We start from the raw sequence: 144,179 nt of genomic DNA, 5'->3' as shown, positions 1-144,179 counted from the left end.
ATCCTCCAACCCTGGCAATATCCTTGTAAATCTTTTCTGAACCCTTTCAAGTTTCACAACATCTTTCCGATAGGAAGGAGACCAGAATTGCATGCAATATTCCAACAGTTGTCTAACCAATGTCCTGTACAGCCGCAACATGACCTCCCAACTCCTGTACTCAATACTCTGACCAATAAAGGAAAGCATACCAAATGCCTTCTTCACTATCCTATTTATCTGCGGCTCCACTTTCAAGGAACTATGAACCTGCACTCCAAGGTCTCTTTGTTCAGCAACACTCCCTAGGACCTTATCATTAAGTGTATAAGTCCTGCTAAGATTTGTTTTCCCAAAATGCAGCATCCTCGCATTTATCTGAATTAAACTCCATCTGCCACTTCTCAGCACATTGGCCCATCTGGTCAAGATTCTGTTGTAATCTGAGGTAACCCTCTTCGCTGTCCACTACACCTCCAATTTTGGTGTCATCTGCAAACTTACTAACTGTATCTCTTATGCTCGCATCTAAATTATTTATGTAAATGACAAAAAGTAGAGGGCCCAGCACTGATCCTTGTGCCACTCCACTGGTCACAGGCCTCCAATCTGAAAAACAACCCTCCACCACCACCCTCTGTTTTCTACCTTTGAGCCAGTTCTGGATCCAAATGGCTACTTCTCCCTGTATTCCATGAGATCTAACCTTGCTAATCAGTCTCCCATGGGGAACCTTGTTGAACGCCTTACTGAAGTCCATATAGATCACATCTACTGCTCTTCCCTCATCAATCCTCTTTGCTACTTCCTCAAAAAACTCAATCAAGTTTGTGAGACATGATTTCTCATGCTCAAAGCCATGTTGACTATCCCTAATCAGTCCTTGCCTTTCCAAATACATGTACATCCTGTCCCTCAAGATTCCCTCCAACAACTTGCCCACCACCAAGGTCAGGCTCACTGGTCTATAGTTCCCTGGCTTGTACTTACCACCCTTCTTAAACAGTTGCACCACATTAGCCAACCTCCAGTCTTCCGGCACCTCACTTGTGACTATCAATGATGCAAATGTCTCAACAAGAGGCCCAGCAATCACTTCTCTAGCTTCCCACAGAGTTCTAGGATACACCTGATCAGGTCCTGCGGATTTATCCACCTTTATGCATTTCAAGACATCCAGTACTTCCTCCTCTGTAATATGGACATTTTGCAAGATGTCACCATCTATTTCCCTACAGTCTATATCTTCCATTTCCTTTGCCACAGTAAATACTGATGCAAAATACTCATTTAGTATCTCCCCCATTTTCTGCGGCTCCACACAAAGGCCGCCTTGCTGATCTTTGAGGGGCCCTATTCTCTCCCTCATTACCCTTTTGTCCTTAATATATTTTTAAAAACCCTTTGGATTCTCCTTAATTCTATTTGCCAAAGCTATCTCATGTCCCCTTTTTGCCCTCCTGATTTCCCTCTTAAGTATACTCCTACTTCCTTTATACTCTTCTAAGGATTCACTCGTTCTATCCTGTCTATAGCTTACATTCATTCATAAAGGGATAGATGTCTGAAATTCTTTATACTGGATTAGTGGTGCTGGAAGAGCACAGCAGTTCAGGCAGCATCCAACGAGCAGCGAAATCGACGTTTCGGGCAAAAGCCCTTCATCAGGAATTTGGTTTTCAGCATCTGCAGTCATTGTTTTTACCTTGTCTGAAATTCTTTACCTGGTTTTGCTGGTGGAGACAGAAACTGTCAACGCATTTAAAAGCAACCTAAATCTGCACCTATTGCTGTAACCTGCAAGGTGATGAACCAGGTGCTGAATGGTGGGATTAGAAACAGTCACGAGTTTTCAATTCTTTTTGTCTATATTTTGGCAGGTGCAGACGTGGTGGGCTGAATGTCTTCTTCTGTGCTGGAACATTTCTATGATTCTACAGTTCAGGTCTTGCATACTTGAAGCAGAGAGCACAGGACCATTGCTCTATAGACATCCAGTTTGGTAAGCAGACTTACTCTTCTTCATTCCTAGAATGATGTTTTTCTTAACACTTTTAAAGTTTTAACACTGTCCTACATTTCAGGTAAATATTTATATCTATGGTGTTTCCTGATTCACATATTTGATGTTAGGTTTTCTAAAGTCATTTTATAATTCAAAAAAATTATGTAGCTCCAAGATTTCTGGACTGCGGTGATTACAGTGTATCTTTAATACAGTGTAACTTTAATTTCTTGTTAACATAAAATGCAAACATTGCTTACAAAGAGATAAGACATAGCTTTTCTCATCTTGCACTCACCAGGAATGATGAATATGAAACCAAACTTCTAAATATTGATTTCTACAGCATGAAAAGAGGGTGCCACTTGGTTGACATGGAGTTGCAACTAGAACTGTTAACATTTAGTCATAACTAACTGGTTAACATCAGACCAGAAAGGTAGACTTTTGTTAGTCAGGGTGTTCCCATGGGAATTGCAATAGGGTCTGGCAGTTTCCATAACCCATTCTCAATGAAAAGATATGTTGAATGCACAAATTAATTTTGTCTACACAGCACATGATCCTGTTTGTGCATACGTGCAGCTTCTAGACGCATTAAAATGAAATGCACTATGAGCCCAACTGATATTCTTAAATTTGTTTCTGCTTTAGTAAGTAAATGTTGTTCAATAGCAGAATCACATCTAGTGCTGGAGTTTTGCAAGCATGAGTTGATTGAATGTGGTCAGCATGCTGCATACTGCAGACAGTCAAAGGAATGTGCTGTTTGTTATATACTGTAGTCCATTAGTCAATGAGAAGTACAGTTTGTGTACCTGGCATCAAACCAGCTCTGAAAATCATTAACCACATTTGTCATTTATGTGGTAGGCAAAACAACCTTTTGGTTTGACAGCGACATTTTATGTTAGTGAAGAATAAAAGTCATGTTTACTGTGTGTATACTGTGCTGACTTTAAATAAGGAAAACTTTAACTTTCCTTCTGATATAATTATGACACATGAAAGTAATGATAATGCTAGGAATGTAACCCATGTGTTAGTAATCTATAATGTGAACCAAAAGTGGGGAAAAACACAGTGAGACTTCTCACGATTTGTAGATTTTAACATCTGGACTTCAAGATACATTCAAGACTGTCATAAACTTGCTTGAATAATGGTTATAGGTAAGATGAGGAAGACTGTACGTGTATGAGAAGGCATTTCAATGATACAATCAAAACACAATATATCCCAAGATTTGGAACATTATTTATTAGGCATGTAATTGGCAAGCAATAATTTAGCCAGTATCATAATAAGTACATTGTATGGTCATTTTAATTTTTATTAAAATGTAAAATGAATGATGTAGGATTACACCAACTGTTGCATACCTCAACTATTGCACTTGGAATGCAGGCCATCCAGACCATATGCCATACGAACACACAATGTCTGAACAAGAAGCAAGAGTAGGCCACTCAGCCCTTCAAGCCTGCTCTGACATTCAATAAAATCATGGCTGATCTGATGTTAGCTCAACTCTACATTTCTGCATGTCCCCAATTATCTTTCATTGCCTTAATAATCAAGAATCTACCTACCTCTTCCTTAAAATATTTAAAGATTCATTGTTCAGTACATTTTGAGGAAGAGAATTCCAAAGACTCACAATCCTCTAAGAGAAAAAAAAGTGTCCTCATCGCTGTCTTAAATAGACAACCATTATTTTTAAACCCCTAGTTCTAGATCCTCACACAAGAAGAAGCATCCTCTTGACATCCACCCAGTCAAAGTCCCCTCAGAATCTTGTGTGTTTCAATTAAGTCACCTCCAACTTTTCCAAACTCTAAATGATACAAATTTAGCCTGTTTAGTCTTTTCTCATAAGGTAATCTGTTCACTCCAGGTATTAGTCTAGTAAGCCTTCCCTTAACTGATTCCAATACATGAACACTCTTCAGAAAGTATGATGACCAGTACTGCCTGCAGTGTTTCAAATGCAGTCTCACCAATACCCTATACAACTGAAGATTAATTTCTCTTCTCTTGCATTTAATTCTCCTCACAATAAATCATAGTATTCTATTGGCATTCCTGGTTACTTGCTGTACCCGCATACTAACCTCCATGCTTCATGTACTGGGACATCCAAATCTCTCTGCACCTCAGAACTGTGTAATTTCTTACCAGTTAGGTAATAAATTTCATTTTAATTCTTTAAGCCAAATTGGACAACTTCACCTTTTTCCACATTGAATTCCATTTGTCAGAACTTTGCCAACTCCCTTTGTAAGCTGTTTATATTCTCTTCACAACTCATTTCCTATCTATCTTATCCACTCTAAGATTCTGCAGTCTTTCCAGTACAATCTGTCGATCAGTGTTCACTCCATCTTTGACCTATACATTTTATCTTTATCAATATTTTCAAAGCATTAATCCTGATATAAAGTGCTTATTAAGTATTAAGTATTAAGCCTTGTCCTGTACCCCAAAGTGTAAATCAATGATTTGTTCATTACAGGCCCCAGCCTACCTCTTCCTACCCCTCACAATTTAAATGATGATGGAAGAGTTTTGGGTTTCCTTATGTGAATTGCTGTTCTTCTCATGTTTTTTATTCACCATATTTTATTTTCCTTTTCAACGCCCCTCTCAACTTATTGCATTTATCCTTGTTCTCACTTGAAGAATTTACCTGATATACATAATACTTCCTCTTTTTGTTTCATTATATTTGGGTGGCATGGTAGCTCAGTGGTTAGCACTGCAGCCTCACAGCTCCAGGCACCCAGGTTTGATTCCAGCCTCAGGCGACTGGCTGTGTGGAGTTTGCACATTCTCCTCGTGTCTGCGTGGGTTTCCTCCGGGTGCTCCAGTTTTCTCCCACAGTCCAAAGATGTGCAGGTCAGGTGGATTGACCATGATAAATTGCCCGTAGCATTAGGTGCATTAGTAAATATAGGGTAGTGGTATGGGTCTGGGTGGGTTACTCTTTGGGGGGTCAGTGTGGGCTTGTTGGGCCAAAGGGCTTGTTTCCACACTGTAGAAATCTAATCTATATTCTCAATCTCCCCATTATCCAAATTAATTTGCTCTACTTCCCCATCTTGATCTTTCCCTTACACCCTAAAAACATCTCTTTGTCAAGAATGTATCAGTGTCTCCTTAATTACAGAATTAAAACTGCCTTTGCTGATTTCATTTAAAAAAATTACACTTTAATTTTTCAGCATCCCAATGAGCAAAGGTCCTCAAATACATGGGACCTAAACTTAGCAAATTAAATACAACATTTGTAAATTGCTGGAAAGCATCTCAGTTAAATCTCACATGTATGAATTTAAAAGATCAAACCACATGTTCAGAACACCAGAAATTCATTCAGCCAGCACTGACAACTCCATTCCTTATACTGCCCACATTTACTGTTCTCCCTGTCCTTAAAGTTCTCCACTGTGATACTGTAGGTAGTCTCACCTCAACATCGAAGATCACAGATTCAAATCTCCACTCTCAGAACCTGATCATACAAGCTAGAATTACCCCAGTGCAGATTTTTAAAATTGTGTTCTGTGATGGAGATCAGAGGTGAGGACAACACTTGTTGACTATCTCTAGTCATACATGAACTCATTAGCTTGCTTGGCTATTTCAGAGGGCTGGTAAGAGTCAACATTATTGTAGGTGTGGAGGTCAGACCAGGTCAGGATTCAGATTTCCTTCAATAAAGGGCATTCATGAACTAGGTAAGTTTTTGAAAATAATCTTTGATGGTTGTCATTACTGAGCATTGCTTTTAATTCTAAATTTATTCATTGTATCAGCTTCTATGGAAGAATTTGACCCTGGGTTGTTAGATTACCAACCTACGAGGAGAAAGTGAGGACTGCAGATGCTGGAGATCAGAGCTGAAATGTGTTGCTGGAAAAGCGCAGCAGGTCAGGCAGCATCCAAGGAACAGGAGAATCGTGTTTTGGGCATAAGCCCTTCTTCAGGAATCCTGAAGAACCTAGTTCATTATCACTACACCATTGTGTCTCCTTAATTACTGATGAGTAATTAAACTAAGAGCCCTATCAGGTGGTTATAAAAGATCCCATGATAGTATTGGTAGGTGAGTTCTTTCTGAAATTTTGACCAATATTTATCCCTCAATCAATATCACAGGTAATCTCTTACCTTCCATATGCATTTCTTTGGTACAATTTAGTTGCGGTGTTTCCTACATTTTTAACAGTAACTACGATTCAAACAAGACCTCATTGCTTGTAACACTCTCAGATGTTGTGAAAGGTATAATACAAATGAACGTTGTTTTTCCTTTAATTAAATTTCTATATAAATGCAAGTTGTCGCTGTTGACTGTGTGATTGAAAGATCGCTTGGGAAAGTATTAGAGCAATTATAGCACTGAAAAAAACGGATCCCTAAGTGGAAAAGTTAGAGTATTGAAATCTAGCCACTGATTTTCAAATGTCTTTATAAATTGGAGTTTTGTCAGAGATTTGGAAGTTTGCTATGCAATATTTCAGTTTAAAATGTAAGAGATGAATTAGTGAAGCTATAATCTTATGATAAAGTGAATATGTGGATAAATTAAGAACAGTCGAATGTATAAAATCTGTGATAGATTGATTATAATTTCTGGACAAAGTATTCAAGTTTATTCCAGGCTGAAAAGTTGATCTTGTTGGGTATGGAGGTTCATAGGGGCTTTGATTTAATAATCCCAAAATGGCTGCGGGATTGTGCTGTTGAGTAAAGTTCAGGTACCACACAAACCTTGTGTTGCCTGCTCATTATGATAGTTGCTGCATGTAGATGGTCCAATGTTGTGAATGGTTAAAGTTACCTGACACTTTTCAAGCTAGCCTGCATTTCTTCAAAAGAAAAGTGTATCCCAGCTGTAATAGAGTACTTAAAAAAGGGGCAGGAGTAAGCCATTTGAACCCATAAGAACAATCTTCAGAGCTATCCTCCCTGAAATAGGGTCACTAGACTCAAAATGTTGACTCTGCTTTCTCTCCATAACTTGCTGAGTTTCCACAGCAGTTTCTGTTTTTGTTTCAGGTTTTCAGCATTCTCAGTTGTTTTTTTGATTTGTCAAGATGTTATTGGCTTAGCAAAACCATGGAATTATTCATGGAATTTGCACGCTCCAGGACATCTGAGATGGTGACCTTCTACCAAGAGATGCAAGGCAACTTTTGAAAAATTTAAGGTGAAATCAGTTCAGCATTTCGTCTACCTTGTATATTTTGTCCACTATTATAGAGGAATGTCCTATGAAAGCAAGTTTGGTAGATGAGCAGTTTGAAGTCGGTTGCTGTTGTTTCACAGTCTCTTACACAGCATGGACATAACAACTGCAATTTTTATAATGTGTGCCTGAATTTCGTCATCAAGTGACTTTGCTGGTGATTTATAGCTTAGATATGTGAAGCTATCGATATCTTCCAGCATTATCACATTGTCAGTGCTGATAGGTTATGCGTAGCAACATTCTAGACCATGACTAGGAATATCACTAATTCCAGGGATAGGATTAAATATGAAGGAGAGGCAGACAAATTAGTCACAAAAATAACAGACTTAGGACCTACATTGACAACAGTTTAGATGATGAAGTATAAGAGTAAGCCTGCAGAGAATATGCAAACAGATTGTAAAAGCTTCTAGAGGCATGTGAAGAGAAAGATTTTTAAAGATAAATATAGGTCCCCTACTGTAAGAAACAGGGGAATTTATAATAGGGAACAAAGAGAAGGCAGACCAATTAAATATAGTTCTGTCTTTACAAAAGGCACAAGTGACATCCCTAAAATATCGGGGATCCAGGGTCTAATGGGCAGGAGGAATTGAAAGAAATTAATTTTAATAGAGAAATAGTATTTGCAAAGCTAATGGAATTAAATGCATATAGATGCCCAGGGTACTTATGCTTCATCCCAGAGTACTTATGAAGTGGCCTTAGAAATAGTAGATGTGTAAAGTAGTCATCTTCCAAAACTGTACTCTGGAACATTCCCTGTGGATCAGACAGTCGCTAATGTAACACTACTATTTAAGATGGGAGACAGAGAAAATGGGGAATTATAGACTGGTTAGCTTGACGTAGATATTGGGAGAAATGTTACAGTCCACCATAAAAAGTATAAGAGAGAGCTCTTGAAAGAAACTGATAGAATTGGACAGAATCAGTATGTATCTACAAAGGGGAAGTCATACTCAACAAATCTGCTGGAATTTTTCAAGGATGTAAATTGTAAAGTTAGGAGGAAGTGCCAGTGGGTGGATTTACTTGGATTTTCAGAAGGCTTGATAAGGTCTCACATGAGATTTAAATGCAAAATTAAAGCACATGGAATCAGAGACATGTACTAAAATGGATTGAGAACAGGTTGCAGTCAGGAAACAAAGAATAGGAATAAATGAGCCTTATTCCGAGTGGCAGGCAGTGACTAGTAATGCAGAGTTGTTCACAATATATATGCATGATTTAGATGAGTGAAATAATTGTAATATCTCCACATTTGCAGATAAAACAAAGCTGGATGGGAGAGTGAGTTGTGAAGAGGTTGCACAAATACATCAGTGTGATTTGGAGGAGTTAGTTAAGTGGGCAAATGCATGGCAGATGCAGTATAATTTGGATAAATGTGAGGTTATCCACTTTAGGCAGGCAGATTGCTATCTGATAGCAATAAATTGGGGAAAGAGGAGGTGCAACAAGACTCTCCTTGTCACCAGTTGCTGAATGTAAGCATGCAGGTGCAGCAGGAGGTGAAGAATGCAAATGATATGCTATTGAGTCAGAGTTATACAGCATGGAAACAAATCCTCGATTCAATGGATCCATGCTGACCAGATATCTCCAATAAATCTCGTCCCATTTGCCCATTTGGCTCATATCAGTCTAAACCCTTCCTATTCATATACCCATCTGGATGCCTTTTTAAATGTAATTGTACCAGCCTCCTCCTCTGGCACCTCATTCCATACATGCACCACCCTCTGCATGAAAATGTTGCCCCTTTGGTCCCTTTTAAATCTTTCCCCTCTCACCTTTAACCTATGCCCTCTCTTTTGAACTTCCTTACCCTGTGAAAAAGTCCTTGGCTATTCATCCTATCCATGTTCCTCATGGTTTTTTAAACCTCTATAAGGTCACCAACCTCCAATGCTCCAAGGAAAATAGCCATATTTAGCATCCCCCATAGCTCAAACCCTCCAATCACAGCAACATCCTTGTAAGTCTTTTCTGAAACCTTTCAAGTTTAACAGAATTTACCTATAGCAGGGAGACAACGCAGTACTCTAAATTCAGTTTAAAAGTGGCTTAACTGACGTCTTGTACAGCTGCAACATGACATCCCAAGTACTGTACAATGTATGTTGACCTTCATAGCAAAACTCTCAAGTATAGGAGCAGGGAGTACATGGCATTGGTAAGGCCACACCTTAAATACTGTGCACACTTTTGGTCTCCTTATCTGAAGAAGGATGTTCTGGCTGTTGAGAAATCACAAAGAAAGTTTTCCAGTTTGATTCTTGGGATGGCGGGACTGTTGTATTTGGACAGACTAAATTGGCTAGAGCTATATTTGCTAGAGTTTAAAAGAATGAAGAGGCATCGCATAGAAATCGATAAAATTTGGACAAGGTAAGACAGGGTAGATGTAGGAAAGATGTTCTCAATCTCAGTCTCAAATGTTCAAGTGTGATAGAAATGGATGCAAAAGGGGTGAGGGAGTTGCATTACTAGTAAAGGAGTATCTCATAGCTGTACTGAGATGGATACATCAGAGGATTTGTACAACGAGGCACTATGGGTAGAACCCAGGAGTAGAAAAGGTGAAATCACAATACTAGGGTACACTACAGGTCTCCCAACAGGCAGTGGCAGATAAAGGAGAGAATTTGTAGGCAGATTTTAGAAAGATGTGAAAACAACAGGCTTGTTGTGGTGGGTGATTTTTAACTTCCCATATATTGACTGGGACTTCCTTCAGGCTCATGGCTTAGATGAAGCAGAATTTATAAGGACCATTCAAGAGTATTTCTTGACACAGTATGTAATCAGTCTAACCAGGAAGAGGTTATACTGGACCTTGTTTTGGGAAATGAGCCCAACCAGATGAATGAAGTTTCATTAGGGGAGCATTTTTGGAATTAATGACCATAATACCATGAGTTTTAAGTTACTCATGGATAGGGATATCAGCAGCCCTCACGTGAAGGGAAGGCAATTTACTACAATATTGGCCAGAAACTGGAGAGTGTTGATTGGACGTGGCTGTTTGAGGGTAAATCCACACTGGACATCTGGGACTATTTCAAATGGCAGTTGATAGAACTCCAGGAGTGGCATGTTCCTATGAGAATGAAGGATAGGTATGGCAAGTTATGTGAACCTTGGATGACCAGGGATGTTCTGACCTTAGTCAAAAAGAAAAAGGAAGCACATATAAGGTCTAGGAGGATGGGAACTGACAAGTCTTTGAAGTATGCAAGGAAAGCAGGAAAGAACTTAAGCAAGGAATTAGGGCTAAAAGGGATCATGAAAAGTTGTTAGCAAACAGGATTTGACAAGATCCCTCATGGCAGCTTAGTACAAAAGGTGAAGTCAAGTGGCATTGGGGTGAGCTGGCAAGATGGATACAGAACTGGCTTAGTCATAGGAGATAGAGGGTAGAGATCGAAGGATGCTTTTTGGAATGGAGGGTTGATGACTCATCGTGTTCTGTAGGGATCAGTGTCAGGACACCTCCTGTTCATGATCTATATAAATGATTCGGAAGAAAACATAGCTGGTTGAATTAGTAAGTTTGCAGATGATACAAAGATTGGGAGAGTTGCAGATAGTGAGGAGGATTGCCAGAAGATAAAGTAGGATATAGATCGCTTGGAGGCATGGCAAGAAAGATGTGAGGTGATACATTTGGAAGGTGAAGTACAGGTCGAAATCATACAGTGGATGGCAGAACTCTTAGGAATATTGATATGTAGAAAGATCCAGTTATGCAGGTCCATAGATCACCTGAAGGTGGCAGTGCACATAGATAAGGTAGTAAAAAAGGCCTATGGCATGCTTAACATCATTGGAAGGGGCATTGACTAGAAGGGTAGATGAGTTATGCTGCAGCTTTAAAGTTAGGTAGTCCACACTTGGAATGTTGTATACAGTTCTGGTCACCAGACTACCAGAAGGATGTGGATACATTGGAGACGGTACATTGGTATGGGGGATTTTAGCTATTAAAAAAGGTTGGATGGACTGGATTTGTTTTCACTGGAGTGCAGGAGGTTGAGGGGTGACCTGATAGAAGTTTATAAGATTGTGAATGGCATGGATAGAATGGGAAGTATGAGCCTTTTTCCCAGGGTGGAGGGGTCAATTACTAGGGGACACAGGTTCAAAGTGCGAAGGGATAGGTTTAAAAGAGATATGTGAGGCATGTTTTTCCCACACACGGTGGTGAATGCCTGGAGGAGGTGGTGGAAGCAGTCACAATAGCAGCATTCAAGAAACACTTGAACGCATACCGAAAAGGAAAGGAATAGAGATATACGGATCCTGTAAATGAAGACCATTTAAAATGGAAGGGCAGAATGTATCGGCTCAGGCTTGGAGGGCAGAAGGGCCTGTTCCTGTGCTATATTGTTCTTGGCTCTTGGTTCTTGGTCTTTGTAATTACCTGAATTCAGAACAAGGGGTCACAATCTAAGGATATGGAGTAGGTCTTTTAAAATGGGGATGAGAAGAAATTTCTTGACTCAGAGCATGGTGAGTCTGTGGAATTCTCTACCACAGGTACCAGTTGAGGCCAAAATATTGAAGACTTTCAAGAAAGATGTAGATATAGTTCTTAGCACTATAAGGATCAAAGAATATGGGGAGAAAGCAGGATCAGGATACTGAGTTGGATGATCATCCATGATTATATTGAATGGAAAAGCAGGCTTGAACAGTCAAATGACCTACTCCTCCTCCTATTTTCTATCTTCCTTCTTATTAAACTCAACAAAAGTGGGGATAAGTCTGGACCTAATATTTCTAACGTTTGACATTTTACCTTCATTTCTTTATTTTTCTACTTTCATGCTAAAAAGATTAGATTAGATTACTTACAGTGTGGAAACAGGCCCTTCGGCCCAACAAGTCCACACTGCCCCGCCGAAGCGCAACCCACCCATACCCCTGCATCTACCCCTTACCTACACTACAGGCAATTTAGGATGGCCAATTCGCCTGACCTGCACATCTTTGGACTGTGGGAGGAAACCGGAGCACCCGGAGGAAACCCACGCAGACACGGGGAGAACGTGCAAACTCCACACAGTCAGTCGCCTGAGTCGGGAATTGAACCCAGGTCTCTGGCGCTGTGAGGCAGCAGTGCTAACCACTGTGCCACCGTGCCGCCCATAAAAGACTGAAGTGTTAAGCTTTTTAACTTATTTCTTTCCTATTTCTATTACTAAGATTTTGCACCAAGGCACATTGTACTGAGGATGGCATTGTATGCGGTGACATTGTACACTTTTCACTGTACTCTTGTCCCCATATTTAGTACACATGACAATAAATCTAAATCAAATATTCAGAAATGAAGTCAGGCAGATGGAAGGCATGTCAGTATGGTAGCAGTTAGAAGCTAATGGCCATAACTCAAATTCTTGACAATAACTGTCCTATATGAGCCAAGAATATAAGTTCTAACTGGGGAAAGGCTGTGTTTACTAAAATAAAATACAACTTGGCCTAGGCAGATTGGGAGCTGCTCCTTGCAGAGAAGGACCTGAAGAGAGAGCTAAGAGCAGCAAGGAGGGGACATGAAAGGTCCTTAGTTGGTAGGATTAGGGAAAACCCTAAGGCTTTCTATAGGTATGTTAGGAATAAAAGAATGACTAGGGTAGGAATAGCTCCAATCAAGGATAGTAATGGGAAGTTGCGTATGGAGGCTGAAGAGATTGGGGAGGCACTGAATGAATACTTTTCGTCAGTATTCACTCAGGAACAGGACATTGTTGTCGATATGAATACTGAGGCACGAATAAGTAGAATGGATGGCTTTGAGATATGTAGAGAAGAGGTGTTGGAAATTCTGGCAAGGGTGAAAATAGATAAGTCCCCTGGGCCTGATGGCATTTATCCTAGGATTCTCTGGGAAGCAAGGGAGGAGATTGCAGAGCCATTGGCCTTGATTTTTGTGTCCTCTTTGTCTACAGGAGTAGTGCCAGAGGACTGGAGGCTAACAAACGTGGTTCCCTTGTTCAAGAAGGGGAGTAGGGATAATCCTAGTAACTATAGGCCAGTGAGTCTCACTTCTGTTGTGGGCAAAGTCTTAGAGAGAATTGTAAGGGATAGGATTTATACACATCTGGATAAGAATAATGTGATCAAGGATAGTCAGCATGGTTTTGTGAAGGGCAGGTTGTGCCTCACAAACCTTATTGAATTCTTTGAGAAGGTGACTAAGGAGGTAGATGAGGGGAAAGCGGTAGATGTGGTATATATGGATTTTAGTAAGGCGTTTGATAAGGTCCCCCATGGTAGGCTACTGCAGAAAATACAGAGATATGGCATTGAGGGTGAGTTGGAGGTTTGGATTAGGAATTGGCTGGCTGGAAGAAGACAGAGGGTAGTAGTTGATGGCAAAGGTTCATCTTGGAGTGCCGTCACTAGCGGTGTTCTGCAAGGATCTGTTTTGGGACCATTGCTGTTTGTCATTTTTATAAATGACTTGGAGGAAGGGTTAGAAGGTTAGGTGAGCAAGTTTGCGGATGATACGAAAGTCGGAGGAGTTGTAGACAGTGAGGAAGGATGTGGCAGGTTACAGCGGGATATAGAGAAGCTGCAGAGCTGGGCAGAAAGGTGGCAAATGGAGTTCAATGTAGCTAAGTGTGAGGTGATTCACTTTGGTAAGAGTAACAAAAAGATGGGGTACTGGGCTAATGGTCGGATACTTGGTAGTGTGGAAGAGCAGAGGGATCTTGGTGTCCATGTACACAGATCTCTGAAAGTTACCACCCAGGTAAATAGTGCAGTGAAGAAGGCATATGGCGTACTGGCTTTTATTGGTAGAGGAATTGAGTTCCGGAGTCCTGAGGTCATGCTGCAGTTGTATAAGACTCTGGTGCGGCCGCATCTGGAATATTGTGTGCAGTTTTGGTCGCCATACTATAGGAAGGATGTGGAGGCACTGGAACGGGTGCAGAGGAAGTTTACCAGGATGTTGCCTGGTATGGTAGGAAGATCCTATGAGGAAAGGCTGAGGCACTTGGGGCTGTTTTCATTGGAGAAAAGAAGGTTTAGGGGTGACTTGATAGAGGTGTACAAGATGATTAGGGGGTTAGATAGGGTTGACAGTGAGAACCTTTTTCCACGTATGGAGTCAGCTATTACAAGGGGGCATAGCTTTAAATTAAGGTGGGGGTAGTTATAGGACTGATGTTAGGGGTAGGTTCTTCACTTAGCGAGTCGTAAGTTCATGGAATGCCCTGCCAGTAGCAGTGGTGGACTCTCCCTCTTTATGGGTATTTAAGCGGGCATTGGATAGGTATATGGAGGATAGTGGGTTAGTGTAGGTTAGGTGGGCTTTGATCGGCGCAACATCGAGGGCCGAAGGGCCTGTACTGCGCTGTATTCTTCTATGTTCTATGTTCTATGTTCTTCTATGTAGAAGGACTATCAGATCACAGGAAGGCATTCAAGGAAGAAATAGTGAAGAGTACAGGACAAATGTTTCCATAAAGACAAAGGATTGGACGAAGACCAGAGAACCTTGGATATCAAGGAACTTAAAGGCTAAGATTAAGATAAAAAAGAGAACGTATGGCAAATATCAAATGATCACTATAGCAGACTGCCTAGAGGACTATACAAAGTGCGGGAGGAAAGTTAAAAATGAAATTCAGAAAGGGAAGTGAGTGCATGAGAAAGCACTGGCAGGTAGAAAAAAGGAAAACCCCAGTGTAAAATGTTAAAATATGTAGACAGCGAGTGAACAACTTTAAAGAGTATAAGGCCCATTGAGAACTATAAAAGCAATCTGTGAGTGGACCTGAAAGGTATGGACTCGGCCCTCTGAATATATTGTCAGGCTTTGCAATGGAAAAAGACGCAGGTACAGCCATCAGACTGGAGGACTGTGAAATATTAGAAGAAATTAACATAGAGGGAAAAAGGAGAGGGACTAGAGGGTTTAACAGTCTGAAAAGTTGACACATCTAAAGGCCTGGATGAGATGTATCCCAAGTTGCTAAAGGAGATATCAAGAGCTGTGGCAATCATTTTCAAACCCTCTCTGGAATCAGACGAGGTGCCACAGGACTGCAGAACGCCTAACATTATTGCATCATTAAAAAGGGAAGGGATAGTCAAGAAAATGACAGGAAAGTCCATCTAACCTCAGTGGTGCAGAAGTTATTAGAAAGAATTGAGGAACAGAATAAATCTCCTCAAGATAGTCAGCATAAATTTGTTAAGCAAAGTCATGTTTGACAAATCTAATCAAATTTTGAGAGGAGGTAACTAGTGTTCCCTTGAATTTTCTTTCTGGCTAAGTGGGCCTCCAAGGTTTGTGCACAGTAATGACTTCCAGCACCAGAACTCAATGTTACTACTGGCATGCCGATGCATGCCACTATGCCAGAAACCTTGGAGAGCAGCTTAAAGGGAACATTGAAGGTAACCACAAGTGTTTATGAGAGTAATACATTGGATGTGGTAAAAGCAGGACAATTGATAAAGTCCTTCATGGCAGATTGGTCAAGAAAAGTAAGGGCCCTTGGGATCCAAGGCAAAATGGCACATTGGATCTGAAATATGCTGAGAGACAGGAAGGAGGGTGTAATATTAGATATTTCTGTGACTGCAAGTTTGTTTCCAGTGGTATTCTGCAGGGCCTGGTGCTGCTTGTGGGGTACATTCATGATTGAATGAGCTTTATTGTCACATGTGCTTAGATGAGTACAGTGAAAAGTTTACAAGTCATTACCTAAGGTGCCATCTGAGGTACAACAGTGCTGAGGTACAGTTCTTCAGTGAGATTTGGATGATGCAGTAATGATTGGGGCTTAAGTATGTCAGGTATGATCAAGAAGTTAGTGAATTACACAAAAATTGATAGGATGATAAATAGTGAAGATAGCCATAAACTGCAGGAGGATATTGACAGACTGGTCAGCTGGGCAGAGTAGTGGAAAATGTGAATTCAACCCACAAGTACAAAGTAATGGATTTAGGGAGGTTAACTGAGCATGGGGTTACACTATGAATGGTAAGACTCTGGAAAGTAGTAAAGATCAGAGGAACCTTGGTATGCATATCCACAGATTCCTGAAGATAGCTGAGTAGATATATAAGATAAATACTTCCTTTTATTAGCTAAATATTGATATAAGATTTTTAGGGAATTGACCAGGTTGATGTAAAAAGGTTATGGTGGTAAGGGGGTAATGTTGAAAGTATATATAATGCTGGTTAGGCCATAACTACAGCACTTGAAAGGATGCAGGTTGATGTCTGGGCTGGGATGTCTGAGCTATGAGGGCGGCACCATGGCTCAGTGGTTAGCACTGCTACCTCACAGCACCTCGGGCAACTGTCTGTGTGGAGTTTGCACGTTCTCCCTGTTTCTGCGTGGGTTTCCTCCAAGTACTATGGTTTCCTTCCGTAGTCCAGGTGAATTGGCCGTGCTACATTGCCCGTAGTGTTAATGTAAGGGAATGAATCTGGGTGGGTTGTTCTTCGGAGGGTCGGTGTGGACTTGTTGGGCTGAAGGGCCTGTTTCCACACTGTAGGGAATCTAATCTAATATCTAAACATTGGATAAGCTGGGATAGTTTTCCTTAGAGCAGCAAAGATTGAGAGAGAACCTAGTAGAGATTTTTACTAGTATAAGGAGCAGAGATAGGGTGAGTAGAAAGTCAATTTTTCCATCATTAGAGGGGTCAGAAACTGGGGGCATAGATTTAAGGCAAGAGTCAGAAGGTTAAGCGAAGAGTTGATAATGTTTTTCACTCAGTGGTGAGAGTCTGAATCTCACTGCCTGAAAGAATGCTTGATTCAGACACACTCAAAACATTTAAACAGTATTTAGATACTCACATTTTTGGCACACTGGCCTTCAGCAGTCGGGCACTGAGTATAGAAGTTAGGAAGGTGAAAGTGAGGACTGCAGATGCTGGAAATCAGAGTCAAGGTCAGAATGGTGCTGGAATAGCCCGAAATGTCGATTTTCCTGCTCCTCGGATGCTGCCTGATCTTCTGTGCATTTCCAGCACCACTCTAATCTATAGAAGTTAGGAAGTTACATTGCACTTGTACAGGACATTGGTGAGGCTGCACTTGGGGTTACTGTTATAGGAAGGACGTTATTAAACTGGAAAGAGTGCAGAAGAAGTTTACAAGGATGTTGCCTGGAATCAAGAGACTGAGTTATAGGGAGAGGTAAAAACAATGACTGCAGATGCTGGAAACCAGATTCTGGATTAGTGGTGCCGGAAGAGCACAGCAGTTCAGGCAGCATCCAGGTAGCTTCGAAATCGACGTTTCGGGCAAAAGCCCTTCATCAGGAATAAAGGCAGTGAGCCTGAAGTGTGGAGAGATAAGCTAGAGGAGGGTGGGGTGGGGAGAGAGTAGCATTGAGTACAATGGGTGAGTGGGGGAGGGGATGAAGGCGACAGGTCAGGGAGGAGAGGGTGGAGTGCATAGGTGGAAAAGGAGATAGGCAGGTAGGACAAGTCCGGACAAGTCATGGGGACAGTTACTGAGCTGGAAGCTTAGAACTAGGGTGAAGAGCTTCAGGGCAGAGGAAATGACCTGGGAGTTGCAGTGGGAGAGGGACTCCCTGAGATTCTTGCAGAGAGAGGAGGAAAACTTCTTCAAGGCAGGTAGAGGTTGGGCAAGCTAGGGCTTTTTCTCTTTAGAGCGTAAGAGACTGAGGGGGTACATTATAGAGGTATAAAAGATCACAACAGGCATCGATAGGGTGAATGCACTCAGTCTTTTTCACAGGGTCAGGAAATCAAAGACTAGAGGGCATCAGTTTAAGGTTAGAGGGGAAAGAATAAAAAGAAACCTGACAGGCAACTTTTTTTACGCAAGAGGGTGATATGCATATGGAATGAGCTGCCAGCAGGAGTGATTGAGGTGGGTATATTAACAACAATTAAAAGGCATTTGAACAAATACATGGTTAGGAAAGGTTTAGAAGAATATAAGACCATAAGACCATAAGACATAGGAGTGGAAGTAAGGCCATTCGGCCCATCGAGTCCACTCCGCCATTCAATCATGGCTGATGGGCATTTCAACTCCACTTACCCGCATTCTCCCCGTAGCCCTTAATTCCTTGTGACATCAAGAATTTATCAATCTCTGCCTTGAAGACATTTAGCGTCCCGGCCTCCACTGCACTCTGCGGCAATGAATTCCACAGGCCCACCACTCTCTGGCTTAAGAAATGTCTCCGCATTTCTGTTCTGAATTTACCCCCTCTAATTCTAAGGCTGTGTCCACGAGTCCTAGTCTCCTCACCTAACGGAAATAATTTCTTAGCATCCACCCTTTCCAAGCCAACTTATCTTACAAGTTTCTATTAGATCTCCCCTTAATCTTCTAAACTCCAATGAATACAATCCCAGGATCATCAGCCATTCCTTGTATGTTAGACCTACCATTCCAGGGATCATCCGTGTGAATCTCCACTGGACACGCTCCAGTGCCAGTATGTCCTTCCTGAGGTGTGCGGACCAAAACTGGACACAGTACTCCATATGGGGCCTAACCAGAGCTTTATAATGTCTCAGTTGCACAACGGTGCTTTTATATTCCAACCCTCTTGAGATAAATGTCAACATTGCATTCGCTTTCTTAATCACGGACTCAACCTGTATGTTTACCTTTAGAGAATCCTCGACTAGCACTCCCAGATCCCTTTGTACTTTGGCTTTATGAATTTTTTCACTGTTTAGAAAGTAGTCCATGCTTGTATTCTTTTTTCCAAAGTGCAAGACCTCGCATTTGCTCACAATGAATTTTCCATCAGCCATTTCCTGGACCACTCTCCCAAACTGTCTAGATCCTTCTGCAGCCTCCCCACTTCCTCAGTACTACCTGCCTGTCCACCTATCTTCGTATCATCTGCAAACTTCGCTAGAATGCCCCAAGTCCCTTCATCCAGATCATTAATATATAACATAAACAGCTGCGGCCCCAACACTGAACCCTGTGGGACACCGCTCATCACCGGCTGCCATTCCGAAAAAGAACCTTTTGTCCCAACTCTCTGCCTTCTGTCAGACAGCCAATCCTCAATCCATCCCAGTAGCTCACCTCGAACGCCATGGGCCCTCACCCTACTCAGCAGCCTCCCGTGTAACACCTTATCAAAGGCCTTTTGGAAGTCTAGATAGACCACATCCACTGGGTTTCCCTGGTCTAACCTACTTGTCACCTCTTCAAAGAATACCAACAGGTTTGTCAGGCATGACCTCCCCTTAGTAAATCCATGTTGACTTGTTCTAATCCAACCCTGCCCTTCCAAGAATTTAGAAACCTCATCCTTAATGATGGATTCTAGAATTTTACCAACAACTGAAGTTAGGCTAATTGGCCTATAAATTTCCATCTTTTGTCTTGATCCTTTCTTGAACAAGGGGGTTACAATAGCAATCTTCCAATCATCCGGGACTTTCCCTGACTCCAGTGACTTTTGAAATATCTCAACTAACGCCTCCGCTATTTCCTCAGCCACCTCCCTCAAACTCTAGGATGTAGTCCATTGGGGCCAGGAGATTTATCACTTTTAAGACCTTTTAGCTTTTCTAGTACTTTCTCTTTTGTAATGGCAACCCTACTCAACTCAGCCTCCTGACTCCCTTTAATTGTTGGGATATTACTCCTGTCTTCCACTGTGAAAACTGACTCAAAGTACTTATTAAGTTCTCCAGCTATTTCCTTATCTCCCATCAGTAGGCTTCCAGCATCAGTTTGAAGTGGCCCAATGTCTACTTTTGTCTGTCGTTTGTTTCTTATGTATTGAAAGAAACTTTTACTATCATTTCTAATATTACTGGCTAGCCTACCTTCATATTTGATCCTCTGCTTCCTTATTACTCTCTTTGTTATCCTCTGTTTGTTTTTGTAGCCTTCCCAATCTTCTGATTTCCCAGTGCTCTTGGCCACTTTATAGGATCTCTCTTTTTCTTTAATACATTTCCTGACTTCCTTTGTCAGCCATGGCTGTCTAATCCCTCCCCGGATAATCTTTCTTTTCTTGGGGATGAACCTCTGTACAGTGTCCTCAATTATACCCACAAACTCCTGCCATTTTTGCTCTACTGTCTTCCCCGTTAGGCTCTGCTTCCAGTCTATTTTCGTCAGTTCCTCTCCAATGCCCTCATAATTACCTTTATTTAACTGTAACACCATTACATTCGATTTTGCCTTCTCTCTTTCAAACTGCAGACTGAACTCTACCATCCTATGATCGCTGCTTCCTAAGTGTTCCCTTACTTTAAGATTTTTTATAAAGTCTGGTTCATTACATAGCACTAGATCCAGAATAGCCTGCTCCCTTGTGGGCTCCATGACAAGCTGTTCCAAAAAGCCATCCGGTAAGCATTCCATGAATTCCCTTTCTTTGGATCCACTGGCAACATTATTTACCCAGTCCACCTGCATATCGACGTCTCCCATGATCACCCTGACCCTGCCTTTCTGACATGCCTTCTCTATTTCCCTGTACATGTTGCGTCCTGGTCCTGACCACAGTTAGGAGGTCTGTACATAACTCCCATTATGGTTTTTTTTGCTTTTGTGGTTCCTCAATTCCACCCACACAGACTCCACATCATCCGACGCTATGTCATTCAATGCCATAGATTTAATTTTGTTCTTAACTAACAAGGCAACCCCGTCCCCTCTGCCCGCCTCCCTGTCTTTTCAATAAGTTGAAAATCCTTGGAGGTTTAACTGCCAGTCCTGACCCCCCTGCAACCACGTCTCTGTGATGCCTACCACATCATAATCATTCACGATTATCTGTGCCATTAGTTCATCTGCTTTGTTACGAATGCTACAAGCATTCAGGTAAAGTGCCTTAATGTTAACTTTCTTATCATTAGAGATATTGGAAGTCATAAGATGTCCTAAGTTATCCTTCCTTATTGCTGCATTCCCAGTCTGTCTCAAGTTTAAATCCGCCTGCACATATGCTATCCTGCCGCTTATCTTTCCATTTAACTCCATACTCCCTGTCGCTTTCACTTTCCCTTCGCCCCCAACTCAGAAGTTTAAAGTCCTACTGACCACCCTGCTTATCCTCTTCACTAGAACATTGGTACCTGATCAGTTCAAGTGGAGACCGTCCCAACGGTACAGATCCCACCGGTTCCAAAACTGATGCCAATGCCCCATGAAGTGGAATCCCTCTTTCCCACACCAATCCCTTAGCCACGTGGTTACTTCCATAATTTTCTTATCCCTATGCCAATTGGCACGTGGCTCGGGCAGTAATCTGGAGATTATGACCCTTGAGGACCTGTACTTCAATTTCCTTCCTCGTGCTTGATAATCCCCAAACAGGTCCTCCACCCTAGCTTTGCCTATGTTGTTAGTCCTGACGTGGACCACAACAACTGGATACTCCCCCTCCCACTCCAAGTGCAGGGAAAGGGGTTTGTGTGGATGGGTATTTTGGTTGGCATGGACCAGTTTGGGCCAAAGGGCCTGTCTCTGTGCTGTAGGACTCTGACACTTTCATTACCAAAGCCTTTATGGCTCTGGGCCACAAGCTGGAAAATAGGAATAGCATTGACCAATGTGTACATTGTGGCTAAATGGCCTCCTTCTGACCTGTAAATGTCTATGAATCTAAGTAGACCATCTAGGTGCTCATTGGATGCTGCCTGAACTGCTGTGCTCTTCCAGCACCACTAATCCAGTATTTGCTTTCCAGCATCTGCAGTCATTGTTTTTACCTCATCTAGGTGCTTGAGTCTGCTTCACCATTCTAGGTGTTTGAGTCTGCTTCACCAGTATATTTCTGTTTCTGATTCTACATTCCCATCTATCCAGATAACCATTGATTCCCACTGGCTAATAATAATCTACCTACCTCTGCCCTGAAATATGCAATGGCCCACCTCCACTGCCCTCTGAGGCTGAGAGTTCCAAAGTCTCACACCCTCTAAGAGAAACAAATTCTCTTCTTCTCAGACATGAAAGGGTTTTAAACCAGTTGTCCCCTGGTTCTGGACTGACCTACAAGAGGAAACACCCTTTCTACTCCCACCTTTCCAAGGCTATTCAGAATCTTACACACTCCAATCAAGTCACCCCTCATGCCAATGGAAAAAAGGTCCAGCCTGTCTACCCTATCCTTATAAAAGATTGTGCTTATTTCCAAAAATCAATTGACATAGAAATGTAGAAAATAGAAGCAGATATATGCCATTTGGCTTTTGGACTTTTTCTTGCGTAGAATAATTTTTCTGATGTTTGAATAAGTTCTTATTTGTAGTCATATAACCTGTGTTTTCCTTTTGTGAAATAACCAAACATGTTCTTTCATTGATCTCCATGGAAACAAACAGAAAGAAAAATATAAAATTGATGGAATATCAAGCCAGCTCTCAAACTGGGACCTACTTGTCCAATACTGCTGTCAACTGGGGGAAGGGGGTTAGCTCAGTTTGCCAGATGGCTGATTTATGATGTAAAGTGATGCCAACAGTTCAACTCATGTACCGGCTGAGATCACCATGAAGATCCTGCCTTCTCAGCCATGTCCCTTACCTGAGGTGTGGTGACCCTCCAGTTAATTCCTCCACTAATCATTGGTTCTCACTCTCTAATGAGAGAGCACCCTCTGGGACAATGGTGACTTTTACCAGATCTTGATATCAAGCTAAATTGGAGCATGTGTGATAGCAGGTAATATAATGACATGAACTGAGGATTGGTTAATGGACAGAAAGCAGGACTAAACAGACTATTCTTGCGTTAACAGTCTGTAACCTGTGACGTGCCACAAAGATCAGGTCTTGGGCCCCAGCTGTTCATAATCTGTCAATGATTTGTGTATTTTAACCAAATGTAATAGTTCCAAGTTTGCTGATGACATGAAATAGGTGGGAAAGTGTAGTGATTGTAACAAGGTCAGCCAAGTAGACCTCACAGAATCAGTTCCCTGATTGGGGCTGTTAATCTGGTGCAATCAGGGAGTTCTTTGTGACAGATATAAACAAGAGTGTCAGAGTTTCTGCTCACTCTGAGAGCTGGCTCTGAGGGAGCTGGATCACTGTGAAGGATTCCCCAAGTGTAAATAAAGGGTGATTTGGTGACTGGATACCAGCCTCTGTGGAGTTATTTCAGTGAGGAGGATGCAAAGATGCCTCAAGGGGATTTATACAGGCTGAGTGAATGGAAAGAGCATGACAGGTGGAATATGAAGTGAATAAGTGTGAAGTTTGAATATTGAAAAATCTATTTTTCAATAAAAATACATTTAAGAGGGTGAAGTTTGAGAGGAAAAGCAAATGCAATGTATTTCTTAAATGGTGCTTGATTGGGAACTGTTGATGTGCAAAGTTGCCTAAAGTATCCCTGTTCATTATTTAATTAAAGGCATACAAGTAGGAAGATAAATAGGGTGAAGGCCTGCAAGACAATTTGTGTACAGGAGTAAAGAGGTCCTTCTGCGCCCTCTTGTGGTGCAGTAGCACATTCCCCACCCCTGGACCAGGATGCTAGGTTTCAAGTCCCAGAGTTATGTAATAACATCTCTGAAGAGATTAATTAGCAACGTAGCTTAAATTTTAAAGAAAATCCTGCTGCAATTGTGCACAGCCTTGGTGAAACTGCACCTGGAACATTGTGTACAATTTTACTCTCCTTTTATAAGGAAGGATCTAATTGCCACCGAAGGAGTACAACAAAGGTTCATCAGACTGATTCTCAGGATGGCAGGATTGTCCTGTTTAGTGAAATAAACCATCATGTTCCTTTTATTAAAAGTCCATTGACAACCTCTTGCAATTTGTTCAGTGTCTGACCTCTGTGGGTAAACTAACAAAAGGAAAACTATAAACTTACAGAATATCAAGCCGGGTCTCACTCTCGGGCACACTTTTCCAATTCTACCACCAGCTGGGATCCTAACAGTAAGCAAAACAAGAGTATGTGGTATAGCGGGTAATATACTGGCATGGATTTAAAGGAGATTGAGGAGAATGGACCTATGTTCTGCCTTAAAGAAACAAAAATCGAAATTGCCAGAGAAATTCAAAAGGTTTGGCAGCATTTGTGAAGAGAAACAGAGTTAACATTTCAAGTGCAGTGACCCTTTTTCAGAACAGAAAGCAGCTAGGAAAAGGAGGCATTTGTACTGATGAGAGGGGCTAGAGGAAAAGGAGCAAGTGGAGAGGGAACCCAGAGAGCCAGAGGAAAAATGTGAGCAGACAAAGGGATTGGTGATAGTAAGCCAGGGAAGAAGGGAAGCTAGACAGATGATAATGGGGACAATGAACAGTTGAAGGTGGGTTGGTTGCACTGAATTTCCTGGTCTGGGAGATCTAGAACCAGGGAACATAATCTTGGAGTAAGAGGTACCCCATTCAGCACTGAGATGAGGAGGAACTTCTTTTCTCAGAGGGTAGCGAATCTTTGAACTTTCTACCCTAAAGGGCTGTGAAGGCAGAGCCATTGACTATATTCAAAACTGAGATTGGTCGATTTCTAGATATTCAAGATATCAAAGGACATGGGGATTGTGCATTAAAATGACATGGAGATAGATGATGCGCTATGATCCAGAATGCGATCAGCTGAATAATCTATTCCTGATCTAATTTTCTAAGTTTCTAAATTTAGCATGAATACTGTATGTTCACAGTGTAACTATATCAAAGGAATTGAGCAAACCAGCTCTTTGGATATGTGTAGACAAAATATCTCCAAATAATCAAATGTTGAAAAAGCATTGAGGAAAAAGCAACCAAGCTGATGCAAACAACTTTGTACAACACTTCCGCTGTCATTATGCCACTAAAAACAATTTCCACATTCAACATCTTTACTGTACTCATATTCTTGCTGTTTACAGAAAACATAAAAGAGAATCTGTCATCAGGATTCCCTCACACCCATTTCAAAACAAAAATAAACATTTTTTCTTTGTGAAAGACAACTGTGTGGCACCGGATGCAATGTCTAATTAAACTATAAAGGTGCCGCAGAAGAGAGAACCAGTATTACCACAATGAAGTACTGTATAAAGAACAATGTGATAAGATTTGGGTAACTTCTAATTATGATACAGAGTAAACCTTGAATAATATTTTTTGACTTGGCAGTACAGTAAGATTTGGTTTCAGCACAGAATCAAAGAATCACACTGAAGGAAACCTTTGAGTTCATGATTATGAAATAGCTATCCAGTAAATCCCATTCCCTCTATCCTTTCCATATAGTGCTGCAAGTTATGACTGTCCAGGTATACATTTTGAAAGGTAACAGTTTTGTACTACTATCACAAAGTAACATTCTGGGGACAAAGGTTCAAATTCCACCACAGCAGATGGTAGAATTTGAATGCAATAAAAATCTAGAATTGAGTCTAATGATGATTCTCAAAACATTGTCAATTGTTGGGAAAACCCCATCTAGTTGACTCATGGCCTTCAGGAAAGATAACTGACACTCTTACTTGGTTTGGCCTACATATGACTCCTGACCACAGCAATGTGATTGGATCTTAATTGCCCTCCCAGTAATTAGGGATCGTAATAAATGCTGGTCAAGCCAAGGATGTCCAGATCCCATGAATGAAAAAGAATCAAATTCCATTTTGAAAGTTTGAATCCCTATAGTACAGAAAGAGGTCATTCAGCCCATTGAGTCTGTACCAACCCTCTGAACATCGCACCTCGACCCAGTTCTCCAATCTATCTCTGTAACCCCACATTGACGATGGCTGATCCACCTAGCCTGCACATTCCTGTACATTACAGCACAATTTAGTGTAGCCAATCCACTAATCTGCATATCTTTGGACTGTGGATGGAAGCTGGAGCACCCAGATGAAACCCATACCAACACTGGGAGAATGTGTAAACTCCACACACAGTTACTTATGGCTGAAATTGAACCCAGGTCTCTGGCACTGTGAGGCAGCAGTGCTAACCACTGTGTGACCCTAATCTCTGGAGATGCCAGGGATTGAACATGGGACCTCATACATGCAAAACATGTGCTCTACAACTGAGCTACCTCCCTTCCAAAAGCTACTGGTCATGCTTTGCTTATGTTACAAAGTCTTGGCTATTGTTTCTGAAAGTTTTCTCAACATCAGTATCAGGCTAACTGTACTTTCAAGCAGATCAGTAAAAATATTTTATCTCATTTTCCCCCTAGCCTATTGCCAAATATCTTAAATCTGTGCCCTCTCTTTACTGACCCTTGGAGTGGAAACTGATTCTTCCAATGCATTGTATTAAAACTCCTCGGCAGTCTCTACTTTCCCCCAATGCCGCGGCGGCTTGGGCAAGCGAGATCCGGACTGAGAGATCCTGGAAACAAGACGGGCAGACACAACGCGGCGGGTTCGGTCGGGTAACTCTTGTGCACAAGACCCGGGTAAGAAAAAGGTCTTAAATAAGTATTATCCGGGCGACCGGGGTAGGCAGCGGGTTTTGTTTTCTTGTCAGTCTTTGCCACGAGCGAGGTGCACTAAGACACGGCGGGTTGGTCGGGTAACTCTTATGGACTTAAGACCCACATTCGTGGGCGGCCAGGATTTGCAGCAGTACTTGCTGTTTCACCATGGTTCTGGGTGCGCTGAGATGTGGTGGTTTGGTCGGGTAACTCTTATGAACTTAAGACCCGTATTCGGACGGCCAGGATTTGCAGCATTACTTGCTGTTTCACTGCGGTGCGAAGGGCACTAAGACATGGTGGTTCGGTTGGGTTACTCTTGTGTACATAAGACCCGGGTGGAGGTAAATTTCGGGTGACCTAGATTGACAACGGTTTTTGCTGTCTGGTATTGCCGCAGGACGGGCGCGAATTTGACCAGATAACTTTTGTGCACAGACCAAGGTATGAAAATTGACCTTTAAGTATTACCTTGGTGGTCGGTTCCGTACGAGAAGTACAAGGGAATTGGCAACTTAAAAAAATAGAGAATAAAGGTCTTTAATTGGCTAGATTAATCTAATAAGTAAGGTGTCTAACTGATTTAATCACCCAGCCTTAGACCGGTTATTAAGAGGGGAAACCCCCATGCGGAAATTAGGACCCTGAAGTGGGTGTGGAAGAAGGTAGCACTGAACTTCAGAGAGGTTAATTAAAATTATATAAAGAAAACGGCCGAGTATTAAAATGGGAAATAAGAATATCAATTCCGATGTAGAAAGAGACATGAGAGAGACATCCGAAGACTATATCCCAATGGACAGTCCTTTAGGAAAAATGCTAAGAGATTGGAAATACAATCCTCAACGCGAGGAAAAGACAAAAAGCAAATGATAAAATTTTGTTGTTTTGAGTGGACTAAGGAAAGCATTAAAGCCCCAAATGTATTTTGGCCTAAATATGGGTCAGACGAGGATTAGTTTTGTCAAGATTTAAATATATATGTAAATAGGAAACATAAGTGCTCCTATAAAAATCTGACTACGCCGCCTGTTGGATAGGGAGCCCGAAAATTTTAATTCTGAAAGTCAAGAACGGAAGAAGGCAATGAGGAAACAAAGGATTCCCACTGGGATCCTTTGTCAAGTTTACCCCCTCCCCTATATAACAATGATGATAATGGCCCGTCGTTTCCCTCTCCTACAGCACCCCCTCCGGTACAAGGACCTGAAAAAGGTCCAGGGGAAGACCTTCCCTTGAGTCCGATTAGAACGATATCAGCAGTAAAAAGAAGGGAAGAGGGGGACATAGGCGGGGCATCGGCACAAATATATCCCCTTCGAGAAGTACCCGTCGGTAATGGCGAAATCGGGTATGTTAATGCACCGCTGACTAGTAGTGAATTCAGGTCTTTTAAAAGAGAAATGAAAAGTTTGAATGAAGAATCCAGTAGGATTGGCAGAACAGTTGGATCAATTCCTGGGGCTGAATTTGTATACATGGGGTGAACTGATGAGTATTATGGGGACACTATTTTCAGGAGAAGAAAGGGATATGATTAGAAGAGCTGCGTTTAGGGAATGGGAAAAGAGACCCTGTGGGTGAGGGAGTAATACCAGCTGAAAACAAATTCCCCAATATAGACCCACGATGGAAGGGTATGGATGAACATTATAGAGGAGAAATGAGGGACTTTCGAGAGATGGTTATTTTAGGAATCAGAGAGGCGGCACCTAGATCCCAAACTTTTACGAAAACTTTTGAAGTAAGACAAGACAAAGATGAAGCCCCGTCAGATTTCTTGCAAAGGCTAAAAGAAGTCACTAGAAAATATTCAGAAATGAATCCTAATGATCCGGTAGCTCAGGGACTTTTCAAGGTCCAGTTCGTATCCAAACCAAATCATGGCCAGACATACAAAAGAAGTTACAGAAATGAGATGGATGGAGTGAGAGACAGATGGAGGAATTGTTACATGAAGCACAGAAAGTATATGTAAAAAGAGAAGATGAGAAACAGAAACAGAAAGCTAAATAATGGTTGCAGCAGTCGAGGAAGTTGCGAAGAGAAAGATAGAATCAGAAAGCAACAAGGAAAGACAAGAGAGGCAAAGAACAGATTAGAAAAAAAGGCAATCGGCAGGATGTTATTACTGCAGAGTAACAGGACATTTTAAGAAAGATTGTCCAAAGCTAATGCGACAAAAAGAAGCAGTTTTGTTGATGACTTTTGATGAAGAATAGGGAAGTCAGGGGTTCCTTCTTCCTGAAACCCACCGGAAACCCTTGATAAATTTAAAGGTGGGGCCTAAGGGAGAGGAAACAGTATTTCTAGTGGATACGGGAGCAGCCCGATCATCCCTAAGCTTTAGATCTTGTAGAAGATAAGGCAGAAATAGTAAAGAAAAAGATAAAGAATATAAAAGAAGTTGAGAATAAACTTTGAAAAGTTGAGAGATGGGAATGGGGTGACTGGGGACTGACAGTTGGGGAAAATGGTTAGCTAATTTAGGCATTTATGTCTTACTAATAATCGTAGGACTAATAATAAGATTTAACGTGTTAAAGTGGATAATGAGTAAGTTGATAATGTCCTTGGGAGGTCAACAATCAATGATGATCATGACAATATTAAAAACACAAGAAAGAGAAAGTAATAGATTACTCATAGAGTTTAAAAAAAAGGCAGACTTAAGAGAGCAGAAACAGTGAGATTGTGAACCTCTACACCTTAGGGTGAAAAGAGGGCAGAGAATAAAAATTGCAAAAACAACAAATAGTAAAATAAAAGAAATGGGGGAGTTGTTAGAAATGAAAAGAAGTGTTGTTTTTGCAGATATAAAAGAACATGAAGAAAAGGGGTCCAGCAGAAAAACTATTAACTCTGCAGGTACTTAGGGAAGTGTATCTTTACTTTTAATTGTGGTTAATTAAATACTAATTCTGCAGTATAATATAAGCAAGTTAACTGTTTTAAAATAAGTTTTCAGCAAAAAGAAACTGAGATAACTGAAATGCCTGAGTTGTACAAAAATGATACAAAGTTGATGAAGTGTACGGAGAATGGAATGTACCAGCAATACTGATACAAAATGTTAAATTATATCTTGATGTACTATGGACAAAATAATGAAAATGTCAGCACTAACAGGGAGGAAGGTTACCAACATGGGGAAGGGGCAGTAACAAGGGTGGAGCAAAGATGGGCAGTTGTATAGCCTAGTAAGAGAGATTGGGTAATTAGGAGTCTGGAGAGGTGGCTTCACTCAGCTCAAACGTATCTAACGTAAACTAACCCAAGTCTAATTCGCTCAGTTGCTTTGTGTTAGCCCGTACTTGCAAGTCCGTAATAAATTGTCGTTTCCAGACTTTTGGTCTCATCTAAAGTGTTATTGAGTTTGTTTCTAACACGAGGAGCAGGAGAGTCGACATTTTGGGCATAAACCCTTCCTCGGGATGTGGAGGTTTTCAGCAATTAGGAGAAAGTGAGGACTGCAGATGCTGGACAGTCAGTCAAAAAGGGTGACACTGGAAAAGTACAGCAGGTCAGGCAGCATCCAAGGAACATGGAGGAAAAACTATAATTTGACAATTTGATCGAGCGAATCAACCTCACAAAATTGTTCATTGTCTGGTGGAAGTTTGGACCATTTAGATTAGCAATCTTGTGAAGATGAATTAAGGAATTAGGGGTGATGCCAGAGGACCTCTGGACTGTGAATCATAGAATCCCTATAGTGTGGAAAGAGGTGACTTGGCTCATTGACTCTGCACCAATCCTCCAACCCAGAATCACCCCATTCTGTACTCCACATTTACCATGGGTAATCCACCTAGCCTGCATGTCCCTGAACACTTCCAGGCAATTTAACATGGCCAATCCACCTAACGTGTACACCTTTGGACTGTGGGAGGAAACTGAAGCAGCCAGAGCAAACCCACACAGACATGGAGAGTGTGTGCAAACTCCCATAGAGACAATCACCAAGGCTGGAATTGAACTTCTGTCCCTAGCACCAAGAGGCAGCAGTGCAAACCACTTTGCCACTCCAAATGTTAAGCTTGCTCTTTTTATAAAAATGTTTTTATGCAGAGGGTGATGGGGTCTGAAATTCACTGCCTGAGTTGATGGAGGCAGAGACTCTAAACCCTTTTAAAAGTACCTGAATCTGCACCTTAATTGTTGTAAGCTGCAAGGGTACAGGCCATGTGCAGGAATATGGGACTAGAAAGTGTCTGGTGTCTCTGAATTGGCATGGACTATGATTTATTCGTTCTAGTCTTCCAAGAATTCTTAGATTCAGTAGAAATACCAAACTATTGGAAAACTGCTAATGTAGCGCCATTATTCAAAAAAGGGAGAGGAGCAATAAACAGGCCAGTTAGCTTAACATGTATTATTGGGCAAATGTTAGAATCTCCTTCAAAGGATCTAACAAGTGAGCATTTAGAAAACATAAAGTAATCAAGCATTGTTTAATGATGGATAAATCCTGCCTAACAAATTTATTGCAGTTCTTCAAAGAAGGAATAAACAGGTTGAACATAGAGCTGTGCAGCACAGGAACAGGCCCTTTGGCCCACGATGTTGTGCCAAATGCCAAATGAAACTAATCTCTTCTGCCCGCTCTTGGTCCATATCCTTCCATTCCTTGAATAGTCATGTACTCCTCAAAAAGTCCCTTAATATATCTATTTCCCACCGCCCCTGGCAGTGTATTCCAGATTCCTACCACTCTGTGTTTAAAAAAAATACTTGCCCCTCATGTCTCCTTTGAACTTTCTCCCTCTCACCTTAAATGCATGGCCCCTAGTATTAGACATTTCAGCTCTGGGAAAAAGATTCTGACTGTCAACCCTACCTATGGAGTTCATAATTTTATAGACTTCTATCAAGTCTCCCCTCAGTCTTCACTGCTCAAGAGAAAACAATCTGAGTTTTCCGAGCCTCTCTTTATCGCTCACATCCTCTAATCCAGGCAGCATCCTGGTGAACCTCTTCTGCATCCTATCCAAAGTCTCCACAGCCTTCTTGTAATGTGATGACCAGAACTGGATGCCATACTCTGTGGCATAACCAAAGTCTTAAAGCTGCAACATGACTCTTGTACTCAATTCCCTGACCAGTAAAGGCAAACATTCCATATGCCTTTCTTACGGCCCTATGAACTTGCATGGCTACTTTCAGGGAACTCTGGACTTGAACCCCAAGAGCCTCCTTATATAAATGCTATTCAGAACTCTGCCATTAACTGTGTACTTTTCCTTAATGTTTGATCTCCCAAAGTGCAGCACTTCACACTTACCCAAATTAAACTCCATCTGCCATTTCTCTGCCCTTATCTGCAACTGATCCATATCCCACTGTATCCTTGTACAATGTTGTACACGATCCACAACTCCACCGATCTTTATATGTCCTGTTGTTTGTGATTATATATAAATGAGTTAGATTTTTCATCTAACTCATTTATATATATATATATATATATATATATATCACAAACAACAGACATTATAGTACAGATCCCTGCAAACACCATTTGTCACTGATCTCCAACTCGAAAAACATCCTTCCATCACTACCATCTGTCTTCTATGGGCAAGCCAATTCTGAATCCACATGGCCAAGTCACCATGGATCCCTTGCATCATAATCTTCTGGATGAGCCTACCATGGGGGACCTTGTCAAAAGCCTTACTAAAATCCATGTGGACAACATCCACTGCTCTACCCTCATCGATCACCTTCATCATCATCTCCTCGAAAAATTCAATCAAGTTAGTAAGACATGACTTGCCCTGCACAAAGCCATTCCAACTGCCCGTAACTAGGCCATGCTTTTCCAAATGTGCATAAATCCTATCCCTAAGAATTCTAACCAATTGCTTCCCAACTACCAAAATGAAACTCACCAATTTATAGTTTTCTGGATTATCCTTATTTCCCTTCCTGAACAGAGGAACAACATTAGCTACTCGTCAATCCTCCAGAACCCCTCCAGTGGCTAATGAGAATACAATAATCTTGGCCAAGGCCCTAGCAATCGCCTCGCTTGCCCCTCTCAATAATCTGATACCATCAGGCCCTCTTCCAGAGATCCAACAGCACTTCTTTCTTGATCTCAAAGTACCCTAGTATACTAGTATGCTTCACACAAATCTCACTATCCTCCATCTCCTTCTCCTGGGTGAATACTGATGCACAGTACTCATTTAGGATCTCAACTACATCCTCTGCCTTCAAGCACAAGTTCCCTCCTTTATCCTTGAGTGGTCCTACCTTCTCCCGAGTTATCCTTTTTGATTTTAATGTATCTATAGAATCTCTTGGAATTCTCTTTAACCCTGAAAAGGTCATTTCATGGCCCCTTCTTGCTATCCCAATTCCCTGTTTGAGTACTTTCCTGCTTTCTTTATATTCCTCATGGGGTCTGTCCGATTTTAGTATTCTAAACCTTATATATGCTTCTTTTCTCCTTTTGACTAAATTCACAACCTCCCTCATTATCAAAAGTCCCTTACCTTGCCATCCTTGTCCTTCCTCCTTACTGGAACACGCTGGTCTTGAACTCTCATCAGTAGGTCTTTAAACAATTCCCGCATGTCAAATGTGGACTTGCTTGATAATAGCTCCTCCCAATTAACACTCCCTAGCTCCTTCCTAATACTGACGCAGTTTTCCCTCCCCCAATTTAGTACCTTCCCGCAAGGTCCTAACTTGTTCTTGTTCATAGCTATCCTAAAATGTAAGGAGTTGTGACCACTGTTTCCAAAATGCACTCCCACTGAAAGGTCAGACACCTGGCCAGCAATATAAGGTTCAGCATGCCCCCCCCCCCCTTTCAGTTGGACTGTCCACATATTACTTCAGGAAACTCTCTTGGATGCACTTAACAACTTCTGCCTCGTCTAAGCCTCTTCTCTAAGGGAGTCTCAGTCAATATTGGGGAAGTTAGTCATCCACAATGACAACTCTGTTCTTATTGCACCGTTTTCATAATTTGACTACATGTTTGTTCTTCATCTCTTGGTGACTGTTGGGGTATGATTGCACCCATCTTATTTTTGAGCTCTACCCATATTGCCTCAGTGGATGAGCCTTCCAACATGTCCTCTGAGTGCAGGTTTAATATTCCCAATGATTAGTAATGCAACTCACCTCTCTTACCTTTCTCTCTATCTCGTTTAAAACAACGAAACCCTGGAACATTTAGTAGCCAATCCTGTCTCTCTTTTAACTAAATCTCGATAATGGCCACAACATGGTAGTCCCATGTACTGATTCAGGCTCTAAGCTCACCTGCCTTACTTATAATACTCCTTGCATGAAGTAAACACACTTCAGCCCTTTAATACATTGTGTTCATTTACCTGTCTCTGCCTGTCCTTTCTGACTTACTGGTCTTGACAACTAGCTTCCCCTCAAACCCTCTATTTGCTGATCTGCTGCTCTGGTTCCCAACCCTTTGACACTCTAGTTTAAAGATAAGATAAAGAGGAACTGATAAATGTAATATATTGGATTTCTAAAAGGCATTTGGAGTCATAGAGTTATAGAACTGTGCAGCATGGAAACAGGTCCTTCGGTTCATCTCATCCATACTGATCAGATATCCTAAATTAATCTAGTCCAATTTGCCAGCATTTGGCCCACATCCCTCAAAACCCTTTAAATTCATATACTTTTTAAATGTTGTAATTGTACCAGCCTCCACCACCTACTCATCCCCCACATTATCCCGGTCCCAAGCCTCCAACGTGGCACTGCCCTCCTGACCTGTCCATCACCTTTCCCATCTATCCACTCCACTCCTAACTCCATTATCACGTTCTCCCTCACCGTCATCTACCTATCACTTTCTCAGCTACCTTCCCCCAACCCCATCCGCCCTCCCATTTATCTCTCAGCCTCCCAGCCCACAAGCCTCCCTCATTGAAGAAGGATTTATGCCCGAAACGTCGATTCTCCTGTTCCTTTGATGCTGCCTGACCTGCTGCACTTTTCCAGCAACACATTTTTAAGCTCTGATCTCCAGCATCTGCAGTCCTCACTTTCTCCTAGTGTATAAGTCTTGCCCTGATTTGCCTTACCAAAATGTAGCCCCTCACATTTATCTAAATTAAACTCCATCTGCTACTCCTTAGTTTATTGGCCCATCTGATCAAGGTCCCATTGTACTCTAAGGCAACCTTCTTCCACTACACCTTCAAATTTTGTGGTGTCATTTGCAAACTTACTAACCCATATCTACTATGTTCATCTCCAAATCATTTACTTAAATGATGAAATGCAGTGGAAACAGCACTGATCCTTGTGGCACTTCACTGGTCACAGGCCTCCAGTCTGAAAAGCAACTGTCCACCACCACCCTCTGTCAACTATCTTCAAGCCAGTTCTGTATCCAAATGGTTAGTTCTCTTTGTATTCCATGTGATCTAACCTTGCCAACCAATCTATTACAAGGAACCTTGTTGAATACCTTACTTAAGCCCATATAGACCATATCCACTGCTCTGTCCTCATCAATCCTCTTCATTACTACTTCAAAAAGCTCAATCAAGTTGGTGAGACATGATTTCCCACGCACAAAGCCATGCTGACTATCCCTAATCGGTAAGGTTCCACACATAAGACTGTTTAATAACAGCATAGAGTGTTGAGGATAATATATTAAAACTGACAGAGGATTGGGTAACTGATAGGAGACTGAGAGTTGAGGTCAAAACATTTTGAGGATGGAAACCTATAAGTGGTGGAGTGCCACAGGGATCTGCGTTTCGGACTCCATTATTTACAATGTACATTCATGATTTGGATGAGGAAAGTGAATTTGTTATAGTCAATTTTTCAGATGACACAAAGTTAGGTGGGATGTGATGAGGATAATACAAAGAACCTGCAGATGGTTATAGGTAGGTTAAGCGAGTGGGTAAAAACTTGGCATATACGCTGCGGAAATGTGAGGAGCTGAATATTACTTAAATGAGGAAAGACTGCAGAAAGTTACAGAACAAAAGATTAGGAAATCCTTGTTCATAAATCACAAAAAGCTACCATCCAAGTTCAGCAGATAGTAGAGAAGGCAAATGGAATGTTGCTCTTTACTTTAAAAGAAATGGAGTGTAAAAGTAGGGAGGTTTTGCTAAAACTAAGGCTCTAGTCAGACCACAGATGGAATTCTGTGAGCAGTTTTGGGTACCTTATCGAAAGAAATATGTACTGGCATTGAAGGCAGTCCAGACAAGTTTACTAGGCTGATGGAGGGTCTGTCTTATGATGAAAAGTTGAGTAGGTTATGGCCTGTATTCATTATTGTTTTACAAAATGAGAGGTGACCTATTGAAACATACAAGATTGCAAGGCTTGTGAACACCACAAACCCCAGGAACCCCATCCAGGACAAACATATTAATAGAACGCAAGAGACAACAGCTTCGCTTCACTTGGAGGTCACCACTGATGATGTTACCTAGCCAGGTAATGAAACGTCTGGGTATCAAACCGACAGCTCAGCGAGTAAACCTACACCCTAAACATACAAGATTCTTAGGGTACTTGAAGGGTAGATGCAGGAAAGTTGCTTTCCCTTGTGAGAGTTTCCAGGACCAGGCAGCTTGCTCTCAAAATAAGAGTCGCACATTTAAGACAGAAATATGGAGGAGTTTTACTTCTCTCCAGGAATATTTAACCTGTGAAATTCTTTAACACCGAAGGCTGTTGAGGCTAGGTCATTACATATATCCAAAGCTGAGATAGACAAGCAGTGTTTTTATCTGTAAAAGAATTTAAAAAATATGGGGAGAAGGCAGAAAAATGCAGTTTCAAACTATTAGATCAGCCATGAACTCGTTGAGTGGCAGAGCAGACTCAGTGGGCTGAATGGCCTTCTTCTGCTCCTAAGTCTTAAAGTCTGTAAAATAAGGTAGTGAAACTGATGGGCTCCTGCAACGCTCCTGTTCAATGAGATTAATAGCCTCTTTCTGCAACGTAAAGTTTACAGTACTAAGATTCTACTAATCACTATCAAAACAAAGGGCTCTTTAGTATAAACGCATTAGTGGATGGTTGAGTAATTGGATTTAGAGTGAGGAATGGGTTTGGGGGGGAGGGGAGGGGGGGGGTGGGGAAGAGGCTGGAGCCATGGAAGAAAGGAGCAAGATAGCGAAAGGGGAAGAAATGAGTTGGGAACAACACAGCTTGGTTAAAGTAAGTGCTAATTTGTTAAAAGTTACAATTCGTCAATATAATTATCTTATGAGATGTTAATTTTTAAACAGTAAGCATAGTCCTTTTACTAAGGGGCCCTGAAACTTTATGGATTTAAATGTTCTTGCTCAGAGAGAAACATACTCCTTCAGACCCCTAGACATCATGGAGAAGCTGAACTGTTGTGTTATGTTAGCTCACACTGCCCCCTATTGGAGTAATATTGTCTCAGACAAAGAAACCCCAATACTGTAGTACATAAACGATAAATCAGCAATAGATAAGAACCTCATGTTCACTGGGTTGGCCCCTGATGGCTGTGAACACAGGGGGTTAAACAATTGAAACTTCGATCACTTTGAAACTTTGTCCAGAATTGGCAGGGTGATTTGTTGTATGGATTCAGGTCAGCCAGCATTAGAAATGATATGGCCTTCACTGGAACTTACTTTCTGAGCTGTTCATTGCTCAGTATGAGCTCGCTGCAGCATGGAACTGCACCCATTGAGCTAATTGCAGAATTCCCAGGCTTGGCCTCCTAGCCATCAAGTTAGGCAGCATTTGGGTTCTCAACTGGCCGCTTCCTCTCTTCTTTCCTTATCTTTTTTGTCATCTTTCCTTTTTCTTTCTTTCTCTTCATCATCTGCCCATTGGCAGTGAGTGTGAAAATAGATTAGTCCCTGGGCCGGATGGGATTTATCCTAGGATCCTCTGGGAAGCAGAGGAGGAGATTGCTGAGCCTTTGGCATTGATCTTTAAATCGTCATTGTCTACAGGAATAGTGCCAGAAGACTGGAGGATAGCAAATGTGGTTCCCCTCTTCAAGAAGGGGAGTAAAGACAACCCAGGTAATTATAGATCAGTGAGCCTTACTTCAGTTGTTGGTAAAGTGTTGGAAAAGGTTATAAGACATAGGATTTATAATCATCTAGAAAAGAATAATTTGATTAGGGATAGTCAGCACGGTTTTGTGAAGGGTAGGTCGTGCCTCACAAACCTTATTGAGTTCTTTGAAAGTATTGTGTACACTTCTGGTGACCGCACTATAAGAAGGATGTGGAAGCTTTGGAAAGGGTGCAGAGGAGATTTACTAGGATGTTGCCTGGTATGGAGGGAAGGTCTTAAGAGGAAAGGCTGAGGGCCTTGAGGTTTTATTAGATTAGATTAGATTACTTACAGTGTGGAAACAGGCCCTTCGGCCCAACAAGTCCACACCGCCCCGCCGAAGCATAACCCACCCATAACCCTACATCTACATCTACCCCTTACCTAACACTACGGGCAATTTAGCATGGCCAATTCACCTGACCTGCACATTTTTGGACTGTGGGAGGAAACCGGAGCACCCGGAGGAAACCCACGCAGACACGGGGAGAATGTGCAAACTCCACACAGTCAGTCGCCTGAGGCGGGAATTGAACCCAGGTCTCCGGCGCTGTGAGGCAGCAGTGCTAACCACTGTGCCACCGTGCCGCCCGTAGTGACTCTGACATTGATGGATCCGGCACAGGTGGCAGAGGAGTGGCAGTGCATGTGTCATTGGTCAGCCAGCTCAAGGCTCAGGGCTCATGGCAGAGGAGGCACGTTGTTTTTGTTAGAGAGAAGAAGGTTAAGAGGTGACTTAATAGAGACATATAAGTTAATCAGAGGGTTAGATAGGGTGGACAGGGAGAGCCTTTTTCCAAGTATGGTGACAGTGAGCACGAGGGGGCATAGCTTTAAATTGAGGAGTGATAGATATAGGACAGATGTCAGGGGTAGTTTCTTTACTCAGAGAGTAGTAAGGGTATGGAATGCTTTGCCTGCAACGGTAGTGGATTCGCCAACTTTAAGTACATTTAAGTCATCATTGGAGAAGCATATGGACGTACATGGAATAGTGTAGGTGGGATGGGCTTCAGATTGGTATGACAGGGCGGCGCAACATCAAGGGCCGAAGGGCCTGTACTGCGCTGTAATGTTCTATGTTCTATGGCAGGGGAGAAGGTGACCTCGCAGAGGAGGACAGTCAAAGCAGAACCTTTGGAGAGACAGTGGCCTGGCCTGGCCCACAGTCAGGGATTCTTCGTGATGGGCCCAGACCAGGGGCTCCAGGCATTGGTCGGCAGCAGCTGAAGTGACAATGGTGTGGACTATGCCGGAGTAGGACTCTAGGTATTGTCAAGTCTGCAGTAGTGGAGCCAGAGACTCCTGGTTGCAGTAGGCCTAGAGCAGGGATTCCTAGTTGTTAGCAAAGCAGCAGTTCCTGGTTGTGGTGGACCCAGAGCCAGGGTCTCCTGGTATTCAGTGAGCATGCATCAACGAAGTTGGGGTTCTTGAGTTTGAGTTCAGCACAGGACTCAGCATTAGCGGCCCATGGGAGAGGTGGGCCTGGCGATGAAGAGATAGCACCTGAAGAGTAGTGACTCTGACATTGATGGATCCGGCACAGGTGGCAGAGGAGTGGCAGTGCATGTGTCATTGGTCAGCCAGCTCAAGGCTCAGGGCTCATGGCAGAGGAGGCAGAACAAAGATGGATTTTCTTTCAGCTTTATCTTTTTATTCTTAAAATATTTAAAACGGTGTTAGATTGTATCGACAGTTGAGGCTTTTCACTTTATTTTACTATGTTGTCCATTGTAGAGTACAATTAAAATAAATCATCGTTATTCAACCTCAAATATTTGATAAACTCCTGGCATTTGTGAAACCCGACAGCTACAAAGATGCAATTTAGGCTAAATGCCACAGATACGTTCCTTGCCAACACTTACCCCAATTTCCTCACGTCAGCTCATAAACTGCAATCCAAAGTCCCAGTTTTAAAGAATGGTCACTGGACCCAAAATGTTGACTCTGTTTTCTTTCCACTGATGCTGCCAGAGCTGCTGAGTTTTTGCAGCAATTTCTGTTTTTGTTTTAGATTGCCAGCATCTGCCTATCTTCCTTTCATTTTTATATTAATCCAAATTCCTCAGCTGGTCAACCACATCCTTACTTTTGGGTGCTTCACATCCAATTGTATATTCTACCTCAAACCCAATTCTAACTCAGCTCCACTTTGTTCCTCTGCTGCCTACCCCAACTAGCTCTCTCAATGAAATTAACTACAGCTTGCATTCAAAAAAACCTACATTGTGGACAGTTGTTTAATTCAACAGGACCATCCAAAGCCCATGTTTCTGAGTTTCCTGGTTGCTAAATCTAACCCCACAACCTTGACTCACACTTTATTCCTGCTCCTATTTTTCACATATTCTTCTGTTCTTACATATGTATATTTTTCTTCTTGTACACAATTTGAAGTATTCTGCTCCAATTTTCATTCTCTCCTATTCTCCCCCTTTTATGTCTTGGTTTAAAGTCATTTTACATCTCTTTTTCTCTTTCACCACCATTAATACTGATTTTTGCACTGGGCCTGTACACTACCTATTTCACCTGCCTTTGTCAAAACATATAAAAACATTTTCCAATCTCTTTTTCATTTTGAATAACTGTCATATTGGTCTTGAAACATTCACTATGTTTCTCTCATTCAGATGCTGTCAGGCCTGCTGAGTTTCCTCAGAACATGCAGTGTGTTTTTTTTCAATTCTATTTTATTTTGTCATAACTAAAGAATCATCTGCAATGGCTTTTGATCTCACTCCCACACTGTTACATCTGGAATCCTCTAAATCATTGGCGCCCTCCTTTTTTTTAACTATCTTGGTCTCAAACATATGCTGAGGATGCCCAGCACTACCTGATGATCAATCTGACAATTTAGGAGAAGTGATAATCTTGACAGAAGGTTGAGACTGGTACAGAAGTTAAAAAGAGCAAGTTAAATAGACAAAGAAGGCAAGAGCATAGCAGAGAATAAGAAGACTGAATTAAACTACATTTGTTGCAATGCAAAAGGCCTGACAGGTAGGGCAGATGAACCCAGAACATGAATAAGAACATGGGACGAGGAAATCATACCTATTATAAAAACACGGTTGAGGGAGGGACAGAACTAGTAGCTCAATAGTCTGGGGTTTAGATGCTGCAATAGTAGGGATAGAAGGGAAGGCAAAAGAGGAGGGGGGTGCTTTTTTTGATTAGGGAAAACATCACAGTAGTACTTTTACAGGATATTCCTAGGGGATCAGCCAGTGAAGCTACATGGCTGGAACTGAGAAATAAGAAAGGAGTGAACACTTTAATGGGATTGTACAATAGGCCCCCAGTACTCAGCGGGAGATTGGGGGTCAAATATATAAGGAGATCGCAAATAGCAACAAGAATAAGAGGGTTGTAATAGTAGGGGATTTAAACTTTCCAAACATAGACTGGGACTGCCATAGTGTTAGGTACTGGGATGGGAAGAAATTTAAGTGCGTTAAAGAAAACTTTCTCAATCAATATGTAGATAGACCTACTAGAAGAATCAAAACTCAACCTCCTCTTAAGAAATAGAACAGGGCAATGACTGAAGATGTTAGTGGGGGTGCACTTTGGAACCAATGACCACAACTCTATCAGTTTGAAGATAAATATGGAAAAGGATAGGCCTGGTCCAGAATTTAAAATTCTAAATTGGGGCAAGGCCAATTTTGAGAGTATTAGACAGAGGCCTTCAAAAGTTAATTGGTGGAGGTTGTTCATGGTAAAGAGACATCTGGCAAGTAGGAGGCTTTCAAAAACCTCAAGATAACGAGAATTCAGGGACAGAATGTTCCTGTTAATGTGAAGACTGGCATGAGTAGAGAACACTGGATGACTAGACATATTAAGGCTCTGGTCAAGAAATAGACAGAGGCATGTGTCAGGTTTAGACAGCTGGGATCAAGTGAATCCTTTAAGGAGTATAGGGGGTGTAGGGTTAAGATTAAGAATCTGTACCCTAACCCTATCATAGAACATAGACCATTACAGTGCAATAATTTGGCCTTTAGCCCTTGATTTGCACTGACATGTGAAACCAATCTGAATCCCATCTATCCTACACTATTCCATTTTTATCCATATGTTTATCCAATGACCATTTAAATGTCCTTAAAGTTGGCGAGTCGAGTACTGTTGTGGGCAATGTGTTCCACACCCTACTACTCTGTGTAAAGAACCTACCTCTGACATCTGTCCTATATCTATCACCCCTCAATTTAAAGCTATACCCCCTCGTGCTAGCCACCATCATCCGAGGAAAAAAACTTTCACTGTCCACCCTATCTAACCCTCTGATTATCTTGTAGAATTACAGTTAAGAGATCAGGAGGGCAAAAAGGGGGCATGTAATAGCTTTAGCAGATAAGGTTAAGGAGAATCCAAAGGGATTCTAGAAGCACATTAAGTGAAAAAGAGTAACCAGGGAGAGGATAGGGACGCTTAAAGATCAATGAGGCCTTCTGTATGTGAAACCACTGGAGATGGATGAGATCTTAAACAAATATTTCGTGTCAGTACTTATTGTGGAAAGAGTCATGGAAGCTAGGGAAACCGGGGAATAAATAGTGATGTCTTGAAAAACGTCCACTTTACAGAAGAGGAGGTGTTGTGGGTCCTAAAATGCCTAAAAATTCTGAGGACCTGATCAAGCTTTTCCACGACACTGTGAGAAGTGGAGCCCCATTCAGCGACATTTACATCATTGGCAGCCATGGGTGAGGTAGTGGAAGACTCGGGGGTGGCTAATGCCCTGCCATTATTTATTTAAGAGATGCTGCAAAGAAAAGCCAGGGAACTACAGGCCAGTGAGTCTGATATTAGTGATGGTTAAGTTGTTGAAGGGTATTCTAAGAGACAGGATCTACATGCATTTGGAAAGGCAAGGACTGATTAGGGATTGTTAGCATGGCTTTGTACATGAGAAATTGTGTCTCTCAAACTTGATTGAATTTTTTGAAGCCAAAAGAGAAAATGCTGGAAAATCTCAGCAGGTCTGGCAGTAGCTGTAAGGAGAGAAAAGAGCCGACATTTCGAGACTAACTGACCTTTTGTCAAAGCTCAGCATCTGCAGTAATTTGCTTTTATCCAGAATTTTTTGAAGAGTTTAGCGAGAAGATGCATGAAAGCAGAGTAGTAGACATTCTCTACATGGACTTTAGCAAGGCCTTTGACAAGGGTCCACATGGTCAGTAAAGTAAGATCACAAAGGATCCAGAGACAGCTAGCCAACTGTAAACAAAATTGGTTTGCCGTGGGAGACAGAGGGTGGTAGTAGGGTGTTGTTGTTGTTCAGATTGGAGGCCTCTGACTGGCACTATGCCACAAGGATCAGTGATGGGTCCACTGTTGTTCATTTACATAAACTATTTGGATGCCAATGTAGGACGCACACTTAGTGAGTTTACTGATGAGGCCAAAATTGGTGGTATAATGGACAGTGAAGAAAGTTATCTCGGAGTACAACTGTACCTTGATCAATTGGGCCATTGGGTTAAGGAATGGCAGACAGAGTTTAATGTAGATGAATAGTATTAGACAGGAACCTTCAAAAGTTAATCCTCTTTTGACTTCCCTTCCACCCCTCCTATAGCAGCATCTGAACCCCAGAAGTGTAGCATTTTGGGAAAACAAATTAGGGCAGGATTTACACAGTTAATGGTAGGGCCCTGGGGAGCGTTCTCGAACAGAGATTGAGGGGTGCAGGTACATGGTTCCTTGAAAGTGGTGTCACAGACGCACAGGCTTTCCTTACCAACATTCCACTTCCCCCAGTATTCCAACCCCACTCCCCCACTTTCGCATAAACACTGCTCCCTTCACACTTTGCTTCAGCTCTGAAGACTTATCTAGACTAAAAACGTTAGCTTATTTTCTCTCTTTGGATGCCCTCTGACCCGTTGTGATCACCAGCATTTTTTGTTTGCAGCACGGGTTCCAGTATCTGCAATAATTTGCTCCTGCTGTGTGGTAAAGAAGGCATTTGACACACTTGCCTTCATCAGTTAATGCACTGAGTACAGGAGTTGGAACATCATGTTATGCCTGTACAAGACATTGGTAAGGCCAAATTTGGAGTACCATGTACAATTCCGGTTGCCCAGCTAAGGGAAGGATGTTATTAAACTGGAAAGGGTGCAAAAAAGATTTTCAAAAAAATTACCAAAACTGGAGGGTTTGAATTATAAGAAAATGTTGAATAGGCTGGGACTTCTACCCTGGAGCGTAGGAGGCTGAGAGGTGATTTTATATAAGGTGAATGGCCAAGGTCTTTTCCCAAGGGTGGGTGAGTCCAAAACTAAAGGGCATAAATTTAAAGTGAGAGGGGAAAGATTTCAAAGGGACCTAAAGGGCAACTTTTTAACACAGAGGCTGGTGCACGTATGGAACAATCTGCCAGAGGAAGTGGTAGAGGTGAGTACATTTATAACATTTAAAAACATTTGGACAGTTACATGGATATGAAAAGTTTAGAGGGCCAAATACAATCAAATGGGACTAGTTCAGTTTAGGAAACTTGGTCAGCATGGACGGGTTGAGTTGAAGGGTCTGTTTCCATGCTGTTTGACTCTATGACTCAATCTGCCATCTGGTATGCTCCTAGCTGACAAGTGTCTGCGGTAAATTAAGACAGTTTACAACCTTGTTATCATATCTGACCCCAATATTAGTTTACACAAATGTTGTTCATCTGTGGCTGAAACCTTCACCCATTGTTACCATTAGACTTGAGTATTCCAATGCTGTCCCAGCCAGCCTCTCATGTTCCACCCACATAAACTTGAGCTCCTCCAAAACTCTACCTTATATTCTAACTCACACCAAGTTTCATTCACAAATCCCTTGTACTTGCTGAATTGCATTGGCTCCCAGTCTGACAACACATCAATGTAAAAAAATCTCACCCTTGTTTTGGAAACTCTTCACGGTGTCACTCCTTTATATCACTATAATCCTCTCTAGTACTACAAGCCTTTGAATCCTCTGTGCTCTTCAAATTTTGACTTCTAAAGAATCAATCTCTAAGTCAAATGCTCCACCATTAATTGGGCCTCAAACTCAAATTCCTGAGGTTAGTGAAATATGTATGAACATTTGAACAAGGAGCAGGAGTAGCCTATTTGACCCCTCGACCCTGCTGCAGCATTTAATAAGATTACAGCTAATGTGATTGTTCCCAACAAATCCACATTCTCAAGAGCAAATTGGCAATAAATGCTGGTCCAGTATATAACAACAATGTACCATGAATTAATTTCTTTGTCAAAACTGTGTTGCCTCGAGCTCTTTTAGACTGATGCACACCTAGCGTATACAACCTTTACCCTGAAACCAAGCAAACCATTCCAAGTATTAATCTGATGAGTTCACTGAACATATTAGATCCTTTCTTCAATTCGGTGACTGATAGTGCTCAGTGCTACAGCGGGTGCACAGACAGGGGAGTCGGGAGGTAAGCAGAGACCAGTTTAAATTAATGTTTTTCTTTTCGCAGTCTGTGTTTTTTTTTTACAATTAGGAGCGGGAACCCAGAAGTCATCAACAGAGACTTCTGGGAAGGTAAGAACCTAACAAAAAGGACTCATTCGGCTGAACAAGTAAGCTACTTAGTGTTCTTGTTTTGGAGACTAAGTATAGAGTTATGGCAGCGCAGGCAGTGGAATATTCCTCCTGCAGGATGTTTGAGGTAGGGGTGACCACCGATGCTCCTGCCGACTTCACCTGCAGGAAGTGCAGCCAGCTCTAGCTCCTCACAGACCGCGTTAGGGAACTGGATCTGGAGTTGGATGGACTGAGGATTATTCGAGAGGCTGAGAGGGTGATAGATAGAAGCTACAGGGACATAGTTACGCCAGAGAACAGAAGTAGCTGGGTAACAGTTAGAGGTGGGAAGGGGAGGAAGCAGGCAGTGCAGGGATCCCCTGTGGTCGTTCCCCTCAACAATAAGTATACCGCTTTGGATACTGTTGGGAGGGACAGCCTAGCAGGGGTAAGTGACCGGGTCTCTGAGGCCCAGAAGGAAAAGGGGGAGAAGGAGGAGAGTGCTAGTTATAGGAGACGCTATAATTAAAAGGACAGACAGGCGGTTCTGTGGACATGGGCGAGACTCTCGGTTGGTTTGTTGCCTCCCAGGTGCCAGGGTCCGAGGCGTCTCAGACTGTGTCTTCAGAATCCTTAAGGGGGAGGGTGTGCAGCCAGAAGTCGTGGTGCACATTGGCACCAACGACATAGGTAGGAAGAGGGGTGGGACAGTCATTCAGGAGCTCAGGGAGTTAAGGTGGAAGCTAAAAGCTAGGACGGACAGAGTCGTCATCTCTGGGTTATTGCCGGTGCCACGTGACAGTGAGGCAAGGAATAGGGAGAGAGTGTAGTTGAACACGTGGCTGCAAGGATTGTGTAGGAGGGAGGGCTTCAGGTATTTGGACAATTGGACTGCATTCTGGGGAAGGTGGGACCTGTACAAACAGGATGGGTTGCACCTGAACCAGAAGGGCACCAATATCCTGGGAGGTAGGTTTGCTAGCACTCTTCGGGGGGGTTTAAACTAATTTGGCAGGGGGATGGGATCCGGACTTGTAGTCCAGCAAGGAGGTTAGCTGTTTTTCAGGATGTCCAAGAATGTAGGGAGGCTGTGGAGAAGGTAGCACTGACAGGGAATACTTTGGACACAGAGATGGGCTCAAGTGTGTATACTTCAACGCAAGGAGTATCAGAAATAAGGTGGGTGAATTTAAGGCGTGGATCGGTACTTGGGACTACGATGTTGTGGCCATCACAGAAACGTGGATAGAAGAGGGTCAGGAATGGTTGTTGGAGGTTCCTGGTTCCAGATATTTCACTAAATTAGGGAGGGTGGTAAAAAAGGAGGGGGTGTGGCGTTGCTAATTAGAAATGGTATAACGGCTGCAGAAAGGCAGTTCGAGGGGGATCTGCCTTTGGAGGTAGTCTGGGCTGAAGTCAGAAATAGGAAAGGAGCAGTCACCTTGTTGGGTGTTTACTATAGGCCCCCCAATAGCAGCAGAGATGTGAAGAAACAGATTGGGAAACAGATTTTGGAAAGGTGCAGAAGACACAGGCTAGTAGTCATGGGCGATTTCAACTTCCCAAATATTGATTGGAAGCTCTTTAGATCAAGTAGATTGGACGGGGCGGTGTTTGTGCAGTGTGTCCGGGAAGCTTTTCTAACTCAGTATGTAGATTGTCCGACCAGAGGGGAGGCCATATTGGATTTGGTACTTGGTAACAAACCGGGACAAGTGATGGGCTTGTTAATGGGTGAGCATTTTGATGATGGTGACCACAATTCTGTGACTTTCACCTTAGTTATGGAGAGAGATAGGTGCGTGCAACAGGGTAGGTTTTACAATTGGGGGAAGGGTAAATACGATGCTGCAAGACAGGATCTGAGGAGCATAAATTGGGAGCATAGGCTATCAGGGAAGGATGTCGTTGAAATGTGGAACTTTTTCAAGGAACAGATACGACATGTCTTTGATATGTATGTACCTGTCAGGCAGGAAAGAGATGGTCGTGTGAGGAAACCTTGGTTGACGAGGGAGGTTGAATGTCTTGTAAGGAGGAAGAAGGAGGCTTACATAAGGTTGAGGAAACAAGGTTCAGACAGAGCGTTGGAGGGATACAAGATAGCCAGGAGGAGGCTGAAGAAAAGTATTAGGAGAGCTAAGAGAGTGCATGAAAAATCTTTGGCGGGTAGGATCAAGGATAACCCCAAAGCGTTTTATGCGTATGTGAGAAACATGAGAATGACGAGAACGGGGGTAGGTCCGATCAAGGACAGTAGTGGGAGACTGTGTATTGAGTCGGAAGAGATAGGAGAGGTCTTGAATGAGTACTTTTCTTCAGTATTTACAAATGAGAGGGACTGTATTGTTGAAGAGGAGAGTGTGAAATGGACTGGTAAGCTAGAGGAGATACTTGTTAGGAAGGAAGATGTGTTGGGCATTTTGAAAAACTTGAGGATAGACAAGTCCCCCCAGGCCTGACGGGATCTATCCTAGGATTATGTGGGAAGCAAGAGAGGAAAGTGCAGAACCGTTGGCAATGATCTTTTTGTCTTCACTGTCAATGGGGGTGGTGCCAGGGGACTGGAGAGTGGGAGATGTTGTGCCCCTGTTCAAAAAAGGGAACACGGATAACCCTGGGAATTACAGGCCAGTTAGTCTTACTTCGGTGGTAGGCAAAGTAATGGAAAGGGTACTGAGGGATAGGATTTATGAGTATCTGGAAAGACATTGCTTGATTAGGGACAGCCAGCACGGATTTGTGAAGGGTGGGTCTTGCCTTACAAGTCTTATTGAATTCTTTGAGGAGGTGACCAAGCATGTGGATGAGGGTAGAGCAGTGGGTGTAGTGTACATGGATTTTAGTCAAGCATTTGATAAGATTCCCCGTGGTAGGCTTATGCGGAAAGTCAGGAGGCATGGGATAGTGGGAAGTTTGGCCAGTTGGATAGAGAACTGGCTAACTGGTCGAAGTCAGAGAGTGGTGGTAGATGGTAAATATTCAACCTGGAGCCAGTTACAAGTGGATTTCCGCAGGGATCAGTTCTGGGTCCTCTGCTATTTGTAATTTTTATTAATGACTTGGAAGAGGGAGTCGAAGGGTGGGTCAGTAAATTTGCAGACGATACGAAGATAGGTGGAGTTGTGGATAGTGAGGAGGGCTGTTGTTGGCTGCAAAGGGACTTAGATATGATGCAGAGCTGCGCTGAGGAGTGGCAGATGGAGTTCAACCCTGTCAAGTGTGAGGTTGTCCATTTTGGAAGGACAAATAAGAATGCGGAATACAGGGTTAACGGTAGGGTTCTTATTAAGGTGGAGAAGCAGAGGGATCTTGGGGTCTATGTTCAGAGATCTTTGAAAGTTGCCACTCAGGTGGATAGAGCTTGTAAGAAGGCCTATGGTGTATTAACGTTCATTAGCAGAGGGATTGAATTCAAGAGTCGTGAGGTGATGTTGCAGCTGTATAGGACCTTGGTAAGGGCACATTTGGAGTACTGTATGCAGTTCTGGTCACCTCATTTTAGGAAAGATGTGGAAGCTTTGGAGAGGGTGCAGAGGAGATTTACCAGGATGTTGCCTGGAATGGAGAATAGGTCGTATGAGGATAGGTTGAGAGTGCTAGGCCTTTTCTCATTGGAACGGCGAAGGATGAGGGGTGACTTGATAGAGGTTTATAAGATGATCAGGGGAATAGATAGACAGTCAGAGACTTTTCCCCCGGGTACAACAGAGTGTTACAAGGGGACGTACATTTAAGCTGAAGGGTGGAAGGTATAGGGGGGATGTCAGGGGTAGGTTCTATACCCAGAGAGTGGTGGGGGCATGGAATGCGCTGCCTGTGGGAGTGGCAGAGTTAGAATCATTGGTGACCTTTAAGCGGCAATTGGATGGGTACATGGATGGGTGTTTAAGCTAGGACAAATGTTCGGCACAACATCATGGGCTGAAGGGCCTGTTCTGTGCTGTATTGTTCTATGTTCTCTGTTCTATAGTATACATTATATTCAAGATGCAGACTCACCAGTGCCCTGTGTAACTAAAGTAGAACTTGCTTATTTTGTAATCAGATCCCCATGCAATAAATTATTCTGATCATGTTTTTCCTATTTCCTTTCTCTACCTGCATGCTCGAGTTTGTGGTTCATGTCCGAGAACACTCAGATCGCTCTACATCTCAGAGTTTTGCAATCTCTCACCACTCAAATAATATGCTTCTTGTCCATTTTTCCTGCCAATGTGGACTATTTTATTTTCCCATATTTGCCAGGTCCATGGTCACTCACTTAACCGACCTTTGTATGAAGACAAAATATTAAGCACACTGAAAAATTGATACAAACACCGAACGCTAGAGAAACTCAGCAAATCTGCTCGCGTCTGTGGAGAGAGGAATAGAGTCAATGTTGTGAGTCTGGTATGATGACTTCAAAACAGCATACTTTTTGTAGCCTCATTATACTCTTTTCACTACATCTCTGACTTCATGACAACCTACATTTGTTATAGACAAGACCGTATATTAAGAAGGTCGCCTAGACTGTAACGTTTTCTTATTTTAAAGGTAAATGCAAGGTGCTTTGTTCCAGATACAATTTGATTGGTTGCACTACTCAACATGAAGTAAAATGTAATTTATTCAAACATTATCATTAAAATACAACAAAAGAAAGAATAAAGAAAAGAATTGACTTAGCTGTATTGGAATGCTTAACAAAATAACTGGTAGAGTAACTATTACTAACAGTTCCAATATAGGAACATTCCATGGACACCAGTGTCGACAAAAGGCAAATTCAGAAAGCAGATTGTCTCACATGCATTTCTCCAATCCAGGAGGAAAAAACATCAAAAGACAATTTTGACAGAGAGAGAACTCCAGTTTTCAGGTGTACTGAAGAAAGAAGTGGCAGCTTTTTCTCAACCACAGCAGCTTCTGCCACTGAAAAATCTAAAACTCCTGGTTCGATGAGTGGGGGCTTGACCAAACCCATTCAGGCTGCTTATATTGTTCCAAAAAAGCCTTAAATGTTTCACAAGTTGTTTTTCTTCTCATAGACTGCTTGACACCTGTCCCCCAATCTTTCTTGAAAAAGAAACCAGACAAAACACACCTCTTAAAGCTACAAAGAGAGAAAGACCTTGGAGTGCTGGTGTATAGCTCCTTGAAAGTGGGGTTGCAGGTAGATAGAATAGAGAAGAAGGCGTTTGGTATGCTTTCCTTTATTGGCTAGAGTATTGAGTGCAGGAGTCAGGAGGTCAAGTTGCGGCTGTACAGGATATTGGTTAGGCCACCGTTGGAATATTGCATGCAATTCTGGTCTCCTTCCTATCGGAAAGATGTTGTGAAACTTGAAAGAGTTCAGAAAAAATTTACAAGGATGTTGTCAGGGTTGGAGGATTTGAGCTACAGGGAGAGGCTGAACAGGCTGGGGCTGTTTTCCCTGGAGCGTCAGAGGCTGCGGGGTGACCTTATAGAGGTTTACAAAATTATGAGGGGCATGGATAGGATAAATAGACAAAGTCTGTTCCCTGGGGTCGGGGAGTCCAGAACTAGAGGCCATAGGTTTAGGGTGAGAGGGGAAAGATATTAAAGAGACCTAAGGGGCAACTTTTTCACACAGAGGGTGGTACGGGTATGGATTGAGCTGCCACAGGAAATGGTGGAGGCTAGTACAATTGCAACATTTAAGAGGCATTTGGTATATGAATAGGAAGGGTTTGGAGGGATATGGGTCGGGTGACGGTAGGTGGGACTAGATTGGGTTGGGATATCTGGTCGGCATGGATGGGTTGACCGAAGGGTCTGTTTCCGTGCTGTACATCTCTATGACTCTACAGTTTCATTATACATTCCTACCTCCCTGTTATCAGCAAATTTCACAACCAAACCATCCATCACTTCATTTAAATTTAAATGTAAATAAAATGTAAACAGTTATGGTCTGAACACCAAACTCTGGCACACCAGAAAAAGGACCCATTTATACCCACTTGTTGCTTTCCATTAGTCGGTTAATCTAATATCCATGTTAATGTTCTATCCCCTACACCACGAGGTTTTATTTTCTGCAATAACCTTTGATGTAGTATTTTATTAAATGACTTTTGGGAATCTAAGTGAACAGAATCATGCAGTACAAAACAGGCTCTTTAGCAGCCGACTCTTTACCGCCGAGATGTAACTCAAAGCCTTCCCCTTTATCTGTAGCACGTTACTCCCTCACTGTACAAGAGGTACATTTCCGTGCAGGTGAACCGGGGAAAGTGTGAAATTGAAAATAGCTGGATGGCTCTTTCACATGCACGGCGTTCTCTGCTATAAGTTTCCATCAGTCAGTAGTGCCGGGGTTTGGCGAGGATCAGGCAGGTCTACAAAAAACAGCTGCCAGCTCTCGGGTTCGCGCAGAGGCAGCAGCTTGCGTGGACCCTGTGCTGGACCGTGTTCATAATTCAGCAGTCAGTTTAGTATTGATTCGGGATGTTGGGGCTGGATTTTCTGCAGGACTGAGCCGCTTCACTTATTTACAGTGCGGCTGCTAATTCTGTGAAAGGACGCAAAGAAAAAAGCATTTCACAAGGCGTAGGTCACCTTTAGCTTCACATCATCTGTAGAAATTGCGGCAGGATGTCTTTTAAGGTAAAGATATTTGATTCAGACTATCCCCGGGTCGTAGACGATTGCGGTGAAGCAAACTATTAAAAAAAATACAGGAATGTAGAGCTATTTTGTTTAAAAAATTATCCTGGGTGAAATGAGATCAGATGTGGAGCCATTTCATTGTGTGTAACCTTGTCTTGCACATTTTACACTGTAATTGAGGAATAGCGAATTTTCTCCCAAAGGTCTGAACAGCCAATGTAACCCAATGTGTTCTTATGGAGAGCCGCGCGCACATCCTGCAGATATCAGGAGAAAATCAATTTATAATCTTTTAATTGGAAAAATACACTGCGTAAAGCTTTTGCAACCAGTTGGCCGATGTTCCAGTTTCCTTCATTTTTCCAGTCTGATTACTTATAGTTGTGTCTCCAAAGAAAAGGTTGATAAATGCAAGAGGCAGAAAGGAACAGAATATTATCCTGACAGGGTGAGATGTAATTTGGTGGAAGGTTTTTTTCTGGGATATGAATTAGCAGGGCGGATTGGCCTGTTTATGCCATGCACAATCAGTGCAATTTTGTGTGGATCACGTGAGAGGGTGGAACAGGAGGTAAATTGATTGAGTTGGCTCCAAGATGACATATCAAAAACTGGAAAAAAATCCACTATTAACTACAGATTTTTGATTGTATTTGTAGACCCTGCTGTTGCTGTGGAAGGATTGGGAGTTGGGATTATTCCTCCTTAGATACAGCGTAATTATTGGATAGCATGTTTTGGAAGCTTTTTTATTCATTTGTGGGACATGCATGTTGCTGGCTGACCAGCATTTATTGTCTATCCCTATTTGCCCTTGAGAAGGTGGGGGGGAGTGTCTTCTTGAACCGCTGCAGTCCATATGCTGTGGGTTGACACATTAGGGAGGGAATTCCAGGATTTTGACCCAGTGACACTGAAGAGATGGCGATATACTTCCAAGTCAGGATAATGAGTGGCTTGGAGGGGAACATGCAGGTGGTGTCCCCAAGCATCTGCAGCCTTTGTCCTTTTAGATGGAAGTCCAGTTGAATTTCAGATCAATGGTAACTCCCAGGATGTTGATAGTGGGTGATTCAGTGATGGTAATGTCAAGGGGCAGTGGTTAGATTTTCTCTTATTGGAGATGGTCATTGCCTGGCATTTCTGTGGCACAAATGTTACTTGTCACTTGTCAGCCCAAGCCTGGATATTGTCCAGATCTTGTTGTATTTGAACACGGACTGTTTCAGTATCTGTGGAGTAATAAATGGTGCTGAATATTATGCAATCATTGGTGAATATCCCCACTTCTGACTTCATGGTAGAATGAAAATGATTGAGGCCTATGTATAAATGGGTCATTTTCTGGTTGACAAGATATAACAACTGGTATGCTGCAGAGCTTGGTATTGAGACTGCAACTGTTTACAATTTATTTAAATAGCTTGGCTGAAGATGGAAATGAGATGATTGACCTACGACAACCACAACCACCTTCCTATGTACTAGGTCTGACTCCAACCAGCAAAGAGCTTGCCCCTGATTCCCATTGATTCCAGTTTTGCTAGGGTTCCTTGATGCCACACTCTGTTGAATGCAGCTTTGACATCAAGGTCTGTCACTCTCCCCTCCCCTCTGGAATCCAGCTCTTTTGTCCATGCTTGAACGAAAGCTGTAATGAGGTCAGGAGCTGTGTGGCCCTGGCAGAAACGAAAGTGGGTGTGACTGAGCAAATTATTACCGAACAGTTACTGCTTGATAGCACTGGCAATCAGAGGCAGTATTCTGGTCATTCAACTATACAAAGATCTGTCCAGTTAACTTCACTTCTTTTACTGCACCCTCTCCATCAGACCCACTCTTTCTCTAAAACTTGTATTCTTCACAAATATTTATCCAATTCTCTTTCCAAAGCTCACTAATGACAAAAGAGAAAGCCTCTTACTGATGTTCACTTGACAATACAAAGTAAGCCATGCAAATATGAAAACTTCAGAGCTAAAGTAAAAAAAAGGAAATAAAGGAAAATAACCTTCTAGAAACAATTATTCAGGATAGTATTAGTATTCACATAGAAAAAGATGGGTTGTTTAGGAAAAGCCATAATGGGTTTTAAAAGGGAAATCATGTTTAACTAACTTATTGAGTTTCTTCAAGAGGTAATAGAAAGGGCCAATGAAGGTAATACTAATAATGTGATGTACATGGAGGTCCAAAGGACATTCAGTACAGTGCCATACATCAGACTTGTGAGAAAAGTTTTATAATGCATTGAATGAAAGGAACAGAAGCAACTTGGATATAATATTAGGCGAGTGATAGGAAACAGACTGATGGCAAGTGAAAAAAAAGTGAAATGTTGCAGATGCTGAAAATCTGAGACAAACAGAGAATTCCTGTGAAACTCAGCAGGTCTGGCAGCATCTGTGGAGAGAAAAACAGAATTAATATTGAGTCTGGTATGATTTGAGTTCTGAAGAAGAATCCTATGGGACTTGAGTTTCTCCAGCATTATCCATTGTTGTTAATGGTTAATGTACATTTTTCAGACTGGAGAAAAGTTTGTAATGGTGTTCCACAGCAGCCAGTGTTATGACTCAGACTTTACCTAGCAGACTTAAATGCTTGAGATCTTGGTGTGCAGAGGACAATGTCAAAGTTTGCAGATGATGCAAAATTTGGAAGCATCATAAACTGTGAGGAGGATTTGTAGAACTCCAAAAGGACATTGATGAGTTGGTGGCATGGGTAGATCGGTGACAGATGAGGTTCAATGGAGAGAAGTGTGAGCTGATGCACTTTGGTAGGAAGAACATGAACCTTGTAAAAAAAAGTACAATTTTAAAGGTGCAGGTGCATCGAGAACACAAGAACTAGAAGTGGGAGTAGATAATTCAACCCCTTGAGCCTGCTTCATCTTTTGAGATGGTCATGACTGATCTCATTTGATTTGAGTTGATTTATTATTATTTGAATTGAATTTATTGTCACGTGTACTGAGGCACAGTGAAAAGCTTTGTCTTGTGAGCAATGCAGACAGATCACAGAGTTAAGTAGCATAGATAGTAAATAATACATAAACAGCGGCAAAAACAAAAACACAGGTACAGGCGAATGTTAAGAGATAGAATACTGAATGGACTCAAACAACAATAGGGTAGAAATTGTTTCGAAACTGGCTGGTGCATGTGTTCAGGCTTCTGTACCTTCTCCCCAATGGTAGAGGTTGTAGAAAAACATTGCCAGGGTGAGATGGATCTTTGAGAATGCTGGTGGCCTTTCCTTGACAGCGGGCCTGGTAGATGAATCCTATAGATTGGAGGTTGGCCTTTGTGATTGTCCAGGCTGAGTTCACCACTCTCTGCAATCACCTCTGATCTTGAATGGTACAGTTGCCACACCAGGCAGTGATCCATCCAGACAAAATGCTCTCAATGGCACACCTATAAAAGTTGGCAAGGGTATTTGCCGTCATGGCAAATTTCCTCAACTGCCTGAGGAAGAAGAGACATTATTGGGCCTTTGTAACCAGTGCATCCACATGAAGAGTCCAAGAAAGCTTGTTGTGGATGACTATTCCCAGGAGCTTGACACTCTCCACTCGTTCCACCTCTGTGCTGTTAATGTGTAGAGGGGGCATGAGTAACATCCCACCATATTTGTTACATGTACTGAGGTAAGTGAAAAGTATTGTTTTACATGTTAACCAGACCAATCATACCTTCCATAAGTACATCAAGATACTGCGTTAGAATGCAGAATATAGTGTTACAGCTACAGAGAAGGTCAGGAAAAGATCAATTCTAATATATGAAAAGTCCGATCATAAGTCTGATAACATCTTGGCCTTAATGCCACTTTCCTGCACATTTCCATATGACCCTTCAATTCATTACTAATTAAAAATCTGTTTGTCTCCTCCTTAAATTATTCAGTGTCCTGGTGACCACTGCATTCTAGGGCAGTGAATTCCACAGATTTACAAATACTGAGAGAAAAGTAATTCCTCCTAATCTCTGTTTCAAATCTGCCACCACCTACCCTAAAATCATAGAATCGTAAAATCTCTACAGTGTGCAAACAGGCCCTTCGGCCCAACAAGCCCACACTGACCCTGTGAAGAGTAAACAACCCAGACCTATTCCCCCTCCCCTATATTTGCTCCCGACTAATGCACCTAACCCACACATCCCCAAACACTATGGGGAATTTAGCATGGCCAATTCACCTAACCTGCACGTTTTGGACTGCGGGAGGGAACCAGAGCACCCGGAGGAAACCCACACAGACATTGGAGAATGTGCAAACTCCACACAGACAGTCGCTTGAGGCTGGTCTCATTCTAGATTGCCCCATATGGGGAAACATCCTCTCTGCATCTTTTATCTGGCTTTTATATCTCAATTAGATGCTTCCAGTTCTTCTAAACCCTACTGGGTATTTCTGAAGATAGGTAGGCCACCAATATTCATTTCAAATCCAATAACTCCCACATTACCTATGTCTTCTCACACCCTGCTTACGGTAGGGACTCCAATCCATGTTCCCAAATCCTCCATCTCTGTCACATCTGTTCTGAATATGCCACCTTGTCAGGGAGCTTCAGACCTGTCCACCTTTTTCCTCAACCAAAGATTCCCTGCCATTGTGGTTGACAGGACCTTAGTCATGTCAATATATTTCCTGCACTTCTGCCCTCACCGCTCCCCTTTCCAAATACAAACTGGACCTCACCTTTCACCTCACCAGCCTCTATAACCAAAGGATCGTAAGCCACCATTTCCTCCACCTCCAGTGGAACACTTATTCCTGACATGTATTCCCCTCCCCTCTCTTGTCAGAATTCGACAGGGACCATTCGCTTTGTGACACTCTGGATCACTCCTCCACACTCAACACCTCCGTTCATCCCTATGGAAATTTCTCATGCAATCATAGAATGTGCAACCCCATGCCACTTATTCCCTTCCACCACCCCCCCCCCCCGCCCCCCCCCTCCCCACTCCCACTCCTTGCTATCCAAGGCTCCAGATACTTGAAAGTGAACTAGTGATTTGCCACTTCACTCAATCTAATGTACTGTATTCGCCGGTCACAGTGTGTCTCCTCTGCATTGGGTGACATACTAGAGACTTGGTGACCATTTTGCCGAGCACCTATCTTCTCTCTGTTGAAATCAGCCTGCCACTTCAACACAGCACTGTGTTCCCATGCCAACATTTCTGTCTTGGGCTTGCTGCAGTGCTCCAGTGAGGCTCATCACAAACTGGTGAAACCGCACCTCATCATCCGCTTGGATACAGAACAGCCGTAAGAATTCAATATCAAATTTAATAATTTTAAAGCATGAACAATTCCTTCAATGTTTATTAGCCACCTCCACACCACAGATTCTACCACGACAGAGTAGCTTTTAGCACAGCCAACTATTTTCACCCACTCATAGCCCCCATTATCATCTATTTAGCTTCTGTTCTTCCTGGCTTAATACCAACAATCTCTTTCCTGCCTACCTTTTTCTCAGGTGTATTCTTGGTGCTTCCAAGCCATTTTTTTCATCATTACTTCCTGTGGAACTTGGAGAATTGTGACATATGTCATTTGTTAGTATTGGGGAAGACACGGCTTTACTGATTGATGGCCATAAAATCTTAGAAAATAGGAGCAAGGCTAGGCCATTCAGCCCTTCAAGCCTGCTTCGCCATTCGTTATGATCATGGCTGATCATCCAACTCAATAGTCTGTTCTTGATTTTCATCGCTTTGATCCCTTTAGCTGCAAGTGCTATAGCCAACCTCCTTCTTAAAATGTTTTGGCCACGATTCTGGTTGTGAATTCCACAGGCTCACTTCTCCCAAGCTGAAGAAATTATTTCTTCATCTCAGTCCTAATGTTCTACCCCATATCCTTAAACTGTGACCCCTGCTTCTGGACTATCCATTCTTCCTGAATCTAACCTGTCTGATAACTGTTAGGATTCCATGGGTTTCTATCAGAATACGCCTCATTTGTCTGAATTTCAACAAATATAATCCTAACTGATTTAACCATTCCCCTACATCAATCCTGCCATCCCAGGAGCCAGTCTGGTAAACTTCCACTGCCCTCCCTCCATAGCAAGAACATCCTTCCTCAGATAAGAAGATCAAAACTACACGCAATTCTCTAGGTGTGGTCTCACCAAGGCCATTTATAATAACAGCAAGAGATCCTGTACTCAAATCCTGTCTCTAGGAAGGCCAACATACCATTTGCCTTCTTGACCACTTGCTGTACCTGCATTTTACCTTCAGGGACTGATGCACGAGGACTCCTGTTCCAGTCTCACAATTTATAGCCATTCAGAGTACAATGCATCTTCCTGTTTTTTTCTCCCAACATGGATAACTTCACTTTATCCACATTGTGCTACATCTACCATGGATTTGCCCACTCAGTCATCTTCTCCAAGTCACCGTGGGCGGCACAGTGGCACAGTGGTTAGCACTGCTGCCTCACAGCGCCAGAAACCCGGGTTCAGTTCCCACCTCAGGCGACTGTCTGTGTGGAGTTTGCACATTCTCCCCGTGTCTGCGTGGGCTTCCTCCGGGTGCTCCAGTTTCCTCTCACAATCCAAAAAATGTGCGGGTTAGGTGAATTGGCCATGCTAAATTGCCTATAGTGTTAGGTGAAGGGGTAAATGTAGGGGGGGGGGGTGGGTTGTGCTTCGGCGGGTCGGTGTGGACTTGTTGGGCCAAAGGGCCTGTTTCTAAACTGTAAGTAATCTAGTCTAACAATGAAGCATCTCTGCATCCTTCTTCCAGCTAACCCTCCCACCCAGGTTTGAGTCAGCTGCAAATTCGGAGATATGCATTTAGGTTCCTCATCTAAATCATTAATTTATATCGTGAATTGCTGGGGTCCTTGCACTAATCACTGAGGTACCCCACTGGTCACTGCCTACTATTTGGAAAAAGACTATTTATTCCCTCTGTTTGCTTCTTGTTTGCCAACCAATTTTCTATCTGTCTCAATACGTTACTCCAATCCCATGTATTTTAATTTTAGACACTAATCACTTTGATAAAACTTAATTGACAGCCTTCTGAAAGTTCAACTAGATCACATATACTGGCTTCCCCTCTATGAATTACACCTTTGAAGAATTTCAGTAGCTTCGTCAAGAATGATTTCCTTTCATAAATCCATTCTGATACTGTCCAAATCTGGCATTCTTTTCCATATTAAATCTTTTTAAATTAATTTGAACATTTTCCCTCCTATAGATGTCGGGCTAACTGGTCTATAATTCCTGTTTCATAGAGATGTACAGCACGGAAACATACCCTTCGGTCCAACCCGTCCATGCCGACCAGATATCCCAACCCAGTCTAGTCCCACCTGCCAGCACCCGGCCCATATCCCTCCAAACCCTTCATAGTCATATCCCCATCCAAATGCCTCTTAAATGTTGCAATTGTACCAGCCTCCACCATTTCCTCTGGCAGCTCATTCCATACCCGCACCACCCTCTGTGTGAAAAAGTTGCCCCTTAGGTCTCTTTTATATCTTTCCTCTCTCACCCTAAACCTATCCCCTCTAGGTCTGGACTCCCCGACCCCAGGGAAAAGATTTTGTCTATTTATCCTATCCATGCCCCTCATAATTTTGTAAACCTCTATAAGGTCACCCCTCAGCCTCTGATGCTCCAGGGAAAACAGCCCCAGCCTGTTCAGCATCTCCCTATAGCTCAAATCCTCCAACCCTGGCAACATCCTTGTAAATCTTTTCTGAACTCTTTCAAGTTTCACAACATCTTCCCGATAGAAAGATGACCAGAATTGCACATAGTATTCCAAAAGTGGCCTAACCAATGTCCTGTACAGCTGCAACATGACCTCCCAACTCCTGTACTCAATACTCTGACCAATAAAGGAAAGCATGCCAAACGCCTTCTTCACTATCCTATCTACCCGTGACTCCACTTTCATTTTTTTTCTCCCTGCCTCCCTTTTTAAATAGAAAGGTTACGTTTCGCTACCGTCCAATTTGTAGGAACTGTTCCAGACTCTTCAGAATCTTTAGAGGTGACCACCACTAATTCAAGGCCACTTTCTCAAATACAGTGGGATGTCGATTATCAGGCCCTGTGGACTTACCTGCCTCTAATCCCATCAATTTCCCTACTTTCCATGCGAAAAGAGATCAAAAGTTCCTTGACCAAGGGTCTCAACAACAAAACCAATTTTTTGCATTCACTTGGGGGATGTGGGCATCGATGACTGGACCAGCATTTATTGCCTATCCTCATTTGACCTTGTGAAGGTGGTAGTAAGTCACCTTTTTGAACTGCTGTAGTCCATACGGAAACAGACCCTTTGGTCCAACCCGTCCATGCCGATCAGATATCCCAACCCAATCTAGTCCCACCTGCCAGCACCCAGCCCATATCCCTCCAAACCCTTCATAGTCATATCCCCATCCAAATGCCTCTTAAATGTTGTAATTGTACCAGCCTCCAGCACTTCCTCTGGCAGCTCATTCCATACGCGTACCACCCTCTGTGTGAAAAAGTTGCCCCTTAGGTCTCTTTTATATCTTTCCCCTCAATGTCCTTAGGGAGGCAGTTCCAGGATTTTGACTCAGTGATACTGAAGGAACAGTGATATATTTCCAAGTCAGAATGGTGAGCAGCTTGGAGGGGAACTTGCAGGTGATGGTGTTCCCACGTATCATAGAACATACGACATAGAACATTACAGTGCAGTACAGGCCCTTCGGCCCTTGATGTTGCATCGACCTGTGAAATTAATCTGTTGCCCATCTAACCTACACCATTCCATTATTTTCCGTATGTATGGCCAATGCCCATTTAAATGCCCTTAAGTTCGGTGAGTTTACTGTTACAGGCAGGCTGTTCCTTGCCCCTACAACTCTCTGAGTGAAGAAACCACCCCGATATCTGTCCTAAATCTATCAGCCCTCAATGTAAAGCTATGTCATTGTTAGCCTTCACCATCTGGGGAAAAAGGCTCTCACTGTCCAATCTATCCAACCCTCTGATTATCTTATACATCTCGATTAGGTCACCTCTCAATCTTCTTCTCTCCATTGAAAATAGCCTTAGTTCCCTTCGACTTACCTTGTAAGACCTTCCCTCCATACCAGGCAACATTCCAGTAAATCTCCTCAACCCTGTCCAAAGCTTCCACATCCTTCATACAATGCGGTGACCAGAACTGCACGCAATACTCTAGGTGTGGCCTTGCTAGTCTCTTGTACATGACCTCGTGGCTCCGAAACTCATAACTCCTACCAATAAATGCTAAAACACCATATGTCTTCTTAACAACCCTGTCAACCTGGTGGCAACTTTCAGGGTTTTATGCACCAGTTCTCTCTGTTCATCTATGCTGCCAAGAATTATACCATTAGCCCAGAACTCCGCATTCCTGTTATTTCTTCCAAAGTGAACTACCTCAGATTTTTCGCATTAAACTCCATTTCCCACTTCTCAGCCCAGCTCTGCATCTTATCCATGTCCCTCTGTAACCCACAACATCCTTCGGTACTATCCACATCGCTGCCTACCTTCATGTCATCCACAGATTTACTAACCCAACCTTCTACATCCAGATCATTAATTAAAAATGACAAACAGCAGTGGCCCCAAAACAGATCCTTGTGGCACACTACTGGTAACTGAGCTCCAGAATGAACATTTTCCATCTACCACTACCCTCTGTCTTCTTTCAGCTAGACAATTTCTGATCCAAACCGCTAAATCACCTTCAATCCCAAAACTTCATATTTTATGCAAAAGCCTACCATGTGGAACCTTATCAAAAACCTTATTGAAGTCCATAATCACCGCATTAACCACTTTACCTTCATCCACCTGTTGTGTCACCTTCTCGAAGAACTCAATAAGGTTAGTGAAACATGACCTACCCTATTCACTATCCCTAATCAATTTATTCCTTTCCAGATGATTATAAATCCTATCTCTTGTAACCTTTTCCAATACTTTACCCACAACCAAAGTAAGGCTCACTGGCCTTAAACAAGGAAACAACATTTTCTATCCTCCCGTCTTCTGGCACTACTCCTGTCAACAATCATGACATAAAGATCGAAGCCAAAGGCTCTGCAATCTCCTCCCTGGCCTCCCAGAGAACCCAAGGATAAATCCCATTCGGCCCAGGGGTCTTATCTATTTTCAGGTCTTCCAAAATTGCTAAAACCTCCTCTTTGTCAACCTCAATCCCATCTAATCCTGTAACCTGTATCTCCGTATTCTCACTAACATTACCTTTTTCCAATGTGAATACTGACGAAAAGTGTTCCTTAAGCGCTTCCCCATGTCCTCAGATTCCACACACAACTTTCTACTACTGTCTTTGATTGGCTCTAATCTTACTCTAGTCATTCTTTTATTCCTAATATACCTATAGAAAGCTTTAAGGTTTTCCTTGATCCTATCCATCAACAACTTCTCATGTCCCCTCCTGGCTCTTCTTAGCCCTCTCTTTAGATCTTTTCTGGCTAACTTATAACTCTCAAACCCCCTAACTGAGCCTTCACGCCTCATCATCACATAAGCCTTCTTCTTCCTTGTGACAAGAGTTTCAACTTCTTTAGTAAAGCATGGCTCCCTCTTTCAACAACTATCTCCCTGCCTGATAGGTAGATACTTATCTAGAACCCGCAGTAGCTGTTCCTTGAATAAGCTCCACATTTCAAGTGAGTCTCCATCCCCTGCAGTTTTCTTCCCTATCCTATGCATCCTAAATCTTGCCTAAGCACATCATAACTGCTTTTCCCCCAGTTATACCTCTTTCCCTGTGGTATATACCTATCCCTGCCCATTGCTATTGTAAACATAACAGAATTATGGTCACTATTGCCAAAGTACTCACCTACCTCCAAATCTACACCTGGCTGGGTTAATTCCCCTGTACCAAATCCAATATAGCATCACCCCTTGTTGACCTGTCTACATATTGTCAGAAAACTCTCCTGCACACATTGAACAGAAACTGACCCATCTAACTATTATAGTATTCCCAGTCAATATTGGGGAAGTTAAGGTCCCCCATAACTACCCTGTTACTTTCGTTCCTATAGAGAATCATCTTTGCTATCCTTTCCTCTACACCCCTGGAACAATTCAGAGGCCAGTAGAAAATTCCCAACAGGGTGACCTCCTTTCCTATTTCTAACCTCAGCCCAAACGACCTCAGTACCTCAGTGGGTGAGTTGTCAAACGTTCTCTCAGCTGCTGTAATACTACCCTTGATCAATAATGCCCCCTCCCTCCCCCCCTACCCCCCCCCCCCCCACCTTTTACCATCGTCTCTCTTCTTGCTGAAGCATCGAAATTCCGGAATCTGCAACTATTCCTGTCCCTCCTCTAGCCATGTCTCTGAAATGGCCACAACATTGAAATCCCAAGTACCAACCCACGCTGCAAGTTCATCTACCTTCTTTGATGCCAGGAGCATCCGGAATTACACGCATTTCCAACCCAATACCCTGATTGCCCGTGTTGTCTCGTGACCTTGTAAACCTATCCCTGATCTCATTGCCCTCAACCTCCTGTACACTGGAACTACAATTCAGGATCCCATCCCCCGACTGCATTAGTTTAAACCCCCCTGAAAAGCATTAGCAAATTTCACTCTCCACTCCCACCCACACCCCCCCCCCCCCCCCCACCGCAAGATATTGGTACCCCTCTGGTTCAGGTGGTGACCATCCTATTTGTAGAGATCCCACCTTCCCCAGAAAGAGCTCCAATCTGCGACCATGTCCTTCTAGGTAGTACTGGTTTGAGGTTTAGAAGGTGTTGTCTCATGGTGAATTTTTGTATACCATGCTGCTGAGCCTGTACTGGAATAGGACATATCCAGGTTTGGTGATGGCAGTGTTTTGGATATTCTGTAAGAAATGATTCTGAGTATGACAAATATAAGGGTGCTTAACTAGTCTGTGAGACAGCTCTCCAAGTTTGGCACTGGCCCCCAAAGAGTTGCTTCAGTCCAACCCTTTGTTCATGCTGACCAGATATTCTAAATTAGTCTAATCCCATTTGCCAGCATTTGGCCCATATTTCTCTAAACTGTTTCTACGTATGTACCAATTCAGATGCCTTTTAAATGTTGTAATTGTACCAGCCTCCACCACTTCTGGCAGCTCATTCCATACATTCACCACCTTCTGTGTGAAAAGGTTGCCACTTAGGTCCCTTTAAATCTTTTCCCTCACACCTTAAACCTATGCCTTATAGTTTTGGACTCCCCTACTGTGGAAAAATGACCTCGTCTATTTACCCTATCCATGCCCCTCATGATTTTATAAACATCTATAAGGTCACCCCTCAGCCTCTAATGCTCCAGTAAAAATATCATCAGCCTATTCAGCCTCTCCCTATAGCTTAAACCCTCCAACCCTAGCAACATTATGGTAAATAATTTATGAACATTTCAAGTTTAATAACATTTTTCCTATACAGGGAGACCAGAATTGAATGCAATATTCTGAAAGTGGCTCAACCATTGTCCTGTACAGCAATAAAATGACATGCAATTCCTGTACTCAATGAAGTGACCAACAAAATGCCTTCTTCACTACCCTATCTACCTGTGACCCTACTTGTAAGAAACTGTGAACCTGTACTCCTAGGTCTCTTTGTTCAGCAACACTCCCAAAGACCCTACCATTAAGCGTTTAAGTCCTGCCCTAACTTGCCTTACCAAAATGCAACACCTCTGATTTATCTAAATTATCTAAATTAAACTCCATCAGCCCATGTCCCTTGTACTCTGAGATAACCTCTTTCACTATCCACTACACCACCAATTTTGCTATCAGCTGCAAACTTATTAATTATTCCTCCTACATTCGTATCCAAATCATTTATATAAATGACAAAAAGCAATGGACCCAAAACCAATCCTTGCAGCACACTGCTGGTCATAGACCTCCAGTCTGAAAAAGAACCCTCCACCACAACCCTCTGTTTCCTACCTTCAAGCCAATTTTGTATCCAAATGGCTAGTTCTCCCTGGATTCCATGTGATCTCACCTTAAAAAATCAATCTACCATGTGAAACCTTGTTGAACACCTTTCTGAAGTCCATATTGACAATGTCCACCCTGCCTTCCTCAGTTTTTTTGTCATTTCTTCAAAAAACTCTATCAAGTTAGTGAGACACTATTTCATACAAGCCATGTTGACTAATCAGTCCTCACCTTTCCAAATACATGTACAGTAAATGCTGTCCCACAGAATCCCAACAACTTTCCTACCACTTACATAAGGCTCACTGGTCTATAGTTCCCTGGCTCTTCCTTATCATTTTTTAAATAATGGCACCACATTAGCCACACTGTAATTTTCCAGCACTTCACCCATAACTATTGATGATACAAATATCTCAGCAAGGGGCCCAGCCATCACTTTCCTAGCTTTCCACAAAGTTCTGGCATATCCCAGGGATTTATCCACCTTGGTCTGTTTTAAGACACCCTACACCACCACCTCTGTAACATCTTCAAGGTATCAAGATGTTAGTAAGGACAATTTTGCAGGTTCAATATGGCTGAGTTTGATGTTGTTGTTTCCAGTGCCTAGGCCATTTCAGAGTGCTATGGGTATGGAATAACCTCTAGGCAGATCAGGTAAGGTTGGCAGATTTCCTTCCCTAAATGAATTGGTATATTTTTAGTTTCAGTTGAGGAATGCATGTGCTCCATGATAGGCTGAAGAGTACTAATTCCATTTTTAAAGGTATATGCAAATTGAAAGTGGAATCTACCAGAGAATCCTATTTTAGAACAACAGCAGCAATTTGATTTTACATATAGCACTTTTAATATAAGAAAAGTCCAAATCCTTTGTAATGAAATTTGTCGATTCTATGAGGCAACAAGACAAGATTAGCAAACAGCTTTAGATTATATTTTTGCCCGTTTGGGAATTGAAAATATCTTGATTAGTGGTTATCTAAATTTTATATAAATGATTTGGATGTGGCACTAGTTGCAATATTTCCAAATTTGCTACTGACACTGAACTGGATGTATTTGAGAAGGACAACATTAAAATTGGAAGCCCAGCTGAGCTCTCCAAATGTTATTTGCACCACATTCAGCTCACTTACTGGGAGATGTAAATCTAGTAATTATTCTTTTTTTTGTTACTTCCCTCTCATGCTTCAAGATTCCCCTTAAAGCCTTTATCTTTGACCAAGCTTTTGATCATATGTCCCAATATTGACTTGCGTGATTGACATACTTTAGATGAGTTTTGGGAGTAGACAACACAATATAATGGCAAATTGTTGATTTTTGTATTGTACAATGTGCTCAAAGATGGAGGAATTGCTGCACTGTATATAGGGTTGCCTTTTACTGCATAAATTTCACCAAAGCTCCTTAGACAGCACCTTCCAAATCCACAAACATTTCCATCGAGAAGGACAGGGCAAGGTTACATGGGAGCAACACCACCCAAAAGCTTTCCCCAAGCCACATTCCATGCGGACTTGGAAATATATCACCTTTTCTTCAGTGTCACGTCAAAAACCTGGAACCTCCCTCCCTAACAGCATTGTGGGACCACCTACAGCAGATGGGGTGTTGTGGTTCAAGAAGGCTGCTTACCACCACTTGCTCAAGCATAACTAGAGATGGCAATAAATGTAGGCCTAGCTCAGCAATACCCACATCCCATGAATTAATTTTAAAAAATTAAATTTCTGCCTCATTTGCCCTTTCAAGTGGACATAAAATGGCCCTATTTTGAAGAAGTGAAAGGGAATAATTCATGGTGTCCAAGGCCAATATTTGTCCCTTACTCAACACAATAAAAAATGTTTATCTCCTCATTAATATGTTGTGGTTTGTGGAACCTGGCTATGTTCCAGCTTCCTCTTTCTATTATTCCAACAGTGACAATACTTCACTGGACAGCTGGTTTGTGATACGGAGTGACACTAAAAGATTCAAATCCCATACTAACTGAGGTTACCATGAAGGACTCTCATTCTCAATTTCCCCCATGCCTGAGGTGTGGTGACCCTTAAGTTAAGCTCACCACTAGTAATCTCCATCTAATGAGAGAGCCACCTTATGGTTCTCTTGTATTACAAAATCTTTGCTTTCTTTATACTTCAAAAATACTGCCATCATTATGAAGTACTTTGTATTTTCTGCAATGCGTAGATGCAAGCAGAACTGGCTTGGTCATAAAGACAGAGAGCATGGTGGTTAGGTGCTTTTTGGAATGGAGATTATTAACTGGTAGTGTTCTGCAAGGATGAATGCTGGGATCTCTGTTTGTAAAATATATAAATGATCTGGAGGAAAATGTAAGTGGTCTAATTTGTAAGTCTAAGGATAATGCCAAAATTGGCAGAGTTGCACATAGTGAGAAGGACTGTCAAAAAATACAGCTGGATGGATAGATTGCAAATTTGGGCAAAGAAATGGCGGATGAAGTTTAAACCAGAAAATTTGCAAAGTGATGCGTTTTGGAAGATCAAATTCAGGCAAACTATGTGACAAGTGGCAGAACCTTTGACATACAGAGAGATTAGATTAGATTACTTAGTGTGGAAACAGGCCCTTCGGCCCAACAAGTCCACACCGACCCACCGAAGCGCAACCCACCCAGACCCATTCCCCTACATTTACCCCTTCACCTAACACTACGGGCAATTTAGCATGGCCAATTTAGGCGTACAAGTCCACAGGTCCCTGAAAGTGGCAACACAGGTGGATAAGGTGGTCAAGAAGGCATACTTGCCAAGAAGGCATAATTTGCCAAGAAGTTGTGTCCAAAACTTTACTTAGGCTACATTTGGACTGTTGCATTCTGTTCTGGTCGTCACACTACCAGAAGGATGTGGATGTTTTGGAGAGGGTGCAGAGAAGGTTTACCAGGATGTCGCCTGGTCTGAAGGGATTTAGTTATGAGGAGTGATTGGATAAATTCGGGTTGTTTTCACTGGAAAGGTGCAAGTTGAAGAGCAACCTGATAGAAGTCTACAAAATTATGCGAGGCCTCAAGAGGGTGGATGGTCAGAGGCTTTTCCCAGGATGGAAAGATCAACTACAAGATGGCACAGGTTTAAGCTAAGAGGAAGAAAGTTTTTAGGGAAGAAGTGCAAGGAAAATGTTTTCAGAGTGGTGAGTGCCTGGAACGCACTGGTTGGAGCAGGCACATTTAACAATGTCTAAGGCATATCTTGATAGACATATAAATGGGAGGCAAACAGACTAATAGAAACAGCTTAGGCAATAAGTAGTGGGTCTAAGTAAGGAATAAGAATTGACACCGGCTTGGTGGGCTGAAGGGCTTGTTCTGGTGCTGTATTATTGTAATGTTTTGTAAATTTTACTATTAAGATATAGTTCTGCCCCTTAGTCTGACCCAAGCATATTACTAACCACAAACATGCTTGGAATACAGAATTTGTGTAATGAATGATCTCGAGATAAAAAAGCAAAACTGAAAATTAGAAGGTAGAGCAGTGGATGTGGTGTACATGGATATTAGCAAGGCATTTGATAAGGTTCCCCATGGTAGGGGCATTTATAAGGTAAGGAGGCATGGGATACAGGAAAATTTCGCTGTCTGGCTGAATACAGAATTGACTGGCCCATAGAAGATAGAGGGTGGTAGTAGATGGAAAATATTCAGCATGGATCTCAGCGACCAATGGTGTTCCACAGAGATCGGTTGTGGGACCTCTGCTCTTTGTGATTTTCATAATGACTTAGATGAGGAAGTGGAAAGGTGGGTTAGTCTGTTTGCTGATGACCCAAATGTTGGTGGAGTGGTAGATAATGTGGAGGGCTGTCGTAGGTTGGAATGGGACAGTGACAGGATGCAGAATTGGGCTGATAAGTGGCAGATTGAGTTAACCTGGAAAAGTGTGCAGTTATTCATTTTGAAAGGTTAAATTTGAATACAGAATACATGGTTAAAGGCAGGATTATTGGCAGTGTGGAGGAACAGAGGGATCTTGATGTCCATGTCCATAGATCCCTCAAAGTTACCACCCAAGTTGATAGGGTTGCTAAGAAGGCGTAAGGTGTGCTGGCTTTCATTAGTAGGGGGCATTGAGTTTAAGGGCCACAAGATTATGCTGCATCTCTGTAGAGCCCTGGTTAGACCCCTCTTGGAATATTGTGTTCAGTTCTGGTCGCCTCATTAGAGGAAGGATATGGAAGCTTTAGAGAGGATGCAGAGGAGATTTACCAGGATGCTGCCTGGACTGGAGGGCATGCTTATGAAGAAAGGTTGAGGGAGCTTGGGCTTTTCTCACTGGAGCGAAAAAGGATGAGAGGTGACTTGGTAGAAATGTACAAGATAATGAGAGGCATAGAGTGAATAGCCAGAGACTTCTTCCCAGAGTGGAAATGTCTATCATGAGGGGTCATAATTTTAAGGAAATTGGAGGAAGGTTTAGGGGAGATGTCAGATGTAGGGTCTTTACACAGAGAGTGGGGGGTGTGTGGAATGCACTCCTAGCAGTGGGAGTTGAGTCAGATACATTAGGGACCTTTTAAGCAACTCTTGAATAGGCACGTGGATGATTGCAAAATGAAGGGTATGCAGGTTACTTTGATCTTAGAGTAGGATAAAAGGTCGGCACAACATCGAGGGCCAAAGGGCCTGTACTGTACTATACTGTTCAATGTTCTCCACAAAGTGTTTCAGAACCATTTTACATATTTTCAAGATGATATTTCATTACTGAAACAGAAATTGTATTTTTCTAACAGAGAGAAATGCCACTTGCAAATGCGGTATTCTGGACTGCACGAAAAGGAAACGTGACTCTATTGAGGCTACTTTTAAACAGTGGTCGAATGGATGCAGACTGCAAAGACAGTGTATGGTCAATGAATGCATGTCAACAGCAAGTGTATCCCTTTCCCATAATTCATTGTGGTAGGGCTTACAGCAAAGTTTTCACAATTAAAACCAAACCTTTTTCCTGTGTGTAGTTAACTGCATGTGTTGTCAGCTAACTCCATTCAACTCAGTGTGATCGGAATAATTATCCCAACCTAGCATCTGGTTCTTGTTTATCATTAATATTTTCTTATTGGCAGCTTGGGACCACTGCTCTGATGGTGGCTTCATACTGCAATAATAAGGATTGTGTTCGAGAACTGATCCTGCAAGGAGCAGACATTAATCTCCAAAGAGAGGTAATGTGTAGCAAGCATTACTGTAATGTCTATATCTGAGGACGGCACTATCCACCCAGGAACATATTTAACAACATTGTTTTGATCATTGGCCTAATACAAGTCTTCAAAACTATGAAAGAATTTCAATAAGTTAATGTGGAGTAGATGTATCCAATTTCCTTTGTTTCTTCTGAGGAAAACCAAAATGAGGGCCAAATATATAAGTTAGAGGCTATTAATTCCAATAAGGAGTTCAGGAGGGCCCGCTTTAGCAAGAGAGTGGTGAGAATTTTTTTATTTGTTCATGGGATGTGGATTTTGCTTGTTATGCCAGCATTTATTGCCCATCCCTAATTGCATAGGGTTGAAAAATGTGGTGCTGGAAAAACACAGCAGGCCAGGCAGCATCCAAGGAGCAGAAGAATCGACGTTTCGGGCATAAGCCCTTCTTCAGGAATGAGGCTGGTGTGCCGAGCGGGCTGAGATAAAAGATGGGGGAGGGGCGCTGGGAATACGATAGGTGGAAGGAGGTGAGGGTGAGGGTGATAGGCTGGAGAAGGGGTGGGGCGGAGAGGTCGGGAAGAAGATTGCAGGTCAAGAGGGTGGTGCTGAACCAGGGGTTGGGACTGAGATAAGGTGGGGGGAGGGGAAATGAGGAAGCTGGAGAAATCTACATTCATCCCGTGTGGTTGGAAGGTTCCTAGGCGGAAGATGAGGCTCTCTTCCTCCAGGCGTCGTGTGGCCAGGATCTGGTGATGGAGGAGGCCAAGGACCTGCATGTCCTTGGCGGAGTGGGAGGGGGAGTTAAAGTTTTCAGTCATGATCATCATAATGAATGGTGGTGCAGGCGCTATCGTATTGCCAGCGCTACTCCCCCAAATTCCCTCCCTCCTACCTTTTATCTCAGCCCGCTTGGCACACCAGCCTCATTCCTGAAGAAGGGCTTATGCCCGAAACGTTGATTCTTCTGCTCCTCGGATGTTGCCTGGCCTGCTGTGTTTTTCCAGCACCACATTTTTCAACTCTGGTCTCCAGCATCTGTAGTACTCACTTTCTCCTAATTGCATAGGGGTCAGTTAAGAGTCAGTCGCATTGCTGTGGGTCTGGAGTCAAATGTAGGCACAACCAGATAAGGATGGTAGTTTTCTTCCCTAAAGGACGTTTAGAACAATGGTTTTGTCATTATTAGATTCTCAATTCCAGATTATTTTTATTGAATTTAAATTCCTCTATCTATCATGGTTGGATTACAGCCCAAGTCCCTGGAAGACAATAGACAATAGACAATAGGTGCAGGAGTAGGCCATTCTGCCCTTTGAGCCTGCACCACCATTCATTATGATGATCATGGCTGATCATCCTCAATCAGTATCCTGTTCCTGCCTTATTTCCATAACCCTTGATTCCACTATCCTTGAGAGCTCTATCCAACTCTTTCTTAAATGAATCCAGAGACTGGGCCTCCACTGCCTTCTGGGGCAGAGCATTCCACAAACCCACCACTCTCTGGGTGAAGATGTTTCTCCTCATCTCTGTCCTAAATGGCCTACCCCTTATTTTTAAGCTGTGTCCTTTGGTTCGGGACTCACCCATCAGCGGAAACATGTTTCCTGCCTCCAGAGTGTCCAATCCTTTAACAATCTGATACACCTCAATCAGATCCCCTCTCAATCTTCTAAACTCAAGGGTATACAAGCCCAGTCGCTCCAATCTTTCAACATAAGATAGTCCTGCCATTTCAGGAATTGACCTCGTGAACCTACGCTGCACTCCCTCAATAGCCAGAATGTCTTTCCTCAAATTTGGAGACCAGAACTGCACACAATATTCCAGGTGTGGTCTCACCAGGGCCCTGTACAGCTGCAGAAGAACCTCTTTGCTTCTATACTCAATCCCTCTTGTTATGAAGGTCAGCATGCTATTAGCCTTCTTCACTACCTGCTGTACCTGCATGCTTGCTTTCATTTACTGGTGTACAAGAACACCCAGATCTCTTTGTACTGCCCCTTTACCTAACTTGACTCCATTTAGGTAGTACCTAGATTAATTGTCGTGCAATACTACCACTAGGTCATTGCCCACCCCACAACTATAACGAAACTTGCTTCCACTGGGATTGGTTGAGCCAAATATCATATGTGTTTAAAGGGAAACTAGATAAACACATGGGGGAGAAAGGAATAGAAGGAAGTACTGATAGGGTAATGAAGTGAGGTAGAAGGAAGCTCAAGTGAAACATGCATCTCAACACAGACTTATGGGGCAAAATAAATTGTTTATATGTTGTAAATTGAGTTTTTTTTGCCACCTTGTTTTTTTTAAATTAGGAAAATTGTTCTGGAGTTCTTTCGATTGGCCAGTGTAAGTTTGGTAGAGAATCAGCACAAGTCCTGGTTAATGCCCCATGTAGATCTTACACCAAAGTTATGGCAGCTGATGGAGAAAACTCCATCCAGAGAAATTGTCCAGGAAGCGAGTTAAACCAAGTTAGAAGAAAATATTTGTCAGTGTGAGAATAAAGAAACATTAACAAGAGTATCATTAAAAGTAACTTAATTAAAGTCTGAAAGAAATTAAGAGCAGTTGCAGATTTATGCTGATTGAATTGATATCCTTCCTTTTCTCCCAGTCAGGTTCCACAGCATTATACTTTGCTGCTCAACAAGGAAACGATACCATTGTGAAATTTCTTTTGGAGTATGGGGCCTCCACTGAACTAGCAACTAAAGTAAGAGAACTTACAGTCTGTAATGAGACTGGAGGCTTTAATCTGCAACATGCCAGTGTGGCCCAAGGTGATTTCATATGTGCAGTGGCAAGGCAGTTGAGAAGTGGTTAATGAAACTTGTGGGATCCTGAACTTTATAAATAGAGGCATAGGGTACAAATGTAAGGAAATATTAGTTCAGACTTGAATGTGTTCAATTATGCTCAATTCTGAACACCATACTTCCTTAAGAGAATAAAATGGAATTGGAAAGGAAAAGATGCAGAACAGATTTCCGGGAGTGGTTGTGAGGCTGAGAGTTGTCAGATCCTTGAGTGGATTGGCAAATCTGGAATTGTTCTTGTTGAAGAAGATTGAGAGGAGATTAGTTGAAGGTGTCCTAAATCATGAAGGGTACATGGACAAAGTAGACATGGGTCAATTATTCCATTGGCAGAAGGGGGACACCAGTTTAGTGTTTGGCAAAAGAAACAGAGGTAACATGAGATAAATGCAGCAAATAGTTAGAATCTGGATTACATTGCTTGAGGGTTTGGGGAGACAGATGTAATCATGACTTTTGAGAGGGAATTGGATAAGTATGTGAAGAGAAAGTATTTTTAAAGATAAGGGTAAAAGGATGAGGAAGTGAGATCAATTGAGTTGCTCTCATAGAGAGCTGACATGGATCTGATGACCAAATATGGATTTGTAAAATAAACATTAATGAGGATTGGGGGAAAATGTCTCCTGTGGCTGGAAGCGTACTGAGTGTAAAGGAAAATGGTTGTTGAAAGCCTATCAGCTCAGTCCTAGGCTGTCACTTCCGGAGTTCCTCACAGAAATGTCCTTTGCACAACCAACTTCAGTTGCTTCACGAAAGATCTTTCCCTTTGCTGTTTCAATTGGCCTCTGTACTCTTGCATTAGAAAGGGAAAGGTTAGCTTGGTTTCAAACCATGATTGTTACCTAGTGACTCTCTTTTGGAAAGACATGTCAGGTACACTTGTGGTTGACAGTGCCTACAGTAATAATGTAGCTTATTTTCACTCACTGTCAAAATTTAAACATGAAGAATGAATAGTGTTCCAGTGCTTGTTCAGTGTATGTGAGAGTGGGGTTTGAACAAAGAATGAGCATCTTTAGAACATAAAAGAAAATTGATTTATTAAGTAAATTTCCATGTGTTTTTCTTCTGCAGGACGGTGCTACTCCACTTTCAATTGCCAGTCAGTATGGACATATTAAAGTGGTGGATATATTACTCAACAGAAGATGCAATGTTAACGTCCAGCTTAAGGTGAGAGCTGGACATGACTATGGAACAATTGAAATTGGCACATGAGTCCTGGACAAATAAACATACATAAAACCTTGGTTAGACTCGAAGAGTGTGGTGCTAGAAAAGCACAGCCAGTCAGGCAGCATCCAGGGAGCAGGAGAATGGATGTTTGAGCATAGGCCCTTCATCAGGAATAAGGCTTGTGGCCCAAGGGGGCTGAGCGATAAATGGATGGGGGTTGGGGGTGTGGGAAAGGTAGCTGGGAATGTGAGAGGTAGATGAAGGTGCTAGGTCAGAGAAGAGGGTGGAGCGGATAGGTGGGAAGGAAGCTAGACAGTTAGAACAGTTCAAGAGTATAGTGCAGAGTTGGAAGTTTGAATCTGTGTTATGGACCAGGCCTGACCCCTCAAAACACTTTTAGTTGGTAGCCCAGACAGTAACTTTGCTATTTGTTTCAGATAAAAACATGATTCAGTTTTTTGAGGAAGTAACAAAGAGGATTGATGAGGGCAGAGCGGTAGATGTGATCTATATAGATTTCAGTAAGGCATTCGACAAGGTTCCCCATGGGAGACTGATTAGCAAGGTTAGATCTCACTGAGTACAGGGAGAACTAGCCATTTGGATACAGAACTAGCTCAAAGGTAGAAGACAGAGGGTAATGGTGGAGGGTAGTTTTTCAGACTGGAGGCCTGTGACCAGTGGAGTGCCACAAGGATCGGTCCTGGGTCCTCTACTTCTTGTCATTTACATAAATGATTTGGATGCGAGCATAAGAAGTACAGTTAGTAAGTTTGCAAATGATACCAAAATTGGAAGTGGTCAGTGAAGAGGGTTACCTCAGATTACAACAGGATCTTGAACAGGATCTGCAATGGGCAGAGAAGTGGCAGATGGAGTTTAGTTCAAATAAATGCAAAAGAAGTGCTGCATTTTGGGAAAGTAAATCTTAAAAGGACATATACACTTAATGGTAAGGTCCTAGGGAGTGTTGCTGAACAAAGGGACCTTGGAGGTTCATAGCTCCTTGAAAGTGGAGTCACAGGTAGATAGGATAATGACGGAGGCATTTGGTATGCTTTCCTTTATTGGTCAGAGTATTGAGTACAGGATTTGGGAGGTCATGTTGCGGCTGTACAGGACATTGGTTAGGCCACTGTTGGAATATTGCGTGCAATTCTGGTTTCCTTCCTATTGGCAAGATGTTGTGAAACTTGAAAGGGTTCAGAAAAGATGTACAAGGATGCTGCCAGGGTTGGAGGATTTGAACTATAGGGAGAGGCTGAACAGGCTGGGGCTGTTTTCCCTGGAGCGTTGGAGGCTGAAGGGTGACCTTATAGAGGTTTACAAAATTATGAGGGGCATGGATAATGTAAATAGGCAAAGTCTTTTCCCTGGGGTCGGGGAGTCCAGAACTAGAGGGCATAGGTTTAGGGTGAGAGGGGAAAGATATAAAAGAGACCCAAGGGGCAACTTTTTCACACAGAGGGTGGTGCGTGTATGGAATGAGCTGCCAGAGGCTGGTACAATTGCAACATTTCAGAGGCATTTGGATGGGTATATGAATAGGAAGGGTTTGGAGCGATATGGGCCGGGTGCTGGCAGGTGGGACTAGATTGGATTGGGATATCTGGTCAGCATGGACGGGTTGGACCGAAGGGTCTGTTTCCATGCTGTACATCTCTATGACTCTATAACTCTAAGTGTATAGTGGTTGTCCCCGAAGTGATCTGACTGCCAAGTTTTAAACAAACAGAATTTATTTACAAAATTACCAAATGAAACACAAAAAACAGAAAATAGAATACCTGATAACATATCCTATCCGCTCACCTTTGATCGTATCATTTTCTTTTCAAAGATATGAAAGCCTTACACAGAAAGCATTATCTGTTAGGATTAACAAAAGGACCTCAATAAACCTTTCAATGACATTACAAATTGAATGGCTGTAACAACAGGCTCCATCTAAACAGTCTGGTATTTTTGTCCTTAAATTTGTCCATAAATGTCAATGGATTGTGATCAGTGTATACGATTGTATCAGATGTGCTGCTGGTAATATAAACACTGAAATGTTGTAGTGCCAACACCAAGCTCAAAGTCTCTCTCTCAACTGTTGAATATTTCTGCTAATGAACATTGCACTTCCTGGAGAAATACCTGATAGGTCTTTCTATCTTCTTGTCATCTTCCTGCAGGAGCACAGCACCAATACCCACTTCACTCACATTGATAGTCACATTGAAAGGCTTTGTGTAACCAGGTGTAGTGAATTCCAGGACAGTGGTTAATCACAGTCTTCAGGCTGTCAAATGCCTTCTGACAGTCTGCTGTCCACTGAAACTTTTTGCCTTTTTTTAGCAATTCAATGAGTGGAGCAGCCACAAAGTTTTGATAAAATCCATTCAATCCCAGGAATCGTAGTACTGCTCTTTTTGTCGTGGGCATGGGAAATTCCCAATTACTTTCATTTTTGCATCCTGTGGGGCGATTTGTCCATGTCCAATAACATGGCCCAGGAAGATGACCTGGTCTGTGGCAAATTCGCCTTTAGCTAGGTTTACCACCGAGCCTGCCTTCCAAAGTTGATTGAACAAGTCCGGATAAATGCTGTAAACGTCCTTCCATGTGTGACTAAAAATCACCAGTTCTTTGATATACACAACATCGTTGGGTAATCCAGCAATGACCTTATTGGTTAATCTCTGAAATGTGGCCAGAGTGTTTGCCGTACCAAATGGCATGACTTTAAACTGAAACAGTCCATTTGACATTACATATGCCAAAACTGCCTTTGCTCTTTCTGACAAAGGTACTTGCCAGTAGCCTCTGAGCTATCCAACTTAGAAATGTAAGTTGCTTCTCCCACCTCTTCAACATAGTCTTCCAACTGCAGAATTGGAATTGGAATTGCATCAGTCTTTGTAATTGCATTGATTTTTGTGATAATCCACACACAACTGTTGGGTACCATCTGGCTTTGGCACCATGATTATGGGTGAGCTCCAGTCACTATAACTTACTTCGACTACGTCGTCTTGGAGGATGCGTTCTATCTCCTTTTGAACCTGTGCCAACGTTAGAGGGTTATGCCTATAAGGATGTTGCTTAATCAGAACAGCATCTCCTATATCTACATCATGCACAATTAAGTTAGTACTTCCCAGTTTGTTTCCACATATCTCCCCATGTGATAGTAATATCTCTTTCAGATCATTTTGATCTTTCTCAGGAAGCTAATTCAATAATTTCAATAATTGTGGGCGCACAGTGCCTCACAGCACCAGGGACCCGGGTTCAATTCCCACCTCGGGCAACTGTCCGTATGGAGTTTGCACATTCTCCTGTGTCTGTGTGGGTTTCCTTTGGGTGCTCTGGTTTTCTCCCACAGTCCAAAGATGTGCAGGTCAGGTGAATTGGCCATGCTAAATTGCCCGTAGTGTTAAGTGAAGGGTAAATGTAGGGGAATGGGTCTGGGTGGGTTGCTCTTCGGAGGGTCGGTGTGGACTTGTTGGGCCGAAGGGCCTGTTTCCACACTGTAAGTAATCTAATCAAAAAAAATTATCCCCATGTTTGACAACTTCCTCATTGCCCAATTTGATTTGAGGAATATCCAATTCAGAATCCTCTGAATATGGTTCTTCTTTCTGGGCTGTAATCATTAACACCTTCTCCTCCTGCTTTCCTTCCCTATCAAAAAACCTTTTAAGCACATTCACATGACACACTGAGATTTCTTCTTGTCTGGAGTCCTTACCAAGTCATTCACCTCACTCAATTTCCTTTCGATTTGATATGGTCCATTGAACCTTGCTTTTAAAGGTTCACCTATTACTGGAAATATTACTGATACCTTGTCCCCGATAGTAAAATTGCAAATTTTTGATTTCTTGTCTGCTTCCTGTTTCATTGCATGCTGCAGTGATTTTAAATGCTGTCTAGTCAACTCCCCAGCTCTATTTAATCGTTCTCTAAAAGTTGACACACAGACCAAATACGTGATCTCTGAATTCTGACTTACTAACTTAAATCAATTTTAACGGTCCTCTCACTTCATGCCCGTAAACTAATTCAAATGGACTGAATTTAGTCAATCCATTTGGTGCATCTCTGATCGCAACAAGTACAAAAGGAATTCCCTTTCCTTCTCATCTGGATAGTCCTGACTATAAGCCCTCAAATGCTCTTTAATGTTTGATGCCACCTTTCTGGCGCTCCTTGCAATTCTGGATGGTATGCAGTAGATTTGAATTATTTCATTTCTAAGCTTTCTTTAACCTCCTTGAATAGATTGGATGTGAAGTTTGACTCTGTATCTATATTGGTAGTGTTGTGGCGAAAATATAGACAACCACCAGGAGACGCAGAGAGTTCTTCAAGAAGTAGGTCTTTTATTTGCAAACAAAAAACCATGACACTGAGAAAGCAGATTCTCTAATGCCCACGAACCTCAGGGTCCGTGGATTTTTATTTTTTTTATTGTTTCTGTTAGCTTATCAGCATGTCCAACTATATTAATCAAAGTATCTCACTCTAGCTACACAATAAACCAGTGATGTTAGTTCCCATTATCTCTTTAGTTGTACATTCTACTTAATGTTATTCTAATGGCACGGTTAGGTATTTATTGCTAACTTTGCTACAGTGATCTTTCATTGCAGACTAACCTGTCATGATAGGTATTTAGTCTCCTGTCTCAAGCTGACTATGCTAACAATTAATTAGTTAAAAATCAAACAACACCAGGTTATAGTCCAACAGGTTTAATTGGAAGCACACTAGTTTTCGAAGCGATGTTCCTTCATCAGGTGATAGTGGGTTAGCTGTTAACAATGGTTAAAGCTAGACAATATGTTGACAACATTGTCTAGCTATCACCATAGCTATCACCATTGTTAACAGCTAACCCGAGAATGCAACTTTTTTAAAAAAAGGTTTTGTGATTTACACATGAAAGAAGTGAAACTATCACTGTATTCTAACAGATGAAAGGCTTAACAATCAATTTTTCAATGTATAATTTCAGTTACATCACACTGCAAATTTTTGCTATAAATTCTGTGTTACGATCAAGCCCCCCACTATCACCTGATGAAGGAGCGTCGCTCCGAAAGCTAGTGTGCTTCCAATTAAACCTGTTGGACTATAACTTGGTGTTGTGTGATTTTTAACTTTGTACACCCCACTCCAACACCGGCATCTCCAAACAATTAATTAGACATTTTAATGTCATGTTCCACATATTTATTGTCCCAATCCTGTCATAGTAACACTTAACAGAGAAACTTGCTTTATTACTTATGTTATCTCATCTCGCCATAGTGACCTTTCAGCCTTAACCTTACTCTGCTAATTGGTGTAAGAATGTTCCACTATGGTTATCCCATCCTGCCTTCCACAGAATACAGATTGCCAGTGGTCTTCATGCTTTAACCTTTCCCATGCTTTCATGTTCTTTATTTTCTATAGTAGTCAGTATTTAGTATTTAGTAAAAAATTTTGAGTAATTCCTCTACAATCCTTTTAGCTGTGATATTGTTTAATGGAACAGCCTCTGGAAATCTAGTCAATACATCCGTTATTGTAAACAAATACTGATTCCCACTTTTTGTTTGAGGTTAAGGACCTACACAATCAATTAAGACTCTTGTAAAAGGGCCTCAAATGCTGGAACAGGTATTAAAGGTGCAGGTTTTATTACAGCCTGTAGTTTTCCAATTACCTGACATGTATGATACATCTGGCAAACTTCAACAACATTCTTATGCAGTCCAGGCCAGTAGAAATATCTTTGTATTTTAGCCTGTGTTTTCCTCACTCCTAAATGACCTCCAAGTGGTATCTCATGCGCCACTCACAATACCTCCTTTCTGTATCCCACTGGCAAGACAATTTGATGAATTTCTATCCATTTCTCATCTGCTTGAATATGTGATGGTCTCCATTTCCTCATTCAGACACCATTTTTCAGGTAGTAACACTCAGGGATACATTCAGATTCCTTCTCTGTATATACCTTTCGGTATAACTGCTCTAAATTTTCATCTTTCTGCTGTAACTCAATGTCTTTCGCAGTGCGAAAGATATTTGCATAATTACCTATTTGTTCTTGTTTTATCTCAATTATTTGATCGAACACAGCCTCTGCTAATGCCATTTCAACTTCCTTATCTATACCCTTTGACCTCTGCTGTTTCAACTGGTGACTCTGTGACCTCGTTACTACACAATCTGGGAAGATTCCAGGGTAAAATTCCTGCATTGCTTCAGTTGCCTGAGTTTCCACTGGCTTTTCAACCACAGAAGGCAGCACTCCTACCAGTGAATCAGCTATATCATTTGCAAGGACAAGTTGTATTCCTGGAGCTGAGTGTTTGTCCAGTACTCCTACCACAAATTTTCTGCTGTTTTCTGGAATTTTAGCCTCACTTTACATAATTCAGCACTTTTTGTATCATCATGAATTCCCGTTACTGATATCTCATTTTTCAGCATCACTGACAGAGAGGATCCTGTTTCCCTTAATAGTGTCTCCCTTTACCTGCTACACCTCGCCTATGTGAACAAACTTTATCTTTGCAGGTATATTTTCTAAGCAGATCCAGCACTTCCTCCTTAACCAACCCCCGATCAGTCTGATGCAGCTTTCTAGCTTCCACTGTGCTTTCTGTTACCATTCCAACCAAACTTCCAGGCTTATCCTGTTTTCCTACATCTGGCTTTTTCCTAGCCCACTAACACTGATTTCATGTAGCCCACTTTATTGCAATCAAAACACCAGAGCATTTTACTTTCTTTGTCTCCTTCAAGGGTTTCCTTTTTACTCTGTGGTAAGTTATCCTTATGATCTTCACTGAGATCTACCTTTCCCTTTCCACATGAGCATTTCTCTTTGCCCCAATTTCTATCCCTCATGGACTGAAATTGATTCTGGAAGCCAAACCGTGTTTTATGGATCAGCTCATAACCATCAGCCCCTTCAGCTGCTAACCTTGTCGATTTAACTCTCTGCTCTTCCCCATGAGTTTGTGCTGCTTCAGGCAGTGAATTTTTGAATTCCTCCAAAATAATTATCTCTCTCTAAGAGTGTCGTAGATTTGCTATATTTTTAAAGTCCTTATTCACCTATCAAAATTACTTTGTTTGATCCTTTCAAACTCAATATAGGTTTGACCAGGGTCCCTCCTTAGATTCCTGAAACTTTGTCTGTAGGCTTCTGGTACAAGCTCAAGATAGCTTAAGATACACTTACACCCCAGATACCTCCTCTGATAATGACACAAGTACCTCACTTGCTCTACTGACAAGTTTGGTTTGGATCAACAAAACCCACTTGGTCACTGGCCACTGCATTTGTTTTGCCACTTTTTCAAATGAGATGAAAAAGGCTGTAACATCCTTCTCATCAAATTTAGGCGAGGCATGAATATACTTAAGCAGATTCTCACCAGGCATTTGATTACCAGGGGCTTGCTCATCCTCACTCATTTACTCATTAAGCCTACCTTCAGCCTTCATCTCCATCCTTTTAAGCTGACTTTCCTTTCTAAATGTCATTTTCTGAAGTTCAAACTCTCTCTCTTTCACTTTCCCTTCTGCTAAAGTCCTTAGTTTATTTTCTTTCTCATCCGATTTAATCGGAACTCAAACTATTTCATTTCTGCTTCTAACGGAAGTTTCTTCACTTGTAATTAAAGTTTAGCTATCTCTTCAGATCCTAATGGGGTTCCAGCAAATTTAAATGCTGAGCTACTGCTGCAATCATCTCATCTTTCCTTACGTTAAGAGGAAACTTGAACTCCAGTTTGTTTACTACTTCCCACAGCTTGGTCTTATTTGCCTTTTCAAAAACCCCCAAGGTCACTTCTTCCACCTTCAGAAAACTCTGGTGACTGAAACACCCTTTGCTATCCCAGCGCAGTTTAAACCAACCAAATCAACACCTGGAACAAAGACACCAACACCTACCACTCGTTGCCTCCCTGTTAACCCTGCAAAGAGCCCCCAGTCTGTTATGGACCAGGCCCAACCCCTCAGAACGTTTTTAAATAGGTATCCCAGATCATAACTTTGTGATTTGTTTTAGATAAGTGTATAGTGGATATTCCTGAAGTGAGTTAGCTGAGCCGACTGCTAAGTTTTAAACAAACAGAATTTACTTACAAAATTAATGAAACACAAGGAACAGAAAAAAAACCTGATAATTTAGCCTATCTAAAACCCAATGGACAATCCCGACTTAATGACGGTGTTCCGAAAATACTTGCAACAATCCCAATAAACACATCCCTTAGCACAAAAAGTAAAAATGAAACAAACCAGGCTTACAGACTTGAAGTTAGAGAGAGAGAGAGAGAGAGTACCTGGCGGGAAATGTCCCAGCAGCCTTTCTTCACACACACTGCTACTGAACTGAATCAAAAACTCTAATGTAAATGACGGCTAGCTACACAGCTAGCTGGCCACTCCCCTTTGATTATACCTTGTTTAAGATATGAAAACCTGAGGCCAGAGGCATTATCTTCAAACCCAGCCTAGTTGGAACCTGGCCAATTACCCCCTCTCTGGAAAAACTCAAGAGCTAGGTAACCTTGTAAACAGACCAACATTGTGACATCTGGAATAAGGTGGGGGAACAGAAATGAGAAAACTGGTGAAATCCATATTGATACCGTGTTGTTGGAGTGTCCCAAGGCAGAAGATGAGGTGTTCTTCCTCCAGGCATCAGGTGGTTAGAATTTGGCGGTAGAGGAGGCCCAGGACTTGCATGTCCTTGGTGGAGTGGGAGGGGGATTAGATGAAATGCAAGGGAACAAGCTCGTTGTTATTTGGTCTTGCATATTCCTTGGGCATCCTTTTTTTTTGTATTCAATTAAATCTATCTTTTCCTTAACTGTTGTTTTACTTTTAATATCATATGATCAGCTTTAAATAACTGTATTTTAATTTTTATGTACTTTAAATTGTGGGGATGAGATGGGAAAAGAACTGTTTTAAACCTAAGGATTGCTGAAGGGTTATTGCATTCCTTGAACATGGATAATTGACACTCATTGTAGGTATTGTTTACACAGCTGCTGGATCAAGAAGCACATGAGCTGGAGCTGAAGGTGCACACAAATAAGTGTGTGTGTGTGTGTGTGTGTGTGTGTGTGAATTTTTAAGTGGCTTAAACATTTAACTCGTAGAATTATATGTCATGATTCATAATTGTATATTAGCAGTTGGAGTATAAATAATTCTTGTTAAGTCTTGATACCTGGTCTATGCTTTCAATAACCTGACATTGGAAATCCGATGAATGTGGAGTTTTGCTATTTTCAATAAAACTTTGAAGATTTGTAACGACTCCTAAAATAGAGGGGCTTGATTTCCAAAGTGATACTATATTGATGCAAAAAAAAATGCTTATGTTTATGATTGTTTTGGCTCAGGCCAAGTGGGAGCTCCGAGTTGTGAGTCATCAGAGAATTTTGAGATCATCACTGGATCATGATTGGACATCGGAAGATCATCAGTTGAGCTGAGCTGCCATCGGTAATCTTCATGCTGACTTCGGCCTAATGCCAGTTAAGTGTACAGCCAGCCAGACCTATGGCCTGTGCAAATACCCGTGCCCCAGGCCAGGGTGTCTGGACACAGTTATGGTAACCATGAAGAAGGTGGAGGAAGGATCGTCGGTCAACTGGACCTTCTTTGTGAAGAAGGTCCTCCTGAATTGCTGCGATTTCCAAGCAGTGGATATTTTCTGTGAACAGAATTTCCCCAGTAGGGGTGTTTCAGTGTGACCTTCTGAAGCGTGAAGCAACAGGAGCAGCTTGTGAAGATATTTGAAGGGAAAGGAGGTGAAGGTCCCCTCTCCATCCTGTCTGTGGTGTCATTGTTCATCCTCCTCATGCAGAGAAGCTAGGTTGTTATAATCTGTATTTACAACCCTGATGTCCTGACAATAGATATCCTGACTTTCCTGGGAAGTTACACATAGCTTGGAACAGGCAACACAAAAAGTGACAGGTCAAGGTGACCCAGGGGAACATCCTCTATCCGCCCTCCAGTTTTACAATCGGAGGGAGCTGAGGCTATCTGATACATGTGGAGACGTCTAGAATGTGCCGAACCTGAGGGAGGTCAGGATGCATGGCAGTGGACTGCAAAGTGACCCTCTGCAGGAACTGCAAACAGGAGGCTCACATGACTAAGGACCGCAAAGAGTCCAAGAGCTGCAACCTGTGTGGAGAAGCAGGCTACCTATACAAGGTATGTGCAAGACTGGGACCACATCGGCACACTTGGCCAGAAGTGGAAACTCAAGCAATAGACCTCTAGTAAAGTACCAGCCTCCAAGAAGACAACAGAAAATATATAATCAAGGAAGGCAAGATTTGCTGGAAAAGAAATGAAGATTTTGAGAATGATTAAACCGATGGAACCTCCACCTGAGAATACAGAGTCAATGGAGGAGACAACAGTGAACAAAAAGGTGGGAGGTGTAGCAGGTGGTGAGGAGTAACTGCAAAAGGAAACCCTTCCCTCACACCGGCCCACCTCAGGTTAACAGCAGAGTGGAAAGTAACAATTGTACAAAGGACACATCAACAACTTCTCTTCCAACAAAGATGTATGGGAGGATCATCATGCGCAGAAGAGGCAAAGTGTCAAAAGGGGAGAGGAGATGAGCACCCCACACTCAGGATATGCTGGATATCATGAGGGGCCCCAGTGAAAACCCATCTCTTGATGTCAGGAACCACTAGGTATACAGCACAGCGCAGCTCCAGGAAGCTTGGAGCAGCAACTTTCTGAACCAGGAGCAGGGCTCGATAATCTTTCCACTCCATTCGGGACATGACATGAGACTTTACCTTCCTGTGTCATCTCCTGGATTGGGACTGCTGACTTGAAGGAGAAGATGGTCATAGGACAAACATGGCTATGTTATGCATCTGGCTGCTTGCAAGAATGCATTGGAGACCTTTGGGGGGATCTGGCAATCCTCAATTCACAAAGATATCAAAGCCATTACCAATGCAATATGTGTCAGATCAAACCACTTTCCTTGTGATATAGTTAATGTTACCAACCAGGCAGTAGACTTTGCCAACGTGGCTTGCTTCCCCAAGATGTAGCCAACTATAGACTTTACACACAGAACATAGATAGAACATAGAACAATACAGCACAGAACAGGCCCTTCAGCCCACGATGTTGTGCCGAACATTTGTCCTAGCTTAAGCACCCATCCATGTACCTATCCAATTGCTGCTTAAAGGTCGTCAATAATTCTGACTCTGCCACTCCCACAGGCAGTGCATGCCATGCCCCCACCACTCTCTGGGTAAAGAACCTACTCCTGACATCTTCCCTATACCTTCCACCCTTCACCTTAAATTTATGTCCCCTTGGAACACTCTGTTGTACCCAGGGAAAAAGTCTCTGACTGTCTATCTATTCCCCTGATCATCTTATAAACCTCTATCAAGTCACCCCTCATCCTTCGCTGTTACACACAAAAGGCCTAGCACTCTCAACCTATCCTCGTACGACCTATTCTCCATTCCAGGCAACATCCTGGTAAATCTTCTCTGCACCCTCTCCAAAGCTTCCACATCTTTCCTAAAGTGAGGCGACCAGAACTGCACACAGTACACATGTTTTAATGTCGCTGACTTCAACAACTGAAGTTCCATTTCATCAATGTACAAATTATCTGTGATCAAAGGCACCATATCTTAGAAGTCTGTGCCAGGTACTCTGCAAGCTGCCGTGATGCTTTTTCCTTGAGAACGCTCATGTACCTGATTTATTTCAGGGGCCAAATACCTTACAAGAGAAGCATGCAAACCTAGTTGATGAATCTGTAACACATCCACTGACTGATGGCAAATGTACTTAGAATGCATCCTATTCTTTCATCAGGACCATGGTGGAACAGAAGGTAGGCCTTTGGAATAGGGGGTTCCAATGCTTGGATCAGTTTGGATGAGGTGGGAGTGGGGATGTGCAGTGCAGTCCAGACAGGTTATAGAGTGTGTTATAGTAACATTTACGTACTTTGTCCTGCATGAATGGAACAAGCAAAGAGGGATGGAATTGTGCTGAAGAGCTGGAAGAGCAGCATCAGTCTACTGAAGATGAAGATATGGAGCAAGAGGAACATCACCTACAGTATTATAGAGTAGTGTCAGGTTATACAAGACAGCTGGGATTTATGGGCGGCACGGTGGCACAATGGTTAGCACTGCTGCCTCACAGCACCAGAGACCCAGGTTCAATTCCCGCCTCAGGTGACTGACCGTGTGGAGTTTGCACATTCTCCCCGTGTCTGCGTGGGTTTCCTCCGGGTGCTCCGGTTTCCTCCCACAGTCCAAAAATGTGCAGGTTAGGTGAATTGGCCATGCTAAATTGCCTGTAGTGTTAGGTGAAGGGGTAACCTCCACCTAATGGTGGAGGGGAATGGGTCTGGGTGGGTGGCGGGTCGGTGTGGACTTGTTGGGCCAAAGGGCCTGTTTCCACACTGTATGTAATCTAATCTAATTGACACCCAATTCCAATTGTTGTGAATTGAGTGAGGCCACCATTCATTGACTCTAACTTCATGGTTGTTCAAAAGGCAAGCTGCCCCTGTTTAATACCAGAAGGAAGTACAGCTTTCTTGTTTGATGTTTCTTTGCTTTTCCTGTTGCTCAATAAAAGTTAAAATTAATACTTTGAAGCTTCACACCAATGATTCTCCCACATTGAACAATGACCAGATGTTATTGTAGGCAGTACTTTATATAGGAACACAAGGAGGCCAATCAGATCCTTGAGCATGTTCTATCATTCAATAAGGTCATGGCACATCAGTGGCCTTACTCTATATATCTACCTTTGACCCATATCTGTTAATACCCTTGCTTAACAAAACTTTTACTATCTCAGATTTAAAATTAACAACTGATCCGGTGTAAATGCTGTTTGTGATACAGATTTTCCAACCTTTACCACCGTTTATGGGTAGAAGTGCTTCCTGACATGACATAGTTCGAACGATATTTAGCCTTTGTAGCTTTATTCTTGCAGCTACAGTTATAATCACAATGATCAGAGATGATGATGCAAATCAGTAATGTGAACTTCTCTTTCCATTGAAGTATTGCTCATGCTGCCTTTGTGGCCTCAGAGACTATTCTTTTCATTTCCATCCCACTGTTTACTGTGAATGGCCTTTTGTAGTTGGCAATTAACCGAGCGCACAGATGATCTTTAAAAATGGTGCCTGCAGCATAAATCCCAGAAGGTCTCAACAGTGCTGAGTACTTTCTCCATTGGTGTGTGCATAATAGCACAAGCAAAGTGCCATTCTTGGTAGGGCAAACATAATGAGCTGGGCAGGAGAGAAATGTGATAATTCTGTCAAGCCCATAAAAAAAAAGGCTTTCCATGAAATTCCCTGCAATTAAATCCTTCTTTGGTAAAATTCAGCCTATCGTTTGTACTTTCTCTTTTGCCTGTAATGCTGTTTGCGCAACATATTATACACAACTTAACATTCACATTTTTTTTGGTAAGAGCTGACTTTGCAATATGTTATTGTAATGGACCAGACAAAGCCGCCTCAAAATATGCAAAAGTGATAGCCTAGACCTTAATACTTCATTTTATTTAAAGACAAGTGTAAGGCACTGTGTTCCAGTGTATTTGAATGGTTCACTATTAGGCTTTAATCAAAACACATTTTATTCTTCCAACACAGTTAAGATACAAACAAAAAAAGAAGAATTGTTATAAATTTAACTCTATTGAAATACTTAATAAAATATTATTCAACTACTAATCATCTGTTCCCATATAGCAGCCTCCCATAAACACAAACAAAAGCAGAAATTGTTGGAAAAGCTCAGCAGCTCTGGCAGCATCTAGATTAGATTACTTACAGTGTGGAAACAGGCCCTTCGGCCCAACAAGTCCACACCGCACCCGCCAAAGCGCAACCCACCCATACCACTACATCTACCCCTTACCTAACACTACGGGCAATTTAGCATGGCCAATTCGCCTGACCTGCACATCTTTGGAGTGTGGGAGGAAACCGGAGCACCCGGAGGAAACCCACACAGACACGGGGAGAATGTGCAAACTCCACACACAGAGTCGCCAGAGGCGACTGTGAAGAGAGATCAGAGTTAACATTTCAGAAGGATGTGTTCTGAGGCAGGGTCACTGGACCCAAAATGTTAACTCTGATTTCTCTCCACAGATGCTGCCAGATCTGCTGAGCTTTTGCAGCAATTTCTGTTTTTGTTTCTGATTTACAGCATCTGCAGCTCTTTCAGATTTTATCCCATAACCATAGCCTTGGTAAAGGCAATTTCAGCAAAACAGATTTTCCTCACCTGCTTTCTCTCTTCCAGTTCAGGAGAAAGGAACACTGAAAGAATCAATGTAGCAGTAGAGGGAGAACTGTATCTATCAGCTTCAACAGCTAACTTTAAAACCCAAATGAAAGCAAAACTAAAACTCTGGGTCTGTGAGAGCCTGACTCCGCCCACTCAATTTTTTTCTCTAAAAAAACACTCAGGGAGTTTCGCACTATTTACCCACAGTTTTTGAAGCAGACATTCCAGTACCACAGTGTCAACATCTCCCTTCAAGAAACAACACAGATCAAATCTCTCCTAAAGACATAGTACCATCAGGGTGTAGCCATGGTTCCAGTATCCAATCGCATGTTTTGCTGTGTATGGAGGTTCATGTTTAAATGCTGCTAAAAATTTCACTTAGCTGGGTGTCAAGAGTATCTTATCCTGTATTATGAAATGGAAATATGATTTCTCCTCATTTTTGTTTCTGTCCAGTTTTATTTCCTTTGGTGACTAATGGCACTTTAGTGCTTTGTGAATCTTTTCTGTGGATTGCATCCTTACTGCAGTCGAGAGGCTTCATCATTCCATTGATCCTGAAAGTGATGTTGTCAGGAATTCTCAACTCTTGGGAGGGCCACTCATGACAGTAAGATTGGAGAGGAGGAATCCAACAAAACATAATCCAAAAAAAGAGTCCTCAACAGTGATGGATGGAGAAGATACTTGTGTGATATCAACAGCTGTGATAGGGGATGAAAATCCCCAATTGTTAAGGTTCCCTTGCTACTGGAACTGGGTATACCTTGTGTCAATGACCATATGTCTGTTGACGTGGGAATGTTGTTGCATATCAAAAGATGTCCTGCATAGGTGTCTATTAGAGGAATTCTACCCCACCACACACACAACACAAGCCCCACAGCAGTTGTTGGGAGATGATAGGGAAAGGATTGAGATCTGGAAGTCTCAGTCTTCTGTCTGGTACATAGGCTGATCAAGCTCAACACTGTTGATTTGCTCTTGGAATACAATTTTTTTTTTCACTCTAAAGAGAAATATAGCTCCTTCCTTCCTTCTCCCTCCCCCACCCCCACCCCAGGCTGCTTAGCTGTAGGAGTAAATCACATAGCTATTGGCAACACAACCAAAGCGCTAGATGGCAGCATCGGAGTAATTGCACTGCATTCAAGCTCCTGCTCTGGGCTTTGTCTGCCATTGTCTGCTTTCATTGTTTCTTTTTCTTTCTTTTTGCTTTTTTGTTTTGTTTTAAAGGCTTTTTAAAGTAGCAGCAGGAGAAAGCAGGCCAGCAGTGTGGAGGAGGGAGTGGGAGCCGGCAGTGTGGGTGGACAGAGTGTGGGACCCAGCAGCGGGAGAGTAGAATGAGCCAGCTACTCCAGAGGGTGATACTGGCATAATAGGCCCATCTGCCTTAGGCTGGCTGCATTCTTTTTTTCCCTTCTCGTCTTTCCTATCTTCTGGAGTTCTAGAGAGAGAAGCAGCAGTGGCATCAAGGGGAGGCTGGCAGAGGCTGTAGGTCATGAGTGGCATTGGCTGAAGATTCATTGGGTGGAAGCGGCTGTGGGCCTGAGCCCAGCGTGGATTGGAGCAAGCCCGAAGTATCAGTGAGGGAGGTCCCACAGCATCTGTGGTGCGACAGCAAAAAGCTCGAGGTTTTCCAGAGAATGGGCCAAAGCATGAGACCGAGCCCTTTCAGGGAGTGCACTTAAGAAAAGAATGTTAAACTCTGACCTTTATCCCTTTATAATCCTTCCTAGTATTAAATGGAAAAATAATGTTAACCTTTAACTTTATTTTTCCACTTATACTAATAACAATGGTAATGCACGGTGGCACAGTGGTTAGCACTGCTGCCTCACAGCGCCGGAGACCCGGGTTCAATTCCCGCCTCAGGCGACTGACTGTGTGGAGTTTGCACGTTCTCCCCGTGTCTGCGTGGGTTTCCTCCGGGTGCTCCGGTTTCCTCCCACAATCCAAAAATGTGCAGGTCAGGTGAATTGGCCATGTTAAATTGCCCATAGTGTTAGGTAAGGGGTACATGTAGGGGTATGGGTGGGTTGCGCTTCGGCGGGGCGGTGTGGACTTGTTGGGCCGAAGGGCCTGTTTCCACACTGTAAGTAATCTAATGGTAATGTTTTACTTGGAGCTGTTTCGCTATGTTTTGTACCTAGGTACCTTCAATCTTAAGATGGCATCATGTGTGGTGACATTATACACTTTTCAAATGTACTTTTTTTACATTTGACAGTAAAGTTTAAATCAAATCAAATCAGGTAGAAGGCCTTTGTAATTGACAAGCACGCATAATTCCCCAAACAAATCAGTTGATTGTTGATGGCTGAATTTCCATTCATACATCTCCACCTCCGCTCTCACCTCACAAACCCCCTGACTCAAGTTTGTCTGGAACTAGACTTTCCCCCCCATTGCTTGAACAAACACCTGTGTAAACAGTACTTACAATGAGTGTCAATAATCTGCTTTTTAAAAAACTGTAATTAATCTTTCCACAATCTTTGTTTTTTCAGAACAATTTTAGTCTACAATACCAAAAAAAGCTTTGCAGCACACATTGATCTAAAAGGTAACTCACCATCACCTTCGAAGGGAAAATAAAGAAAATAAATGTCACAATCTAATGACATTCCAAAGTGCTTTACAACCATTTAAGTGCTTTTGAAGTGGATTTGTATTATAATGTAGGAAACACGATAGCTAGTTTGTGTCCAGCAATTATCCACAAGCAGCAAATGAATTAGTGGCCAGATAATTTGTACTAGTAATGTTGAATGAGAAACAAGTATTGCTGAAACACTAGGACATTCCCTTGCTTTTTTAAGTTGCGCCATTAGATCTTTTATGCCCACCCAAGAGAGCAGACAGAGGCTTGGTTTGACATCACAGCACCTCCAAGTGCTCTGGAGTGTCAGCCTAGATTATGTCAGTATCTGGAGCAGGACTTGAGTCCACAACTTTGTGTCAGGCTTCATCAGTACTGTACCATACTCATAGATAACTAATGAAGCTTTGTTGAATCTACCAAGAAAGCATTTCAGTTTGATTTCTAGGAAATATTATCACATTGTTTTGTCAATTCATTTAATTAAAGACACATGGACTAACTGTTCAAGACAAACATGGCTAAGTGCTTGGAAATGTTTTAACGATGTGTTAAGCAAAAAGATGTTAAATCTATATTATTGATTGCTTAAAATAGGAAGGTGATAAATGTTATTTATTCAGATAACAGCCATGTTACATATTAATAGTCTGTCACATTTTGGTAATTATTTTGTATTGGTTAAAGAAGTAGAAAATTATTATGTTGTGAATTGAAGCTTCTCTTTTGATACATGAGCAGGAAGTCAAGGCAGGCACCAGATATTAAGCTGAGGCCCATTTAATATCTCAGATTCATAGAGATGTACAGCATGGAAACAGACCCTTCGGTCCAACCCATCCACGCCAGATATCCCAACCCAATCTAGTCCCACTTGCCGGCACCCGGCCCATATCCCTCCAAACCCTTCCTATTCATATACCCATCCAGATGCCTCTTAAATGTTGCAATTGTACCAGACTCCACCACTTCCTCTGGCAGCTCATTCCATACACGCACCACCCTTTGTGTGAAAAAGTTGCCCCTTAGGTCTTTTATATCTTTCCCCTCTCACCCTAAACCTATGCCCTCTAGTTCTGAACTCCCCAACCCCCAGGAAAAGACTGTCTGTCTATTTACCCTATCCATGCCCCTCATAATTTAGTAAATCACTATAAAGTCACCCCTCAGCCTCTGACACTCCAGGGAAAACAGCCCCAGCCTGTTCGGCTTCTCCCTATAGTTCAAATCCTCCAACCCTGGCAACATCCTTGTAAATCTTTTCTGAACCCTTCCAAGTTTCACGGCATCTTTCAGATAGGAAGGAGACCAGAATCGCACGCAATATTCCAATAGTGGCCTAACCAATGTCCTGTACAGCAGCAACATGAACTCCTAACTCCTGTACTCAATACTCTGACCAATAAAGGTAGGCATACCAAACATCTTCTTCACTATCCTATCTACCTGCGACTCCACTTTCAAGGAGCTATGAACCTGCACTCCAAGGTCTCTTTGTTCAGCAACACTCCCTAGGACCTTACCATTAAGTGTATAAGTCCTACTAAGATTTGCTTTTCCAAAATGTAGCACCTCACACTTATCTGAATTAAACTCCATCTTCCACTTCTCAGCCCATTGGCCCATCTGATCAAGATCCTGTTGTAATCTGAGGTAACCTTCTTCACAGTCCACTACACCTCCAATTTTGGTGACATCTGCAAACTTACTAACTATACCTCAGATGGAGTTAGGCCACAATTAGTCATGTTGTCATTAAATGGTGGAATAGGTATGAGGGGTTAAATACCTACACCTGGTACTATTTGACATATGAATGTGGAGTAAGCGTAGGCCATTCAGCCCCTTAAACCTGCTCTGTCATTTAAAAATATTATAGCTAATCTGATTGTGGACTCAGCTCTATGTTGCTACCTAACTGAAAAACTTTGACACCCCTGTAAGTCAAGAATCTCAGCCATCTCTACCTTAAAAAAAATTCAGTGAATCTGCATCCATCACTCTCTGGGTAAGAGAATTCCAAAGTATCATAATCCACTGAAAGAAAAGATTTCTCATTACATCTTAATTGAGAACTCACTTATTTTGGATCTGTGTGGCCTAAGCATTATTTCTCCCATGATACGAAATATCCTTTCAACATTTATCTTATCCAGTCCTCTCAGACTCTCATCCCGAACCAGAGGGCACAGCTTAAAAATACAGGGTAGACCATTTAGGACAGAGATGAGGAGAAACGTCTTCACCCAGAGAGTGGTGATTCTGTGGAATGCTCTGCCCCAGAGGGCAGTGAAGGCCCAATCTCCAGATTCATTTAAGAAAAAGAGTTAGATAGAGCTCTCAAGGATAGTGGAATTAAGGGTTATGGAGATAAGGCAGAAACAGGATACTGATTGAGGATGATCAGCCATGATCATATTGAATGATGGTGCAGGCTCAAAGGGCAGAATGGCCTACTCCTGCACCTATTGTCTATATTTTGAGAATGTCATTGTAGTGATTGGAATGAGAACCAGGTGGATCTCATTGACTATGCAATCCTTGATTGGGGTTGTCAATCTGGGTCAGGAGATTCAATTAAGTACTATTGCTGTTAGGCAGTAGTGTGGGGGAAAATAAGAAAAAAAAAACAAAGAGAGAAAAGAACAGGAATGTCAGACAACCTGCTCACTCTGAGAGCTGGTTCTATAAAGGAGAAAAAAAAAACCCAGGAGATTTAGAATCTCCTTCGTTTAGGGAACTGACTCCATGCTGACTGGGCAACAGTCACTGTGTTACTGCTGCTATTGGTTTCTGCTTTTGTTGGGGGAAAAAACCTGATTCCTAAACTGGCTAAATTATATAGCTAGTTTGTTAACTGGTATTCCTTTTTTTATTGAGGACTGATTTCTAAACTGCCTGGTCTACACAGTCACTGTGTTTCAGGTATAACTGCGTTCTCATTAGAGATCTGTTGCCTCACTAGCTGGTTACAGTCTGTGTGTTACTCTTTTCTCTTTTACTTTGAGAAGAGGACTATGTTGACAAGGACTTAGCCCTTGCTCTCTGGTTTTCTTTCATTTTGTATGTGTTTTTACTTTTTTTGTTTTGGTGTTTGGACTGAGTGTCTGTAAGAAAATACACATTTCCAGATGAGCTGTTCCTGTGGGTCGACCTGGCCCTTTGTTGGTGGACTATGCCTCTGTAAAGACTGAACAACTGTGTTAGTGCTGGGAGGTGAGCATTTGCTGGATCCTGGGCTTTGGGAGTGGACCAAACCTCTGAGTTAACTGCACCTTTACAATGTAGTCTCTTTCTGAGGGTGGGCCTAATTCTCAATGGATGGGCCAGGCCCCTATGGAGACTGGACGTGTGTGTGTGTGTGCGTGTGCGTGTGCTGTGGGATGTGCATTTGCTGCCTTCAGGAGTGGACTGTGCCCTCTGTCTGGCAATGAACTCTGCAGTTTGGAGTGAATTCTATTTTTGACAATGTACTTTGTATACTGGAGTGGACTCTGTTCCTGGGGAATAGAATCTACTTTTTGATGTTTATGGTAATGGATGCTGTATTCCTGAGGTGTATTCTGTATTCTATGTGTGGTTTCTTATCTAAATAGGACTGTCTTGTATGAATTTGTTACTACTTTTTTGTGATGAGTGAAAGTGGGATTTGAAGTTTGTCCTTTTTTTTTTGTCCTTGAAATCTGGTTGAACGGTAGGGTTTGACATCTTTTGCCACTTCTTCTCTCCCTTGTGAATTGCTATTTCTCAGAATTAACATGGATGAATACATTGGTTTTGTTTTATTAAACAGTACAGTTTACAATCAGAAGATTCAGTCTCCTTATTCCTTCCACAGTCCAAAGATGTGCAGGTTAGGTGGATTTGGTGTTATGTTAAATTGCCTACAGTGTCTAAGGATGTGTAGGATTAGCCATGAGAAATGTAGGGTTACAGGAGTAGGGGATGGCAATGGGTCTGGTTGGGATGTGTTTTTTTTTTTGGAGGGTCAGCTAGGAAGAAGTGAGAGCTGGAGATCCTAGTCAAGAGCGTGGTCCGAGGAGCCGGAGAATTGACACTTTGGGCAGAATCTCACCAGCCCTCGTCCCACTCCCAGCATCTTCCCCTGCCAGCACAAGAAGTATAAAACCTGTGTCCACACCTTTGTCCCTCCCCCCACTTCAACTCTTTGGAGGGTTGGTGTGGACTTGATGTGTCAGGAGTAGGGTAGGGGGATGGACCTGGGTGGAGTGCTCTTTGGAAGGTCACTGTGGACTTGATGAGCCATATTGTCTGCTTCCACAGTGTAGGGATTCTATTCTATGCTTCTATAATTGGCTGGTCAGAGCCCATGTACTGTACATATGTAAATAAAGGATGACATGGTGATGGGATACTGGCCTTTTCAGTTATGTCAGTGGTGATGAGAGAAAACAGTACACTTCTGAAGAAAATTTGCTCAGATTATCCTTGATCTCATTGAATGGCAGAGTAGACTTGATGGGCTGAATGGCCTACTTCTGCTTCTATGCCTTATAGCCTTATTGCAATTTTGTTAAAAGTTGAGGAGAGTAACTTCACTCTCATACTTTCCAAGTTTTATATTAAAATCAGTGATAGACCAAATTCCTTTCTTTTTGCAGGATGGTGCTACATCACTTTTCCTGGCAGCACAAGGCGGCCATCTAAATGTGGTTAAGATGCTACTTGCGTCAGGAGCAAAGATTGACCAACCAAGACAGGTACACAAATTATGATTTACAATTGAAGGGATATGTGAATTAAGTTACTTTGACTCTGTTGAAACAGTAACTTGAATTTAACCTTGTCTTGAAAATAAGAGAGAAGAAAAATGCAATCTTGACTAGTGAAGCACCACACCTTTAGATGTTAAAGCCTATTCAACTTTCTGTATATTGTACTCTCCAATGCTAGATCTGGGCCCAGTGCATAAAACTCTCTGGCAAAGTTTGTAAGTCTATAATGCAAGTCTACAATTCCTAGTGTGTACTCATAATGTGTGAATGCTGACACTAAGAACACTTTTTTTTACATGACTTATTTTATTCAATAAAACTACATTAATCAAAGACTTTTCCCAAATCCCTGTGAATATTTCCACTAGGTATTTACCCAATTTCCATTTGAAAATTTATTACTGAATATGCTTCTGCCAATCCAAATCTTATCAATGCATTGCAAAATAGTTCAAATTGGTTTGAATTTTACAGCTCACTGCTGGCGTACTTGAAGAAATAAAATACATGGCCTGCCTGCTGCCTTCCTGCCACCTCCGACCTAACTCCCACATTAATATTGAGCATGTAAGGGGGTCAGGTAGCCTGCCTCCTTTTGGTAAGTAGCTAAATAATGGTCTAAAGCATGCCTCCATTCTGAGCCTATGTAACCTGGGTCCCTCTTCCTTTTCTTCATGGACTTTGCCATGATGTCTGCACACACGCTCCACTAAATTCCCTGGGCTTAATAAAATCTAGGATCCATCAGATGACTTTGACCACTTTTAGGTTTGACAAGCAATCATCCATCAGATTGGCTCACAGCTCTCCCAAAGATTCCAAATGAGATCAGAAACCCCATTCTGACTCCATTAAGCAGCCATCTGCAAATTGAGGCTGCTGGGCATTAGATAGGTGGACTGATCATGGATTTCTCCAGTGGCAGGGAGACACGCAGCGGGAAATATAACACAAACCCCTTGTAAAATACACCCCCTTTGTCTCCTATCCAGTTCTTTTGCGAGTTTTATTTTTTTTCTTTCATGGGATAGGGGCATCATTGGTAAGGACAGCAGATTTTCTTCCCTAAAGGACGTCAGTGAACCAGATGGATTTTTATAACAATCCATAATAACTGTCATGGTTATCATGAGATGAACAATTAATTCCAGATTTTTATTAAGCTAGATAAATTCATTGCTATTAAATCTCCAAGCAGTAGAAATAGATTCACCTTGTTTACTCTATTAAAATCTTTGGAATTGTCTCCTTGATTTGATCTGTAGTGATTGTAACAAGATTAGCCAGCTTGTTCTCAGAATATAAATTCCCTAATTGTGGCTATTAATCTGGTCTAATCAGGCTGATACAAAAAGATGAATGTCAGGGGTGTTGAGAATGTGAACGTTTGACTCAGAGACATTGCTAATGTCAAAGGCTAAATATTTCTGAACAAAGGATGCTTGGTGATGGGATGCAGCCTCTGAGGTGTTATTTCAGGAGTGATAGGGTAAAAGAATGATACTGAAGAAACTCGCTGTCAACAGTTAGGGGTGGCTGGGTAGGCATTTTCTTACATCCAGCTTCTATGTGGGAAGTTTGACTTTGTTAACCCTACCATTGATGACTGTGCTGTGCCCAAAATTGTAAAGAATGCGTCATTTTTTTTCCAGGCTAACTATGTTGTGGCTGAAGAAAAATGAATAAAGCTCCCACCAGCTCTATTCATAGTCACCCACACAGGTGACTGTATGGAGTTTGCACATTCTCCCCGTGTCTGCGTGGGTTTCCTCCCACAGTCCAAAGATATGCAGGTTAGGTGAATTGGCCATGCTAAATTGTCCGTAGGGTTAGGTAAGGGGTAAATGTAGGTGTATGGGTGGTTTGCGCTTCGGCGGGTCGGTGTGGACTTGTTGGGCCGAAGGGCCTGTTTCCACACTGTAAAGTAATCTAATCTTAAACAGTTTATGGAGCTGCAGCTTTTTTTTTTCTGTCATTAGGTACCTTTTGCATACGGTGTGTTAGCTTTTATTAGTAGAGGGATTGAGTTTTCAAACTACGAGGTCTTGCTGCGGGGGTACAAAACCCTGATGTGGCCACACTTGGAGTATTGCGTACAATTATGGTCATCGCATTTAGAGAAAGGATGTGGAAGTTTTAGAAAGGGTGCAGAGAAGATTTACTAAGATGTTGCCTGGCATGGAGGTGAGGTCTTACGAGGAACGGCTGAGGGACTTGAGGCTGTTTTTGTGAGAGAAGGTTGAGGTGACTTAATTTAGATGTATAAGATATTCAGTGTTGGGTGAACAGTGAGAGCCGCCTTCCTCAGATGGTGATGGCTAGCATGAGGGGTGATTGATATAGGACAGATGTCAGAGGTAGTTTCTTTACTCAGTAGTAGAGGCATGGAAAGCACTGCCTATAACAGTAGTAGTTTCACCAACTTTAAGGGCATTTAAATGGTCATTGGATAGTCATATGGATGAAAATGGAATAGGGTAGGATAGATGGGCTTCAGATTAGTTTCATAGGTCAGCACAACATTGAGGGCCGAAGGGCCTGTATTGCGCTGTAATGTTTTATGTTGTAATGTTTTCTGAGGCACCAGATATTAAACCCTTTCAAGACATAGTTAAGGAATATTAATAACCTAAGCTTCCTTTAATTCTGAGACATTATTGCTTTTACTTGGCTATTTGAGAATCAGGAGAATCTATAATTGGAGTTTTTGACTTGATTACGAACACAGGCAGAAACCTGTAAATTTGGTTTAACCCTCAATGAGATGCTGGAGACAATCTAGTTTGTGGGTTCAATGATGTGATTACAAAAACAGCTACTGGCTGAATCTCAACTGGACTTCAACTGTCTTTATCATTGGAGAATGCTGCAAGTGAAGCAAATGAGTAGCAAGATCTTCCAATAGAAGTGGACACAGTCACCAACCCACCTGAGCTTGGGGAGCACCACTTGAGAGGAGCAACAGCATAGCCTCATTCAGGAATACCCTGGTAAGAGTAACTCTAGGTCAGCCCACAGCAAAACCCGAAAACAAAGCCAAGTCTTGGCCAAACAGTTACAATTTTCTTCAGGGAACCTGCCCTGTAAAACATTGTAATTGTTGATATGTGGATTTGGAACAGCAATAGAGTCCTACTAGACTTAAATGGAATAAGATAGCTCATAGGTTTTGGAAGCTCCACCGTATCTGGTTTGGAACAGTTAAATTGCTTTGCAACATCAAAATCAGAACCAATCAAGATAAACATTCGATTAATTGGCATCTATTTCAATTAGAGGTCAATACTGGTGCATCTGTATCTGTGACTGCAGAACAAACTCTTAATAAAACTCACTTTGGACTCCAGCTCTTAGGTTTCTGCAGGACTTCATCTAGGCTGAGAACCTATACCAGGACACCTTTGCAGATTAAGGCTACAACCTCTGTTTCGGTCCCTTATGAAAAGCAGCTGGTTCAGTTGCCAGTGATTTGTAGTAGAAGTCACTGGCCCAAGCTTGATTGGGTGAAACTTGTGAGCAATTCACCTAGATTGGCTCAATGTTTTTCAGTTCGAAAATGGCTGCCTGAGTGAAAGTCCTAATTAGATATCCGGAGATTTTCCAGTTAAGTCTAGGGACCATCCAAAGAGCCAAAGCAATTTCTCATGGTGACCAGGAAACAACTCTGTATGGTCTGTCTGTGCCATTTGCCTTTTGGGCAAAAGTAGAGATGGAGCTCTGGCTGGAAAGTGAAGGAATCATCAAGCCAGTCCAGTTCATGGAATAGGCAGCACCAATCACATCCATTTTGAAAACAAATGGGCCAGTTCTGTGGGGCTTTTAAACAAAGAGTAAGCCATTTTTTTGCAGTTGGAAATCCCTCTGAGCAAAGCTGGTAGGAGGTTTGTCCTTCACCTTGACATGAGCCACACTTACTTGCAATTGCATTTTGACCAGGATTCTCGGACATATGTAGTGATTAATATCCATAAGGACACAATACATTCAGTGTATTGTCAGCCTACTCAATTTTTCAGTGGCTGATTGAGAACATTTTGCAAGGTGTCCTCAGACTGCCATTTACCTAGATAACATCCTGATACCAGGGAAGGTTAATAAGGGACACTTAGTGAACTTGGGTATAGTCCTAAGGTGTTTTTCCAAGGCAGGCATATGCCTAAGAAGGGAAAAATGTGTTCCAGACCCCAGAAGTGACCTACCTGAGCTAAAGAATCAACAAGACTGAGTTACATCTGTTGGAGAATTAAGTGTGGGTGATCAAAGATTTCCTGGCCCCACACTTTTTTCTAGGAGCTTGAGTCATTTTTGGATGTCATAAATTATTGTGGAGAATTCATACCTGGCATCTATCCTGGTAACTCCTTACTAAAAGGTCAGCCTTGAAAATGGGTCTCAGAGACCAGCTGTAGCTTTCGATGAAGTAAACCAGCAACTATCATCCTCTAATGTATTGGCACACTAGGATCCCAAGAAAGACCTGTCATTGATGTGCATTGCCTCATGGAATGGCATCGAGGTGGTATAAGCTCATAGGTGGCTCACTAGAGAAGAATGTCCATAGCCAAAGTCTTTGGTACTTAAGCTAGTGCAAAGCATAAATATGCCCAAATAGATAAAGAAGGATTGGTGGTCATATTTGAAGTCACAAAATATATCAATGCCGCTTATGGGTGAAAATTCATGATAATCATGGGTCATGAACCACTACTTGGTCTACTTAAAGTGGATAAGGCAGTGCCACACATTAGCTTTGAGCCATATTCGGCAGTGGACTCTAATATTAAATGTGTATAATTGCAAATAAGAATGCTGTCTCAGTGGCTGAACAGCAAATGTGGATGCATTGAGCTGCCTTCCATTAGCAGATGGTACCCCCAGTGGAAGAGTCTGTCATGACATTGAATTTTCTGAACAGGCTACCAGTAACAGCTAACAATATCAAACTTTTGACATAAAGATCCAGTCCTTTCCAAACTGAAACAATCGATATTAATGGAGGAAACCAAGGGTCATCACAGCTAGAATGAAAACTTTTTTGGACTGGAGAGAGCGCTCACTTGGAGAATGACAAATTATGGGGAGTAAGAGTGATTGTCGCCCTCATTCAGGCTAAACTCCACCAAGGTCATCTGGAGTCTCCAAAATGAAGATGTTGGTGAGGAGTTATATCACGTGGCCAGGCCATATGGTGGGACAATGTCCATAATGTTCAACAAGGACAGAGTAACACCAACACTCTCTTCTCACATTCATGGAAATGTCTGGGTAAACCTTGGACTCGGTTGCATGTCGACTGAGTTCAACATTTCTAATCATTGTAAACGTCCACTCAAAGTGGTTGGACATGCATAGTCCATTTGGCAAACACTGGAGCAATGATAGAAACATTGCACACATCTTTTGTGACACAGGAGTCCTGGAGGTATTGGTCACAGATAATAAGCCATTGTTTACCAGCAGGGAATTTAGTTACCACTGAAAGTCAAATGGGATTTGACGTATTAGATCAGTTCCATACTTTTTTTTTTTTCCCCATCCAATAGGGAGAAAGAGTGATCTAAACTTTGAAGGCTAGACTGAAAAAAACAGCCTATAGCCTCACTAGGTACCAGTTTTGTCATTTGTTCTTGTTTGATTATAGGAACACCCCTCATGCAACTATGGGATAACACCGACAGAGTTGCTCATGGGTAGGAGACTCTAAGTCTTATCTTCTCAGACTTCACCAAGATTCCACCAAGTGAGAGAAACAGTTTGATTCAGAAGTCTGGTGTAAGAATCATGGAAGTGGCCTCGCATGTGCAGGATGCATGATTGCCATGAGATCAGGACCAGTGACTTATAAATTTCGGGTAGGTGCAACTATTCTGAACAAAGCAAGATGACCACTTTAAAGCTACAAATTTGCAGACTGTGCAGAGTAAAACTTGTCCTGTCCCTCAACCTTCAGAAATACTTCAGGGACTCATTGATTCATCCTCTCCATCAAACATTATCAAGTCCTCTGAATCCGAGATGGACATGATGAAACTAGCCACTCAATGCCTCTGGCTCCAGAAGAAGAGTGTATACGTCTACCAAGGTTCTCCAGACACAAGAGGTGAGCTCCCATTCACTACATGGCTCTCATGTTGAAGTCAAAGCTGGAGGAACCTGACCCAGTGTTAAAACACTCCAGGAGGCTGTGAAACAAACTGGACCACCCTGTGACCATGAACTCAGGAGGAGGGATGTAGTGATTATAATGTCAGCCAGCTGGACCTTTTATAGAATATAAGTTCCCTGATAGGGCTGTTAATCTGATCCAATTGGGGAGATCTGACTGACTCAAAAAGTGAATGTCAGCAGTGCTACTGTCAAAGACTATGCATTAGTAAAAAGAAAAAGGTGATTGTTGATGAGCTGCCAGCTTCTAGAAAGTTATTTCAGCTCCTGTTGGAATTTTGCGTTGTGTTGTTCCTCTTGACTGGTCCCTTTAGACTGACGCTCCAGGGAGCAGTACTCAAACATTTTCACTCCGTCTCCCTCCTTCACTGCAGTCTGCTGGGAGTGTTCCCTCAAAACATTGCACAATGGAGCAATTTCCTCCAGAGAAATTTGCCTTCCCATGGGGTGACTTTTCTAGAAATTGTGCCTGTCAAAACCGTTCCTTCAGAGGGTTTACCCTGCAGTGGTAGCCCTCAGTCAATCACTTGAATCAATTTAAGTTTTGTTTCTTTCTCTTGCCTTCACATCGTTCCTTCTGAGCATTCACCCAGAACCTATTTGAAATCATACCCTCATCCTGAAGACTTTGCTATATAAAAGACTTACTTTAAACAGGCATGCCAAAATTGAACTGCCAAAATGAAATGGCTGAATTTGAAACTATTGCAGTCCCTGTGCAGTGGTTTGGTGCACCCAGTGCTGCTGGGAAAGATGTTCCAGGATTTTGATCCAGCACCGATTTTTAAAAGAATGGCAAGACAGTTCCCATTCAGGAAGATGTGAGGCTCGGAGGGAACTTTTGTAGGTCATGGTATTTCCATGTACCTGCTGCCCTTGTGTCCCAGATGTTGGAGGAGGAAGTTTTGAAAAGTACCGCTGAGGTTGGCACACAATGCAGTCCGTTTGTGCTTTGAAAACCTTCAATCAGCATCTGCATGGTAGACTAATTATTAAGGTTAAATTGCATGGGATTCCGGAGCATTTGCCAAGTTTCTGGAGTGCATGTTATGCCCCTGTAATTGCAAAGTTAAGAATGGGATTTCACACTGCAATCAGAAATCATTCCTACTTCTGATGTCATGATTGAAGGCGGACCATTGAGCCAGTTGATGATGACTGGGCTAGGACATTAAGAATGAGCACAGCCACCTTGCATTGTAATAGGTATAATTATGTAGAGTTATTTCCTTGATCTTCTATTGCACTTGAGCACCTTTTATGCCTCATTTTAATAAAATGCTTTATTGAAGTGTATTAAATAATGAGGAGCTTAGTCGGAGTGGATAAGATGACTTTCTTTTTTTCCCCAGGATGAGGAACACAAATTTAAGGTGATTAGAAATTTTAACAAGGAAATTTTTTAACCCAGAAGATGGTAGAGATTTGAACTGTAGCCCCATTTTGTTGGTTAAGGCTGAAGCCTTGACTCATTTAAAAGGAATCTGGATCTGACTTGTGCTGTAACCTGCAGGACGTAGTGGTTGAGTTGCCACCTTGAACGATTACATACTGGATTAGTGGTGCTGGAAGAGCACAGCAGTTCAGGCAGCATCCAGCGAGCAGCGAAATCGACGTTTCGGGCAAAAGCCCTTCATCAGGAATAAAGGCAGTGAGCCTGAAGCATGGAGAGATAAGCTAGAGGAGGGTGGGGGTGGGGAGAAAGTAGCAGAGAGTACAATGGGTGAGTGGGGGAGGGGATGAAGGTGATAGGTCAGGGAGGAGAGGGTGGAGTGGATAGGTGGAAAAGATAGGCAGGTCGGACAAGTCAAGGAGACAGTAACTGAGCTGGAAGTTTGAAACTAGGATGAGGTGGGGGAAGGGGAAATGAGGAAGCTGTTGAAGTCCACATTGATGCCCTGGGGTTGAAGTGTTCCGAGGCGGAAGATAAGGCGTTCTTCCTCCAGGCGTCTGGTGGTGAGGGAGTGGCGGTGAAGGAGGCCCAGGACCTCCATGACCTCGGCAGAGTGGGAGGGGGTGTTGAAATGTTAGGCCACGGGGCGGTTTGGTTGATTGGTGCGGGTGTCTCGGAGATGTTCCCTAAAGCGCTCTGCTAGGAGGCGCCCAGTCTCCCCAATGTAGAGGAGACCACATCGGGAGCAACGGATACAATAAATGATATTAGTGGATGTGCAGGTGAAACTTTGGATGTGGAAGGCTCCTTTAGGGCCTTGGATAGAGGTGAGGGAGGAGATGTGGGCACAGGTTTTACAGTTCCTGCGGTGGCAGGGGAAAGTGCCAGAATGGGAGGGTGGGTCGTAGGGGGGGTGTGGACCTGACCAGGTAGTCACAGAGGGAACGGTCTTTGCGGAAGCCGGAAAGGGGTGGGGAGGGAAATATATCCCTGGTGGTGGGGTCTTTTTGGAGGTGGCGGAAATGTCGGCGGATGATTTGGTTGATGCGAAGGTTTGTAGGGTGGAAGGTGAGCACCAGGGGCGTTCTGTCCTTGTTACGGTTGGAGGGGTGGGGTCTGAGGGCGGAGGTGCGGGATGTGGACGAGATGCGTTGGAGGGCATCTTTAACCATGTGTGAAGGGAAATTGCGGTCTCTAAAGAAGGAGGCCATCTGGTGTGTCCAGTTGATCTTCCGTAATTACACCGGCACCACTCCCCACCTCTTCCTCCGCTACATTGATGACTGCATTGGCGCCACCTCGTGCTCCCGCGAGGAGGTTGAGCAATTCATCAACTTCACCAACACATTCCACCCTGACCTTAAATTTACCTGGACTATCTCTGACACCTCGCTCCCCTTCCTGGACCTCTCCATCTCCATTAGTGACGACCGACTTGACACTGACATTTTTTACAAACCCACTGACTCCCATAGCTACCTGGATTACACCTCTTCCCACCCTATCTCTTGCAAAAATGCCATCCCGTATTCCCAATTTCTCCGCCTCCGCTGTATCTGCTCCCAGGAGGACCAGTTCCACCATAGGACACACCAGATGGCCGCCTTCTTTAGAGACCGCCTATCTTCTTTTCCACCTATCCACTCCACCCTCTCCTCCTTGACCTATCACCTTCATCTCCCCCACTCGCCCATTGTACTTTATGCTACTCTCTCCCCACCCCCACCCTCCTCTAGCTTATCTCTCCATGCTTCAGGCTCACTGCCTTTGTTCCTGATGAAGGGCTTTTGCCCGAAACGTTGACTTCACTGCTTGTTGGATGCTGCCTGAACTGCTGTGCTCTTCCAGCACCACTAATCCAGTATTTGGTTTTCAGCATCTGCAGTCATTGTTTTTACCTTGAATGACTACAGTCTATTTGCTGTAGGTAGACCCAACAATGGCATCCTGAACTTCCTTTTGTTAACCATGGTTAACTGATCTTTTCTTGAATTCTTGCTCTTACAATAATAAGCTTTGCATGAGCAGTGGGAAAGAACTCCTAAGTGAGACAGTGTGTGCAGTGGGAGTTCAGTGCAGAGGGAAAAGCTGGTTTTTCCTTTTTGCTTTTTTTTGTGTGGCTTAGTGTGTAAAGACTACATTCTACAGTAACTAGGACAAGGGAATAAGAGCCCTACAGTAGTTGATATTAAGCATCTTTGACAGAGCTCAATTTAAAGAAGTAAATTGTGGCAGGAAGCTCAAAGCTGTGGTGTGTTCTTCCTGCTGTATGTGGGAAGTCAGGCATAGTTCCAGTGCCTGGGGCCAGCACGTGCGCAAGAAACGTCTCCAGCTACAGCTTCTAGAAGCCCAGATTTCTGAACTAGAGCAGTGACTGGCAATACTGTGACGCCTCCGTGAGATGGAGAGTATCACAGATAGCACATGTAGGGAGGGGGTCACACTACAAGCTAAGACTTCAGACATTGAGGGAATGGGTCGTCACAAGGCAGAGCAATAGGACCAGACAGGCAGTGCAGGAGTTTCCTGTGGCTACTCGCCTGTAAAACATACATGGCTTTGGATAGTGTTGAGGGGAAATGACCTCTTACGTGGAGGTGTGGATGTTGGATTGGGATGGACAAAGTCAAAAATTTCTCAACACCAGGTTATAGTCCAATGAGTTTATTAGTCATACCCACATTCATTGCACTGTGGTTGGCTATGCTGCACTGGGGAAGAGTATCGAGCATTGGAATGTAACAGTTATAAGGGATTCAATTGTAAGAACAGACAGGTGTTTCTGTGGCCGCAAATGAGACTTCAGGATGGTTTGTTGTGCGCGCCCCCCCCCCCCCCCCAATTGATGCTAGGATCGCTAATGTCCTATAGCTGCGACATTCTGGAGGGGGATGGTGAATAGCCAGTGACTGTGATACACATTAGGGCATCTACGCCATTTGTACCAAAGTCAAAACACCGGGAATTAAGTTGAATAGTAGGGCCTCGAGATATATAGGTGAAAGTGAGGATTGCAGATGCTGGAGATTAGAGTTGTGAAGCACAGCAGGTCAGGCAGCATCTGAGGAGCAGCAGATTCAACAATTTGGGCAAAAGCCTTTCAGGAAGCGAATATCTTAAGCTTCTAATTTGCTGGGAATCAGGAATTATACACTAGGGAGGCATAGGTAAGACTTGGGAAAAGGAACACTTTTTGTGTTTAAAATAAACAAACAAAAATAGAAATTGCTGGAAAATGTCACCAGGTCTGGCAGCACTGTGGAGAGAAAGCAGAATCAATGTTTTGGGTCAAGTGACCCTTCAAAACTGAGGTGTTCTGAGGAGGGATCACAACCTAAAATGTTAACTCTGATTTCTCTCCACAGATGCTACCAGATCCTGAGTTTTACAGTAATTTCTGTTTGTGTCTGACTTAAAGCATCCACAGTTCTTTCAGTTGTTACACTATTTTAGATGCTCACACCTCTACAACTGGCTCAAGACTGAACCCCCAGCTCTGTGCTTTGAGTCAGCTGACCAGTTCACTTATAAAGGGGTAGCATCCCAATAACATCCATAACCGTAATGATGTCAGGATTGTTGCTCGTGTCATATGCTAGTCAGAATAGAAATAGCAGGATCTGATGAAAACGTGGCTGAAGAGATGGTGAGATGGGGAGGGGTTCACATTCCTGGGGCATTGAGATGGTTTTGGGTGTGGCGGGATCAGTACAAACTGGACAAGTTACACCTGCGCAGCACCAGAACTGATGTCATAGGGGATGTGTTTCCCATAATAGTTGGGGAGGTTTTAATCTAAAATGTCAGAAGTATGGGAACCCATATGAGTCAAAAGAAGAGAGATCAAAGGCAAAAACAATAGGTAAAAAGAGGAATAAGAAAAATGACAGGCAGAGAGATCAAATGGTAGGATCAATTAGAGCCACAGTGAAAAATATGGGAACAGGAGAAGTAACATGAAAAACAAAGGAAGCTCCAATAATGTGGATGCTGTGTAGATAGAGCTGAGAAACAGCAAGAGTCAATAAGTATTGTTCAGGGGTTGTGTATATAAACCCCCAAACTTTAGGGGTGATGTTGGAAATGGTATCCAACAGGAAATCGTGGATGCATGCAATAAAGGAACATGTCTAATTATGGGTGACTTTAATCTGCATAAAGATTGAGCAAATCAAATTAACAACTAGAGAAGGAATTCTTTTGAGTGCACAGGATGGGTTGTGGATCAATACGTGGAGGAACCAACAAGACTGGATATTGTGTAATGGGAAAGAAATTGTTTGCAATCTAGTTGTGCGAGGCCCCTAGAGGATAAGTAACCATAATATGATAGAATTCCTCATCAAGGTGAAGAGAGACAAAACTGATCCTGAGATTAGGGTCCTTAATCTAAAGAGGGAAAACTATAATGATATGAGGTGCAAGTTGGCTGTGATAGTTTGGGAACTTTATTTAAATTGGTGACGGTGAAAAATCAGCAAACATTTAGAGTACACAGGGTGGGGAAAATGCTTCAGCCAGTCATAAAATATTTAGTAATTGAGCACTTGGAAAATAGAGGCAGAATTGGACAGATTCAGCAAGAATTTACAAAAGGGGAAATCCTGCTTAACAAGTCTACTGGAATTCTTCGAGAATGCATCTTGTCAAATTGATGAGTGGGCAAATGAACCCCAAGTAATGTTGTTGACTGGTAATTGTCCTCCCTCTAGACCGTTAGGCATGGGTGATAAATGCTGACCCAACCAGCAATGCCCACATCCTGTGAATGGACAAAAGAAAGATGAAGTATAATGTGGATACATGTGAGGTTATCTACTTTTAGGAGCAAAAGTAGGAAGGCAGATTATTATCTGGCTTTAAATTGAGTCGGGGTTCTCGTACGCCAGTCACTGAAGGTAACCATGCAGGTGCAGCAGGCAGTCAGAGTCACAGTCATAGATGTACAGTATGGAAACAGACCCTTCGGTCCAACCTGTCCATGCCAACCAGATGTCCCACCTGCCAGCACCTGGCTCATATCCCTCCCCTCCAAACCCTTCCTATTCATATACCCATCCAAATGCCTCCACCACTTCCTCTGGTAGCTCATTCCATAAACTTACCACCTTCTGCTTGAAAACGTTGCCCCTTAGGTCTCTTATATCTTTCCCCTCTCACCCTAAACCTATATTGTCTAGTTCTGGACTCCCCCCTCTCCAGGGAAAAGACTTTGCCTATTTATCCTATCCATGCCCCTCATAATTTTGTAAACCTCTAAGGTCGACACTCCAGGGAAAATAGCCCCAGCTTATTCAGCCTCTCCCTGTAGCTCAAATCCTCCAACCCTGGCAACATCCTTGTAAATCTTTTCTGAACCCTTTCAAGTTTCACAACATCTTCCGATAGGAAGGAGAGCAGAATTGCACACAATGTTCCAACAGTGGCCTAACCAATGTCCTGTACAGCCGCAACATGACCTCTCAACTCTTGTACTCAATATTCTGACCAATAAAGGAAAGCATACCAAATGCCTCCTTCACTATCCTATCTACCTGTGACTCCACTTTCAAGGAGCTATGAACCTGCACTCCAAGGTCTCTTTGTTCAGCAACACTCCCTAGGACCTTACCATTAAGTGTATTAGTCCTGCTAAGGTTTGCTTTCCCAAAATGCAGCACCTCACATTTATCTGAATTAAACTCCATCTGCCATTTCTCAGCCCATTGCCCCATCTGGTCCAGATCCTGTTGAAATCTGAGGTAACCCTCTTTGCTGTCCACTACACATCCAATTTTGGTGTCATCTGCAAACTTACTGACTGTACCTCTTAAGCTCCCATCCAAATCACTTATGTAAATGACAAAGTAGAGGACCCAATACCGATCCTTGTGGCACTCCACTGGTCACAGGCCTCCAGTCTGAAAAACAATCCTCCACCACCACCCTCTGACTTTTACCTTTGAGCCAATTCTGTATCCAAATGGCTATTTCTCCCTGTATTCCATGAGATCTAACCTTGCTAATCAGTCTCCCATGGGGAACCTTGTCGAACACCTTACTGAAGTCCATATAGATCACATCTACCGCTCTGCCCTCATTAATCATCTTTGTTACTACTTCAAAAACCTCAATCAAGTTTGAGACATGATTTCCCATGCACAAAGCCATGTTGACTATCCCTAGTCAGTCCTTGCCTTTCCGAATACATGTACATTCTGTCCCTCAGGATTCCCTCCAACAACTTGCCCACCACTGAGGTCAGGCTCACAGGTCTATAATTCCCTGGCTTGTCTTTACCACCCTTCTTAAACAGTGGCACCACATTAGCCAACCTCCAGTCTTCCAACACCTCACCTGTGACTATCGATGATACAAATATCTCAGCAAGAGGTCCAGCAATCACTTCTCTGTTTTCCCACAGAGTTCTAAGATACACCTGATCAGCTCCTGGGGATTTATCCACCTTTTAACCATTTCAAGGCATCCAGCACTTCCTTCTCTGTAATCTGGATGTTTTGCAAGATGTCACCATCTATTTCCATACAGTCTATATCTTTTTCCACAGTAAATACTGATGCAAAATGTTCATTTAGTATCTTCCCCCATTTTCTGTGGCTCCACACAAAGGCCACCTTGCTGATCTTTTGAGGGGCCCTATTCTCTCCCTAGTTACCCTTTTGTCCTTTTTATATTTGTAAAAATCCTTGGCATTCTCCTTCATTCTATTTGCCAAAGCTATCTCATGTCCGCGTTTTGCCCTCCTGATTTCCCTCTTAAGTATACTCCTACTTCCTTTATACTCTTCTAAGGATTCACTCGATCTATCCTGTCTATACCTGACATGCTTCCTTCTTTTTCTTAACCAAACCCTCAATTTCTTTAGTCATCCAGCATTCCCTGTACCTACCAGCCTTCCCTTTCACCCTGACAAGAAGGAAATTGGTATGCTGGCCTTCACAGAGAGAGGATATGAGTACAGGAGCAAGGATGTCTTGCTGCAATTATACTTGGACTCGGTGAGACCATACCCAGACTATCGTGTGCATTTTTGATCTCCTTTATCTGACGATGGATGTTGTTGCTATCGAGGGTGTGCAGCAAAGGTTATCAGGGAAGGTAATAGCCAAGCAGTATTCTTCCTGAACTAGTAAGTCAGGATAATGTTCTCAGGGTATAGGAACAAATTACTACAGATTCTGGAATCTGTGCTGGCGGCAACAAATGCTCGAGAGCATGGCACCCATGGAGATAAAGCAAGTTAATGTTTAGAGTCTAGATGCCTCTTCAGAGCTGAAGTGAAATATGGAGGGGACAGCTTATATACTATAGTTTGGGAGGGACGGTGGGTGTAGGATTCTGATGGAGAAAAGATGCTGATAGTTCAGATTAAGTGATTGGAATGTGAGAATGACAGAGCAATGGTGGCTCTCCTGCCAGACACCGAACATGGAACAGTACAACACATTACATGCCCTTTGGCTGTCAATGTTGTGCTGGTCTTTTATCCTAGTCTAAGATCAGTCTACATACTCTTCATTGTACTAACTTCCATGCATCTATCCAAGAGTCGTTTAAATGTCCTTTTAATATATCTGACTCTACTACCACTACTGGCACCCACCACTGAGTAAAGAACCTAACTCTGACATCTCTCCTAAACCTTCTGCCAATAACCTTGAAAATTATGCCCCCTTGTGATTGACATTTCTGCCCTTGGAAAAAATCTCTGGCTATCCACTCTATCTATGCCTCTCAACATCTTGTACACTTCTATCAAGTCACCTCCCATCCTCCTTCGCTCCAGTGAGTAAAGGCCTAGCTCCCTCAACCTTTCTTCATAAGACATGCTTTCCAGTCCAGGTAGCATCCTGGTAAATCTCCTTTGTACCCTTGCAAAACTTCCATATCCTTCCTATAATGAGGCAACCAGAACTGAATACACTATTCCGAGTATGGTCTAACCAGGACTGTACAGAACTGCAGCATAAGCTCACGGCTCTTAAACTCCACCCCTCTGCGAAAGAAGGCATGTGATCTGTTGGCTTTTATAACCGCCTTATCAACCTAGCTGGCAACTTTGAGGGATCTATGGACACTGCCAAGAATCCTGTCTTAACCCTGTATTCAGGATTTAAATTTAACATTCCAAAATGAATGACTTCACTCTCTTCCAGATTGAACTCCATCTGCCCCTTATCAGCCCAGTTGTGCATCCTGTCATTGTCTTGTTGCAACCTACATCAGCCCTGCACACACTCGACAACTCCACCAATCTTTGTGTCATCAGCAAATTTTATTAACCCACCCCTCCACTTCCTCATCCAAGTCATTTGTAAAAATGAGAAAGAGCAGAGGTCCCAGAACTGATCCCTGTGAAACACAACTGATCAATGAGCTCCAGGCTGAATACTTTCCATCTACCACCAACGCCTATCTTCTATGGGCCAGCTAATTCTGTATCCAGGCAGAAGTGGGTACTGCAGATGCTGGAAATCAGTCTAGATTAGAGTGGTGCTGGAAAAGCATAGCAGGTCAGGCAGCATCCGAGGAGCAGGAAAAATCGATGTTTCAGGCAAAAGCCCTTCAGGCATGAAGGCAGGTAGCCTCCAGGGTGGAGAGATAAATGGGAGGGGGGTGGGGCTGGGGAGAAGGTAGCCAAGAGTACAATAGGTGGATGGAGGTGGAGGTAAAGGTGATTGGTGGGAAGGAAGATTGTCAGGTAGGACAGGTCATGAGGATGGTACTGAGGGGAAGGTTGGAACTGGGGTAAGATGGGGTGTAGGGGAAATGAGGCAACTGTGAAGTCCACATTGATGCCCTGGGGCGGAAGATGAAGCATTCTTCCTCCAGGCGTCTGGTGGTGAGGGAGTGGCGGTGGAGGAAGCCCAGGGCCTGTATGTCCTCAGCAGAGTGGAAGTCCATGGCCCAACATTTCAACTCCCCATCCCACTCTGCTACTTTACCTCAATTAAGATCTGGAATTAAAATTCTGATCATGAAGCTGTTATTGTTATCAACCAATCTTCTGCTAATAATAACAGGAACAAGAGGGTGTAGATGTAAAGTGATATGCAAATAAAGTAAGGAAAATGTTTTTCACTGTTATGAACTAGGCCAGACTACTTAAAATATTCTTAAGCAGGCAACCCAGACCATAACTTTGCAATTTTATTTCGGTAAGTGTACAGTGAAAATTAGCTAGGTTGACTACCAGATTTTAAAACAGACAAAAAATTATATACAAAATTACACAATAAAATGCAAAGAATAAAGAACCCCTACAGAACTCAGTCTATCCAAACTAGACTTAATTATGTTCTGAATGTACACAACAGTCCCAATAAGCAAACCCCTTAAACACAGCAAAAATGAAACAAAGGCTTACAGGTTGAAGTTAAAAGGGCAAAAGGGGAGAGAGAGTCTAGCAACCTGTTTCCACACAGTCCACAGCTGAACCCCCAAACTAGTTCTGGACTGAACTGCTCAGCTGGAGAGCCGGCCATACCCCCTTGACTTAAACAGGTTACTTCTAAAACATGACCACTTTGGCCTGAAGTCTTATCTGCTTACATATAAACAAAAGGCCTCTCAAAATCCTTTTTCATCTCTGTACCAAAGTAGCCATCTCTGAGCCGAGAACTGTTTTACGACTCCTCTGAAAAATACCAAGGATGTGGTATCCTTGAGAAAAGAAACAATTTTATGACAGTGAGTAGTTAGGATCTGGTGTGTGTGTGTGTGTGTGTAGTGCAAAGTTGATCACCTGTAGTGTGACATGAACCCAAGGTCCCAGTTGAGGCTCTCCCTATGTGTACCAAACTTAACAATCAGCCTCTGCTCGGCCACTTTCCTCTGCTGCCTGTCCCGAAGTCCACCTTGGAGGATGGTCACCCGAAGGTCCGAGGCTGAATGTCCTGGACCACTGAAGTGTTCCCCAACTGGGAGGGAACCCTCCTGTCTGTTGATTGTTGTGCAGTGCCCATTCATCCGTTGTCATAGCCTTTGCTCGGTTTCCCCAATGTACCATGCCTCCGGGCATCCTTGCCTGCGCGCGCACACACTCTCACATACACACTGACACAGGTACACACAGATGTGCACACACACCTTCCACATTCACACATGCACCCCCTCACACACTCTGCACTCGCTACACACGCGCATTTTCTCTCACTCTCAACCCCCACCCCAGACAGACAGACAGACAAAGACCCACATGCACACACACATTTTGTGGGGTGAATTTGTACTTGCAGAGTTACATTGCACTTTGCTCAAAAACTGCATACATTCGTGAGGAACCCTGAGCTCAAAAACTACACGAATTTATGTAAAACTCCATTATCTCACTTTTTAGATTTAGACTCTATCTAAACATCAGGTCATAGACAGAGAACATAGGGGACTAACACCTTCAGCATATTGTCTAGCTGTCACCATTGTTAACAGCTAACCCGAGAATGCAACTTTTTTTTTAAAAAAAAGGGTTTTGTGATTTACACATGAAACAGGTGAAACTATCACTGTATTCTAACAGATAAGAGGCTTAACAGACAATCAGTTTTTCAATGTATAATTTCAGTCACATCACACAGTAAATTTTTGCTATAAATTGTGTTACAATTGAGCCCTCCACTATCACCTGATGAAGGAGCGTCGCTCCGAAAGCTAGTGTGCTTCCAATTAAACCTGTTGGACTATAACCTGGTGCTGTGATTTTTAAAATATCAGTGTTACATTAAAAATGATTTTGTTACTTTCAGACCAGTGCTCCTTTGGCTGGTTTTACATCAGTTCATAAATTCAGATTTATTCAAATCTACTCACTCCTATGCCTCCTGTGCTCACTGTCCAACATTGATTCCTGGTTGTACAATGGCTTCAAGTTAAATTTCATACTTGTCCATAGCCTCGCTCCCTTGGTCTGTAACCTTCTCAAATTTTACAAATCTCCAAGTATTCTGTATTCTTCCAGTTCTGGCTTCTTGTTCATTAGCAGTGGTTTTAAACCTGCGATTATCAAACAAGATTTCAGCTGTCTCCGAGAAAGCTTTGGAATAGCCTATCCTAAAAACTCTTTATTGATTTTGTTTAGGATCTAACGACTCCATTGTGGATAGCAGCACAGATGGGATACAGTGAAGTTGTAAAGCTGTTGCTCCAGTGGGGAGCTCATTCGGATACTACTCGTAAGGTTAGATCTCTTTATTAACACTTTTTCAGTGGAAAACATCTGGAAAATTTTGGTGACTGGGACTGGAATAGTGAGCAATGGTTTAACATCTATGTCAGGGACAGCACCACCCTCCGAGATTGTCTTCAGGATGGATGGAAAGTTGCACAATCTATAATCTAAACATAAAACCTTGTTTGGGAGATTTTGTTCAATAATGGTTGTGCCCTTGTGAATACAGAGGCACCAGGCTATCATGGCCTATTGCTCAGATGCTTATAAAGTCATAGGACTATTGTATATTAGAATTTTTGCTATCTAATTAATATGAAGATGACTATTATTGAAATAACTCCACAAAGGCCAGTATCCCATCGCCACATTACCCTTTACACATGAACAGTCCTTAACTTTTTTGATTTTTTTTTTAAATTTTCCAAACATAGTCCCAGTCTATCATAGTGTTAAGGGGAGGAATTTGTTAACTTTGAATTAAAAGAAGATTTCTTGTATAATGTGATAAATTTGAGGTGCTGCATTTTGGAAAAGCAAATCGGGGGAGTACTTATAAGCTTAATGGCAAAGTCCTGGGGAGTGTTGCTGAACAAAGAGACCTTGAAGTGCAGGTTCATAATTCCTTGAAAGCGAAGTCTCGGTTAGATAGTATAGTGAAGGTGGTGTTTAATCTGCTTTCCTTTATTGATTAGAGCATTGAGTATAAGAGTTGGGAGGTCACGTTGTGGCTGTAAGGAATTGGCTTGGCTATTTTTGGACTATTATGTGCAATTCTGGTCTCCCTGCTATAGGAAGGGAGAAACTATTTACAAAGATGTTGTCAGGGATGGAGGGTTTGAGCTGAATAAGCTGGGGCTGTTTCCCTGGAGCATCGGAAGCTGAGAGGTGACCTTAGAGGTTTGTAAGTCATGAGGGGCATGGATAGGGTAAATAGACAAGGTCTTTTCCCTGGGTTTAAGGAGTCCAGAACTAGAGGGCATAGGTTTAGGGTAAGAGGGGAAAGATTTAAAAGGAACCTAAAGGGCAACTTTTTCATGCAAAGGGTGTGCATGTATGGAATGAGCTGCCAGAGGAAGTGGTGGAGGCTGTTGCAATTACAATATTTAAAAGACCTCTGGATGGATGGATGAAAAACCAAGGGTTTAGAGGGATATGGGCGAAGTGCTGGTAAAGGGACTAGATTAATTTAGGATATCTGGATGGGTTGGACCAAAGGGTCTGTTTCCATGCTGTACATTCTTATGACACTATATGGATGTTCCTACTGGAGAGGTTGCAATACTTGACCTTTTGTCAGGAAATAAGGGCAAGTGACTAAAGTGTTAGTGGGCGAGCATTTTGGGGCAAGTGATCATTACTACTTTAAAACAAATAGAATTATGGAAGAGGATAGAATTAATTTTAAAAAGTTAAAGTTCTGAATTGGAGAATGGTCAATTTTGACTACAACTTTCTAAATTTGATTGATTGGGAGAGGCTATTCACAGGTAAAGAGACAATTGGGAAGTGGGAGACCTTTGAACTCTTTTTATCTAATTTTTGGAGACCGTATGTTCCTGTTAGTGTGAAGGGCGTGGCTGGTAAGTGTAGGGAAAGCTGGATGACTAGAGAAATTGATGCTGTGGTCAAGAAAAAGGAGGCATGAAATCCGGTGTAAACTGCAGGGATCAAGTGAATCCCTGGAGAAATATATTTAAGAGGGGAATCAGGGTGGCAAAAAGGGGGACATAGCTTTGGCAAATACAAATAAGAAAAACCCAAAGAGATTCTATAAGTACATTAAGGGCAGAAGAATAACTAGGGAGAGAATAAGTCCCCTTAAAGATCAACAAGACTGTCTATTTGTGGATAGGTGATATTTTGCATTAATATTTAGTGGAAAAAGACATGGAAGCTGAAACTTAAGAAAATAGATAGTAATGTTGTGAAAAGAGTTCGTATTATAGGAGTTTCTGGAGGTCTTAAAATGCATAAAGTAAATAAATCCTTGGCACCTCATCAGAGGTTTCCAGAACATTGTGGGATGAAATTGCAGGGCCTCTGCATCATCAACAGCCACAAGTGAGCTGTTGGAAGGCTGGCAATTAGCTCGTGTTTAAGAAAGGTAGTAAGGAGAAGTCTGGGAACTATAGACCTGTGACTCTGACATAAGTGCTGAGTAAGTTGTTGGAAGGGATTCTGAAAGATAAGATTTATGTATATTTGGAGAGGGATAGATTGATCAGGGATAGTCAACATGGCTCTGTGTTTGGAAAATCATGTCTCAAACTTGAGGTTTTTGAGGACATAATCAAAAGACTGACTAGGGCAGAATGGTAGACATCTTATGTGGACACATTCGACCAGGTCCTGCATGTAAGACTGATTTAGTAAGGCTAAATCACATGGGATTCAGGGAGAGCTTGCCAATTGGAAACAGAAGTGGCTTCAAGGTAAGAGATGGAGGATGGTGGTAGAGTTGTTTTTCAAACTGGAGGCCTGTAATCAGCAGTGTGCCACAAGACGAGTGTTGAGACCACTGTTGTTCATCATTTGTATAAATGATTTGGATGAGAATTTAGGAGGCATGGTTAGTAAGCTTGTGGATGATACCAAAATTGGTGCGAAAGTCAATAGTGAAGACGGTTCTTTAAGATCAGAAAGGGATCTTGATCAGATGGGCCAATGACTGAGGAGTGGCAGATAAAGTTTAATTTAGATAAATGTGAAGTATTGCATTTTGGTAAGGCAAACCAGGGCAGGACTTATACAGTTAATGGATGGGCCCTGGGAAGTGTTGCTGAACATAGACCTCTGGGTGCAGTTATAATTTTTTTTTAAAGTTGCATCACAGATAGGCAGGGTGGTTAAGACGGCATGTAGCATGCTTGCCTTCATTGCTCAGACTATTGAGTATAGGAGTTGGGATGTAATGTTCAGATTGTACAGGACATTGGTGAGGCCACTTTTGCAGTGCTTTGTACAGCTCTGGTCACACTAATATAGTAAGGATATTAGTAAATTGGAGGGAGCTCAGACAAGATTTACCTGAATGGTGGGTTGAAGTTATTAGGATAGGCTAGGACTTTCTACACTGGAGTATAGGAGGTTGAGGGGTGACCATCAAGACATTTGTAACTTCATGAGGGACATTGATAAGGTGAATAGCAAAGGCCTTTTTCAAAAGGATGGGTGAGTTCAAAACTCGGGCATATCTTTAAGGTGAGAGGTGAAAGATTTAAAAGGGACCTGAAGTATAACTTTTCTCACATAGGTTAGAATGTGGAACTAACTGCCAGATGAAGTGGTAGGTACAAGCACAGTTTCAACACTTCATAGAATCCCTACAGTGTGGAAACAGGCCATTTGGCCCAACAAGTCCACACTGACCCTCCACTGATCCACCCCAGATCCATTCCCCTACCCTAATGCTCTACATTTCCCCTGGCTAATGCACTTAACCTAACCATTCCTGAACACTTCACCAAACCTGCACATCTATGGTTTGTGGAAAGAAACTGGAGCACCTGGAGGAAACCCAAGCAGACACAGGGAGAATGTGCAGACTCCACACAAACCTTCACCCGAGGCTGGAATCAAACCGGGCTTTCTGACGCTGTGAGGCAGCAGTGCTAACTGCTAAGCCACTGTGCCAGCTATTTAAGAGACATTTGGATCGGTATATAAATAGGAAGGGTTTAGAGGGATATTGGTCAAACACAGGCAAGTGGGATTAGTTCAGTTGAGATAAACTGGTTGGCATGGACAAGTTGGACCAAAGAGTCTGTTTTTGTGCTGTTGACTCGGAGACTACAGTTAACAAAAAGGTCAGTGACCTGTCCAGGAATGTCAGTGGAGTTGGGGTTTGGCATGGTGGTTAGTGAGGGTAGGGGTTGCTTCCAGAAGATGTCCTGTCCAACTGGGGAGTTCTTCTGTGGGTCATGGTGTCCAAGCAGGACTGATATCATTCCTCTAGTCTGGTAGAGAGATCATCTAGTTTTTCCTGTAGTCTTTGCACATCGCAGGGAGTATGCTATTCACTGGTAAAATCTCCATTAATGTTATTTTGTCCTTAATCGGATACTTCAGGACTTCAATTAGCCTCTGATCAGAAAGATTGCCTCCACATTCCCTGACACTAATAAAATTCTGGAAACCACAATTGGGCCACTGACTTTTTTATAATTTTCAGGGAGCACCCCCATCACCATGCCAACCCCCTCACTGATGCATCAAGTGCCTTTTGAAAGAAGTCAGCTCACTATCACTTCTCAAAGGCAATCAGGGATGGGCAATAAATGATCGTTTGCCACAAAACACTCACTTTACATGAAATAACTCATTTTTTAAAAAAAACCCTAGGCTTCCTATCCAGAGGGTCAGAAGAGGAATGTAGGAAAGCCAAGGTTATCACAATGGTAAATAAAATCCAAAAGAACTGCGGATGCTGTAAATCAGAAACAAAACAGAAGTTGTTAGAAAAGCTCAACAGGTTTCAGAACTGAGGAAGGGTCACCAGACCCAAAATGTTAACTCTGATTTCTCTCTGTAGATGCTGCCAGACCTGCTGACCTTTTCCAGCAACTTATATTTTTGCTATTAGAATGGATAGTGCTCATGTCATTGGACTAGTAATCCAGTGGACCTGGTTAATGCCCTGGAGAACAGGGGTTCAAATCTATCACTTTGGCAGCTGGTAGAATTTAAATCCTATGAATAAAAATGGATTAATAAAATCTGGTTTCAAAACGTAGCCTAATAGCAATAGTGAAAACACTGTTGATTATCATAAAAAAACATCTGGTTCACTGATGCACTTTGAGGAAGGAAGCAGCACAATTGTGACTCCAGGCCCATGACAATGTGGTTGACTCTTAACTGCCCTCTGAAATGGTCCAGCAAACCACTCAGTTCGGAGGACATTTAAGGATGGATAGCAACTTCTGGTTTTTGTCAACAGCGCCCACATTTCACGAAAGAATAAAAAGCGCTTGTGTTGAATTTGGTTAGACAAATTTACACTACTTTGTATAGTTCTGGCTGTGATATCATAAAAAGCTACATAGAGCTACTAGACGGTTTGCAGGAAAGGTTTACGAAGATGATTGCAGTCATAACTTTACACATCAGGAGAGGTTTTGGTAGGCTGGGTCTCCTTTTCTCTTGAAAGAAAATCTAAGGCATGATGTTATCAGTTTTTAAAATTATGAAAGGCTTGGTAGAGTAGATACAGAGACAATGAGCAATTTTCTGCTCCTGGAGATGGCAAGAATAGTTGCAACCATGATAACATGAATGAGGCAGAATCCAAAATCAGAATCTTGATGTTGAGGTGAACTTTAACAATTAAGTCTTCTCTCCTCAAAAAGTGAGTTGAAATTCTTGTCAACAGATGAAAGAACATAATATTGCATATATCTGCATCTCACTAATTGCACAGCTCAGCGGAATTCATTTCCGTTTCCTAACTAATATCTGACAATCAAGATGCTCAATGCCTCAGATACCTGACCACATAACCAAATCTCAAATACTGTGAATAGTTTTGATTCCCACATCTAAGATGTACTGGCATTGCAGGCAGCTCCGAAATGCTTCACGAGGGCTGAAACCGGGTATGGAAGGGTTTTTTTTTTCCTGTGAAGAAGTTGAGTAGATTGGGTTTGTGTTCATTGGAGTTTAGAAGAATAAGATGTGACCTTATTGAAACATAATATTTTTAGGATGTTTGCGGGGTAGGTAGATGTGGAGGGGTTGGTTCCCATTTTGGGAGAGACTAGGACTAGAGGACGGCATCTTAAAGTAAGGTGAGTAAATTAGGACAGAAACGAGAAGGAATTTCTTCTCCGAGGGTAGTGAATCTGTGAAATTTCTCTCTGCAGAAGAAAAATGGGTTGTTGAGTAAATTCAATAATAAGATAACCTTTTGATTCTTTTAAAGAATCAGTCTATGTAGAAAAAACAAAGTGGAGGATTATCAGATCAGGCCATGATCTCATTGAATGGTCCATATCTGCTCCTGGTTTCGATAAAGAAGACAACAGTGTTATAGTGACACATTTCCAGGTTGACTGAGCTGGGAGTGATATTTTCTATATGTTCCCCTTCCATTTATAAAATTGATTGAGTCCTCTGCTTGCTATATGTAAGACTCCTCGAGGGCTGAACTGGATTTTCATTTGCTTTAGTCCTACAATAACTCGTATGTGACTTTCCCTTTCAAATTTGGTTCTGATGTCCTCACCTCAATAAAAGCAAAAGTGCATGCATAAACCTTGTCTTGGACCATCGTTCTCTGATTTTCACTAAAGCAGTAAGATTCATAGAGCACTTCTGTGCAGTTGTCAAAATCTTGAGTTATGGAGATAGGAGTCACATCAGGAAGCACACTTTCTTGTGAATACTGCCGAGTTTTCCCACATCCTGAGTCTGCTCCTCATGTACCTTACACCCTTCCAATCTCTACATAGTGTTACAGATCCTTCACTGTACCCTTGCAATTACTGAGCATGTGTTGCTGGAAAAGCGCAGCAGGTCAGGCAGCATCCAAGGAGCAGGAGAATCGATGTTTCAGGCATAAGCCCTTCAGGAATGAGGAAAGTATGCCCGAAACGTCGATTCTCCTGCTCCTTGGATGCTGCCTGACCTGCTGCGCTTCTCTAGCAACACATATTTTCAGCTCTGATCTCCAGCATCTGCAGTACTCACTTTCTCCTCAATTACTGAGCATGCTCACTGGCAAAGCTACCATTTCCATGTGTTAGAAGTTTTGAGTTCTTCTTCCACTTGGCTCAGTGATAAGATTTTGACATGCGATTTGGCCATTGCCAACACCACAACCTTATAATTTACAATGTGGAGGTGCTAGAGTTGGACTGGGGTGAACAAGATCAAAAATTAAAGAACACCAGGTTACAGTCCAACAGGTTTATTTGAAATTGCAAGCTTTTGGAGCTCAGCTCCTTCCTCAGGTGTGGTACAATAGAGAGGTATAAGACATAACTTTTTTGCTTATAAAATACTAACAACTTTAAAACTAGCTGCCCTTGTTGAATCCTGCAATCACTTAGGAGGTAGACTACTGATTAAAATGCAAAATCTAAATTCCTTTCAGGTCTTTGCCCCTAGATAATTGAAGGTTTTTATCAATGTACAAGAGATGACATGTTCCATTAGAGATAAAAATCACTCAACATCAGGTTATAGTCCAACAGGTTTATTTGAAATTGCAAGCTTTTGGAGCTCAGCTCCTTAGTCAGGTAGCTAGTGGGGCAGGATCATAGGCCACAGAATGCATAGTAAAAGATCAAAGTGTCATACAACTGGTGAGATGTATTGAACAAACCTAAATTGTTGTTAAGTCTTTAATCACTTAGAATGGGGATGCAGGTTTTGATAGATTAATATGTAAATCCCAGAATTTCTTTTAATTCACAGCCCCATGATAATTTAATGTTTTATCAGTTTTTTTTAAAAGTGATCTCCCAGCTCAGACAATGCATTGCCTATGTGAGGTTAGAGTGATTCTTAACTTTTTTTTGTCTGCTGCAGTCCAATACCAGCACTCCACATCATCTCAGGTTGGTTAGTGCACTCTAGGTGTGAGATCCCATTTCAAATCTGTTTTAAGCTGAGGTCATATTTTAATTTTTTTGACAGAAAAGAATCTTGAATGAAATTACTACCCCCCCCCCCCCCCAACGTGTGTGTGTGTGTGTGTGTATATATAGTATGGTGGGGACATGAAGCTAAGATCACCATTTGAGGCCATCCTCATGGGTGTAGAACTATCAGCCTCTGCTCAGCAATTTTGCGTTGTTGTTTTTCTTGAAGTCTGCCTTGGAGGATGCTCACCCTAAGATCGGAGGCTGAATCATACCACGCCTGAAGGAGCTGAGCTCTAAAGGCTTGCAATTTCAAACCTGTTGGACTATAAGCTAGTATTTCACCTTATAAATGTATAGCATGTCTTTCAGAACCCCAGTCATGGAACAAACCTTTCCCTCTTAAGGCCTGTAAGTTCATGACTGACTGTGTCATTGCTACAATAAATTGAAAGAGCATGATCCTCCCAATGAAGACCTGATTTTCTCTCAATGTTATTGTTAACATCTGTGTCCCCAAGAATCTGGAGCATCTTGACTCCAACCTACAACTATAGATAGATGACTGATCTCTAGTTACCCAATTTAATGATCATGAGAGATGTACCAAGGTATAGTGTTTGAAAAGCAGCACACTCTTTCGCTGGTGGAGGGTGCTCCACATCGTTCACTTCCAAGAATATTCTTAGCTCCTATTGGTATAAATAAGACCTCAACAGACATTAGAACAGTGGAAGTTCAAATAACCGCTCAGAGACTAGTATCTCATCACCAAGTCACCCTTTATTTACATATGCACAGTCCACTGGCTGTGGCCAGCCAGCTTGGAGTCAGTCCCTACAGCAAGGAGACTGATTCCTGTTTTTTTTTTTCTTTCTTTTTTTAAGCCCCACACTCCCACCTAACTGCGGTAGTGCTTTTTTCCCCAGCACCCATGGTGTATGTGTGTGCAGGTGTGAGACACAAGGTGCTTGAATCTTTATTGAATTTCCACCACCAGGAAGATAGGAAAACACCTGAGTGGCCAGTGACCAGCACTGCCCTTCACATCAAAGGGTAATGCTGTGTGATTAGAATTCCTGTTTATTTTTTTTTTGTTTGAAAGACACAAAGTGTACGAATCTTTATTCAATTTCCACCACCAGGAAGATATGAAAAACACCCGAGTGGCCAGTGAAGAATTCCTGTTTATATCTGTTGCCCAGGGCTCCGGGATAGGCCCAGGTTAATAGACTAGTTTCGATCACCACCTCCCTCATTCCCTAAGACTGGGAGGTAAGCCTGGTCTTTCTCCAGTAGCTTTTCCTATGACATTTTTACTTCTGGTCCAGTTTCTGTGACTTGGACTCTGACACTGGTGATGTGTACCGCTCTGTAGCCTATTTCCTGTGTGCGGAGCATCTCTGGAGAGTTTCCTCCTCCTCTTCCGGCAATAACCGTATCAAGGCTGCATCCATCCATCTCAGACTCTGAGGTTTGCTTGACACTAGATGGAGGGACTGACTCTGATCTGGCTGGCCACAGCCAGTGTAATGTGCAGATGTAAATAAAGGGTGACTTGGTGGGATACCAGCCTCTGTGCAGTTACTTCAGAAGTAAGTATGCATTTCAAAAAATGCAGTTTATTGATTGAACACCCATACCACCAGTATGCCCTTAGGTTTGTATTTTGCTCCCCACCTCCCAACTATATTTAAGTGTAGGTCTACGGTGGAAGGAGCTTGTTGACTGAAGTGCCCAGGTGAGTTTGAAGAGTTTGGTTAGTGTTCCTAGCCTGCTAAGAGTATCCTGCATAGGTGCAAGTACATTCTTCTTGGCCTCAGCTTTTGGAGGCATCGGAGTCACCGGCAGAGGGAAGATATAGTGACAGGACATCTCTGGAATGTCCTGAGAAGATGCTGCTGTGATACCTGGTGGTTTCATCTCCTCCCTGTGGTTGCCTGCTAGCACCACGCTGTCATCTGGAGTGACGCCGAGATGCCTCACTTTGCCAGTGATGCTGAGTACCCATGGCTAGATCACTGAAGTCCAGATCTAAGCACATAACCGGCAACCACACACCATTCTGTTGGACTGGATCTCCAAGATGACCACCATCCTGTCCATCTTTTGCTGAAGTCTGAGAACCTCTGTTACACCTTTCTGGTGTTCCCTGCCTCTTCCTGCAGGTTGACCATGTCATAATCTTCTGTATGGGGCTTTGCAGGCACCTGGTGTCGGCAGTCCTCTGAGTTTCGGAGACGTCGTCCACGGGCAGTGGACCTGTCATACTGATTTGCTCACTAGATTACATCATCAAGTCTAACCTAACCATTGAGGTGATTGACTGACTCTGCAGGTGGAGGCTGCAGGTGACACCTTGTAAGTGGGTTGTCTAAGGACTCAGAGTCCTTGTCCTTGTCCTCTGAAATGGTGCTGGAGTGGAGGGTCTCCAGCCTCTTTATTCGTATATGAATCCTGATTACTGGTGCTGTTCATAGAAAAGATAAAGGAGTAGTTGGTATAGATACAGAATATCTCACGCAAAGCAATATGTTTGCCTTAATGCACAGCTGAGAAGGACAGAAAGCAATGTTGCTTCCTAGGCTGTTCATGTCTTAAACTTGCCATGGGTTGAGTCTCTGTCTTCTCAGCCAATCTGTGCCTGTTCATCAAAGTGGGTGAGAATCTTTGTCTGGCACCTCTCGGCCAGGTGTTCTCTGCAATTGTGGGCAAGCTTGTCCTGCAATAAGATAGAGGTTTCAGTGTGACAGCAAAAGATACAGGAGCACTTTTGTGAGCATGCAAAACAATATAAGGTCATAAGCCATCTCTGGAAAGTGAATAGGAATTGCAGTGCCCAGAAAAGCTAGTTGGTTTGAAGCATGAATTGGGTGTGAACCTTTTGAGTGCATATCATGCATTGAATCCAGATGCTTGCAGGCTATGACCTTTTGTCAGATGCCTTTGTGGTGGCACAGTTAAACTGAGCTAGCAGAGAGATTGTCACTTAAAGCTTTAGAGGGCCACTGGTTCTAACTGTGCTGCTATCTGGGTGCAAACTTGATGGAATTACCTATTGGTGCCATGCTCTGGGAAGAGAACTCCCTTCTGTCCATTACTCCATCCATTAAGAGCTGCAGACATGCACGGCCAAAAGCAGAGTAAGCTTCTGTACCTTCAGAACTTTTCCGTGGGGCTGGAAACTTCCAGTCTCCTTGGAAGTCAGTAGTAGCAGAGGAGTTCAAAATTCTTCAGCAAAGTATGCCAAATACATATGCAATAATGCAACTCAAGTTAAAAGATCTTATCAGGTAGATAGAAATCATTTTTGCTGGTGGATGGAGTCCAGAACAAGACATTCCTAATGCTAAAATTAGGAGTGTTATTAGGAACTAGTTCTTTATACAGAACTTTGATTTGTGATCTCTCAAAGTGTCATTGTGAAATGGGTGTCAGTTAAGCATTTAAAAACTGAGATTGACAGACTTTTTTAAACAAGGATGTTAGAGGTAATACTGCCAAGAGATAGCTAGATAGATTTGGCCAGGATTGAAGCAAAGGGTACGTGGCTGAATCTGGTCAAGTTGAAACTTAATTTGAAGACTGATAAAAGATGGTGCAAGAAGATATTCTCTGTTGAACAGTGAACTGTCATGTGGTGATCAGTTCAAAGAAATTAAGATTACTTAATGACCAGTGTAAAATAATTGTAGCTCTTCGACTGACCTATAGAAACATGATACTTGTGACACACACTGTTTTTAGACATTCACAAGTTGGTTGGCTACCATTTATTTCCTGTCACCATTTGCCTTGAGAAGGTTGTGGTGAACTGCTTTCTTGAATCCCTGTGATATAGGGAGGGAGTTCTGTTAATGGGAGAGTTCCAGCAATTTGACACAATATTGGTAAAAGAACATCGTTCTTGTTCCAAGGCAGAATGGTATGTGGCTTGCAGTGGAACTTGCAGGTGGTCATTTTGCCATGTATCTGTGCCTTTGTCCTTGGACAACCTTTAATACATTATCTTAACATTGCAAACAGTTGTAATACCCAATTAGTATTGTCAGTCACCATGTAGGCACTTGTATGTACTGCAAATGTTCATATATAGGATTTTATTCTTTGTAAACAGAACTTGTACCCAAATTGAGCCTATTTCAATTTAACAAAATAAATGACGGACATTCTGTTTCATTTCAGGGTAATGTCTTGATGCAGTAGTGTCAGGCCTATCTTGTTTAAAATTTAAACAAAGCTTGGCAGTTAATTGTCATCCATTCATTCTTTAAGGCAAGACTCAACCAATCAAATGTCTGTTGCCCACCAATCATCACTTCCCCTCATATAGTATAAATAAGGTTTTCTCTTACTTTGATTATTTCTTGCTAAATTATCTACATGAGTACAAGATGAACAGCTTCAACAAGATGTCTATTTTCCTCATCAATACTTGTATTTTGTACTAATAATTAACAAATTATTCTTTTTAAAGGATGGCTCAACACCTTTATTCAAAGCTGCATACAAGGGTTTTATTGAAGTTGTTCGAGAGTTATTAACCTGTTCTCCTTCATTGGGAATTCTTAAGGTAAAAATTGGAATATTATTATGTCAGTGTTTGCTGTGAGAAAGTTTCAAAGGGGTAGCATTTTGGGAATAGTGACCATAATTCTAAGTTTTCAGATGCTAATGAATAAGGACAAGAGTGGACCTCTGGTGTTAAATTGAGGGAAGGCCAACTATGAATTCCCGCCTCAGGCGACTGACTCTGTGGAGTTTGCACGTTCTCCCCGTGTCTGCGTGGGTTTCCTCCGGGTGCTCCGGTTTCCTCCCACACTCCAAACATGTGCAGGTCAGGTGAATTGGCCATGCTAAATTGCCCGTAGTGTTAGGTAAGGTGTAGATGTAGGGGTATAGGGGGGTTACGCTTCGGCGGGTGCGATGTGGACTTGTTGGGCCGAAGGGCCTGTTTCCACATTGTAAGTAATCTAATCTAAAAATCTATACCTGAATTAGTCAAGAATTAGAGAATGTGGATTGGGAGTGACTGAATAAATCCACATCTGATACGTGGGAGTCTTTTTAAGGACCAGTTGATTATGTGCAGGACAGGGCATGTTCCTGTGAAAATAGAGGACAGGAATGGCAGGATTCGGGAAGCTTGGATGACAGAAAATTATCAGCTTAGTCAAAAAAATGAAGCAATCAAAGGTCCAGGCAACTAAAAACCAAGTCCTTGAATATAGAGAAAGTAGGAAGGAGTTCAAACAGGGAGTTAGGAGGGCTAAAAGGGGCTGTGAAATATTCTTGATCAACAGAGTTCAGGAGAATTCCAAGGCATTTTATACCTTTTTTAGGAGCAAGAGGGTAGCTAAGCAAAGAGTACGCCCATTCAAGAATAAAGAAGGGAAGTTATGTGTGGAGCCAGAGGAAATGGGTGAAATTTTTTAAGGAGTGCTTTACATCGGAATTCACCAAAAAGAGGGATATTGAGGTTTGGGAAAGATGTGTGTATACTGTCAGGCAGGTCAATGTAATGGAGGACTGTGGGAAGCAGAGGAGGAAGTAGATGGGGCCTTAACACACACCTTTGCATCATCTTTGGCCTCAAGCAAGGTTCCAAAAGACTGGAGAATGGCCAAACTTGTTCCTTTGTTTAAAAGGAGAAATAGGAGATAATCCAGGTAATTACAGTCCGGTGAGCCTCACATCAGTGGTGGTAAAGCTGTTGGAGAAGATACTAAGAGACAGGATATATTTACATTTTGGCAGCAAAAAGACTTGTTAGTGATAGGCAGCATGAGCTTGTTCAGGGAAGATCTCACCAACTTGATTGAGTTTTTAAAGGAGGTGACAAGAATATTTGAGCGAAGGGCAGTGGATGTTGACTACATGAACTTTAGTAAGGCACTTGAGAAGGCACTTGGGATCCGGGGTGAGCTGGCCAGATAGATATAAAACTGGCTTGGTCACAGAAGACCGTGGGAGTGGAAGGGAGCTTTTGGATTGGAAATCAGTAACTATTGGTGTTCCACAGGGATTAGTGCTGGAAACTTCGTTCTTAGTAATATATGTAAATGATCTGGAGGAAAACATAGGTGGTCTGCTTCGTACATTTGAATAAGGTAGTCAAGAAAGTATACAGCACACTTGCCTTCATCAGCCAGAGCACCAAATATAAAAGTTGGCAAATCAATGCTACGGCTGTACAAAACTTTAGTTAGGCCACGTTTGCATTGTTGCATTCTGGTCTGGTTGCCACACTACCAGAAAGACATGGATGTTTTGGGGAGGGTGCAGGGAAGATTTACAAGGTTGTCTGGTTTGGAGGGTTTTAGTTGAGGGGAGGTTTGATTAACTGATTTCTTTCACTAGAAAGTTGGAGGCTGAGGGGCAACCTGATAGAGGTCTACAAAATTAGAGGCCCAAATAGGGTGGATAGTCAGAGGCTTTTCCCAGGATGCAAAGGTCAACTACAAGAGGGCACAGGTTCAAGGTGAGGTGTGGGAAACTTTAGGGGAGAAATGCAGGGAAAGGTTTTCACACAGAAGGTGATGGGTCTCTGGAACGCACTGCCAGTGGAGGTGGGAAAGCAGGCACATTAGTAAGGCATATTTTAATAGACATATGAACATGAGGTGAACAAATGGATAGATAGGGCAATAAGTAGTGGTATAAATAAAGATTAAGAATCAATGCAGTCTTAGTGGGCTGAAGGGCATGTTCCTGTTCTGTAACATATTGTATAAACAGTCCACCTCATAAACAGAAGATATTAAAAATAAATTTAGCAATTAGAAATGGTCATTTAGCATACCAATTTAATTCTGACATGTGACAATAAAGTCAATCTAAAACCTTCTATTTCTTTCCCAAATCCATCTACTTTATATCTCATTGAATTATGAAATATTCAAAATTGCTCTGTTGACTCAGACTAGTACCTGAGGACTAGAGAATCACAAATATTACAAAAGTTAGGATAAATCATGAACTTCAATACAGCCAGTTTAACCTTGGTGCTGAGGAAGCTTTTAGAAATGATAATTCAGGACAAAATTGAGTAACTTAGGCAAATGCATATTAATTAAAGAAAGGCAGTATGAATACGTTAAGAAAATATCATGTTTAAGTAATAAAAAAATTTGCTGGGGGAGCTGAGCAGGTCAGGCAGCATCTGTGGAAAGAGAAACAGTTACTGTTTCAAGCCTGATATGCACCACCTTCAGAACTAAAATGGTGGGTTTTATATTCTGTTCACAAAGTGGGGTAGAAGTAAATGGAATAAATAGTCAGGATGTGAGGGTACCAAGAGCAACTGACAACAGGAGTGCTGATGGTAGTAAGAGAGCAATAGAGATGTAAAATAGATTTAAATGATAGGTGTGAAAAGGAGGAAAAATGGATTCACTCTGCTGAGAGTGAAACAAAAAGAAAACATAGGCAGGAATGTTGTAGTTACCATAATTTATAACGGAGGAATAAAGAAATGGCAATTGAAGCTAACTTTGAGCTTGTTTTCACTAAGGAAGATACTAGAAATCTCCCAGAATTAAAGATCCAAGTAACTACAGTGAATCAGGATTTGAAGGAAATCAATATTGATTAAAACGTTGTACAGGAGAAATAAATGGCATTGGAAGTTGATAAGTCCCAGAAGCTGACCGTCTACTTCCCAAAATGTTGAAGGAGGTGCCTAAACAGATGTTAATGCATTGCTGAACATCATCCAAAATTCAATTGATTCTAGTATGATTGCTGTAGATTGGAAGCTAGCAAATGCCACCCCACCCCACCCCACCATTTAAGAAAGGAGCAAGAGGGGGAAAAAAAGCATCCAAATTTGCAGATGATTCAAAGTTAAGAAAGAGTGTACTGTGAGGAAGATGCAAAGCAGTTTCAGGAGGATTTGGATAGGCTTAGTGAGCAGGCAAGAATATGTCAGATGGAATAAAGTGTGGAAAGAATGATGTCATCCACTTGGGGAGAAACCGATCTGCAGAGTATTTCTTAAATGGTAAGATGCTATAAATTTGGAGATGTGTAAATGGTCCTCTACTTGGTCACAACTCCAACTTTTCACCAACATCTAACCTCATCAAGTTAGATATGTCCCTGGGTGTTCTCAGAGATCTAATCTTGCTCCGTAATATACAGGAAATACTGCTTAGGGCTATTCAAGCCCATTCTCACAATAGCACTAAAATATTAATGCTCCAAGAATCATCTGAGCCCCTTGACTTTTTATTGAACTCTGACTGTTCTGAGTGACCAATCAGAAACTTGGAGAGCACAATTGAATGTTGTCACCTAATTACTCTTGGAACACCATGTTCTGTAAATGTTACATTGTCCTGGACACAGTAGATGGGGAGAAACTGTTCCTGCTCTTCGGAGTAGCAGAGGGCATGGATTTTAAAATATAAAAAAAAAGTAAGGTGTGGAAAAAATTTTTTTACACAAGGAGTGGTTTGGATTGAATGCCCTCCTATAAGTGTTGTAGAGGCAGGTTCAGGAGGGCATTAGATCAAAACTTAAAAAGAAATACTAAAAAGGAGGAGAGGGGTAAAAGGCAGGAGTTTGGCACTAAAGTGCTCAGACACAATGTGCTGAATGGCTTTGATCTGCACTGTAACAAGTGTGATTCTCTGCTGGAAATGAATTTCATCACAGACCCCCTTAACTAATTTGGAGATAACTGGCTGTCCAATACTGGCCTTTTTGAAAACAGTCAGGAACATGGCAGGGAGCTAGAACAATGGATTGAAGGTTGATGTTCCACCGATAATCACTCTTGACCTTGACCCCAAATGAACATTTGACTTCCAATCTACAGCAATCATACTAGAATCAATGGAATTTTGGATGATGTTCAGCAATGCATTAACATCTGTTTAGGCACCTCCTTCAACATTTTGGGAAGTAGACGGTCAGCTTCTGGGACTTATCAACTTCCAATGCCATTTATTTCTCCTGTACAACGTTTTAATCAATATTGATTTCCTTCAAATCCTGATTCACTGTAGTTACTTGGATCTTTAATTCTGGGAGATTTCTAGTATCTTCCTTAGTGAAAACAAGCTCAAAGTTAGCTTCAATTGCCATTTCTTTATTCCTCCGTTATAAATTATGGTAACTACAACATTCCTGCCTATGTTTTCTTTTTGTTTCACTCTCAGCAGAGTGAATCCATTTTTCCTCCTTTTCCTAGAAACTATGGTTCTTTAATGCTACGCATAACAACATCACGGAAGAAGGATTACTGAACTAATTGTGAAGGGGCAATTGTAAAATGACTAATGGTTGGAAAATTGTGGTCAGCATACATCTGATTATCTCATTTGAACTGGCAGTGGAATGAAGTCCCATGTTGGCAACATAGCCTTGCAAAAATATTCCTTATAGATCAACATTATATAACCATATTCAAAATATTCCAAGTTTAAAATAAGCAGATGTGGTTGATAATTTGCTGAATTTTCAAGATCATTTGATTTTATTTTCATTTAAAATTTATTTCCAATATATATTTCTTTCTTGAACTCATTCCCATATGTTGTACTACATTTCCCTAATCAAGAAGGTTTGTGGTATGGTGGTGATTTTATCTTCACCTGAAACAAGTCGAATAAAATCCCTACAGTGTGGAGAAAGGTCATTTGGCCTATCAAGTCTGCACCAACACTGAAGAGCATCCTACTCAGACAGACCCAGACCCAGACCCCACCCCATCCCTATGGCTATTTACCATGGCTAATCCAACTAGTCTGCACATCACTGGACACTACAGGCAATTTAGCATTGCCAATCCACATAACCTGCTCATCTTTGAACTTTGGAAGGAAACTGGAACACCTGGTAGGAATCTGCACAGACATGCAAACTTCACACAGACAGTCACCCAAGGCTGGAATTAAATGTGGGTCCCTAGCTCTGTGAGATAGCAGCATTAACCACAAGTAATCATTTAACATATGATCTGTTAAGTCATATTATGATTTAATTAGTGTTGTGTTGAGTTGCCTTGAACACAGAATGGATTATTAACGACATTTTATTTGCATGAATAGAATGGAACAACAGCTCTTCACGCTGCAGTTTTAGGAGGCAGTGTCAGAACAGTGGGCCTTCTCATTGATTCTGGAGCAGATCCAAACCTAAGAAATACGGTAATAAGTGTTTACCTTTTCCCTCTGTTTCCTGATGTTTGTAAAGTCAAAGTCTAGAAATTCAACTTCGTGTAACTCATTTTTCAGGTCTTAACCAGCCTACCAAGACCTCAGTATTGGGGAAGCAGCTTCAAATTTCAGGCTGCAAGCGAGCTTTATATTGGTAAAATGTATACTGAAAAGGTTTAAAATACATAACAGGCCTGATGCCACCTTTTTATTACTCACTCATGAAATGTGAGCAGTGTTATTTATTCCCTACCCCTAGTTGTCCTTGAGAAGATGATAGTGAGCAGCCGCCTTGAACTTTGGCAGTACATATGCTGTAGGTAGAATCTGTGGAGAGAGAGAAAAAGATTTAACATTTCAGATTTGAGAAGTTTCATCATTGGTGAAAGTGGTCAAAGTTTCAGAAGCATGTGTCAGAAACATTTAAAAGGAGGTAATGATTTAATCAAATGAAGGTCTGCACTATTTGCAGAACATATAATAAATATTAGATTAACCTGGTACTTCACTTGGTATGTGCTAGCAAGTAGGAAAGCCCCTTGCCAGAGCTATTTAAAGAGATCATTTTGTTCTTACAAATTTAATTCCTAGCTTCGCATTTCAAGGTACTGGTCAACTTCTATGACGACTTTTTGTAAGTTTTAATCACTCTCTGGAATGTTCATTCTTGCAAACTGAAAAACTGATGCACTGTTCATGCCTACATCAGAAATCGTCTGGTAGCAATTACAGGTGGTCTCCTTGGGATGGCTTAGGGGCTGAAATTTAAAAGTAGCAAGGAAGACACTACGGAGCAGGATCACTAAAATGAGAAGGACACTGAATTAGAGGTCATGTAATGGACAGTCTACATGTATTTTACTCAGGAGCAATATCTTAGACCAAAGTCTCCAATTCCATCCTCAAACCACAACATTGACAGCACTGCTTAGATTAGATCACAGTGTGGAAACAGGCCCTTCGGCCCAACAAGTCCACACCGACCCGCCGAAGCGCAACCCACCCATACCCCTACATTTACCCCTTACCTAACACTATGGGTAATTTAGCATGGCCAATTTACCTGACCTGCACATCTTTGTGACTGTGGGAGGAAACCGGAGCACCCAGAGGAAACCCACAGACACGGGGATAATGTGCAAACTCCACATAGTCAGTCGCCTGAGGCAGGAATTGAACCTGGGTCTCTGGCGCTGTGAGGCAGCAGTACTAACCACTGTGCCACCGTGCCGCCCTAACATGCTTGTGTCTATATAGGTCTGCATGACTCTCAACCTTTTACATTACAAACTTCTTTCACATTAAAAGTTGAAATTCCAGAACTCCAATCCACAAGTGTATCAGAGAGCTCACTGTGATTGTCTAGACACAGGAGGAAACCTGTGCCACAGGATATAAGAGCACTAGATTTCACCTACATAGTAGGTTTTCCCTAGATGCAGAATTAAAGACTAGATACATTGCCTCATGTATTTCCCTCACCAGCCTGGCAAAATGGATTTCAATTCCTTAATTTATAGCTGATTTGTGACCATTGGCAGTGCAAATATGCAAATCTGGGCCTGCTTTTCAATTCTTGGCCCAAAGGCATTTCTAACCCACACACCTCCAAGCTCCACCACAGGTACTCCCAGTTGGAAAGGGGTTTGAATCTGGTTTTGTTAAGCAACAATTTTATCCACCTCCAACCATTAAACCAACTGAATCAACCCTCTCATTTTTTTATATATTAATTTGTCATGAGTGTTACTGGCTTGGCCAGCATATCTTGCCCATCCAGAATTGCCCTCTAGGCAGTTAAAAGTCAGCTGCATTTCTGTGCATCTGGTCTCGCGTATAGGCCAGACCCGATAAGGACGACAGATTTCGTTCCTTAGACGATATTTATTGACAGTGGTCACCAAAAGAACATGATATCAGATCAGATTTCTCCATCTGCTGTAGTGAGATTCAAACCTATATTGCAGTAATATTAGCCTGGAATTCTGGGTTAAGAGTCCAGTGATATTATTCCGACACTACCACCTCCCTTTTTGTTCTAGCAACACGTTCTCCATGCAAATTATAGTCAGGAGCTATCCAGAATAATGGTAGAAGCTCTAATTTTCATTCCTTCAGATGGCTGACCAGGAGTCTTTGTCATGTATTCCCACTTGTTGGTGTACATTGAAAGGAACTCTATATGAATCCCCAACCTGTTTTGTTACGATATGATTGTACTTTGCTCAAAAATCAAATCTTGGACATGGACTTGAACCTGAAGCTTCTGAATCTGAGGCAAGCACTGTGCCTCAAGATCTCTAGGCCAGCCATAGAAACATTAAGTATTAAAACATTTGCTTTTGAAAGTAGAATTGGACATAGTCTTGAAGTTTTAAAAGGAATTGCAGGACTGTGAGGTAGGACTAATTGCATAGGTCTTTCAAAGAGCCAACGCAGGTGCATTGGGTCAAAGGACTTCCTCTTTATTACATGATTCTACATGTACTGTGATAAATAACTGCTTGAATTATTACCTTGTAGATAGATAAAGGAAAAAAACAGCTGAAGTGAAATGGAGTTATAAACAAACACAATGCTGGAGAAACTCAGCAGGTCTGGCAGCATCTATGGATGGAGAAATCTTCTAACCCTACACAGCCCAATTCTAGGTCCTTCCCAAAGAGAGGGAATGAGCCAGAAAAGGTTTGTAAGGGGCTCATAGGAGAGACATTACCAGAAGAAAATAGCCTATAATGGTTGGCATTAATTGTCCAAAAGAAAATGGATTATAGCCGTGCCAGCTGAGCAAGAAGCTTTAGAATGGACATAGGCATGACTCTTCACTGAGTTTTGAATGTCTGAAAGGACATTGCCAGGATAAAAGTCATGAATCTTTGTTTCTAATTGTATTGAAATTGTTCAACTGCTTTTTGTCTAATGTAACATAGTTTTTTTTTCTTTTTATATATTTCATGTTCTTTTGTCAAAAGTATATTGACCGCCTCTTGTGAATATGTTCAGTAACAGACCTCCATGGTAAACAGAAAGAAAAATAAAACTTTTGATTTATCAAGCCAGATTTCACTGTGCGATCTAACTTGGCCAGTATTACCATCAGCTGGGATTATAACAAAGGGAACAGGGTGTGAATGTTACTGAAACTATCTGACTAAATGGAGGTAAACAGAGAGACGGACCAGCCTGTGTCCATGTGGTAACTATTATACATTGACAGTACTAGATTCCACATGTATTCTTCCATGACCTCTAGTTCCTTCATGGAAACCTGTTGCACTGAAATATCAAGTCTCTGTTTGTACTTTGTATTTCAGGCAGAGGAATTGCCAGCTGATCTTACAAGGAATGATCGCCTAATCCAACAGCTTCAATCAAAACAAAGTGGAGAAAGCTGAAGATGTGGAACCAAACTAGGCTCAAGGCCCATTCTGACAAACCCATCAGAGTACAGTGAGAACTGTATAATGGCACCACTCTGACCAGGGTCACAATTCTTCTGGTTGTTCCATAAAAATTATTGAGCTATATAAAGGGTTTGTTGTCCATCTTTTTTATATTATTGTATTTAATATTGGCAATTACATGTAATTTTAGCCTTTTTCCTGGTGCCTAAAACTTGATTAAGAGCTGATGGGTAGAATTTCCTACGAGCCATTGGTGATGAAATTATAAACACTTCTGTCAGAAATAGCAAAGAAAAACTATTCCCCCATATATCCTGCTAACGGTCAAGTTTCCTACCATAAGTATAATCTTAAAACAACAGCCATTCAATAGTTAATCAGTGGCAGTGTTGAAATGATAGTTTGTCATTTTAAAAGAAACCAGGGTTGAAATTTTCTAAGCCCCACACTACACAAATATATGCGGAAAGTTAGGTAAATTGTACTGAACTGAAAATGTATTGCTGGAAAAGCGCAGCAGGTCAGGCAGCATCCAAGGAGCAGGAGAATCGATGTTTCAGGCATGAGCCCTTCTTCAGGAATTCCTGAAGAAGGGCTCATGCCCGAAACGTCAATTCTCCTGCTCCTTGGATGCTGCCTGACCCGCTGCGCTTTTCCAGCAACATATTTTTCAGCTCTGATCTCCAGCATCTCCTAAATTGTACTGAACCAAATAGCAATCTTTAAATTACTACTGTTGGATTAAACCAAAGCTAAACTGAAATATTACCATTATGATTGCTTTGTTGGAAAATCCTCTAGGATTTTGAAAAGCATTTTTTGACAAAGTACTTTGATAGTATTAGAGTATCAGGGTAATTTGAGATGTCAGATGCAGGTTGTACCTGCCCTTTTGCACGTTGCTGCTGACTCAGGTAAGAGTTGGGTTTTTTCTCAACTCTTTTTTTTGTACTAACCCCTTGATTCCTTTAAATTCAAAATTCTAGTAATCTGAAGCTTAAATATACACAAATACTTAAATATACCAAACATCCTCAGCCCTCTGCGGTAGAGAACTCCAAACTGTCACAACCTGCTATGTAAAGAAATTTCTCCTTTCCTCAGTCCTTTCAAAGTCAGTTAGAAATTTACTCTCATTGTTAAACCAACACAAAAAGGGCAATCTCAGCACCAAAATTAAAGTCCCAAAGCCCAATATTGGATCTCAAGCCTCATTACCACACATCCCCAAAAGTCCTCAGGCAGACCTTGCGAGGTAGGGTGGGTTGGATATGAGGGACTGGGGTTGGTGACTGCAAGCTGACAAATATTATTGTTCCCCCAATTCTATATTAATATAAGTTTAGATGCTGTTAAAACAAAAACATTATATGTTCCCTTCAGAAGCCTCCATTTAGATGTACAGCGGAGAAGATAGATTTGAAGTGATTCTTTTTTCCCAGGTGGTGCTGAACTAATTTGTCTCTGGCAGTCTTGCCTAACATGATTGAGCAAGTAGATTATCACATCTGCTCTGCTGCCAATGGCTTGGAAGTACTGGAGCTGGCTAAGCTATGGGAATGGTGTGACAGCAGTTTGGTAACTGAAGGAACAGTGGCAAATTGAGAGTTCATCAGGAGAAGCATCATGAATAGGATCAAAGAAAAGGAAGTTGGAAGCTGCAGGTAAATGGGGCTTTATATATCAATCCTGGAATTATCTCCCTAATGGCATTGTGGGTTAACCCATAGCAGGTGGCCTGCAATGATTAAAGAAGGCAGCTCCTCACCACCACCTCGAGCAACTAGGGACGGGCAATGAATGCTGGCCAGCCAGTAATGTCCACTTTCCACAAATGAATAAAACAAAACATATGCTTTAGTCTATGGGGCAGCACAGTGGCTAGCAGTGCTGTCTCACAGCACCAGGGACCCGGGTTCAATTTCCACCTCTGGTGACTATCTGTGTGGAGTTTGCACATTCTCCCTGTGTCTGTGTGGGTTTCCTCCCACAATTCAAAAATGTCTAAATCAGGCTAATTGGCCATGCTAAATTGCCCATAGTGTTGGGTGCATTAGTCAGGGGTACATGTAGGGAAAATGGGTCTTGATGGGTTACTCTTTGGAGGATCGGTGTGAACTTGTTGGGCCAAATAGCCTGTTTCCACAATTTAGGGATTCTAATCTAAGGGGTCAATCTCCCAGGATCAAACATCATTAGAACCACTGTTGGCACCACAATGATTAGTCATTGCAGAAAGGTATCTAACATCAATCAAAATGAAGTGTTAGGCTCCTTGACTAATCTAATAATGTCTCTTTCAAGATCTTTTTCCTAAAATTGATCAAACCATTGATCCTGCCCAATCTCTCAAATCATCGGTAGGCCCTTTCGCTGACTTAAAATGTTCTAAACATAATGAACAATAACATAAAATACATCAAATGTTTTGAAGATTGAGCCATGTTTTGTTCGATTAACTTTTATCCAGGGATTTCAATACACTTGATGGTAAGATCTAGCTACAGTAACCATAGGTTGTTTTTTTTTCTTCTTTTGCAGACCAGCAGCACAAATCCATAGACCCATGGACTTAAAGCTTGTATTTTGTTTTATTAATTTGAGAGATGTGGGTGTTGCTGGCTTGCTGGTATTTGTTGCCTATTGCTGGTTGCCTTGGAGCTGCCATTTTGAACTACTGAAGTCCACCTGCTGTAGGTTGACCGACAATGCCATTAGGGAGGAATTTCAGGATTTTGACCCAGTGATTTGAGATAAAGATCATTCTGCCCTAAACTCTCTATCAATGTCTTTTTTTCTGTTTGAACTATCTCGTCTAATCTATTATTTTGTTAGCTTTCAAGCAGGGATATAATTTACATTAAAAGAATTTATGAATTCTGCCTTTGACAATTTCTGACAGAATTCAGAATTTTGAAATTGATTATCTTCAAATTTTATTTTGTCTTTACTAATTCACTGAACATTGCAATCATTCTGTGAAAAATGTAGGGGATTAAGATAAGGTATATAGCAGTGAGATTATAGTGCAAGTATGGTTGAATAAGTAACTGCAGAAACAGGTCCAAAATTCCCAAAAAACTGTTCAGCATAAAGCAGTAAATATGAGATTAATCCATTTTATACATTAGTTGAATAAGTATTCAATAGGAAACTTGGAAGAACTCACCTACTCTTCTTTGAATATGGCTACGGGGTCATTTACCTTAACTTGAGCACTGACACAGCCTTTAACAAAATCAAAATATTGTATACGCTGGAAATCAGAAATAAAAACTGCGAGAGAGGCTCAATAGGTCTGGCAGCATTTGTGGAGAGAAAAACAAAGTTAACATTTAAAGTCCAATGACTTAATTTCTGAAGAAAAGTCATATTGGGCGCTCAACATTAACTCTTTCTCTGTCTGCAGATCCTGCCAGACATGATTTGGTTTCTTCGGCAGTTTCTGTTTTTATTTCTGATCAACCATTGTTTAACATCTCATCTCAAGGAACACCACCACTGACAGTGCAACAATCCCTTCAGGAGTGCGTCTTTCACTCAAATGTCAAGGTGGGACTTCAACCTATGACCTAACTTAAAAGCCAATGCATTATTTGATATTTATATAATTCATAATAAAACTTACCTGCTTTTATTTGTCCCTGAATATGTTTTAGATAAGAGTATTATTTAACATTTAGGTTATATGTTTTTGCATGTGATAGTTGAAGGCTATAAACCGAATGAAGTGGACATGCTGTGTTGTACTGAGGTGGACAAAGTTAAAAATCTCTCAACACCAGGTTACAGTCCAACAGGTTCATTTGGAAGTACTGGCTTTCAGAGCACTGCACCTTCATCAGGTAGCTGTGGAGTAGGATCATAGTACACAGAATTTATAGCAAAAGATTAGTGTGGTACAACTGAAACAATATATTGAACAAACCTAGATTGCTTTAAGTCTTTCATCTTTTGGTATGGGTTGCAGGTTTTGGTTCATTAATATGTAAATCACAGAACTGACTTAAGTTAACTTAAATGTTTTATTTTTTTTTAAAAAGTGACATCTCAGCTTGGACAATGCATTAAAGGTGTGAGTTTAGAATCTGTCTGTATCCCAATCTTGAGTCAGACTGGTTCTGTTTCCAAAGTAGGAATTTATAAAATGTCATGTGGATTGACTGCCTGCAGATTGTGTGTGCTCTTTGAGCAAAATAAAATGTATCTGCAAATACAATTCGGCAAATGCAAATTCACCCCATAGATGCATGTGTGTGCATGAGAGAATGTGTGTGCACGTAAGAGGGGGTGTGTTTGCATGTGCACATGCTTGGTAGAGGGAGAGTGTGAATAGAAGCCTGTGAGGGGGGAGTGTGTTTGTGTGTGTAGAGGGCGCATGTGTGTAGGGGAGAGCGTGTGTGAGACTGTATACTGCAGTGGGGTCATCTGTAGTGTGACATGAACGCAAGGTCTCTGTTGAGGCCATCCTCATGGGTATCAAACTTGGCTACAAGCCTCTGCTCGGTCACTCTGCATTGTTGCATACCCCGAAGTCTCCCTTGGAGGATTGTCACCTAAAGATCCGAGGCCAAAAGTCCCTGACCACTGAAGTGTTCCCTGACTGGAAGGGAACATCCGTCTGGTGATTCTTGCACTTTGTCCACTCATCCATTGTCGTGGTGTCAGCTTAGTCTCGCCAAAGTACCATATATGTACCATGTGTTGACATGGATACCTGGGTGAAGGGGGCTGAGGAAAAAAAGGGTGGGGATGGAGTGAAGACAGCTGGGAAGGCAATAGGTCAATGCAGGTGGGGGATGATGGTAAAAGGTTGGAGTGGAGTGTAGAGTGAATAGATGGGAAGGAAGATGGACAGGTAAGATATTTCAAGAGGGTGCTGCCGAGTTGGAAGGCTAGATCTGGGATGAGGTGGGGAAGGGGAATTGACAGAAACTGGTGAAATTGATATTGATGCCATGTGGTTGGAAGGTCCAGAGGTGGAAAGTGAGGCATTCTTCCTCCAGGCAGCGGGTGGCTTGGATTTGGCGGTGGAGTAGGCCTAGTACTTGCATATCCTTGTCAGAGTGGGAGGGGAAGTTGAAGTGGTTGGCTACAGGGGCGTGGGGTTGTTTGGTGCTTATGTCCCAGAGATGTTCCCTGAAATGTTCCACAAGTTGGCATCCTGTGACCTAGTGTACAGAAGACCACATCAAGAGCAATGGACATAGTAGATGAGGTGTTTAGATGTGCAAGAAAGCTTCTGTCAGATGTGGAAGGATCTTTTGTGGACTTCGGAGGTGAAGAGGTAGCTATGGGCTCAGGTTTTACACCTCTTGTGGTGACAAGGGAAGGTGCTGGGAGTGGGGGGCGTGTGGATCTGTTGAGGGAATGGTCTCTGCGGAATGCTGATAGGGGTGGGGAGGGAAGTATATCTCTGGTGCTAGGGTCTGATTGTAGATGGTGGTAATGGTAGAGGATAATGCACTGTAGCTGGAGATTAGTGGGGTGGCAAGTGAGCACTAGGCGGTTCTATTGTTGTGGTCGGAGGAGTGGGATTTAGGGGTGGAGGTGTGGCAAGTGGAGGAGATACACTGGAGGGCATTGGTAGTCACGTGGGAGGGAAGATTAGAGTCCTCAAAATCGTAGGCCATATAGAATGTGTTGGAGGGAATTGCTCCTTCTGGGAGCAGAAATGGTGGAGGTGAAGGAATAACTGTCCATTTTCCTCCACTCTCTCCTCTGACCCATCATCACCATCACCCTCCACCTGCATTAATCTATCACTTTTGCAGCTACCAGTGCCTCCCTGTGCCCCCCCCCCCCCCACCCCAGCCTCCACATTTCTCGATGCCCGAAACGTCGAATTTTTTTTTCTCTGTTCCTTGGATGCTGCCTGACTTGTAGTGCTTTACCAGCGCCACACTTTTTTTCGACTCTGATCGCCAGCATCTGCAGTCCTCGCTTTCTCCTCTATCATACTTAGTCAAATGCTGCCTGATGTCAAGGGTAATCACACTCATCTCAACCATAAAGTACAGCATGTTTGGACTGTTACATTCAAGAACCACTAGAAGGCTGAAGTGTTTAAAAACAGCAAAAGCTTTTATTAAGGATGTGTTAACTTTACAAGGCATCAAGCTAGACTGAGCTGTTATCCTCCAAAATGGCCAATGATATCATCATGAATCATGTGATCAGACCTTTAACATGTCAGTCGAACGTACTTACACATATATCCCTCCCCCTTTACATCAGCAGCTCCTGCAATGAAAACATTTATAATCATATATCCAACAGTTCACAGAAATGGAAATAATAATTTACCATTTCACTGCCATTTGGATTTGCTTACCAATATTTCTTGGAATGCAGCAGCATGAAGTATGTAGGCATAGGTCAGTGTTGAATCATGTTTACCTCCTTTTCGCTTGTCTAGATATGTATTGAGTCAAAAAGCATAGCACTGAAAAAGCACAGCAGTTCAGGCAGCATCTGAGAAACAGGAGAATCGATGTTTTGGGCATAAGCCCTTCATCAGGAATGTGGGACGTGCATTGAGACAGACTTGACTAGGGAATGTAACGTGAAGAAACCACTATTGGGACAGTGAGCAAAATGTGATAAAATTCATGCAGCAGTTTGATTAGGGGAATCTGGAACGCTATTGCAATTGAGTAAAGGTAACTACAGAGACATGAGGGAAGAGCTGGCCAGAGTTGCTTTGAAAGGGAGCCTCGCAGGGAAGACGGTGGAGGATGAGGCAACCATGGATGTCCAGGGAAGTCAGAATAGAATAAAAGCAAAAAAATGTATATAATGTGGTGAAGATTAATGGAAAGCCAGAGGATTGGGAAGCACTTAAAAACCACCAAAAAATAACTAAAAAAAAAGTAATAAAGAGGAAGATGATGAAATATGAGAATAAGCTAACTAGTAATATAAAGGAAGATTGTAAGGGTTTTGTTTAGATATATCAAAGGTAAGAGTGAAGCAGGAATGGTCTTTGGACCTTAGGAAAATAAGGCTGGAGAAGTAGTTATGGGGAACACAGAAACAATGGAGGAACTGAATAAGTACTCTGCATCAGTCTTCATGGTAAAAGGCACCAGTAGCATACCAGAACTTCAATAGAGTCAGGGGTTAGAGGTGAGCGTAGTGTCCACAGCTAAGGAGAAAGCTGAAAGGTCTAAAGGTGGATCTATCACTCAGACCGGATGGACTACACCCCTGGGGTCTGAAGGAGATAGCTTAGGAGATTGTGGAGGCATTGGGGCCTTTAATGAATCGTTGGAGTCAGGGATGGTCCCTGAGAACTGGAAAATAGCTAATGTAAGAAAGGAGGGAAGCATTAAAAAGGAAATTATAGGCCAGTTAGCCTGTAAGATTGGTAAGATTTCAGAATCCGTTATTAAGGATGTGATTGTGGAGGACTTGGAAGTGCATAGTAAAATAGAGCTGAGTCAGCACGGCTTTGTCAACATGATGTCATGTCTGACAAATGTTTGAATTCTTTGAGGAGGAAATGAGCCAGTTAGATAAGAGATCCAGTGGACATGATCTACTTGGATTTCAAGAAGGAATTTAACAAGGTGCCCCACAGGAGGCTGCTAAGTAAGAGGTCATGGTATTGTGACAAGGTACTAACATAGATAAGAGAATGGGGTGACTGGCAGAAGGCAGAGAATGGGATAAAGGGCATGTATTCAGGATGGTATCCGGTGACTAATAGAGTTCCACAGGGCTTAGTGTTGGGACCACAGCTTTTCACATAATACACTAACAATCTGGATGAAGGAATTGAGGGCATTGTTGTTATGTTTGCAGATAATGTAAAGATAGGTGGAGGGACAGGTGGTATTGAAGAAACAGGGAGGTTGCAGAAGGACATGAACAAGCTAGAGAGTGGGCAAAGAAGTGGCAGATGGAATATAATCTGGGAAAGTGTAGGTAAGAAGAATAAAGGAGAACACTACTTTCTAAATGGGGAAAAGCTTTGGAAATCTGAAGCTCAAAGGCATTCTGGTCAGCCTCAGAATCTGACAAACTATTTACTTCAGTCAATTGAGTTTGATTTCTGCCCAATATGTTGGAAACGCTGGAATCTGACAACATGTAAGGACAAATCCTCAGACTGACCAAATAACTGAATATTTAAATTGATACAAGATCTTCACCTCTTTATGTTTTTAGTAAAATTTTTAGAGTTGCAGCACAGTGTGACTCCACTGCTCCTGATGCACATATCAGATATCAACGAACCACTACTCTAGTGTCCACCTCCATTCTTGCTGATTTGTCATTCAATAAGGGGTGATCCACTATTGGTTGGTGTTGCCAGCAGTGGTCAGTATGCTTAATAACAGCTCCTCTTCAACTGTAACTCTGACAACTCTGCTTCGGACTGTAAATCTTGGCTTTTCTCATGCCCTTTTCGTATCATGTAGATTTTCTTCCAACTCTTCTGTTTCTGTACTTTTGCTCTGTTGTTTGTATTTCTTCCTCAAACGCATATATGCTTCAATTTTGATTTGGAGGAGCTAGTGTTGGAATGGGGTG

The 144,179-nt window shown here is 42.2% G+C and overlaps 1 protein-coding gene across 3 annotated transcripts; it reads left to right on the top strand.

The window, feature by feature from the left end:
• The first annotated feature begins 36,809 nt into the window (after nucleotides 1-36,809).
• ankrd29 (ankyrin repeat domain 29) lies at nucleotides 36,810-136,141 on the top strand. Of its 3 annotated transcripts, none has more exons than XM_072569675.1 (10): nucleotides 36,810-36,830; nucleotides 37,607-37,678; nucleotides 69,972-70,070; nucleotides 72,682-72,780; nucleotides 73,961-74,059; nucleotides 95,650-95,748; nucleotides 114,399-114,497; nucleotides 126,552-126,647; nucleotides 132,130-132,228; nucleotides 135,552-136,141. In XM_072569675.1, exons 2-10 carry the CDS (start codon nucleotides 37,637-37,639, stop codon nucleotides 135,630-135,632), a joined length of 813 nt encoding a protein of 270 aa, XP_072425776.1. In that variant the 5' UTR covers nucleotides 36,810-36,830; nucleotides 37,607-37,636; the 3' UTR covers nucleotides 135,633-136,141. The 3 variants fall into 3 exon arrangements, with proteins under 3 accessions (XP_072425776.1, XP_072425775.1, XP_072425777.1); XM_072569674.1 differs by lacking the exons at nucleotides 36,810-36,830; nucleotides 37,607-37,678 and adding exons at nucleotides 51,485-51,881; nucleotides 69,639-69,749; XM_072569676.1 differs by lacking the exons at nucleotides 36,810-36,830; nucleotides 37,607-37,678 and adding an exon at nucleotides 51,487-51,881.
• The last annotated feature ends 8,038 nt before the right edge of the window (nucleotides 136,142-144,179 follow it).

This window comes from Chiloscyllium punctatum, chromosome 5 (genome assembly GCF_047496795.1).
Source record: "Chiloscyllium punctatum isolate Juve2018m chromosome 5, sChiPun1.3, whole genome shotgun sequence".
Classification (NCBI taxonomy): Eukaryota; Metazoa; Chordata; class Chondrichthyes; order Orectolobiformes; family Hemiscylliidae; genus Chiloscyllium; species Chiloscyllium punctatum.
The sequence above is the reverse complement of the archived record's forward strand: the minus strand, read 5'-3'. Positions and strand labels throughout refer to the sequence as shown.

Bases quoted from the DNA above. Each gene is read 5' to 3' on its own strand.
- ankrd29 (XM_072569674.1), top strand. The intron at 70,071-72,681 runs GTAATGTGTAGC...CTTTTCTCCCAG, and splicing joins ACATTAATCTCCAAAGAGAG to TCAGGTTCCACAGCATTATA. The intron at 132,229-135,551 runs GTAATAAGTGTT...TTTGTATTTCAG, and splicing joins ATCCAAACCTAAGAAATACG to GCAGAGGAATTGCCAGCTGA.